General features: G+C 48.2%; 9 protein-coding genes across 11 annotated transcripts; 5 read left to right on the forward strand and 4 right to left on the reverse strand.

Moving 5' to 3' along the window:
- Positions 1-11,131: 11,131 nt before the first annotated feature.
- Positions 11,132-11,720, reverse strand: RPS29 (ribosomal protein S29). Its single transcript, XM_066321478.1, has 3 exons — positions 11,560-11,720; positions 11,321-11,420; positions 11,132-11,241 (listed from the first exon to the last, which is right to left on the reverse strand). The coding sequence occupies exons 1-3, from the start codon at positions 11,619-11,621 to the stop codon at positions 11,233-11,235; spliced, it is 171 nt and encodes a 56-aa protein (XP_066177575.1). The 5' UTR covers positions 11,622-11,720; the 3' UTR covers positions 11,132-11,232.
- Positions 11,721-14,324: 2,604 nt separating this feature from the next.
- On the forward strand, positions 14,325-22,734 carry LRR1 (leucine rich repeat protein 1). Of its 2 annotated transcripts, none has more exons than XM_066321457.1 (4): positions 14,325-14,577; positions 14,655-14,753; positions 18,201-18,928; positions 21,871-22,734. In XM_066321457.1, the coding sequence occupies exons 1-4, from the start codon at positions 14,401-14,403 to the stop codon at positions 22,121-22,123; spliced, it is 1,257 nt and encodes a 418-aa protein (XP_066177554.1). In that variant the 5' UTR covers positions 14,325-14,400; the 3' UTR covers positions 22,124-22,734. The 2 variants fall into 2 exon arrangements, with proteins under 2 accessions (XP_066177554.1, XP_066177555.1); XM_066321458.1 differs by having other exon boundaries at positions 14,441-14,570.
- Positions 22,735-24,684: 1,950 nt separating this feature from the next.
- Positions 24,685-26,198, forward strand: MGAT2 (alpha-1,6-mannosyl-glycoprotein 2-beta-N-acetylglucosaminyltransferase). Its single transcript, XM_066321461.1, has one exon. The coding sequence runs from the start codon at positions 24,730-24,732 to the stop codon at positions 26,059-26,061; it is 1,332 nt and encodes a 443-aa protein (XP_066177558.1). The 5' UTR covers positions 24,685-24,729; the 3' UTR covers positions 26,062-26,198.
- A 558-nt stretch (positions 26,199-26,756) lies between these two features.
- DNAAF2 (dynein axonemal assembly factor 2) lies at positions 26,757-42,055 on the reverse strand. Its single transcript, XM_066321459.1, has 3 exons — positions 39,295-42,055; positions 30,263-30,409; positions 26,757-28,498 (listed from the first exon to the last, which is right to left on the reverse strand). The coding sequence occupies exons 1-3, from the start codon at positions 41,239-41,241 to the stop codon at positions 28,022-28,024; spliced, it is 2,571 nt and encodes an 856-aa protein (XP_066177556.1). The 5' UTR covers positions 41,242-42,055; the 3' UTR covers positions 26,757-28,021.
- A 128-nt stretch (positions 42,056-42,183) lies between these two features.
- POLE2 (DNA polymerase epsilon 2, accessory subunit) lies at positions 42,184-56,092 on the reverse strand. 2 transcript variants are annotated; one of them, XM_066321463.1, is made up of 19 exons: positions 56,001-56,092; positions 53,840-53,940; positions 52,906-52,981; positions 51,827-51,904; positions 51,042-51,135; positions 50,593-50,667; positions 50,258-50,341; positions 49,708-49,764; positions 49,269-49,317; positions 48,294-48,366; positions 47,686-47,858; positions 46,019-46,108; positions 45,788-45,842; positions 45,386-45,445; positions 45,212-45,289; positions 44,751-44,859; positions 43,224-43,400; positions 43,057-43,124; positions 42,184-42,323 (listed from the first exon to the last, which is right to left on the reverse strand). In XM_066321463.1, exons 1-19 carry the CDS (start codon positions 56,066-56,068, stop codon positions 42,305-42,307), a joined length of 1,584 nt encoding a protein of 527 aa, XP_066177560.1. In that variant the 5' UTR covers positions 56,069-56,092; the 3' UTR covers positions 42,184-42,304. The 2 variants fall into 2 exon arrangements, with proteins under 2 accessions (XP_066177560.1, XP_066177559.1); XM_066321462.1 differs by having other exon boundaries at positions 43,057-43,400.
- Positions 56,093-59,316: 3,224 nt separating this feature from the next.
- Positions 59,317-78,952, forward strand: KLHDC1 (kelch domain containing 1). The gene is given in 14 exon segments (XM_066321480.1): positions 59,317-59,499; positions 61,732-61,802; positions 62,997-63,114; positions 63,701-63,819; positions 65,268-65,346; positions 66,224-66,307; positions 67,131-67,214; positions 71,766-71,824; positions 73,469-73,581; positions 74,004-74,076; positions 76,745-76,829; positions 77,469-77,502; positions 77,505-77,520; positions 78,002-78,952. Coding segments are annotated over 14 exon segments (1,212 nt in total). The 5' UTR covers positions 59,317-59,397; the 3' UTR covers positions 78,177-78,952.
- A 1,050-nt stretch (positions 78,953-80,002) lies between these two features.
- On the forward strand, positions 80,003-90,221 carry KLHDC2 (kelch domain containing 2). The gene is made up of 14 exons (XM_066321476.1): positions 80,003-80,155; positions 81,555-81,721; positions 82,440-82,519; positions 83,340-83,457; positions 84,411-84,526; positions 85,705-85,786; positions 85,883-85,966; positions 86,874-86,954; positions 87,034-87,092; positions 87,263-87,372; positions 87,776-87,848; positions 88,436-88,523; positions 88,858-88,910; positions 89,344-90,221. The coding sequence occupies exons 2-14, from the start codon at positions 81,566-81,568 to the stop codon at positions 89,465-89,467; spliced, it is 1,224 nt and encodes a 407-aa protein (XP_066177573.1). The 5' UTR covers positions 80,003-80,155; positions 81,555-81,565; the 3' UTR covers positions 89,468-90,221.
- A 291-nt stretch (positions 90,222-90,512) lies between these two features.
- On the reverse strand, positions 90,513-108,428 carry NEMF (nuclear export mediator factor). Its single transcript, XM_066321468.1, has 33 exons — positions 108,272-108,428; positions 107,145-107,213; positions 106,729-106,831; positions 105,334-105,459; positions 105,108-105,256; positions 104,771-104,838; positions 103,751-103,837; positions 102,942-103,018; positions 102,465-102,535; positions 102,296-102,371; positions 100,985-101,047; positions 100,794-100,871; positions 99,963-100,171; positions 99,294-99,479; positions 98,915-98,978; positions 98,378-98,466; positions 97,679-97,782; positions 97,272-97,334; positions 97,056-97,168; positions 96,603-96,660; positions 96,225-96,283; positions 95,660-95,780; positions 94,984-95,266; positions 94,405-94,447; positions 94,272-94,321; positions 93,660-93,813; positions 93,299-93,376; positions 93,037-93,222; positions 92,389-92,421; positions 91,607-91,713; positions 91,490-91,533; positions 91,313-91,392; positions 90,513-90,764 (listed from the first exon to the last, which is right to left on the reverse strand). Exons 1-33 carry the CDS (start codon positions 108,328-108,330, stop codon positions 90,687-90,689), a joined length of 3,228 nt encoding a protein of 1,075 aa, XP_066177565.1. The 5' UTR covers positions 108,331-108,428; the 3' UTR covers positions 90,513-90,686.
- Positions 108,429-118,424: 9,996 nt separating this feature from the next.
- Positions 118,425-121,624, forward strand: ARF6 (ADP ribosylation factor 6). The gene has a single exon (XM_066321481.1). It carries the CDS (start codon positions 118,769-118,771, stop codon positions 119,294-119,296), a length of 528 nt encoding a protein of 175 aa, XP_066177578.1. The 5' UTR covers positions 118,425-118,768; the 3' UTR covers positions 119,297-121,624.
- Positions 121,625-121,896: the final 272 nt, after the last annotated feature.

The following is a 121,896-nucleotide window of genomic DNA, read 5'->3' on the forward strand; positions in this document are numbered from 1 at the left end:
CTCTTCCTTCCTTCCTTCCTTCCTTCCTTCCTCTCTCATATTTTCTTTCATCCTCCCTCCTCTTTCCCTCTTCCTCCCTTCCCTCCTCTCTCTCATCCTTCCTTCCTCCCTCCCACTTTCTCTCCTTCTTTCCTTCTTTCCTTCCTTCCTGATTCCCACCTCCCCTTCCCTTCTCCCTTTTCCCCTTCTTCCTACAATCCCACAAATAAAATCAGCACTGTGGAACAAACCAAGCCTTCATCCCTCCCCTGTCCCCAGTGCAGCCCTGGGGCTGCCACAGACACCCCAAAGGGCCCCAATTCTTCTTCTCCAGTTTTGGCTCCTGGTCCTTTGCAGGCTGAATTTTGGCTGCTTTTTGTTCTCTTTGCAGCTTCCTGACCTTTCCCTGGAAGTGTCACTGCACCCCACGGATCTTAGCCATGCTTTTGGCACTCCCAGGAGCTGAGAGTCCTCCTACAAACCCTTGACATCTCTTTTCCAAGATTCCATCACCTGAGAGGTGGGAAAAAAAGAACAAAAACCAACACAAGGTCCAGCAAAACAGTTAGATGGGAGCAAGAGGGCAAATGGAAGATGTAGAAATTATCATCTCAGTATAGTCAAATAAAAATTAGTTTTTAGAGCTGGGAAATGACAGAGCTGATTCATTTCTGGCCAGAGCTAAGGCAGGAGGAGGAGCAGCACCATGGTTGCCCTCCCTGAGCTCGGGACTCTCCTGGAATGCAATGAGAGGAGTTAAGAGCAAAGGGAATTCTGAGCTAATCCCACTGATCCTGAGGAGCATCAGGAACGGGAGGGAGAATTTACCAGCTGGGAATTAAAGGTCACCAAAGTGTCAGGGCTCCTCTCCCTGGGACTGCATTATCAACAGGCTGAGACAGTCCTGCCTGTTTTAACTCGGCTCAGGTCAGGATAAAAGACACAGGAAATGTAGAGTCAAGTTTGGTCTTGTTTATTATATTTTATCTATTTAGAGTATTTACGGCCTGAGCTCTAATTTGCCACCTAGAGAAATGAGACAAAATGAAGACTTCTAACTTTCACTAAGGCTATTTAAGATATAATTACCCAATACTTAAGTGACACCCGTGTTATTTATGCTTTTGACCCAATTGTGACCATTTCAGGTTCGCAATGCAGACATCCTTCACCCAATTAGAGAAAGCCACCTAAATCTGTGAAGAAGAAGGTGAGGAAGAACTCAGCAACACCCTGAATCCTCCATCTTGGCCCACACACATTACTAAATACCAAAACCCCAAACCTAAGTTTTCACCCTGTGAGATCACACAACACCATGCAAACCACACACCCACAACCCCAGTGCCATCACACAATCTCAGGAGCCTGTTCCAAGGCCCCAAGTCAAATGTGGTGCCTGCCCGAGGGTCAGCACCCCTCAGCTCAGAAAGCCTGAAATGCTCAGCCTCCAGGATTCCAACAAGATCCCACCATCCCCAACATGGAGAACTTCTCCAGTGCCTCCAGAACGCCTCTGGGATCAGGGGGAGCAGGAGGACGAGGGGCTGCAGGTCTCCACTCAGATCCCACTCATCATCTCCTGGAATCCTTTGCTCCAAGCAGATGGAAAGGAATGCAGCAAGTATTCACACATCCAGGCTGTGCCTCTCCCAGGCTGATCCCGAGGTGCTCTCTGCTCCTAAATTATTCCTTATCTCCCTCTTGTGCCTCTGCTCCGAGGAGTTATGGATGCTTTAAAATGGGTTTTGTTCCCAGCCTGTATTTCTGCTGCCCTGTGAGAACTTCACCCTGAGCAAACAGCCCATAAAGCTTTGATGGTGCTGTTTAGCCCTGGATGAGCTGGATATTCCTGCAGGGATCGTGGTTTTCCAGAGGGAGGGACAGCTCTAGGCCCTGGGAGGAGCCACTCAAGTGTGTTCAGGTTTATGAACTCTGTATTTGCAGTGGGAAAAGGGATAAACCAGGGGCAGAGGATTTCCCATTTGCAGCTGGGAGGGATCAGGCCTAAAGGACTCTGAGTGATGCTGGCTGAGGAATAAAACCATTCCAAAGAACCAGGGGAGCTGAGAAAGGAGCTGCAGGAGCTCAGTGGCTGCAAAGCAGCAAGGCTGGTGGTTAACACAGAATTCCAGAATGGATTGGAGTAGAAGGGACATTAAATCCCACCCCATTCCACCTCTGCCATAGGCAGGGACACCTTTGACTGTCCCAGGCTGCTCCAAGCCCCAACGTCCAACCTGGCCTTGGACACTGCCAGGGATCCAGGGGCAGCCACAGCCAATCTGGGAACTCTATTCTAGGGCCTCTCCACCCTCCCAGCCAGGAATTCCTTCCCAATATCCCATATAAACCTATCAACTGTCAGTTTGATTCCATTCCTCCTTGTCCTGGCACTCCTGGCCCTGTAAAAAGCCTCTCCCCATCTTCTCGGTGGGTAATTCAGATACTGGAAGGCCACAATTAGACCACACTTGTTCCAATGTCTGACCACCCTTTCCATGAAGGAATTTCCCTTATATCCAATCTAAACCCTCTCTGCCCCAGCCTGAGGACGTTCCCTCTCCTCCTGTTCCCTGGGACTGTTCCAGAGCCCGACCCCCCCGGCTGTCCCCTCCTGTCAGGGACTTGTGCAGAGCCACGAGGTTCCCCCTGAGCCTCCTTTTCTCCAGGCTGAGCCCCTTTCCCAGCTCCCTCAGGAGTTTTCCAGCCTCTTCCCCAGCCCGCCTCAGCCCCTCCTCACATTTTCCATATGTAAAATATGGATTCCTTGTGAAAAGATGTGGAGACTTGCATAAAAAACCTCCTCCAGTTTTTGCAGCATTCTAAGTCTAGGCCATGGCAGGTTGGTTTGGCATCTTTGACTGCTCTGTGTCACCCTCCTGGCCCTCAGGGAACACCCAGAGCTCCCCTGTGTCCTGAAAAACAATGTGGGCATCATTCATCAGTCACAGCTTGGACTTGATGACCTTGGACTCTTTTCCAACAAAAGCTGTTGTGTAACCTCACCCACGTTGGGGGAAGCCCCATCAACACTCCCTGCACAGCCTTTTCAAGGAGTTTTCCCTGAGAACCCTCAGCTCCATCCCTCCCCAGCTGCTCCAGGGAACAGCAGGAACATCTGGATGACCCCAGCCCACATCCCTGTCACAAGAAGGGTTCAAATCCTGATTTCCCTCCTCGTGAATCAGCTGCTTTTCCCTCCATATTTCACTGTTTCCCCTCATCCCACAGAAATGAGGTGAGGCTCAGTGAGGCAACACGGCTTTTACAGCTCCATCCAGGCTGAAAAACCAGACTTGTGCCCCCAAATATCATTTTCCAGCTCTGGAGTTCCCAATCCAAGCCCGGCTGACCTTTGGCAGGGTGTGATTTCAGCTGCAGCTCGGGAAATGTCACTGCTGCTCCTCGTGCCATGTTCCCATCCATCATTCCCACACGGCCTGATCCAAAGGCATGGGAGTACAGCCCCTCCAAGTGATCCCAGTTATACCTCATTACTCCCCTTGTTCCAAGCCTCTGCTTCCCCATCCAGCTCTGAGCCCCAGCCCCTCATCCCAGCCTGTCCTTTCCCTCTCCCTGCTTTAGGCCTGGAATTAATTAGGCAGGACCCGGCCCGGTGGCTCAGAGAGCAGCTTAGAGCAGCCTTAATTTTGATTAATATCTCCTCCTGCCTTTCAAACCATCTAAGCACGACTCCCTGCCCAGCCAGGCTTGTTAAAATCATAAATCAATCCATTCCCTTCCCTCCAGACACTCCAAGACCTTTCCAGTTGCAGCCATCCAGCTCCTGCTGCCACAGACTTTCATTTACTGGGTTTGCTCTGCCTCTGCAGAGAGGAAAATCCACTCATCAAAGCCAAAAGAAAAAGCCTGGAATTTGGATTTATTTAAAAGGTATTCAAGTTACCTGAGAGCTCTGGACAGCTCTATCCAGGCTGGGAGCAAACAAAGTCAGCCCAGGATTTATTTCCTGAGATTTTGCCCATCCTTGTAAAGTTCCTGGGAGGAAAAACACACACCTGGACATGTGCTCATCTATTTATCCGATAAAAGTAACCTCAGCTTTAATCACCAGCTAGTTCAGGTCCTCAAAACCCCATTTCAGTGCCCCAAAACCCCATTTCAGAGGCCCAAACCAGCTCCTTTTATCCCTTCTTGATGCTCAGAGCCCATCCCAATCCCAGCCCATCCACTCAGCTCTAGGGAAGAAAAACACCGAGAAAATTACAGTTCCTTTCACCTTTTTGGGCTTTTATTCCCTTTTCTGGCAATCAAAGAACAGATTTGGGATTTGCACCTCCCAGTACAACCCGGGCTGGGGCTTGGGGAAATCCCAGTTTGGCCACACTGCAGGTGCTCTGTGGGGCTTTGGGATCTGCAGTCCCCCCAAAAGGAGAGGGGGACACCCTTTTAGGGCAGAAATCTCCAAGTGGGAGAGTCCCATCATCTCTCTGAAGTCTGCTTTGAAACCTGGCACTGGCAGGGATGAGCTAAAGCTGCTGCTCTATAATCAAAGGTTCAATGGTTGGTTGTCAGTTCTTCATTCCTTACCCCAAAATCTGAGTTTTCAGCCAAACTTTGATCAGTTCTCAGCCAGAAAAGGGAAATTTTTTTGTGTCCTGTGTGGCCATCCACACTCTGAGCAGGCCCTTTGGGAAAGGAGTCATCACTCCATCCTTTTCACCACCTTTCTCACTATTTCTGTCCCAATATTTTTGGGATAACTCCTCCGCAAACGAAACTGATCCCTTAAAATGTTGTTGTTTTGGTTTAAAATTTTTTCCCCTTGGTTGCAAAGAGATAATTTGGAAACCTGTAAGTCTGAAATTTCAAAAGCACATCAGGGCTGACGTGGGGGCAGAATGGAATCATGGAATTATGGCTGGAAGGGATTTTAAATCCCATTTCATCCCACCCCTGCCGTGGCAGGGACACTTTCCACTCTCCCAGCCTGGCCTTGGACATCTCCAGGGGTTGGGGCAGCCACAGCTGTGCCAGCCCCTCCCCATTCCAACCACTCAAACTCAACCCAAACAACCCCAAAAGTCCAGAAATCTCCCACATCCACCCAAAATTCCTCATGAGCCCTGTGAGTGATGCACAGCCAGACCTGACAATATTTACCTGAGACCACCCAGAGTTGTGGGCTTCACTTTATCCCACAAATCTTTTGAGGGATGAGCCATGGGAGCCCGAATTCCATGAGTCAAATTCCAACAGGGGATAAAAGAGCTGGGCATCGATTTTGTGTCGCTTGCCGCTGTGACACTTTCCATCAAACCCTGGGAATCACAGGGAGTTTTACAGCTCCTGTGAGCACTTCTGGCTCCAGACAAGGAGCCAGAAACTCAGGACATCATTCCAGAAGGATTTCTGCTCTCTCAAGCCACAGAGCATTTCTTTTCTGGGGTTCAGATGGTGTTTACCACCCTCAAAGTGGTGATCAATGATGCCTGAAGACACAAAATATATTCTCTGTGTTCCCAAAGCTCAAAAAAAAAATCGGTTTAAATTTTCAAAAAATTGTATTTTTTATAGAGATATATCTATAGTGTTGAACAAAGCTATGCCCCAGGCAGGGCTGGCTCCGGGGTTTTGTCTCCTTTTCCCATTTTTTCATGTGAGTTAACAGCGAAGAAAAAGCAATGAAGACATCAGAAGGCTCTGCAGGTGTGGGAGGATCCCAGGTGCTTTGCTGGGGGGGGAATTTCTGCAGCACAGGTGAGATCCCAGGTAAAATCCTCCCATTTTCCCAATGAAATCACAGCTCTGCAGAGCCCCCACAGGCACAGGAGGAGGAGGAGGGTGGAGAGGAGCAAGGAGATGGTGCTGGATAAGAAAAATCCGCTTTGCAGAGCAGGAAGCTTTAACCAGTGGCATGATTCCAGCTTTTTTGGGATGAAATACAAGAAATGCCACGTTTTGGCATGGATTTCCCCTCACAGAGCTCACCTACAAACCCCTCTATGCCGAGGGCTGGGGGAAGCATCCCATCAGTGAGTGTGGAGCTGGATTTATTCACCAGCAGAAGCAGGAGCTGCCAGGGGATCAAGAAGGACCCCTCATTCCCAGGAATTTTAACTTTAAGCCTCCATCACCACCTGAGAAGCCTCTTCCAATCTCGTGCCAGAAGAAAATGACACAAATGCAGAGGGAGCATCTCAGCAGGGCTGTAGGATGGAGCTGGGGCTGCTCACAGGGAGAAGAAGGGCAGCTCCAGAAGATCCCAGCTATCAAAATCCTGACAGAATGAGGCAGCCAGGAGAATTCGGACTCTGCTCCCAGGGAACAGGGACAGCAGGAGAGAGAATGGCCTCAGGCTGGGCCAGGGGAGGCTCAGGGTGGATATCGGGAAAATTTATTCCTGGAAAGGTTTGTCCAGCCCTGGCACAGCTGCCCAGGGCAGGGGTGGAACCCCCATCTAAATCCCACAATTCCCCAACACTGCCAAGGCCACCTCTGCCCCATGTCCCCAAGTGCCACCTCCACAGGGATTTAAATCCCTCCAGGAATGGGGATTCCACCACTGTCTGTTCATCCCAGAATGGTTTGGTATGGAAAGTTTCAAAGCAGACTTCAGAGAGATGATGGGACTCTCCCACTTGGAGATTTCTGCCCTAAAAGGGTGTCCCCCTCTCCTTTTGGGGGGACTGCAGATCCCAAAGCCCCACAGAGCACCTGCAGTGTGGCCAAACTGGGATTTCCCCAAGCCCCAGTCCGGGTTGTACTGGGAGGTGCAAATCCCAAATCTGTTCTTTGATTGCCAGAAAAAGGAATAAAGGCCCAAAAAGGTGAAAGGAACTGTAATTTTCTCGGTGTTTCAGGTTTCTGTTCATCCCAGAATGGTTTGGGATGAGAAGGACCTTAAATCCCACCCTTGCCACAGGCAGGGACACCTCTCCTATCCCAGGCTGCTCCAACCTGGCCTTGGACACTTCCAGGGATGCAGGGGCAGCCACAGCTGCTCTGGGAATTCCAGCCCAGCTCCTCTCCACCCTCCCAGCCGGGAATTCCTAATTCCCAATCTCCTATCTAAACCAACTCTCGCTGAGATTAAAGGCATAAATGCACAGAGGTTCTTCGAGCTGGAATGAGAATTCCAGTATTGTCTATTGCTGATGCTTAGAAAAGCATGGAAATCCTGTGAACTGGGAAGACACCAACTTGATTTTTTAACTTTGTTTAAAGCAGTTTTATCATTAAACAAGTAAACATTTATAAGCTAATAAATACTTTTCAGTTTAGTCAAGGAGCATTCAGTGGCTGTTGGCATAAATATTCAGTTATGGAAATGATTGGATGGAAATAGATTTTTCCATGCCATAAATAAACATTGTCTGCAAGGAACACACTCCCAACAAGAGGCATGAATTAGAGCCACTGGTGCCTCCTCCCAGCCCTTGGGAATGTTTTATTTAGAAGCACTTCTGCTCACCACACAGCCTGATCCCATTGGCCTGGGTTTTCCTGGATGTTGGAGCAGAATCATGGAATCATCGAGCTGGAAAAAAGTCTTTGGGATCATCGAGTCCAAGCTGTGCCCCATCCCCACCTTGTCCTCATCTCAGAGCACTGAGTGCCACATCCAGGAATTCCTTGGACACCTCCAGGGATGGAGATTCCAAACCACCCTGGGCAGCCAATTCCAAGGCCAGAACACCTTTTCCATGGAGAAATTTTTCCTGAAAAATTCTCCTGCTCAGCAGGCATCACACCCTGTGCTCAGGGGCTCAGCCCAGCTCTGGAATGGGGAAAGTTTAGCAAAGGACTGTGCTAAAGGAATAAATCAAATTATAAACCAGGAGTCTGGGATATGTGAGCATCACTGCAATTCCAGCCTGGCACTGGAAATCAGCAGGGAGAAAGAAATCCATGGGATTTACCCAATTCCATGGGATTTATCCAAATCTCTGGTGATGGATGCAGGAATGAGGCTTCCCTGGAGCTCAGCACAGCTTTTGGCCCCACGAAGTGACACCCAAATGTCACCGACTGAGTTTGAGTCTTCTAAAATGAATTTATGGATAAAAACCCTTAGGTCAGGAATATTCGTGGTCCTAGTGAGGATGAGGAGAGCTCAGCACGGGCTGGTGAAGAAGTAGGAGAAAATCAGGGAGGAAAGAAAAGAGGAAAGAGGAAAGGAATTTTGCTTACAGCATCACTCAGACTCATGTGGGAGCAAGGAGAGCTCGGCTCTGCCTCATTCCTGCTGTCCAGCAGCAAGGATACAAAATATTGGAATCTTCCAAACAAAAGCAAGGACAGGGAATCCGCAGGACAAATTCCTGCACGCTCCAGCTAACGGAGGCAAGCTGGGATTCATGAACACAGGGAGGAGCAGGAATTGCAGGCTGACGGTGCCATCTAGCTGCTGCTGCTGGAGCGGGAAGGCTGCGCTTCCCCGGCACTGGAAAGCCATTCCCGGTGTCCTGTCCCTCCATCCCTCGTCCCCCGTCCCTCTCCAACGCTCCTGGAGCCCCTTTAGGCCCTGGCAAGGGCTCTGAGCTCTCCCTGGAGCCTTCTCCTCTCCAGGGGAACATTCCCAGCTCTCTCAGCCTGGCTCCAGCCCTGTTTTCTTCAGGACTCTTCAGGACATGAGTCACATTTTCCCTGCTCTTCCTTTTATCACCGAAGTACTTTAGAAGCGTTTTTGCCACCTTTGATGGCCCTGGCCACATTAATTCTCTCAGGGCTTTATCCTTCCCAATTCTTCGTATCCTCTCAGGCTGCCTGGCCCTGCTCCCACCGTCTGGAGGTTTCTTTCCTTTCCGTGTTTTGGGTTTGTCCCTTTCCCTCAGCTTGGCCCTGGAATGCTGGCCAGCCCTAAAATCAGTGTCACTCTCTCCAAACATCACCTGCAGCCTCCAAACCACCTCAGGTGGAGCTTGATCTCTGCAGGAATTCGGGAATGTCAGCACTGGGAATATCAAGCTGAAAGCTTATCCCAGCTGGAGAATTCCTGATCCAGGCAATTTGGATCCACCTGGGAGAAGGAGAAGAGCCCAAAGATCACCTCCAGCCCGGCCCCATGAACACAGAAGGGACAGCAGAGTCACCGGGAGGAATTTCCCAGCAGGAATGGGGCTGCTTTCCTACCCCAGCACTCTCAGCTTCCTTTTCCAGCCTCAGGATGAGCTGAGGAGCCCAAGTTTTCTCCAAAACCTTTGAAATTGCTCCCGGAGCCTGTGACAAGCACAGATTTTACCTGGTGCACAATCCAAAGCAATTTAGTGGGGTTTCAGCAGAGCAAATCCCCTCTAAACTCAATTCCAGCAGTTGGAAGCTCCTCTCCCCCAAAGCCAAGGCATCACTATGTTTTACTTGGCTCCAAGCAGGACATTTTATTTCCCTAAAGGAAAACATTTATTAGTTGTTGATTATTAATGAAAAGTCCTTGAAGTGGATTTTGGTTTCACCTGTTCTTTAGGGGAATCAGCAGCTCTTTGTAAATCACTCTGCTTCCAAATAAGTTCCATCTCCACATCCATGAACTTGGAGCCACCAGGAACAAAATGCAATTTTCTTGCTGAGCTCAGGAAATTCAAGGTTTTGGCACCTCATCTTCGTTGTATATTGGCCAATAAATACCTGGTTAAGGCAGCAATGAGGTAAAAGGGAATTACAGCTTGTCCTACGCCACTTTCTAGAGTGTAAGAGATTTGGAGCAACAAAAAGAGGGAAAAGGCAATTTTAACTCTGTAATTTTCCAAAATTAGGTGCCAACAGAGGTATTTGAATGTTTTCAAGGTAATTTAAAAACATAATTTAGCTTAGGTTTCCATAGGGATTTGCTTTGCAATTACCATCCCCAGCTATTTGTTTTATTTTTGTTTTCCATTATGAGGAAAAAAAATGTTCTGGCAGAGATTTGGGACCCAGATCCTCAGGGCAGCACATGGAAAATGATCCCAAAACTCTTTCGCCTTGAGGAAGGACATTTGCTCAGAAAAAAGGAAGAAATATCCACAATGCTGGACAGCTCTTACAGCTCTGAGAACCCAATACAATTTCAATCCTGCTGCCATTTCCAAGGCTTCTTAGCATGGAAGCATCCTCCTGTGTCCCTTATCTTGGAAAAGCATGGATTTTCCACTGGGAAGTGCCTCAAACACCTCTTGAGAGGCAGCGTGAGGAAAGTTGGGCACAGCATTTTTCATCCTCACCCATTTTATGTTTCTCTGAAATTTTACACCTCAGTTAAAATTCTGTGCTTTGGTTAAAAAGGCAACGAGGGCTTTCTGTTTTTTTCAGAACCACACTGAGGCCAAAAAATACATCCCACAGGATTCCCTTCCCTGCACACATCAAGAATGGGGGGGAAAGGCCCAAAACCACCATCAGAACAAATGAGTATTTTTTGGTTTTTAGTGTAGAACCTTCACACTGAAAAGTTTTCTGGTAAGAACCAGGATTTAACCATTTCTCACTCAAAATGAAAGGCTCAACCACCTGCTGGTGAGGAAAGCCAATACAGCTCCCAGATGATGCCAAATCCTCATCCCTGTGCCACACACAGATGGATTTAGTAGAAGGTGGAAGGAGCTCCTTCCTCACCATCCAGTGCAAAGTGACTGGAATTGGACGTGCTTTAAGGTCACCTCCAACCAAAACCATTCCAAAGTCTGTGATAAACCCTTCTGTGAACCCCAAATTCTGCGAAAAACCCTTCAGTTTCTGCTATGGGCACACCTGGGTTTACTCTCATTCCCTCCTCATGGCCTTATCTCATTGATTTAATAACCAGGGAGATAAAATTAAGGCTCCTGGAGATTCCCAAAGGATCTGCAAGAGCACTCAGCTGGGAGGGAGCAGCATTTGGGATCCCAGGTGTCATGGGAGCAGAGCATTTACCTGGTCAGTCCCCTAAGAGCAATGGCACTGAATATCAGAAGAGCACCTACACACTTATAATTGCCTATAAAGGACTTGGGAAACCTCAGTCCAGACCTCTGGCATACTTAAGTGTATCTTTAACTCACTCCCTTCAGAGGAGCTGTGGCTGCCCCTGGATCCCTGGAAGTACCCAAGGCCAGGCTGGTGAGGGTTTGGAGCAGCCTGGAAAGCCGAGCCACGCTCCGGGAGCAGCACTGCACAAAGAACCCCCACAGCCACTAAAACCGGCACAGAAGGAAAACACGCACGGATCATCTGGGTTAGGAGATCATTTATTAGGTAAAGCTGAGCCGAGATGCTGTACACATATCAGGGAGGCCCTGGGAACTCCTGGCCGTCGCCTCATCCTCCCGGCGCTCAGTCCAGCTGCAAGACAACGAGAGAGACGAGGGAAGTCAGCGGAAAAAGGCACCCCCGAGCTCCTTCCCACCGCCACGGGGCTCACCTTGATGAAGCCGATGTCCTTGGCGTACTGGCGGAAGCACTGCCGGCACATGTTGAGCCCGTATTTGCGGATGAGGCCGTGGCGGTTGGAGCACACGCGGCTGTGAAGGGAACAGAGAGAGGCGGGTGAGGGCGGGGAATGGCGCCAGAGAGGAGAGCGGCAATGTGAGAGGAAGGGGTGGGAAGGAGAGGGGTGAGACAAGCAGCCACGACCCGGGGAGCACAAGGAGCAGCACTGACCAAGAGCGGGAGCCCTGCCCGAACTTCCTGGGGTGACTCCAGTAGAGCTGCTGGTGACCCATGGCTGCGCGGTGCCGAGAGAAAGATGGCGGCCGCCGCCTGCCTTTATACCCCTCCCGGCGCTTCCCGGCGTGCACCCCGCTTCCCGCCTCCGTGACGTCACTGCCGCCGGAGCTGTGGGCGGACCCACGCGCTCCGCCCATCTGTGACGTCACGCAACGGGGCGTGTCGCTCCGCCTGTCTCGTGACGTCACGGCTGTAGAAGCTCGTATTGCCGGCGGAGCGGGCAGGCAGCGCCGGGCGCGGTGGCGCGCGCCTGTAGTCCCAGCTGCCTGGGAGGCTGAGCCCGACGGATCGCTTGAGCCCAGGAGTTCTGGGCTGCCGTGCGCTGTGCCGAGCGGGCGTCCAAGCTAAGGCCGCCATCAATATGGTGACCCGCGGGGAGCTGCGGGACACCAGGTTGACTAAGGAGGGGTGAACCGGCCCAGGTCGGAGACGGAGCAGGTCAAAGCTCCCGTGGCGGTCAGTAGCGGGATCGCGCCTGTGAATAGCCACGCCAGCGTAGCCTGGGCAACACAGAGACACGCGGGCTCCCCTTTTGCCCCACGCCGCCCCAAACACCCCGACAACACCCCGCCAAAACCCTCCACACGCCCGACCCCAACACACAAAAACACCGCCTCCTACTGCCGCTCACGCGCAACGCACCCCAACAACCGCTCCCTCGCTCAACCCACACCCTAAGCTCCGACACAAATCCCGCCCTCAAATAATACAGCTGAACAAACACTCATAAAAGAGACCTCCAATTTATTTTTTTTTCCCCCAAATGGCGGTTAATGTGTTGAAAACCGGCTCAGGGCGGACAGGGCTGCCCCGACACCAAGCCTTCACTGCGCCTTCCCGTCGCTTATGAAGCCTGAGCTGCTGTTATCACACCCACCTGCTTTAACTCCTCCGTGTCCCCTCAGCTCCCCTGTCCCCTCACACCCCGTGTCCCCTCACACCCACCATCCCTTCAACTCCTCTATGTCCCCTGCCTGACACCTGCTGTCCCCTCGATGTCCTTACACAGGACTCTCTGTCCCTGCCTTTCCTCCCTGTTGCTGGTGGCACCATTCTCCCCTCTAACCCCTCTTTTCAATGCCAACAGATGCCACCAGGTGTGTTATGCTTTACTTGATGTTTATGGAAGACTTTATGTTTTATGTCGTGCTTGCCCATGATTGTGCATTAGGTAGGCGGGAACTGGGGATTAGATGGGTGGATTTATGTAAATTTAATGTATAAATCATTTGTCTTTTTATTCCCTGGCGTGCTTGATTTGTGGACAATTTCCACCTTGCGCCCTGCACAGAATAAACAATAGCCCCTTTCTAAACCTGACTCGTAGTTCGTGCTCGGAATCCCTAAGACTCGCCAACACCCTCAGCGCCTCTGTGTCCTCCCACAGCTCCCCGTGTCCCTTCACACCGTCCATGTCCCCTCATTCTCCACGTCCCCTCACGCTCCCATGTTCCCTCACAGCCGTGTCCTTTCAGCTCCTCAGTGTCCATTCACAACCCCGCGTTCGTCAAACCTCCATGCCTTCTTCACACCTCCATGCCTCCTCATATCCTCAGCATCCCCTCCTATCCTCAGCGTCACCTCACACTCCGTGTCCCCTCACACCCTCCATGTCCCCTCATCTTCCGTGTCCCCGCACACCCCGTGTTCCCTCATCTCCCGTGTCCCCTCACACTCCCGTGTCCCCTCACACCCCGTGTCTCCTCACACCCCGTGTCCCCGCACACCCCGTGTCCCCGCACACTCCCGTGTCCCCTCACACTCCCGTGTCCCCTCACACTCCCGTGTCCCCTCACACCCCGTGTCCCCTCACACTCCCGTGTCCCCTCACACTCCCGTGTCTCCTCACACCCCGTGTCCCCTCACACTCCCGTGTCCCCTCACACTCCCGTGTCCCCGCACACCCCGTGTCCCCTCACACTCCCGTGTCCCCTCACACTCCCGTGTCCCCTCACACCCCGTGTCCCCTCACACTCCCGTGTCCCCTCACACTCCCGTGTCCCCGCACACCCCGTGTCCCCTCACACTCCCGTGTCCCCTCACACTCCCGTGTCCCCTCACACTCCCGTGTCCCCTCACACCCCGTGTCCCCTCACACTCCCGTGTCCCCTCACACTCCCGTGTCCCCTCACACCCCGTGTCCCCTCACACTCCCGTGTCCCCTCACACTCCCGTGTCCCCGCACACCCCGTGTCCCCTCACACTCCCGTGTCCCCTCACACTCCCGTGTCTCCTCACACCCCGTGTCCCCTCACACTCCCGTGTCCCTGCACACCCCGTGTCCCTGCACACTCCCGTGTCCCCTCACACTCCCGTGTCCCCGCACACCCCGTGTCCCTGCACACTCCCGTGTCCCCGCACACTCCCGTGTCCCCGCACACCCCATGTCCTCTCACTCCGGTCGCTCCCGCCGCCTCCCTCGCCCTTCCCCACCAAGCCGCACCAGCAGGAGGTGCGAGCGGTCCGCCCCTCGCGGAGGGCGCTGCGCCGAGGCCCCGCTCTCGGGCTGCCCGCGCTGCCGGTGCGGCCGCTGCCGCCGGTGCCAGCGGAGCCGCCGCCCTCCTTTCCCGCCGTGCGATCCCGCTCTCCGGGCGGCCCCCGCCCCTCCCCGGGCGGGCCCGGGCAGCGCGGCGGGCCGGCACGGCGGCGGGCAGGCAGCACCGCGGCCGCCTGTGCGCGCACAGCGAGGGAGGCCCCCGGCGGCGCCGCCCGCCGTGCGCGGGCCGGGGCCGGTGCCGGATCGGGTCCGGTACCGGGACCAGGACCGGGATCGGGATGCGGCTACAGTGCGAGGTGGAGGTGCTTAGCCGGCTCCTGCCCACCTGCGGGCTTCAGGGCCGCGGCCGAGCGGCGCGGGCTCTGCTGTCGCTCGGGCGGCCGCCCGGAGCTGCCGGTGCCGGGATTTACCTCATGGTGTGCACGGCGCGGGACCGCGGCGGGGCTCGGTACAAGGTGGGGACGGCGGCGGGGGGCGGGACGCGGCGGGCGGGGGTGCCCCGGGGCGGCCGCTGAGCCCGCTGTGCCCGCAGGTGCAGCAGAACGTGGAGCGGCTCTTCACGCGTTTCGTGGAGGAGGGAAAGGCCACGGTGCGGCTGCGGGAGCCCGCGGTGGATCTGTGCCTCAGCAAGGTGGGAACGGCGCCGGGAACAGCGGCAGAGCCGCAGGTCGACAGGCTCTGGCTGACCCGCCGCGGCAAAGGGGGAAGGGACCTTAGAATCCCAGGTTTAGGTTGGAAGGGACATTAAATCCCACTATATGGGACCCCCTGCCATGGGCAGAGACACCTTCCACTATCACAGGGTGCTCCAAGCCCTGTCCAGGTTGGCCTTGGACACTTCCAGGGATCCAGGGGCAGCCACAGCTTCTCTGAGAATTCTGTGCCAGGGCCACCCCACCCTCCCAACCAGGAATTCCTTCCCCAAATCCCATCCGTCCCTGCCTTCTGGAAGTGCAAAGCCATTCTTGTTTTTTTTCTGGAATGTGTTCTTCCTCTTCTGCTTCAGGAGTCCATTCTCATGCTTTGTTTCACAGCTTCTTTAGAAAAATTTCTTTCAACCCTCTGATGCAATGTTGATCTTTGGCCTTAAATTCCATGATATAGTTGTTCCTTACAGTCTTTCTCATGGAAAAAAGAAATGGAGGATCCTCTTGTTTTCACGGACAAAAATATCAATGTGCTCACCGTGGCTTTCAGAGGTCACACAACAGGGCAGAGGCACCATCTCACCTTATTTCAAATACCACTGTATTTTTCCACAGTTCCTAGAGGATTTGTAAAGTGTTCTTAACAGCACTAAAGTCACACACACATTAAAAAGTCACATATTATTCTTAAGTGCTCCTGTCCTTTTCTTCTGTGCCTTTTGCAGGAATCTTTTGTAGCCCCATAGGAGAGAAAAGTGGGACAGGTTTTCTAAAACCTCTGAGTTCTTACCTGAAACTTTAGAGTCAGGCTGTGTAAATAAAAACAAATTATGTTCACGGCTGGTTTAGAAAATCCCTTTTCCTTTCTGTTATCTGAATCTGAGGCAAGCAGCCTGAATTTTATGAACCTGTTAAAGGGTTAAATAGGAAGGAAGGACACCAAACCCAGTTTGTTTTTTTTTTTTTTTTCCTGTTAGAAGCCAATGAGCTCTGTATTTTGGAAAAATTAAGGCTTTCGTATTAGATTCAGAATAAATTCTGCTTCCTTTATTCTGAATTTTTCTGCTGAAGAGTGAGAAATCAGAAAGTTTATCTCAATATATTACATGTTCCTCTTAAGCTCTCCAAATCCAAAACCCAAATTTAAGATGTTTCATCACTTTTCCATAATTTTCTGCTAGGTTTTTATTACTTCATTACAGAAAAGCTTCTTAACTCTCAAAGACAAACAAAAAAACTTTCTGGAAAAGAGATTTCCAAATACTGGAAATGGGAATATTGATTATGTGAAATACTCCTGCTTGTGCTGTGCTAGGATTTACTGCACTCAGCCAGGTCAGGACTGGAGTTGGGAAACAGTCAGTGCAGAGCATTCACCCCTGGAGCAGAAATAATAAATTCTGGATGTTTGGTGGGGTTTATTTCCCTTCAGCAGGTCTGAGCCTGCCTCCCCAGATCCACCTCAGCTCTGATTCCCTTGGCAGCACTGACAGAACTCTGACACTTGGGAGGCAGCTTCAACAGCTTCAAACTGCTTTCCCAACATTATCTCTGTGGCTGAGACTTCAGGCTTGTGGCAGGAAATTGCATCTTGAGCTCTTCCAAATAATTATTGTCTTGTTTTTTTTTTTTTTTTTTTTTTTTGTTTTTTTTGTTTTTTTTTTTTTTTTTCCCTTTAGATGTGTGCATGTTTTCCTCAGCACATTCAGGTTTTCTCAGCAGGAGGTTTGGAGACTCTACGTGGCCCTTAAGGAGGGAATTGTGGTTGAGAGCAAAGATATGCTGCCTGGAGCTTCATTCTAGTGTACAGTATTGATTTCACTTGGTCCTCACAGATCTGGAGGACTTTTTGGACTCAATTCTTGTATTAGTTATCTTGGAAATGCTACAAATCTGCCTGCAATTAGGGAAAATTCTGATAGCTAAATGTGTGTGTTAGACTGGCTGAGACAATGAGGGTTGGTGGTCTTGGAATCCTGGGATGGTTTAGTATAGAAGGGACCTTAAATCTCATCCCATCCACCCCTTCCACTATCCCAGGTTGCTCCAAACCCCATCCAGCCTGGCCTGGGACATTTCCAGGGATCCAGGGGCAGCCACAGCTTCTCTGGATAACCTTGGATACAAAAGTGTTTGTTGTGCAGCTTCCCCACTCTGGAAGATGTCACAGCAGGAATTTTGCTCAGAATGCTTAAGAATGATAATTTTGGTTTATAGATGTAGTCAGTTAAGTTTGACCTTTAATGTCTTTATTTCTCTGACATTTCCATCCAGGATTATCTCTAGTATCTGTTTTCTTGTGCTGGGTGTTTATAGCACGTTATGCGCTCTAATCCTGAACCCTCTTGAGTTTGGCCTAAACAAACACATTTAGGAGCAGAATTGTCTTTGAGGTGCAAAATGTGTCACTGGGCTTGGGCAGGTCACAGGACAGGTCACAGTCACAGGACTACCTCTGGGCTCTCAGAACTCTTAAGTTTGTTTTTCCTTCTATGGCTGCATTGTGGTTTTTATTTTAGAATTCACTTTTTAGCTCAGTGCCTGTCAGCTGCACATCAGGTCAAGCAGAGACTTGCTGGAAAATCTAGAAGAGAAATGTTTGGTCACAAATGTTCATAAAAGTGAATTAAATCAGTGCGACCGATGCATCAGAGCTTTCTGGATCTTTATTTAAAATACAGCTCACTTGATACTCTGATATTGAGAGTCAGTGGGAGCCTTTAATGCCAGAGGGCAGTAGGTGGGATTTGGGAAGGAATCCCTGTGAGAGTGGTGAAACCCTTGAATAGAATTCCCAGAGAAGCTGTGGCTGCCCCTGGATCCCTGAAAGTGTGCAAGGCCAACTTGAACAGGGCTTGGAGCAGCCTGGGATAGTGGAAGGTGTCCCTGCCCATGGCGGGGTTGGAATGGGTTGGGATTTAGGATCCCTTCCAACCCAAACCATTGTAGGATTTTCTGCCAAAATATTGTATCCCACCTCAGGCATTATTTGGTCTTAGCAAAGAATTTGCCTTTTGTCTGTTTCTGGCACAGCCAGAGCTGTGTGTGGCCACAAACACTAACTTCACTGGCTTTAAGCTTTCACCTTCCTTTTGCTAAATTCAACTCCAACTTCCATCCTTTTCTTTCCTAGAAACTTCCAGAAGTTACTGCCTCAGGTTTAAACCTGTGATTCCCCATTTGTGTTTGTTCTTTATCTTGGTGGATTTTAGGGAGCTCCCAGTGCATGAGGGTTTTGGGTTTTTTTCTGTACTTCATTTCCAGCTGTGGATTCGGTGCTTTTTCCTTCCCTGGGTGCTGCAGGATTTGACTCAGATTATTCATAGCAGAGCTGTTCCTTCTCCCTGCTGAGTGACATGCACAGAACAGCTCAGAAAGTGTTAATAACCAGGATAATGAACTTTTAACTCCAGCCTTGTGTTCCCCTGCAGGCAAATGTGAGCAATTTAAAGACTTTCCTTTCAGCCGTGAGACTGGCTCACCAAGGCAATGACACCAGCGTTCTCCCTCTCTCACCTCTGGTCCCAGCAAAGAACTCTGACGTGGAGAAACCCAAAACCAAAATGATCATCACTTCCAGGAGGGATTATCCCCTCACCAAGAGCTTCCCTTTCTCCCTGGAGCACCTGCAGACCTCCTACTGCAAACTGGCCAGGATCGACACCAGGGTGCTGTGCCTGAAGAAGCTCCGCAAGCTGGACCTGAGCCACAACCACATCAAGCAGCTGCCGGCCACGCTGGGGGACCTGGTGTGTCTGCAGGAGCTCGACCTGCACGACAACCACCTGGAGGCCTTCAGCGGGGCCCTGTGCAGCTCAGACCTGCAGAAATCCCTGCAGTTCCTGGACCTGAGCCAGAACCAGATCCAGGCTCTGCCCATTGAGTTCTGCCAGCTGCGGGGCCTGGTGCGGCTGAGGCTGGATGACAACGCCCTGCTGCGCCTGCCCTGCAGGATCGGGCAGCTGAGCCACCTGCGCTTCCTGTCGGCGGCACGGAACAAGCTGCCCTTCCTGCCCTCCGACTTCAGGAGGCTCTCCCTGGAGAATCTGGATCTCTTTGGGAATCCTTTTGAGCAGCCCAACCCTCTGGTGCCCAACATCCAGCTGAAAATCCCATCGACTCTGTTGGAGTGTGCTGCCAGGGCCACCATCAACCACAGGTAAGGGTGGTGAGGGCACAGCTGGCATTGCTCCTTCACACCTGTCCTCCCTCACCTTCCCTCACCTGGTCCTTTCCTTGCCCCTCAGGGCCTGTTCTCTCACCTATTAACTTAATAAGATTACAATTCCTTTGAATTCCCCTTGTCAAGTCATCAGGACAAGACAGGGATTTGGTGCCTTTGGAAGCATTGAAGGAACGACAGAGATTGAAGTGTTTTTATCCACCAAAGGGGGATGAGCCAACTTGGGAAAGTTGGGCCAACTTTGGGAAAGTAGAATCAATTCTACAACACTGAGCCACTTCTTCTGCAGGCTTCTCCCTACAGAAGTGACTCAGGGTTGTAAAATTGATTCTCTTTTTTTCTTTAAGCTCCTAATTTCCCTTGGTGTTGGAGTGAGGGTGTTCTGGCTTATTCAAAGAAGCCCAGCTCTGAGGTAATTTTAAAAAATATGATTTCACCAAGTAAATACCATCCTCCCAGGCTGCTGTTTGTTACCAGCTTCCTCCTCTTCTCCCACCCACATCCATCACTGCATTCCCGATCCTTCATGTATCAGGACCCTCCAGGTAGCAGCAGCTGCTGCTCCCACCCTGCTCTGGGTGGGAGGGGAGCACAGAGACAGAAATTTGGCACAGAAAGGCGGGAGAGAGAGGCTGGAAGTGTCCCTGATCTGCATCCTGTGCCCCTTCCTGCCCTGAGGGTGGGGAGTGCCCCATAACTCGGGGTAATCGTGCAGAAATTTACACCAAAGGCATCCACAGGCACACCCTGAAGGGAGCTGAGCCACCGCGTGTTCTGGGCCAAATCACTCACTTCTGACCTTGCTGATTTTATAATTAAACCCCACACATCTCCTTTCCCAATTTTATATAAATTGTAGTGGGTTTGATGTAAATATCAAGGCTTTTTTTTCTAGAGGATTTAATCCCTCAGCAGTGGTTAGATTTCAGTTCCTGTAAAAACCTTGAGAAAGAGACTAAATAGAAGGAGAAGGTGCAGAAATAATGTTTGGAAATCAGTCTTCATTCTGGGAAAGTACCAGAGATCTCGATGATGCTTTTCCCAGAAAAAGGGTGTTTTGAAATTAAGGTGGTGAAAAACAAAAAAAGCCCTGAGGATTAGCTGTGTGGATAGTGTGTGGAAAGACTTGGGAATGTGTAGGTGGAGGCTGGATATGAGTCAGTGGGATCTGTGCTGAGTTTGGAGAGCCAGCTGGGCACTGCTGAGACCCCACACTTCAGCTGCCCCGACAGAATTCCTCAGGGCAATTCTTTATGTTGTACCCCAAACTCCACAGTGCTCACAGTGCTGTGAATCTGAAAAGGAGCAATTCCCGTTCCGAACTCTGGATGTCATTGCTGACACGATGGATGGAGAGAGCTGTGGAGCAGAAGAACTTTTAATTTCATGCCTGCAGGGCAGTGCTGCTGCAAAAGGCTCCATTTATCTCCTGCTTTCTCCAAGTTGTTTCTGAATGCTGCTACTCCTCCGTGTCAGAGAGGGAGGAGTAACTTGTGGGTGCTGTGCCATGCCAGGGGGAAACACAGAGAATGTGAGGGAAGAACAAAATGTGCCCAGTTGTCTCATTGTTCTTAATCTTCCTTTAATTCTCTAGCTCTCATTACTCTTAATCTTCCTAATTCCCTAACTGGCTGTGGCCCAGGCTGTCAAGGATTGCTGTGAGCTCCCTGTTGTGGTGTCTCCTGGAGTTCATGTCCTTAGGGACTACCTTGGGAAGTGGTATTTCATCCCTAACCAGTCCCAAATCTCTGGTTTTCCGTGTCTCTGAGATGCCTTGAAAGGCTGCCTGGAACAGAGGCGGGACAGAGTTAAAGGAATAAAGTGGGATTTATTAAAAGGCCTTCAAAGGACACACCTTGGACAGTGCAAGAGCCTGGCCAGGGCTACACCCAAGGTGGACCAAGATCATGAGTTTTATAGGTTTTGGTCCATTTCCATATTTGGGTTAATTGTCCAGTTACATCTTCAGGTAATGAAGTCCCATCCTCTCAATTTGCTCCCATCAGTTGTTTGCACTTTTTGGGGCTGAAGCTGCAATGGTTTACTTGGTTCTGGGGCTGGAAAAGGATTTTTTTGTCTGACTAAGCTGTGAAGAGAACTTGCTAACATGAAATTTATATGAAATTATGTACTATTATATTTTATTATATACTACTATATACTATTTATATGAAATTATATATTACTGGTATATTTATGTACCAATGTAGCACAGAATCTGGAAAACATGGAAGCTGAAGCAGTAAGGCATCACGTGCCCTGGGAATGGCATCTCCCAGCTGGTGCCTTGTGACAACAAAACATAAAACATTTAACATAAAACCATATCATGACATCTCCTGTGTCCTGTCACTGCCTTTGGATGCCTCTGGCAAGTCTGTGGTGAACTCACCCTTGTGGAGTCTCTTGTGCCCTTAAAGGAATTTCCAACTGCCTTGCCTTGGGAAAGGGAAGATATATATTTACCTTTCCCAGGTGTAACAAAGGCTTCTCCCCCATGGTTCCTGAGGGAATCTGTTCTCTGGGTTTTTTCAAGTCCATCACTCCCCCATGGTATCCCCTTTTTCCTGTTAGCCCATTGGTTATGGGGCCTGGTGTCCAATTTCTGTCTTCCCTGTGGTCACCTGCCCCCTGTGCCACCCACAAACCTGAGACACTGTATAACTGAGAAAAACCACATGATCTCTTTCTTTGGCCTCCGGATTTCACCTTCAGCACATGGAATAAACACCTGCTGGAATTAATCTGGGGCCAGGAGCTCTCTGCTGAGCTAGCCTGTAAGGTGTGTGGATGTGTGAGCTTGAATTGCTGCCTGAATTCTTCTCAAGCAGTTTCTTCACTGGAGAGGCTGACTGGGATGGAGTAAGGCTCCAAAAAAAGACACACTGTGACACACCGTCATCCCTCTCATCCCACAGAATCCCCTACGGCTGTCACCTCCTCCCTTCCCACCTGTGTAAGGACCTGGAAGTGGCCAAGACATGCCGCTGCGGCAGCGCCTGCCTGAGCAGCTTCATCCAGATCACGGTGAGCATGAACCTGCACCACGTGGCTCACACCGTGGTGCTGGTGGACAACATGGGCGGCACGGACGCTCCCGTGCTCTGCTACTTCTGCTCCCTGCACTGCTACTCCCAGTTCCTGGACAGGCACCTCCAGAGCAACGGGTGACAGCAGTTGGTGCCAGACTCTCTGCCTGAGGTGGTGTGGGGATGGAGGAGCCTGCAGGTGTTTCCTGCTGCTTCCCAAATCCCTCTGGGAGCGAGGGGACACAGCCTGACCTGGCCTGGCTCTTCTGCCCCACGGGAATCTCCTCTGGTAGGAACACAAAGGAGTTTTGAGCTGGAGGGAACTTTCCTTAGAATGTATTTCCCGTTTTCATGTTCCCGGGGGTCTGCTCAGGGTTTTCTGTCTTTTGTGGGGAAGGACAAAGTGAATTTATCCCAGATTTACCCACAGGAGACTCTGAGCTCTGCCCACGGGCAAGGACTGCACTCCACTCTTCCCAAAGGAGGAGAAATCACATCCAGACCGGTTATGGAATTCCCAGGTGCTTCTTTTTTTAAAGGTTCTGTTACAACATTCCCACTTGGAGCAGGGACCAGCATTGCTGGGTTTTTACCAGAGCAAATAGGGGTTTTGGGGGAGGGGTTCTCTCTTTGTGATACCAGAAATGTCTTTTTTTCTAAATATGTGCCTGAAACTTTTTTTCTTAATCCTCCTGTTTTAACGATTCTTGAATTTGTTTCACTGTGTTGACTTAATAAATTTTGAAACCCTTCTATGGAGTGTGTTTTGTCTGAGGAATTTCCCATCCAGTGTATTCCAGGAATTAACTGCTGGTATTTTTCTGGGGAAAACACCAAAATGTTGAGCATATCCACAAATTCTTTGATTTCCTGTCTTGTCAGCTGCCCCATGACTGGGAGATGGGAACGGCAGGGAACAAAGGTCCTTTCAGAAGTTTTGAGGAATCCCATTCCCTGGAACATGTGATGGCTTGGAGGCAGCACAAGGAAGTGACACCGAGGGCCAGCTGGGGGAGGTTTAATTTGGATATTGGGGAAATTTCTTCATGGAAAGGGGGGGGTCTGGCATAGGGCACTGATGGAGGATTAAAAATCCCTGTGGATGTGGCACTTGGGGACGTGAGGCAGGTCTGGGGATGGTTGGACTCCATTTTAGAGGTTTTTTCCCAATTTTAGTGATTCCATGATCCTGTGAATTACACCCTTCCCATGTAACCCGAGCTGACCCCGGGCTGATGCTCCTGTAAAGGGAGAGAGATTCCTACTGCAGGGATTCATTCCTCCTGGAAAAACAACTTCTGGGTGGAGCACATGATCGGAGAAGGGAATTGAGGCAGGCACAAAAGCCTGGGCTCCTGTAGGACTCCAGGAATTTCGGATGCAGTTCTGGCAGTGTCTGCAGTGACCAGAACCTCCCAGCTGTGCCTCCCATCTGGGAATGTCATTCCCAAAATGACTTGGCTTCCCTCAATCCGCTGGAATGACATGGAGAGAGCAGGAGGCTGCTGGAGCCCTCTTTGCTTCTCAGCCATCACAGAATCAATCCCAGGATTGCTTTGAGTTGGAAAAGATACTAAATCCCATCCTATTCCACCCCTGCCATGGGCAGGGACACCTCCCACTGTCCCAGGCTGCTCCATATCTGGCCTTGGACACTTCCAGGGATCCAGGGGCAGCCACAGCTGCTCTGAGAATTCCATCCCAACCCCTCCCCACCCTCCCAGCCAGGAATTCCTTCCTAATCTCCCACCCAAATCTCTCTTTTTTCCAGTTGGAAGCCATTCCCTGTGTGCTGTCCCTCTGTGCTCTCATCCAAGCAATCACAGATGTGTTTACCCAGGTGCTGCCTGTGTGACAGGAAAATCAGAGGGATTCTTGCTGATATTAGTAATTACAGATTTATTTTATTTCATTGTATCTTGGTAAATTTTCAATATTTATTATTTTATCTTTCTATATATTTTAATTGCCAGTCTAGGATAGTTTCCTTATCTTGTTCTTGCGATTCTGCAAATACTATACTCTTATAATAATGTTGAAAACTTTTTGGAGTAATTTGATTCTAGAATTAATGAATCTGAATGTGATTGTTATTCTAGAATTAATTAATCTGAATGTTTTAATTCTTTCCATTCGAAAATGGGTTTATATTCCTGATCTTTCAAATGTAGAATTATTTTATTTTATTCTGTCAATCTTAGATTTTTTTTTCTTGCAGTTTTAGAATTATTTTATCTTATTCTTCCAGGCCTACAATCGTTTTATCTTATTCCTGCATTTCTAGAGTGATTTCTCACCTCATTCTTGTCACTGCAGAATGACTTTTAACGTGCTATTTTTAAACCTAGTATTCACGTATCTTTTACGTTACTCCCGCCAATCCTGGGTGGTTTCCGTGTGTTTTTCTTGCACTTCCAAACTTATTTTTCCTTTTTTTTCCCAATCCCGAAGGATTTCACCGACCCTTCCCGTCTCCCGCCTCACGCCTTGGCCCCGCCCCCTTCTGGACGCCGCCCAATCAGAGAGCCGTGCGGCGGCGGCGGCTGCGCAGCCCCCCTGCGCGGCGGAAGCACTGCGGAGTTGATTGACGGCTCCTCCGGCCAATGGCGAGGCGGCGGCTGCCGCGGCGGCGACCAATGGGGAGTGGCGACGTGTGCGCGCGGGGCGGCGGCGGCGCGCGCGCGCTGGGAGCGGGAGCGGCGGCGGCGGCGGCGGGAGCGGCGGAGCGGGGCCGCCGCCGCCGGGACGATGCGGCTGCGCGTCTACAAGCGCAAGGTGCTGCTGCTGGCGCTGGCGCTGGCGCTCTGCGCCCTGGCGCTCTGGGGCACCGGCGGCGGCGGACGGCGGCGGCAGCAGCAGCTGCAGCAGCAGCAGCAGCGGGGCGGTCCCGGTAGCACCGGGGAGTCGCCGCGGGTCAGCGAGCCCCCGCCGCCGGTAGCGCGCCGCCCCGCCGCTAACGAGTCGGCAGCCGTGGCGGCGGAGGTGCTGTCCGAGAACGCGACGCTGACTTACCGCTCGCTCGTGTACCGCCTGAACTTCGACCAGCCGGTGCGGAACGCCGGGCGCTTCCCGGCGCGGCCCGACGTGGTGCTCGTGGTGCAGGTGCACGACCGCGCCGAGCACCTGCGGCTGCTGCTCGAGTCGCTGCGGCGGGCGCCGGGCGTGGAGAACGTGCTGCTGGTGCTGAGCCACGACCTGTGGGCCGAGGAGCTGAACCGGCTGGCGGCCCGCGTGGACTTCTGCCCGGTACTGCAGGTGTTCTTTCCGTTCAGCATCCAGCTGTACCCGCGCGAGTTCCCGGGCCACGACCCCCGCGACTGCCCCCGCGACGTGGGCAAGCCGGCGGCGCTGCGCCTGGGCTGCATCAACGCCGAGTTCCCCGACTCTTTCGGGCACTACCGCGAGGCTCGCTTCGCTCAGACCAAGCACCACTGGTGGTGGAAGCTGCACTTCGTGTGGGAGCGCGTGCGGGCGCTGCGGGAACACGCGGGGCCCGTGCTCTTCCTGGAGGAGGATCATTACCTGGCGCCAGACTTCTACCACGTCCTCAAGCAGCTGTGGGCGCTGCGCCAGCGAGAGTGCCCCGAGTGCCAGCTCGTGTCGCTGGGCACCTACAGCCCCGTGCGGGGCGGCTTCGCCGGCCGCGCCGACAAGGTCGAGATGAAGACGTGGAAGTCCACGGAGCACAACATGGGCATGGCCTTCGGCAGAGACACCTACCAGAAACTCATCGAGTGCACGGACGCCTTCTGCACCTACGATGATTACAACTGGGACTGGACTCTGCAGCACTTGACTGTCTCTTGTCTTCCAAAGTTCTGGAAAGTGCTGGTTCCCGAAATCCCCAGGATTTTTCACACGGGGGACTGTGGCATGCACCACAAGAAATCCTGCAGACCGTCCACCCAGAGTGCCAAAATCGATTCTCTCTTGAACAGCAACCAACAGTACCTGTTTCCCGAGGCGATGAGTGTCAGTAAAAGGTACTCCATGGCTCCCCTGTCCCCTCACGTCAAGAACGGAGGGTGGGGAGACATCAGGGACCACGAACTCTGTAAGAGTTACCGCAGACTCCAGTGAGGATCCTCCTCGCGGCCACCTGTTCTCCTTGAGTTGTCCCATTGTGTCTTTTCCAGGCACACACGTGTATAAACAGCATTTATCAGTTGGTTTCTGCTTTAATATGAATAAACATTCTTGTTAAAGGTGTCCCAAAATAGTAATCTCTCATGTTTGGCAACCACATTTTGGAAACGGGTGACGTGCTGCAGCCCCTACGCAAAAAGTGACCTGCTGCTGTGTTTGCTGGGAGGAGGAGGAGGAGAACACTTTTAAGTGCATCTTTTTTGGTGCTTCAAAGCTCTGGTGGTGCCTGGGGTCCCACCCGGGGTCACCTCAAGCCTGATCCCCGAGTCCCAGTTCGGTTGCGCTGTGTTGATGAATATATGAAGGATGAAAAGAAAAAAACAAAAATAAATTTCATTGTTTTTACTACAATGTAGATAAATATATGATTTTTTTAGTTCTGCTGAAATAAAAATTCCGTTGTTTTGTAAGAACTAGAGAAGTTCTTGATTGTCAGAAAAAAAGATGATGTCATCTGGTGTTCCTAAAAAGTCAGGAGGGGAAGGAGGGGGGAGTTTCTCTTCTTTAATCCCAAGGGCTGGACACGTGCCATCACCCCTTCTAGCAGTGTGCATTTAACTTCATTAAATTTTTAATGATACTCATTAATTGAGGCAGAAAAGAGTCACAAATTGGTGGCACAACACCTCTTTTGTTTGGATTTTTTTTTTAAAAAGTTGTTTCAAATTAGCTGTGTAAAAACTGCTGCTGTGTGGTGGGAAGGGGCTGGGCTGGGGCCACGGTGCAGCCTGTGAATGCCACAGCAGCTTTAATGCCACTCCTCTTTGAACTCAGCTGTGGCAGAAGCAGCTTTTGTAGAACACAGAAATATGTCAGAGAAAGAAAATGCTGCTTTTTCCAGGGGTTATTTAACCACAATTTTGCAGGGTAATCACTCAGTGTTCTGTTCCCATTGTGTGGGGGCTGGTGCTGAAGCTGTGCTGGTGCCTCACCCTCAGTGACCTCCCAAAAAACTGATGGTGTTAAGTTGAGCCCAGCAAAGCTCCAGGAGGATGGTGGAGGGCAGGGCAGGTGTTTTGGGCAGCTGTGGCTCCTGCTGAACTCTGAAATCACACACCCAAGCTGGTGTTTCACAAAGAAATGTGACAGCAATGCCAGGGCAGCCCTGAAACAAGGCAAAATTAACTCTCCTCTAAAGCACCTCTCAAATGAAAACAGAAGTTGGTTGAGCAGCAGTGAGAAAGGGGAACAGGAAGTTTATTATTAGATGTGTTCTCTCGGTTATTGTGCTTTAGGGAGGTGAGAAATGCTGAAACTTGAGGGAAACTGAGAAAAATAAATCTAATCTGGATAAAGAGAATCCATTTCACCAACTGTAAATACTTCAGAGCAGACATGCACCCAGAGGATGTTGTGCAATGGAATTTGTTCAGCTGGGGATATCTGGGTGCTGCAGATCTGAAGCACAGCACTAGGATGGAATACAGGGTATAAATGTTGATTATTTCTAGGAGACTAATTGGGACTTCTCTGGGTAATTAGAAATTTCATTTGATTGCTAAGAATCACTGCGAGTCTAATCCTGCAGTTATCACCAAATGAAAGGTTTGGAAAATGATGACTACTGCTCAATTCCTGAGGGAGCCATTAGACGGAGGATATATACAAATAATCCCTGAAACGAGGGAAGAGAATAAAAAATTTATGTAAACAATAAAGATACATTTTTTTCTTTCCAAGAGCTCAGTCACCTCCAACTGCAACTTTTCTTTTAAGTAAAATTATTGCCACAGCTGTGGTTAGAAAATTGTTAAACTGCTAACAACAGAAAGTTTTGATGTTTGACCAGTTTCAGCAGGAACCCCTAGCCTCCTCTGAGCCCTGAAGTCACCCACCAGCACATGGAAGTCAGAGTAAGCATCAAACAACAGAAGGAAATCCTAAAACAATGACATTAATCCAGCTCATACAGCAAAGGGTTCTGGAAGGTGACGGGGCAGTGCGTTCGGTGGTCGTGGAGGAGCCGCACGCTGCCGTCCTCGGGGTTCACCTCCCGCAGGATGGGGGAGCCTGCCCTGCTGCCCAGCCCTGGGGCTGCCCCCTCATCCTCAGCCCCCAGCACTTCTTGTTTTCCTGAGCCTAGGGCTATGTCTCCTGCTGCTGCAGCACTTTCTAAATCGGGCTCCTCTCTCCCAGATCCGGCAGGAATCGCTGAACTGGTGGCAGGAGGTTCATGCTGCAAACAATGGTGTGAACCACAGCCTGCTTCTCCCATTGTTCCAGCTGTGGGAGCTGGGCTGGATCCTGCAGCACGTGCCTCAGCTGCAGGACACTTTGTTTCTGCCTTTGTTTCGGGGTAGTTGCTGTCGGTCTTTCCAGCAAGGGCTCCCCCCGAGCTGCCAAGTGTTTCTTCTCCATCATGTTCCTGTGGCTGTCAAGGAAAGAAATTAATTATTTTATAGCTGGAACAAACTGCACACAAAGGCAGGAGAGATTTGTTTCTCCAGCAGCTCAGCTTCACTGGGATAAGTGGAAAGTGTCCCTGCCCATGGCAAGGAGTTGGAAACAGATGATCCTTAAGGTTCCAAATTAGGTTGTGATTCCATGATTCTCCTTCTAGAAGCCAAGTGAGTGGGTGCTGAGGTTTTCTTGCTCTTGTGTGGCACGTGTGAGTGTGGCAGGGAGGTCGTTCTGCCTCCCCAGGGTTTCCCCTGCTCTAGGAAATGGTGCTGGGCAGCAGCCAAGTCAGAGCAGCCATGGCCACTCACCACGCCCAGCCTGATTCCCAAATCTCCAAATCCCAGCGGGCACAGAATTAGCCAGGGGATCTCAACTCTTGGTGCAAGGTTGGAACCTTGCAGGTAGGGAAATTACCGGCCTGTGGAGCTAATCTGGGAATTGCCCTTTGCCTCGGGAGAGGAGGGACCAAGAGAAGTACTCTCCAAACAGCACTTCCCCAATTTCACCATTATTTGGTGTTTTGGCAAAAAACTGCTGGTAATTCATAGGGCCCCATCAGTGGAGAGTCAAGATGAGGCAGGGATGTATCCAAGAGCAGCTGGATTCGTGGATTCAGAGATAGAATCTTTTTCTCACATCCCCAAACCACTGCTCACCCCAGCAGGAAACATGAGAAACACCAGGCAGTCCTTTCCAGCCTGGACAATTCTCCCAAAGGAACATGATCATGGAATACTCTGAGATGAAAGGGACCCTCAAGAATCATCAACTCCAACTCCTGGCCCCACACAGGAGCAGGAATGGGATGATTTAAGGTATCTCAGCTGTCTTTAGGGTCCCAAAACGGACTCATCTTCTTTCCAATACTTAGAATTTCATTTTTTTTTATGTCCAACTCACAGCAGCTGTGAAAGTTAAACTGCATCCACAATCTTTGGGAAACTCCTCGGGCCTCCAGCCCAAGTCCAGAGGTCATGTGCCTCATCTGAACTTGCCTCTCAATAAAGCAGCTACACATTAACCTCAGCTGCAGGCCCCAGTTCATGGCCACAGCAGTGACATGCTTGTTCCTGCTTTTTATGTTTGCTTTAAGAAAAGTTTCCCCTGAATTTAGGATGCAGTGCCTACCCAGATATCGCAGTGAACATGGGGGCTTTACCTCCCATTTTCCTCCTTACAAAATGAACATTTTGATATCTTCATGTGTCCATCTATTTTGCCAGTTTAATCCCGTGGCAGATCCCAGAAACAGCCTGTCTTGTTCTAGAGCTTGAATGAGGCCTGAAACTATAAGGACTGAATTTGAGACCAGTGTTTAAGATTAATAGCTTCATGTTTAATTATCTACACAACAGGAACCCACCAAGTATTCCAATACATGGATTGAATAAAGATGAGGCAGGATTCTGCCCAGACAAAACCCTCTAGAATTTCTTTACCTGTAGAAGGCTGAGTGAATGAGCTATTCCTGCAAGGAAAAAGCACTTTTTCAAATGATTGGATCACAGTTCTGCATCTTCCAAATGAAACAGAGGAGGTTTCACTCCTTTGGTCACATTAAATGGCACAAACACAAGATTGACTTCTGAAAACTGACATTTAGACTTACAAATAACCCCAGTCCTGGGTTTTCCCTGCTTCCTCAGGACAAAACAGGAAAAAAGCTGTTTCAGTGGGACTTGATAGGATCTTGCTGAAGAACATAAATCAGCCTGTGCTGTTCCTGGATCCTTACCTCCACCCTGATTTGAATTCTGTCCTCAGTAACATCCAGCACTTCAATTAATGGCTGCCTTTCCAGTGCTGATTGGGAGCAAGGGGAAGGGCAGAAAGCAGTGCCTAGAAATCCATCAATGTTCTCCTCACTGACAAACAATCTTTCCTAAAGAAAAAGAGAGAAAACAGCAGGTTAAGTTCTTTCTGTGCTAAACTTCAGAGGCACTGGAGCTAAAAACTCACTGCAAAGAAAGCCAGGACAGCAATTCCCAAGTTTCACAGCACACTCAGGTCTTGACAGAGAAATTCTAAGCCAGACATTCAAAGAATGAGGTGAAATTAATTAAGACCAGTCCTTAGCTAATTTTGCTCGAAAGTACAAATCTGCATTGTAGCAAATACAAAAGAAGTATTATTTCTCTCTTTGGATGGATGACTAATACATAGATTTAGACTCTCTCTGAAAAATTATTTGTAGCAACCTCGTTCCACCATCCTCACCTGTCCTAACACCAGGAAGGTGTTAGACTGTTGTGGGTTTGTGTCTTGTCTGTCTTTAGGAAAACACAAACACCTCCTTGGAGAGGCAATACAGGATCTTCACTCCAAGATCAGACCTGGAACCCTCAGGGCTGGATCCATTTCACACCCAACCACTGAGGCTGCTCTGATCTCCATGCAGACAAGCCAGTTGTGAAAAAAAAAAAAAAAAAAAAAAAAAAAAAAAAAAAAGGAGAGGTATCCACAGGCAGAGACACAGCCTGGGGTGTGTTTCCAGGCTGTTCATAAACAGCCTGAAGCGTGCTGCTACAGGTTTAGAGATTTAAATCAGTTACAGGTAATTAAAGGTCCTAAAATCTATCCTGGAGGGGCTGTTTCATAGGAACTGCAAAGCTTTCCCTGTCCTTGTGTTATTCCTACATCATCTGTGTAGGCTGAGGGTGAGGACAGACACCATAAAAATGGTCTGACCTAGAGGAGTAGTTTAAGTTCTGGGAATTACCTTCCTTTTTTAGTTGGAAATAACAGGGACAAGTTGCAATTGGAAATACCTTTTTTAATTGGAAGTAACAGGGACAAGTTGCAAACCTTCCACATCAAGTCACACTTTTCAATTTCTCGGTCCAGTTCAACCCTCTTGTCAATCCAATCAAAGTTAAATTCAATTATCACTGACATCTTGCAGACCGAGAAGCAAAAAGGCAATTCTGCACATTTTTGGCCCCCTGTGGATGGAGCCTTATGCACAGCCAGATGTCACATTGTGTCTGAGGAACAAAATTTAACTGTTATCTTGAAAAAAAACCCAGCAAACAAAAAACAAACCAGGACTGGAAAAATAAGCCAGAGTCCTATTTTTTCCACTAGTTAAACTAGAAATCACAATATGGAAAGTCATAATATCCACACTGTTGGTTTTTGAAGGCAGAGGATTGGATTCATTTTCTATCCAGAAAGATTACAATCCAGGCAAAGAGCCAGCACTGGATGCTGGGATGGTTTGGGGAGAGATTAAAGTGCAGCAGAGCTGCCCTGACTGAAAACCCTCTCAGAACATCCCTACTCCTTCCATTTCTGCATGCAAAGCCTAAAATTCTTATTCCCTGGTGCTGCATCCTCTCCTGCCTGCCAGAGAGGGATCTGCCAGAGCTTCAGGCTGTGGAAATACTCTGCAGAGTTCAGGGGAAGGTGTCAGAGTACAGGAACAAGGCAGGGGCTGCAGACACAAAATCTGTGCAGCACCAAAACTCCCACAAGCTCCTGAACTCGATCCTTGGGTGGCTCAGGAGAAGAATTCCCAGCTCTGTCCTGGATTTCTTGGCCCACAGAGCACAGACAAACAGCTCAGCCTCCCCTGGAGGGGATTTGGGATTTTGATGCCCTGCCTGCACTTCCAAGGAGAGCAAAGCACAACCCTCCTCAACCAGCTGAAAAATGCAAGTCAGGCAATCACAGCATGGTTTGGGTTGGAAGGGACCTTCCAACTCATCTCATTCCAACCCCCTGCCATGGGATATATTTCAGGACCTTTAATTACTTTCCACTAGACTAGGTTGCTCCATGTCCCATCCTACTTTTCCTCCATAAAATGAGGAAAATAATCCCTTTTCCCTCTGAATTGGCATCTGGCACCCGTGGCTGTGTGAGGGACACCCTCTTCTCCTCAGCACAATCAGGATTTTGTAATTTGGCAACAAACGCGCTGAATCTTTCTGGAGAATTTCTTCCTGATTAAAAACAGAACAATTTGTTTTCTTCACAGAAAATGTTGATACAAAAGAAAAACTGAATGGGAGATCTATCATAAGGGAAAGGTTCCTACCCCAGAGGTTGCTGGGCACTGCCCAGGCTCCCCAGGGGATGGTGACATTCCCAAGGCTGCCAGAGCTCCAGGAGTGTTTGGACAGTGCTGCCAGGGAAGCCCCGGGTGGGATTGTTGGGGTGTCTGTGCAGGGCCCGGAGCTGCACTGGATGATCCCTGTGGGTCCCTTTCAGCTCAGGATATTTTATAATTCTATGATTAATCAGTACTTTAAATGAGGATAAAAAAGTAACTAAATGTGATGTTGCTCTGTTAATTCGGACTCATTACTGCAAACCAATTTTACCAAGTTTCATCCCAGCCCAACACCTAATTCCCGTAAGTATTTACCCTTTCATCCCATCCCTACCCTGTGGCCTGCCATAAATAATGGACCTGGGATGTGTTTGTTGTCAATAAGGTGATTATCATTAGTCTGTTCCATCAGCCACTGTAACTCAGACTTCGCATTCACAGGGAGCACACACCGAGGCATTTATATTACTGCAGATGTTATCAGAGCACAGACCTTGGAAAAAAATGATTCGGGAATTTATTCTAAAGTCTGCTCTGCCTTCCAAGCCAGAGCAAACAGAGGACAACCATCTGCAGCTGATTTCAATGACCCTGTAAAATAATTCTTCAATTTAAGCCGTTTATTTTCTGGTATTTATGATGCTCTCTTAGCAACTTCGAATTTAATTTGTTTTTCCCTGCACACACTGTCATCTGCTGTTTGGTACACATTCATTTTTCCCTGTGACTAAACTGAGACCAAATTAACATAAACGTTAGCAGGGATGACTTTGGTTTGTGGAACACTTCATCATTCAAACCCGTCCTTGTGTCTCACAGCACTGACAGCACAGAGCCCAGCCCCTTACGGCTGCCCTCAGCACTCAAATGGGTTTATTCTGCCTTAATTTATCCAAATTGGAGACAGTTTCCATCCAGAGTTACCTCCCACGCAGGCTGCAAGTTTGAAAAGCAGGACAGATTTCAGGCTTCAATTATTTTTGTGGCTCCTGTAATGAGAGGATCAGGGAATTCTCAGAATGGTTTGGGTTGGGAGGGGATTTAAATCCCATCCAGTTCCAACGCTGCCATGGGCAGGGGCACCTTCCACTATCCCAGGCTGCTCCAAAGCCCATCCAACCTGGCCTTGGACAATTCCAGGGATGGGGCAGCCACAACCTCTCTCATCAAAACCCAACAATTCATGCCAATATGGAAAAGCACCTGGATTTTCTGACCTCTGAATTTGTGGGGTCCCAGTGAAAACCAGCTCTGAGACCTGAGAATTTGAAGCTCAAAGTTTTGGTACATGTAGTGAAACGAAAACTTTTCTGAGGTGCCCATGACTGTAAAGATGAAACAGCTCCAAAGAAGCTTTGATGAGCTTCATCAGTAGGTTAATAATGTTTCCTGACATAACTGTTGTGTAGTCACGTTATTCCCAAAATGCAGCTACCAATTAAAGACTATCCAGAAATTAGTTTGTTTTATAGCAGAAGCAAACTAATTATGGTCCTTAATGTAGCTTGGGAAAGAGATTACTTTGAAAAATGTGAAATAATAAGTTTGTTGTGTTCTCCTTCTTTGTCCTTCTCTGACCTCCCAAAAAACTTGCCAAGAGTCTTGAAACGCTGAGCACAGAATTAACTGAGCCAAAAATAAACTGTTGTAGGATTACATTCAACAGCCCCAGTTTCCAGCAGCATCTCCTTCGAAGTAACCCCTGACTATTACAGTACATTATAGTAGCTTGGAAATGGAAAATTATAACCCTGACTTTCAAAGAAACTGTGTAACAACTCCAAATAGCTTGGAAATGAGGGCAAAACAGCTCTCCAGGATGGATTTCTCCAGGAAAGGTGGCAAAGGTTTCAAACATCCACGTCTTACACTTCCCAGCACAGCTCTCAAGGTTTCATGCTTGGTTGACTCTCCAACCAAAGAAAATATTTATCCACAAGAACCCAAATTCCGAGCATGAGGGCACTTCCAGACCTTGGCCTTTTCCACATGGTCCCAGTGCCATTCCCAGGAGTAACAAAATTCTGCCAACCAGAGCTCCACACAAAGGATGTATGGAAATTGAGATGGGATATTGGGACTTGAGAATTCTTGGATATGAGGGGAGTGAGGCTCTGGAATAGAATTCTCAGAGAAGCTGTGGCTGCCCCTGGATCCCTGGCAGTGTCCAAGGCCAGGTTGGATATTGGGGCTTGGAGCAACCTGGGACAGTGGGAGGTGTCTCTGCTCACAGCAAGGGGTGGAATGGGATGGGATTTAAGGGAATGGGATGGGATTTAAGATCTCTTTAACCCAAACTAGTCTGGGGTTCTATGATAAATGACTGTGACACTCTGTGACCTCTGCTCAATTCTTCCCCCAGCCAGGAATTCCTTCCCACTCTCCTATCCATCCCTGCCCTCTGGCAGTGGGAGGCCATTCCCTGTGTCCTGTCCCTCCATCCCTTGTCCCCAGTCCCTCTCCAGCGTTCCTGGAGCCCCTTTAGGTCCTCAAGGGGCTCTGAGCTCTCCCTGGAGCCTTCTCCTCTCCAGGTGAGCATCCCCAGCTCTCCCTGCCTGGATCCAGAGCAGCTCCAGCCCTTGGAACAGCTCCATGGCCTCTCTGGACTTGCTCCAACAGCTCTACATCTTTTTTTACCAGCTGCTTTCTGAAGGAAAAAGAACCAGGAGCTCTCCTTCACAAGGCACTGGTGGCTGTGCCAAACAGAAACATCACATCCATGTACAACATCCTGCATGGAGGCCTCAACACTCCCAGAAAAGTTAAACAAAACTTCCCTATCTCTGAGCAATTCCCATTTGGATCCCTCCCTTAGCTGAGCCTAACTCAGACTCAGCCCCAACCATGAACTCCTCAAGAATGTTCAGCATACTCTTTTACAGCCTGTGAATGTTAAGAAAAAGCAATGCATAGGAAAGCAGAGGAAATATTTCCTCTGTTTTGCTCTGCTCCCTGCTGTTCTCTGGAGCCCCGTGGGGGTTTACATGAGCTAAATCCTAATATGCTCCAGAAGATCTGAGAGGGTCTTTTAGGAAAGGGATAGGCTGGCTGCAATTCCCTGCCCAGCAAGGGGTACTCAGGGGGAACTGACCAGAAGGCTGAGCACAACATCCTCTGAACAAACCCATTCCAGGCCTCTGAGAAGGGCAGGAAGGGTGTGGATCAGCCTAAAAGGGAATTCCTGCATGAAACAGACTTTTTCTAATCCTGTGAAAATGAGCAGACACAACCCCAAAACTGCTGGCAGAATGAATTACCTGCCAAACGTGTTTCACATGCTCCCAAAACTGAGCCCCCAAGTCTCAGCAGCTCAGTACACCCCCAGAAAACTGCTTTTTATTTCTGTTAGAAACCAAGCATTTAACCCCAGGAGGCCAAACATTCCAAGACATTCCAAGTGCTTTCCAAAGGCACAATTTCCATAATTGCCCAGCTCCAGCACTACCATAAACCAAGACACACTGGGACATGTTCTCAGAAATCCTGCCTGGCAGGCTCACAAATGTTATTAATGGTTATTTAACTCCCAACCATTCCTCCTTCGTCATTTACTCCCCAGGCTGTGTTGTCTGGAAATGAAGGGGAATTCTCTGATGCAGGAGTTTCCCAGGCCTGAATTCCCAGGATTTAGGGAAAAGGTGTAGAAGGTTATAGAGGGTGAACTGCAATGAAGAGACCCCAGCCCATGGCTGGTATTTGGAGGCAAAGAGCAGAGATTTTGGCAGTGGGGAAATCAGGCAGCTTCCTCAGGTCATGAGATTATTCCCTGGAAAAGCAGGGCCTGGAGCAAGCCCTGCAGAAGGATCAGCCCTGTGGTCTCTGGTTCAGTGACTGAGCACCAGGGCAGTCACAAAAGGTGGCTCTTAAACCCCTGAAATACGGGACCTAAGCCTACAACGTCCGAAGTTATGGAATCTCTATTTTCATAGGATTTCTGATCACCATAATGAGTCACAGAATCAATAGGATGGAAAAGACCTCCAAGATCACCAAGTCCAGCTGCAGTGTGGACATTCTGGTTTGGCCAAGGAGTGAAACTCCTCACAGTTAAAGTCCAGGGAGGAGCAGGGCACTGTAAAGATTTCTTGAAAAGAGGCACTTGCTGGGGTGGGAATTCCAACTGTTCGGCCTCTATGGAAACTGAGCTCTAAATAGAACATCTTCCAGCACAGGGATTCAGCCACAGCTGACTACAAAAGGAAAAGCAGCTCTTGAAGTTCTTTTTCAAGCATGGTGTTCCAAGGACAAGCTCAACTTGTTCTTCTACCAGACTGTGGATCAGACCAACCTCCAAGAAGGAACTGGCAGTAAATGGCAATGATTTGGGTAGGCAGCCTCACAGGGCACTGAAGAGCATCAGGTACCAACAAGGGGCAGACTCTGAACTAACCCAGTGAGGAATCTGCAACCCTCTGCCTCCAGCAGGAACCAACATCCCAGAATAGAACAGAGCAGCAATTCCAGAGTTGATAAAAACACTGGCCAGGTTGGACAGGGCATGGAAGAACCTGGGGTAGGGGAAGGTGTCCCTGCCCATGGCAAGGGGTGGAATTGGTGGAGCTTTAAGATCCCTTCCAACCTAAACCACTTTCACTTTTGCCAAGCACCATCCTCTGGCCACGCTGCTGTGTGAGAGAAGATGACCAAGAAGCAGACTGGGAGGTGCAGGATAAAATTCCTGCTCCAGGAGAAAATTCCTGCTGGCCTCAGCCCCAAAAGCTCCCTGAAGGCATTAACAGGGCACTGCTCTGCACTCAGCAGTGACTGATGCCACTCGTTACAGGTCTCAGGGCAAGAACCACAGCTCTGATTTATAGAATGAGACTCAAGGCAGAAAAACCCCCAAGGTGGCATCAGACAAATTGAAGAAATCAACATAAGCAGAAGAAAAGCAACCAGATACAAATGGTTAATGGCCAGAAGGCAGCATGTAATACTGGCTCCAATTAAATATTCATTTTTCTCCCTTCACTCTGAGCGAGTGCAGCTCTCCAGGCACTTTGGGGAAATAGCACAGATTTGAAAAAGCTCAAACAGGATGAATTACTTCAGTTTATTTCTCCTGCTTCAATTTGCAGGCCCAGTGTCCAAAAGGATTGGAGGCCAGGAGAATCTCTTGGAGTCTGCTGTGAATGAATGGCTGGGAAGCTGATGACTAATGTCCAACCTCTTTCTCCTACTCCACCCAAAACATTTTGCAATATATATAAAAAATGAGCACATTCAAGGGGTTTTTGTAACTCACAGAGTCAAAAATCTCATTACTGGGTGGCCTTTTAACAACTTTCAATCACAAAATGTTCCTCCAATTGCAACAACAAATCCATATCCCAAACTTCCAACTGTTAGTGCAGCCACAAATCATGTTCAGCACTAAACCATGTTCTCAAGTGCCACATCCACAGGTTTTTTGAGTCTTTCCAGGGATGGGGGCTCCACCAGTGAGTGCCCTGGGCAGCTTCTGTACCTGCACAGAAAACAGGCAGGAGTTTACACAGTGGCTTTTTTTGACGTGGCAGCAGCAGGCAGTGCCAGATCACAGCAGTGAACAGCAGCACTGAGTGTTCTGTGGCCCTGCTTGCACAGACTTGCAGGCTCCTGCTCGGGTAAAAGCAAAGGAAATGCTCTGCAAACAGCTCAGCGTGGGTGGTTCTCCATAAATTCATCATCTTTGATACTTCCCCGAAATGATCAGCTCCTCCTTCACAGGAGCTGCTGTTGTAAAAGGTGTGCGGCTGCTAAATGGGAAATTCAGTGTGGTTTCAGCTGCACAAACCCTAATTGGATAAATATCTTTCAAAATCATGCACAGGTCATTTCTAGTTGGAGGGATGGAGCAATTAAGCTGCTCCAAGCCAAGTCTATCCCAGTGGATATGCCTGAAGCCTGCCAGCTTCCTGGACTTGCACTCCCACGGCACGTGATCCAAACTGCAGAGGATTTTATTGCACTCAACTCCAGCCAAACTCCAAATCCCATGGCTGGAAGGTTACACAAGAACTGTGCAGCTTTAATCCCTGCTCATGAGAAACTGTCTGAAAGTCTGAGCTCACAGAAGAATGTGGTTCTCCACAAAACTTGTGTGAGTGGTTCTGGACAGAGTGTCACAAGGTGGGTATCCCTTTGGGGACACTGGATGCTGCCACCCCACTTTCTCCCACCACGGGAGCATCACTGCCCAACAACCCATAAAATGAGAAAATAATAAATTAGAATCACACTCAGAGCAGGTGAAGATTTACCCCAGCAAACTGGGCTGTAAATGGGAATTCTGACACAAAACACAGACATAGGGATACTCCCCCCACACTTCATGACGGTGAATGCACACGTGTAAGCCTGGTGTATCATAAAGATGTTTCTTTGTGTGAACAGGCCACACAAGCAATCTACAGGGCTTTAAAAGTGAACACTAAGGATATAGAAGAGATAGGCGCCGTTTTCATTCATCACCAGAATTTCCCTTAGAAAAAAGCTGGTATGGGAGGCAGAAGTCATTCCAACTCCAAGGATGAAGGTGTCAGCTCCACGGTGTGACCTTGGCGCTGCTCGTACAAGACTCGCACAAATCAGGTCACGGCACTGACATCCGGGAGCCGCTCTCGGAGGAAGCAGCAACTCGGAACTGCTCCTCACACCTCCCTGAGACACCACTGAGCAAACAGCAGCCACACCCAGCAGCGGCATCTCGACCCCAAACGAGCCACCGTTACCTGCAGAGCGGAGGGGTCGAGGCCGAAGCTGAACTTGTCCCAGAGCCCGGTGCTGCCGGGGGCTTTGGCGAGCCCCACAACGGCGTTGTGGGCGGAGATGCTGATGCTGCTCTCGGGGGACACCAGAGCGGCTGCGGGAGGGAACAGCAGGAACAGGGCGAAGGCAGCGGTGTCGGTGCAGAAGCGGAGGCTGTAGTGGTGGGTGCCCACATCCCCGTGGAGACTCTGGGGCTGGATGCCGGGCACGAAAAGGAGCAGAGTGAGGGAAGCCTCGTCCTGCCGGGCACGGAAGGGAGGGCATGTGGCCATCTCGCTGGGATGACCCTCGGAGGCCTGCGGAGAGGTGTCCCCGGTGGGCATGGCTGGATCGGGGCTGGCGATGGGGGAAGCAGCACCGGAGCAGGGCAGCGGTGGGGCCGGGGGCTCGGTGGGTGGTTCAGCGGGTGGATCGGCGGCGGGATCAGTGGCGGGTTCGGTGGAGTGTTCAGAGGGGGGGTCAGTGGTTGGACCAGCAGGGGGTTCAGAGGTTGGATCAGTGGCAAGTTCAGCGGGGGGTTCAGCAGGGGAGTCAGCAAAGGGTTCAGAGGTTGGATCAATGGGGGCTTCACCCGAGGGTTCAGTGAGGGGTTCAGCGGGGGGATCACCGAGTGGTTCTACGGGCAGTTCAGTAGGTGCTTCAGTGAGGGGCTCGGCAGGTGGAGCAGTGGGAGGCTCACAAAATGCCTCAGCGAGAGGCTGGGCCAGTGTATCACCTAGCTCCTCGCCGCCACACGTGCTCCGGGCCGCGCCGCCAGGGCCGAGTTCCGAGGGTGGAGCCGCTCCGCCGCCCTCCTCTGCCGGCCCTGCCTCCGCCGGCCCCTCGGCGGTGGGCTCGGCCTCCTCCAGCCGCTCCCTGCCCGAGCCCGGCGGTTCCCGCGGGCCGGGCGGCAGCACCACGGGCAGCGTGACCTGCAGCTGCCGCTGGGCCCGGTTGAAGGCGGCCCGCCCGCCGCTCTCGTCCACGTCGTAGGGGAGGAGGAGCCGCAGGCGGTAGGCGGGACGCTGCGAGTCCAGCCGCAGCTCCCGCCCGCGGATCTCCAGCTCCGCCTGCTCGGCAGAGCGCAGCAGCGGCAGCTCCACCGTCACCACCAGCTCCCGCGGCACCGGGCTGGGCGCCGAGTCGCGGCAGTGCCGGTAGTCCTGCAGGTCCACGTAGGAGCGGTGGCGGATGCTCCAGCGCGGCGTGGTGGGACCGGGAGGCGGCGGGGGCGCGGCGGGCGAGGAGCCTCTGGCGGCGGGCGGCGGGACAGCGGCGGGCGGGAAGGGGAAGGGCGGCAGCGGGGACTCCCCGTCGTCGGGCGGCTTTGGAGCGCCGCCGGGCAGCGGGGAGCGGATGACGGGCGCCTGCGGGACGCCCTTGTAGGAGACTCCTTTTAGGACGGTGGCGTTGTTGCGGTCCAGCCGCACCCCGCATTGGGTCTCCACGGCGTCCAGCGCCGTGTCGCAGAGCAGGCGGCGGAAGCGGGCGCTGCGGGCGGCCAGGCGCAGGGCGACGGGGTGGAACACCACGTCGTACAGGAGGCGGCGGCGGCCGGCGGGGCGCAGCTCCTCGCGGCCCGGGGCCAGGCTGTAAGGCAGCTCCCAGCGCTGCCCGCCGCGCTCGGCGCGGGCCCGCGGCTCCCCCATCAGCGCGTTGCTGCAGACATTGATGTAGCAGCGGCGGGAGCCCTCCTGGCTCGTCCGCAGCACGAAGCCCGGTGTGGGGTGCACGAAGCGCACCTCCATGCCGCGCTCCCGCTCCAGCGCCGCCACCTCTTCCTCATAGAGCCGGCGCTGCTCGGGGTCAGTCAGCTCGGCCGCGAACTCTGCGAACAGCTCACGGAACCGCTCGTCGCGGAAGGCGCGCCGGAGCCTCTCCGCCTCCTCGGCGCTGAGGTCCAGGTCGTGCAGCCGCCCCGCGCCCGCCATGGCCACGGCTCGGCCCGGTCGGGAGCGCTGCTGTGAGGACGCCAAACAAGATGGCGGCGTTGCTGTGGTGACGGTAAACAAGATGGCGGCTGCGTGGCGGTTACTATAGAGACGGCAAACAACATGGCGGCTGTCACTCAGGGCCGGGGCCTCCGTCCTGGCCTCGCATTTTCCCTCCCCTCAGTGGCTTCCAGCCATCCCCTGGCATCAGCGGCGCTGGTTTTCCACCGTCATCTCCTCGTCCTTCTGCAGTTTTACGTTCCCTCCCTATCCCATAGCTCTGAGCTCCACTACCATCCCCTCAGCTTTTTTAAATCCTCAGCAGTCCAGAGCCCAGCCTCCATCCCAGCCCTGCTGTCCCCTCATAGCCTGTATCCCCGTCCCTCCTCGTTCCTGCCCTGGCCATGCCAGCACAGCAGGCGGGGGCTGTGAAACAGCTCCTGTGCCAAGGCTCCCCTCTCTTGCACACCTGGTGTGGGCACTTTGGGGTAGCCCCACTCTGCTCTCCATGTCCAAAAGCACCTGGACCAAGTTTTGGCTTAGTTTCAATCTTTCCTGCTTTCCTCTGTCAAGATTTCCTCTTGTCCACAAATTCTAAAGCGTCATGTCCTTGCTTTTACCACTTCTTGTCCTGTCTGCATAACACCATCTTCAAATATGTGCTGCCATTATAAAAAAAACCTCACAGATCTTTCCTAGGCATTTCCCAAAGAAAAATTCTACCTCCAGTTCCAGACTCCCTTGCAGATAACCAGCTATCCAAGTTCTCCTTATCTTCAATTCTTTATTTAAAATGCTCCTTTCCTATTGGATATAGCTGGTTCATCCACTTACCTTTTTTTATGCTTTGCCAATTATTTTTCACTCTCGACTTTTCAGTTTATCTAAACTGACACCATTGTCTTTTCCTGTAAAAGTCTATTTGTGTATAAAACAAACCGGTTTTGACTTTGACCTTTATTATAAAAAGTCCATAATACATCACTAAACTAAGGCATGTAAAAAATAAGAGCTACAGTTGGCTTCCCATGGGTTCACTGCCTTTTTTCAGTGCCACAGAAATTCAGAGTCCTTGAAGTTTGCTGAAAATACCAAAGAAAAACAGTATTTAGAAGGTTTATTTTAAAAACAGTTCACAATGCTATTCTATTTATCTAAGAAAGACTTGATAATGTGTTCAATTATTTAAAGACCTGAAGTATCTCATGGTGTGATATTTTTTATAGTCAAGTAGAAATAAATGGGCTGATCCATTATTAATTCCCTCAGAAGGCCTCTCCAACAAGGAGAAGATTAAATTTATGTTTTTCCTAATGGGTTATACTGTCATTTAAACAGGTAGATTTTCATCCATTTTAAGCCCTTTGATACATTTTAATACTTTCTTGGTGTTGCAGCTGGCTTTTTTCTACTCAGTGGAATGAACGAGTGCAGATTTAAAAATATGTGAAATCAAAGCCTGAAAGTGACTTCTGGGCTTGATAATTATCACGAAATGAAGCAAAAATTGTTCCTAAATTTAATTAATTTATGTAACAACCATCATCCCCAGAAACAAATCTGCTTCCCAATTACGTCTGTATAACTGAAAATCAGGCAGTGCAGCCATCTCTCCTTTTACTTTTGGATTGTGCTTCCCATCATTGATATTTCTAAATTTCTAAATTTATTGCTTTAGTTCTGGGCATTTGAATTCATTACACTGCCTATGTATGAAGTGTAAAGTTAAGCTGCTGGAACATTCAAATATTACCACTTTCCTGTGATTTCTCTCCTGATAATCAGAAGCTCAGCACACCAGAAAAATCCATTTACCTGTCTTCAACTGTCTTGTTGGAGGGGTAGAACACCTTGAAGGAAAATCCACTTCTGGGAAACGAACCCTGTGGAAAGAAAAGGGAGGGAAAAACCCCCACATTTGTGAGAGGAAAAGGCAGTGCAGGGAGTGAGAGGTTGGGACTGGGGTGCTCCTGAGGCCTTACAGGGTTGATGCAGAGGCAGTCGGTGTTGGTGACAGTGAAGGGGTCATGTTTGTCAGCGGTGACGAGCACGTCTGGCACGGGATAAACCCTCAGGGAATAATCGTAGGCCCAGAACACGGGGCTGACGTACAGAGGCAGCGGGCACAGGTGCCCCTGGGACAAAATGGTCTTTACAAACTGCAAAAAAAAAAAATAAACCCCACAAACATTTGGATTGAAATGTTTACTGCAAGCTCAGTTCATCCCTGTACGTGTGTTAATAAAAAAGCTTTTTGAACCTGGAAATGTTTGGGGTTTTTATTTTACCTCATTCCTTCTGATTAATAATGATTTCTAGATAGAGTAAACAGCAACTCTCCTCCAACACTGAGCTGCTCTTTTTCTTGAATTGTGGAGGTTTTAATACACAAAGGCCTTTTTAAAGCACATCAGCCAGTTTTTGAAGATGTGAAAAATCCCTCATCAATCAGACTCTCCAGAAGAATCCACTCACCTGTTCCTCCAGCCCAGAAAGTACCAACAATGCCACAACACTCATTTTTCAGTTTTTATTTTTGTTATTGCCTTCCACTTAACCGCAAGACCCACACTTGAAAAGTCTTTTAAGTCTTTTCCCTGAACTGAAGAAATAATTTGATTCCTAGATGATTTTCCTTTCTTAGTGACAAAATTTCCCTTTCTCTCTCTGTCTTTTTTTTTTTTTTTTTTTTTTTTTTTTTTTTTTTTTTTTTTCCTTCACTGATGGCTGAATTAAAATAGGCAAAAAAGGCAGAGGAAAAGTGGATTATGCAAAAAACAACCTACAGAAAGTGCTGCAATTCTACATTTCCTTCATGATTCCTTCCTGGAAAGCCCTGGATGAGGATAGAGAAGTGTCAGGAATTAAAATGTGCCCAAAAAACCAAAATACCTCAGTGTCCATGGGGAGTGTTCACAGAGACACTGAGCTAAAGCAACTTTCTGAGTCAAGCAAACAAAAAAACTCCTGTAAAATAAATAAAACCAGACTCCATCCATCACTGCAATGAGCCAGGACTACCTGGATCGTTCTCATTCAATTATATCAGTAAATCCCATCAGCTCCTGCTGTGGATTCATTAAGGAACCACAACCCAGAGCTCTGTGCTGATGTGTGAGAAGCAGAATTTCAATTTCAAGTGAGGAGACAAAACAAGCAGATGAATTTCAGAGAAAGTGACCTGCTGCTTTACTGCAAATGGCACTGGGCAACCCATCAAATCTTTAAAAAATGGTCATTTGCATTAAAATTTGCCTTTAGGAATCAGTGTTTCTTGGCAGGATGGTTGGTGCACACACAGTTGGCTGCTCTGACTATCATGGTTTGAGTTATTTTGCTGTCAAGGTAAAGCAAAGTAAGAATACTAAATGTATGAATCCTTCTTACAACCCCTCTGGGTTACTCACACAGTGTGTCACAAGAATGAGGATCGGAGTCCCCAGAATCCAGCCCTGCTGATCAATAAAATCAAAAATCTTGGCACAAAGTGCTGGACTCGACTCACTCACGTGGTTGGGAATGTCCATGTTGCTGCTTGGGAAGCGGACACAGTTCCTGCACATTTTGTTGACCAGATCTTCCCGAAAAATGATGATTTCTTGGGTGCAGTATTGAATCCTGAGTGGAGAACAGCAGTGAAATTAATTCAGGTTCACCGAAAAATGAGCAAAATACATTATAAAGTTCTAATACAGCCAATTGAATGTAAATAATTTTTTTCCCTTCTGATACAGAAAAAAACATGACACTTTTGAGCAGGATTTTTATATTCAATATCATTTTTTTAGCATTACTTCCTTTTTTCACTTATTTTTTTATGCCTTAATGTATTTAAAACTAGTTACAATTCATGCAAGTGAAGAATTCTATTAATTTGAAAAAATTTAAGGCAATTTTCCCCAAAAATCTGTAGTTTTGAAATTTTTTTAGCTAAAAAATATAATTTTAGAAATAGCTATTACATGGTTACCTGCAGGGATTTGTGGTGAAAACTGAAAATGGCACCAGCTGTCTGAATTCCTGAGTGATATTTTCAGCCAAGGGGGGTCTAAAATAATTAAGAGGTATCAACAAAGACTCTTACCATCTGTAACTCAAATTTCACTCAAAATTCCAAGGTTTTGAGGAAATTAAGCAAACTGACCTTGGTAAAATAGAACCAGGCCCAGGATCTTCAGGACCAGGGACAAATACAAATCGACTACTGCAAAAAAAAAAAAAAAAAAAAAAAAAAAAAAAGTTCAACAAATCTCTTTTATATAAACTGATCCTAAAAACTGGGTCTGATGTTCTGAATTTAGAGAGCAGGAGCCAGGAAAGTATTCTAGGGAGAGACCTTGGCTCTCTCATTAGCAGTTTCCATTCCCAAGCTATTTTAGATAAAATCAAACTTATCCTGCTCCCAAACAAACCTGCAGGCCCGTTACAAAACCAGCTTTTTATCTGATCACAGCTGGCTCACAAGACAGAGAAAACAGGGTAACTCTCAGCTTCTTCAAGTAATTAAAGGCTTCACAAAATAAAGAGATTTCTCCTTGCTCTGTACCTTTTATGGATGTTGGGATGTTCACATATAATATCTGCCAAAGCCTTCAAAGAACCTGGGAAAAACAGGACATAACACCTGGTTAGGAATAAACACACCTTGGGTGAATCAATCCCTCCTCTGCTGCAGTGCACTTAAAAAAGAAAGGTTTATTTTCTGCTCTCTTCATTTGTTTGCCATCATTATTTTAATTCAATGCACATGTCTGGCTGTTTATAAAGACCTTCCTACCTTTCAGAGACTGGATTTGATTTTTGCCATATGGTGCAGATGAAAAATTTCCACAGAAGAAAAAGCAGGTGGGAGGTGCAGAGGAATAACCTGGGAAAAGAGAGGATCTGTGAGTGTATCCATTCACTCCAGCATCTTCCAGCACTCAGCCCATTACAGGAAAAGCTGCAACTGAAACTGCACTTCAAGCTCTGCTGCTATTAATACACCTGACTGATTTTCTTGATCCAGGCTGTTTTTAGCTCCAAAAGGTGGTGGCAATGTACAAATGTCACTTTGAGGGAGCCCTCTGGCATTTACAGGCTGAGTTCCAGCACTGTTTGTGTGTATCCAACTGCTGACCCAGCCAGAGTATTATACAAAGTGCAATTACAATAAATAATGCTGTTTTAAAATGTATAATTGCCTTCAAGAGGAAAACAGCAAGCAGGCAGCACTGGATTGCTATTAACCTCCATGATCATTCCAATTTAAGGGCTCTCCCAACATCCAATTCCTCCTTTGGCATTATAAAGCAACAGTGACTGGAATTGCCTGAACAGTCTGAGGATCTGATGAGTGCTCACCCATCACCCACTTCAGAGCAAAGAGGGAAAAAAGAAAACTGATTCCCATCCCTGAAATAAAAATAGAAACAGCTACTCAGGCATTCATCTCACATCCCAGTTACTCTCCATTTTCCTGACACACAGAATCACACTTGGATTTACTTCACTGGTTTTCAAAGGAGCTGGTAAATAGAACAGAATTGCTTATCCCAGAGAAATGGCTCATCAATATTTGCCCTTGCTCTCCCCCTCAGCTGCTCATTTAGTTTACAATTAAGAAGGTTATCACTTGCCTGTTCAAGTCTCAAAATAGCAAATGCAAGGTCTGCATCTCTGTCAGGTGAACTCAGCACATGAATCTCACTGACCAAAGTCCCTTTCTGCCCTCAGCACCTGCAATCCTGGGACAGGCCCAGTTTGCCCCCAAGGATTTTTCAGCTCTGATCCAGATACTGAACTGGTTTTGTAACTTCTGCATGATTGTGCTAATTTGTGTCCAGTTCTCTTTTGGTGAGGAGCAGTTTCCCACCCTGAATTCTGTGTTGTTTTTAAACCACTCACTCTCACACTTCCATTCTGCCCGAGGCAGGAGGCACAAGCTGTTCCAAAACTGCTGCAATACAAAGGAGCAATTCATAAATGCTTGTTTTTCCTGGTGTTGTCCACGTTACTGATCCCAGAGTCCAGGAAAGGTTTGGGTTGAAAGGGACCTTAAATCCCATCCCATTCCAACTCCCTGCCATGGGCAGGGACACCTTACACTACCCCAGGCTGCTCCAAATCCCATCCAGCCTGGCCTTGGACATTGCTAGGGATCCAAGGGCAGCCCCAGTTTCTCTGGGAATTCTATTCCAGGGCCTCCCATCCTCCCAGCCAGGAATTCCTTCCCAATATCCCATCCATCCCTGCCCTCTGGCAATGAGGAGCAACATTCATCTCTCTGAACTAAGGAGTTGTCTTTAAGCTAAGCCCAGGAAGAACTTTGAGGAGCAAGGGAAACATTCTTATCAGAGCCCAGAAAATGGCTGCTGGTCAAAACACCATTTGTACTGAGGATTTATGGAAACAAGTCATGAAAACAAGGCGTAGAACAAGGTTTAGAGTGAAAGCAACTCTCACCTGAAAACATCATGCGAAGCTTTTCCAGCACTTCAGCTTTGTCCAGCCACACATCAGACACAAACACAAACATGGCATCTTCATTCTCCTCCTCCAGCTGCTTCAGCTTTGCAGAAGCCTTTACTGATGAGGAGGAAGGCCCTCCAAAGAAGTTGATATTCCCATAGAAGGCTCTGTATCATTAAAATGCTCCAGTTAGGATCCCAGAATGGTTTGGATTGGAAGGGACCTTAAAGCTCATCCCATTCCAGCCCCTGCCCTGGGCAGGGACACCTTCCACTATCCCAGGGATCCATTCTCTCAGCAACAAGGAATTTATCATTCCCATGTAGCAGTTATCTGCCTTTGCAATTGAGAAGGGCTTACATCCCAATTTTCATTAATATGTAGAACCCAAAGGCCTTTGGAAGGGTTTTTCTGCCAACATTACAGGTTTTAGTGCCTGAAGTCTCAGAATTGCTTACTTTAAACGATACTTATTTTAAAGCATTTGGAGAGGAGGAAAAATAACATACTTGAATGTCAGAGAAATTACAAAATAACCATGATCTTACTTAGAAACCCATAGGAAAACATGGAGTGAGGCTGCCAAAAGTCACTTTTTGTACCTCGTGGTAGCAGAAGGCTCAGTGGGCGGAAATCCAAAAGCGTTCACATGAAAAACTTCATCTTCATACCAACCTAGGAGGGTTTGGAACAGCAAAATAACCCTGAAGTTTTTCTAACAGCATCATGTCCTAGACATTAGTCAGAGAATTGGCAGCCGTGCTGCACTGCCAGTCCCAGCCTCCATCAATCCCTCTCTTGTGGCAGCTCCACAGAACCAGGGCACGGAATGATCCAAATAGAAGAAGGGTTGAGGAAAAAAAAATCAACTTTTTTTTTAAAACCAGCCAGTTCTGTGCATGGATTTGCAGCACAGCCACATGAACACACAACAGCCTCAAGCCAAGGAGGAGGAGTGCAGGACAATAGGAATCATTTTGCTGGTCCTGTCCTGGAAGGGTCCCCATCCAAGTACCCCTTGTCTCAAATCCTACTGTTGAGAACAGAAGGAACAGGGTGATGTTTGCTTATCCTCACTCTCATTTCTCTCCCCCCAACTTCTACGTACAAACATAAAACACACTAGAAACCAGACTGAGATCATGTATCTTGCACAGAGGAATATTCTACATACAGAACATAGAGAAATAACCTTCTTTTTTTGGGTGGGTTTTTTTTGTGTTTTTTTTTGTTTGTTTGTTTGTTTGTTTGTTTTTTCCCTAAAACAAGGCTCCAAAACTGCAAGCTCTTACATCATCCTAATGAGAAGCCTCATTAAAGCTTTGCCAGCACAAAGCAGCATTTTCACATTGTTAAATCATTCCTTTGGTTATTCTAGGCTGTCTTCCTAAGCCAGTCATAACTTCTCTAAGCATGCTGGGGCCAATCCTCAAAGCAAAAGCTGAAGGCCAAAAATCCCAGTCACAAACTCACTGATGGTCACCAAAAGGAGACTTCTCTGCTCAGCCACATCTGGCAACCACAGCTGTAACAGAGTAATTTATTACAAGCTAAAAAAGAAACCCAGTCTGCTTTACCTTCTGCCAGAACAAAGCAGGATTCAGTGTATAAACCACTGTGGAACTGGTGCAGGAACGTTAAGGAGTGTATTTTTCTTAGATTTCAACTAGGCTTTTTTCACCAAAAGTTGCTTTCCAGCTGGTGTAATAGGTTTGGACTGCACTGAAAGTTCACAGGCTGCCTGGAGAGCCTGGAAATTCCCTGGTACCTGAGCAGCTAAGCCCAGAGAGAACCCAGGAACTGGAACAGGCTCTGCCTCCATGGGGAGGAAAAGTGACCATGTCCAAGAGAAAGGCAGGAGCTGCAGCAGCCAAGGAATTTGAAATGAAGGAGAAAGACAGAGCTGCAACTCTCAATGTACAATTTTTAATGGCCAGCATTGATTTACTGTTCAATTTTAAACCCTGCAGGTCTACAGGAAATTCCTCCAGCTCTTCCATCACAGCAAAAGGATATTGCTTTACTAAGATCCAGCTGGACCACTCCTGTGGGGTCTTCTAGGAAATATTTCCCCTAAAAAACAGGATTCATTAATAAAGCAAAATATTCCAAACACACAAATGCTTCAGTCAGAAGCATCAATTAGTCAGCATTTAGAAATAATTTGGCTGGTAAGGTTTTAAGCTGGCAAGAACTGAAAATAATGTAGTTTATAGTAAATGTATCTCAGCAGCTTCCCTGGGAGCTGCTGCAGTTGGGATTGGTGGTGCTTCCCTCCCTAAAATCACAGTCCAGGGCTTTGGCAAGTCCAAACTCAGCCATTGGAAGTTCCAGCCTCTCAAGAAGTGACATGCCAAAAAATCCTACCAGTTTCTGGTTGCTGACATTAAAAATTTTATAGTGTGAAGACAAGGAAAGGCATTTTCCCCACACACTGGCACTGACTGCTTGTGGAAAAGTCTCTTAGAATGGGACAAGTGTGAGATATTTAAGTTTTCTCATTTTCTAATGTATTATAGCACTGGATGAGCAATGATCAGAGACTCCACAATAAAAAGGAACTCACCTCCTTGAGCTGAGTGATCATCCCAAGCACAATCACATCTCCCACTTTAGCTGTATTGCCCAAGAGAGTTTCTACTGTCTTTAGCTGGGATCAAAGGCAAAGAATCCAATCAGAATTAAATCAAACTCTCCTGGTGCCTTTTCCCAAGCAAGACAAAGCCCCACACAGGACCTGGTTTTAGACAAACATACAAATGAGCCAGAGGATACGGGCTCATTGCAAAAACAATTCATATTTTTGAATGTGGCTTAGGAGAAGATTCCCAATAATGGCTGCTAGCATAAAGAACTGCTGTGATTATTTGGATTAAAAGTGAAAAGAACTCCATTTATTACCTGGAATTTGCTCTTGCTATCATCAGGATGAGCAACAACTGGTGAAGGAGTGAAGAGCTCATGTCTGTGAGTCCTCTGCAGAAACCAAAATTGAAGTGATTCAGTTTAAAAATAAATGAGCACTGTCAAAAAGCCAGCTTGCTACAAGCACTATGCAAAACACTTCAGAAAGTTCTTTCTCTATTTCATCCAGCAACTCTTAATAATTCAGCCCCTTTGACAAGAATCTGGTCCCAAGAACCAGATGATCAATAACACCAGATAATAAAACTAAGCCTAAAAAATGCACTGGGTAATAAAACCAAGCCTAAAAAACGTGTCATGAAAGCATCTGTAAAGGTTGCTAAAAGACAAGCTGGGAGGCAGGGAGTTTATGGGGCAGAGAGGTGCAGTAGCAGGATGGATTTATGGCAGGAGATATGGGATCCACCCCTGTGGACATTCCTGACCTGCTGCAGGATGGAGTAGCGCTCCTGGAACAGTTCTGCCTTGTCCCTGGCAGTCCCAAATAAACTCGGCCCAGGCAGGTCAGTCATGGACAGGCTGCAAGGAATTACCACAGTCACCATTTAAACAAAGGAATATTCCACACATCAAAATTATTCACTGATCTGAAAGGTCTGGGAGGCTGTAAAAGCTACACCAGGATTTAGGTATTCCATGAGGGACATTCCTGCTCCAGAATTCCTTCTGTATTTCTACATCCATTTCACTCCCCCCTGACCCACAGGCCTTGGGATTTATCCTTCCACTCAAAGAGGCCTTTGCAGAAACCCACTTTAAAAAAAAAGCAGTTATGCCTTCAAGCAGTTGTGGACAAAAGCACTGTTCCTCCAGTTTCTCACCAGCTGCTCCTAATTTTTCTTTTTTACCATTTGGAGCTCTCCTTAGAAACCCCCCCAGGGCTTCAGGGAGCTGCAAGATACAGACTAAGAAATAAATACAGGCAACAGACAGATCAAATTTATTACAAAAATAAATTTAAACAGCTCAGTGTGAGAGAAAAATAACCTCAAACTACCTTCAGTGATGTATGTCCTTAGCCTCACTGTCTTTTTTATTCATTAGGTAGCATAAACTTGGCTTATGGTCTTAAACATTTATTACCTTTCTCACTCAGGCTTCAGCTGAACAGAGACAAGAGGGAAAGATTAAAACCAGACTTATCCTATAGAAACAGAGGCTTTGTTCTTAAAACAGGAAGTGCTTGGAACTTAAAATATGGGAGACTTACGGCAGAAACTTCTTTCTTTCTGAATTATAAATGTAACGTGGAACGTCAAAGGCTCCAATAATGTTGAAAACATTTTCTCTGAAATAAGAACAGTTACAGCATTAACTGAATGTTACCTTGCAAAACCCAAACCACTCTGTCATTCCATGAGGTGGATGAAACAAACTAGCAAATATGCAGGATAAAATGACATTTGTTTTCTTCATTATCATCACTGTTTCTCTTTCTATTTTATATTCCATTTTCTATTTTATTTTCTCGTGCATCTTCTAGTTAAATAATTAAAAAGACTTGGCCCTGTGATCTGTAAAGCTTTTCCCTTCAGGACTCTGCACTGAGAATCTGTACATATGGATTTCTCTTCACTTCTGCAGCAAAAAAAGCCCCTACATTAAGTATAAAAAAGCACCACAAAGTCAAGTCACACTCAAACCATCCGCATCATAAAGATTCCAATGGCAAGGAGCAAAGCTAAACCCAAATTTTCTCCATCCTGACAGGCTGTGGGATGACAGGATCTAATTGACATGCCCAGCAAACCATCTCCTTTCATGCTTTGCAAAAGGAAACACATCCATCAGGATCACAAAGTTCTCAGGAACTCCAGCAACTGCTCCACAATTTTGTTATCACAGAAGGGAAATCATTCAGGGCTTAAAAAAACTAAACAAAAAAGCAGGAGCAGCTACCCCAGAGGAAAACTTTTCCAAAGTGCTCTCAGAAAAGAAAGGAACAAAACCAACCTGAGATAACTTTCATGCAGAGCAAAGCAAATAAAGCATGGAGAGAAATGTTGGTTAATATTCAACCTGTGGCACACACCACACACAAGCCCAAGCATCTGAATTCCAGAAAGTCAGGTTATATTCAGAAAGTCAGGTTATATTCAGAACTCCCTGGAGGCCCAGCCAGAAGAACAAAGGCAGCACCAGGAAGGCAAAAGCACAGAGCAATGACTGCACGTGGAACTCTGCAGAAAATGCAGAAAACGAATGGCTCTGGCATTCACTTCCCCAGGAGGAACAAGGAAATGACAGCAGCTCCCAGAACTTCCAATCAAATTAAAAATGTCACCCTACATGGCCTCATCTGGGGCCCGGCTGCATTCCTGGACAGCTGCTTCCACCACAGGCTGCTCAACCATATTGGATGACACTGGAAAGAAAAATCCCAAAAATTAAAACTGCAGCAAGGAGGGAAGTGGGTATCTAACATTTCATATAAAATGGGTGAGTCTCCTCACAGGAATACACACAAATAATACATATTTTCTGTAATGACACATGGATGGGTCAGTTAATATTGCCACCAAAAGGACACATTCCTAGGCAAAAAAAAAAAAATCCCACAGACACTGGCCCACCCTGAATTCCCTAAACATGGAGAACAAGACAATTATAGTTCATGCAAAGCTACCAAATATATCACAAATGTGTGAGAGCTGAGCTTTAACATTCTGGAGGTTAATTTGGTTCCAGTACATTATCCCAAGGATTGCTGCCATAAGTATTCCAACAAAATTCTGCAGATGGACACATTGTTTTCATGGATCTAAACTGACAATTGAAATTAGTTTGAAGGCCTCCCCACCCTCACAGGTAAGAATTCCTTCAAAATATCCCATTCATCCCTGCCCTCTGGCGGTGGGAAGCCATTCTCTGTGTCCCATCATTCCATGTGTAAATAGTCTCTCTCCATTTTAAAATTTAAAATTACAGTGTGAGGTACAACAATGTCCACAAAAACTTTTAGTAACTGCCACTGAAAAATGTTATGACTCTTGAAAAGTCAGGATATTTACCGCTGCCAACTCTTTAAATGGCACAGATGTCTTCTCTGACACCGCAAACTCCAGTGTTCAACCAAAATAAAAGGCCAGAAAATACATTTATCTCAATCAACCCTTTACACTACAATGACACCTCAGTGCCTCTGCTTCCAGTGACTGTCTTTGTCTTGACAACATCAGAAATGCCAGGAAAACTGGCTCAAGAAAAGAAATTGTTTACTTACAAGACTGCTTTTCAACTGCATCGATGACATTTTCAATTAGATCGTCAAGTTCTCCCTCACTGGTGGACTGGAAAGCTTCAGTGAGATACTTCAGGGCATCCCTAATCCCAGAGGAGAAAGCACAAAAAGCAATTAATATTCAATAGTTCACACAAACTGTGCTGATTTTGGCAGGTGTGCACATCATCACCACACGGCTCGTGGTTAAAAAGCAGAAATAATTAGTACTGCATAACAGCACCTTGGTTCAAGTCAAAGAAAAAGATTCATTGAGATTGAAAATATCAGGGAAAAGAAGTGGAGAAGCTCAGCTTCACATAAAAGTTCCACGTTGGAAGGGGAATTCTGGAGACAGTGCGGTCCAATCTTCTCCTGAAGGCAGGGCTGAGGTTATGTTGACCAGGGCCCTGTGGAGCCAAGCCTTGAGTATTTCCAGTGAGGGAGATTCCAGCACTCCTCTACTCCATCAACTTCAAAGTTTAATTACTATTACAATGAAGAGTTAAATTAAACTTGTGCCTGTTGTCTCTTGTCACTGTGCATCCTTGAGAACACTTCTTGCTTTTCAGAAGACTGGAATTAGCTTCTCATGAATCTCCCCTTCTTGAGGCTAAAAAACCCCAAATTCATCACATCCTCTCCATGTCTGGTTCTCTGACCCTCTAATCATAGAATCCCAGACTGGCTTGGGTTGGAAGGGACATTAAATCCCATCCCATTCCAACCCCTGCCATGGAAAGGGACACCTTCCACTGTCCCAGGCTGCTCCAAGCCTCATCCAACCCGGCCTTGGACACTTCCAGGGATCCAGGGGCAGCCACAGCTGCTCTGGGAATTCCAGCCCAGCCACTTCCCATCCTCCCAGCCAGGCATTCCCAATTCCCAATCTCCCATCCATCCCTGCCCTCCAGCAGTGGGAAGCCATTCTCTGTATCCTGTCCCTCCATCCCTTGTCCCCAGTCCCTCTCCAGCTCTCCTGGAGCCTCTTCAGGCCCTGCAAGGGGCTCTGAGCTCTCCCTGGAGCCTTCTCCTCTCCAGGTGAACATTCCCAGCTCTCCCAGCCTGGCTCTGGAGCAGAGGGGCTCCAGCCCTGGAGCAGCTCCGTGGCCTCTCTGGACTCACTCCAGCACCTCCACATCCTTCTCATTTTGGACTCCAAATCTGGACACAGCCCTGAAGCTGGGATGTCACTTGAGCAGAGCTTCCAGCTCTTCCTGCTTCCCTCACACACCAGAGCCTGCAGCCCGAAACAACCCCAAACTGCCCCCACGGGATCTGCTCCAGTTTATCAGTATCTTTGAAACTGGAGTTATTGTAATTCTCAATAACACAAGATACAGAAATCCAGTTCTTCCCTCAACCTTAAAGTCTCTCATTAAAGATCACAATTTTCTTAATAATGTCATCTGTTGGCCAACCAAACTGGCATTTTGGTCATCAGCCTGACCTTCAAAATGTCTCGGTTCATGAACTGTAGAGTCAGGATTTCTGGACTTGTGCTCCTCTCTAATGAAAGTATCAGGGCACTGCCCAAAACAATCACATCCCATCCACAACAGAATTTAATTGATACTAACATGTAAGAAAGAAAGGGAAAATAAGAGAGATGGGAGACCCAGTCTCTTATAAATCATGACACCTTCCACTGCAAGCAGGAATTCCTTTTCATTGACCTTGGTTATATATCTCTATATAATACACCCTAATATATCTGAAAATACACTATTCCTGTCTTTGGAAATGCCATTTCTTCCTCCGGCAAAGAATGCTGAGCAAGTGGAGCTCGGAAAGAGATCCCAGAGTTCTCAGTGTCAGAGGCAGAGAAAAAAACTCAACCAAACACCCAGCATCAGGGAGGGCTCCAGGGGGAGACCATGGGCAGCTTTTGGCGGTGCCCACGGCCTTAAGAGGGATGGACGGACTATGGAAGAAAAGGTCCCGCAGCAGCACGACAGGGAAAAGATGACTCTGGAGAAGCCTCGATGCTGGGGGAAGGAGGAAGAGGCGAGAAAAGCAGCAGCACATCCCGAGGAGGCGCCGCGGGGGATGCGAAGCGGCCCCGACCCCATCCCCGGGCCCGAGGCTCGCCCGGGGCCGATCCCCGCGGGCGGAGCGGCTCCGGAGCAGGGTCCGGAGCAGGGATCGGCCCGGCGCTACTCACGGGCGCAGGAGGAGCCCCCGCAGCCGGAACGCGGAGCCGAGGCGGCGCCGCAGCCGCTCCGGCTCCATGGCGGAGATGGCGCCAAACGCGGCCGGGCCGCCCCCTCACCCGGGCCGGCCCCGCCGCGGGAGGAGCCCGGCTCGGCCCCGCTCCGCCCGTGTGGGGACAGCGCGGTGCGGGACCCCGCCTGGGGCAGCCACCGGGCAGGGATTGTGCCCTGAGCTGGGGCACCGCGAGCCTTGACATGGAGGGGCTGGAGCTTGTCCGGAGAAGGGAATGGAGCTGGGGAAGGGTCTGGAAAATTCCTGAGGGAGCTGGGAAAGGGGCTCAGCCTGGAGAAAAGGAGGCTCAGGGGAGATGTTGTGGCTCTGCACAAGTCCCTGACAGGAGGGGACAGCCGGGGGGTCGGGCTCTGCTCCCAGGGAACAGGGACAGGAGGAGAGGGAACGGCCTCAGGCTGGACATCAGGAGGAATTTCTTCATGGAAAGGGTTGTCCATCCCTGACACAGGCTTCCAGGGCAGTGCTGGAGTCCCCATCCTTGGAAAGATTTAAACACCATGTGGATGTGGCATATGGGGACATAGGGCAGTGGTGGCCTTGGCAGACTCCACGTTCATAGAGGGCTTTTCCAACCTAAACAATTCCCTGATTCCATAGAAAACGCTGTGACTGACACAAGTTATCCAATGCAATTCTCCACGGTATCACTTTGTTCCTTTACAGATATTATAGCTCACACTATTTCTCCCTCCTCTTTCCCTGTAGGCCCAGCACAGGTTCCTCTGCAGTACTCCAGGGTCTCACCCAGTTCAGATTTTCTTGCCACAAAACATCCATCAAATACACCTGGCTGTGAATTGGTCCTGTGAGCACAGAATGCTCTCCAGGGCTGTTTTTATATAATCACAGCATCCCAGAATGGTTTGGATGAGAAGAGACCTTAAAACTCATCTCATCCAATCCCCTCCCATGGGCAGGGACACTTTCCACTATCCCAGGTTGCTCCAAGCCTCATCCAGCCTGGCCTTGGACACTTCCAGGAATCCAGGGAAAGCCACAGTTCCAGGACTGTGTGGGGGTAGCTGCCTTCTCTCCACATGAAAAACACCTGATATTTCATTCAAACACTCACCCCCATCTCTCAAAGTACAGCTTGATTCCACAGAAGGTTTACAAAGCAACTCTTGAAAGAGAGTTTGATCAGAAAACTGCAGGGATTTAAAGACAGAAAATGTCAGCTACTTTCTATAGCCCATTCTCAACTGCATAATTTATAATCGCTCCTCATCGGGGGAGTGAGCTCATGAGTGAAGCTGCTGCTACTCTCTTCAGACAAAGAGCTGCCATCTGACAGGTCTCAGCTATTTTGGCAGGAAATATGATTCATTTCTTGTTGCAGGCATGCAGCTAGGTGCAAATTATAAGCCCAATTCTTACATAAGTACCATCATTTGCTAAAATTACTGCTTATTCTCCTTCTGAGAAAACCTGATCTTGCCATTCAGCTCCGTCTCGCCACATGAAGGAAGGTGCACCTGGAGAAGGGATGTGCCCCTCATCCAAAAATAGTTTTCTCTAAAGCCATGACCCAATGGGGAATGTAAAGCATTTCATTCCTACAGCATCCTGCTGGATTTGGGGGCTCTCTTAGGCTGCCTGGAGCCTCCCACCAGAGATATAAAAGTATTGCAGCATGAGCTGCAGACTTGTGTTTCACTGAGCCATCTGGAGCTCTGCAAACCATGCCCAGTTCTTTGTCTCTGGCACCTTCTGTGACTTTGCTGGACATCACAACTCCTGGAGAGTGCCCAGTGGTCCAGGATCAGCCAGTGTGGATCTACCTGGATCCATGGAATTGTTTCATTATACTGACAAACAGCTCATTTTCATGTCTGTCACTGCTCCTCTGGCAAAATCCCATCCGCTGAGACAGCACATTGCAGCTCTACCTGACCTAGAGTTTCTGATAGTTTCTCTGCTTCCCATGGGTTTTTACCTCTTCCAAATGCTGACTCCTGCATTTTAACCACCATCCCAATGCACCAACGGTACATTGCCTCATTTGAAGGGCTCAGGACAGGTGCTAATCTCGTTGTCACCACTGAGAGAATACCTGGAGCTGTGTCTGGGAGGTTTAGATTGGATTTCAGGGAAAGGTTTCTCCCTTTCCCTGAGGGTGCTGGGCACTACCCAGGTTCCTCGGGGAATGGTGACATTCCCAAGGCTGCCAGAGCTCCAGGAGTGTTTGGACAGCACTGCCAGGGATGCCCAGGGTGGGATTGTTGGGTGTCTGTGCAGGGCCTGGAGCTGTACTAGATAATCCTTGTGGGTGTCTTCCAATTCAGGAAATTCTGTGATTAATATTACCAGTTTATGTATGTGAATAATTAACATCTTGCCTCCTACATCCAACACAGGAAGTGCATGTCCTACTGCCACAAGAAAATCTTTACAATTACTTTCTGGTGCCCTTTTATAAAATGCTAAAGTGCACATTTCTCCCAAGTTCTACTCTACTATTTCTGAAGAGCTGTACCTGTATTATTTTGAATTCCACCTCAGAGTTCGGCTGGAACTGATGCAGTTGTTGATAAAACAGAGTAAGAACTGGAACTGTCCAACTGTTTAATTAATACTAGCTGCTGTATCTGGCAGGGGAATGGCTTGTCTCACCTCGAGAGAGACAGGGAGTTCTGCTGTTCTTGTCTTATCACAGAATCCACAGCATCACGGAACGGTTCAGGTTGGAAGGCACATTAAATCCCATCTCATTACAGGCAGGGACATCTTCCACTATCCCAGGGTGCTCCAAATCCCGTCCAGCCTGGCCTTGGACACTTCCAGGGATCCAGGGGCAGCCACAGCTTCTCTGTGGCAGGGCCTCCCCACCCTCACAGGGCGGGGGTTCCTTCCCAATATCCCACCTATCCCTGCCCTCTGGCAGTTTGAAGCCATTCCCCCTTGTCCATCACTCCATGCCCTTGCCCGAAGCCTTAAACCCCATCCCACTTTGGGACGCAGCTCCTCCTTCCCTTCTTGCTCTGTGGTTTGTGTTTGGCTCTCTTATTCTCGGTGCTTCTTTCCTCCTCTCGCGCACATTATTCACATCCTCCCGCATTATTCACATCCTCTCGCACGGTTCATTCCGCCTCACACCTCAGCCTGGCACTGCTGTCCGGGACCAAGGGCAGTGCGCAGCTCCCCGTCCGCTCCCAGCCCGACCCGCGCCGGGTGCCGCCCCACACTTTGGACCCTCCTGGCTTCCCGTCCGCCCCAGGGGAGCGACCGGCAGCGGAGCCGCGCTTCGCCCGGAGGAGGCGGTGGCGGGACGCGAGCCCTGAACCAGCCGAGCTGCTTCCTCCTCCTCCCTCCTCCTCCTCTTCCTCCCCCCCAAGATGGCGGCGGACCCCGCGGATCAGTTCTGCGTGGCCGAGGAGCGCAGCGGCCACTGCGCCGTGGTGGACGGGAACTTTCTCTACGTGTGGGGAGGATACGTGGTAAGGCGTGCGGGGGAAGCGGGAAGGGGCTCCGGGCGCGGGGAGCGGAGCCCCGGGCGGGGCAGGAGGGTCCCCCGCAGCCCCTCAGCCTCCGGCGGGCGCCCGGGGCCGCGGCGCGGGAGCTGATTGGCTGCGGCGGCCGCGCGCCGTTCGAATGGCGGCGGGAGGCGCTGAGGGGACGGCGGCGGCCGCTCCGCTGCCCTCGTCCCGCCGCCTTTTCCCTGCGCGGGGAGGCTGCGATCAGCGCCCTCCTCCTGCCCCGTTCGCAGGCGCCTCCGTCACGGAGCCACGTGCGGGGAAGGGAAGGGCTGGTGGAGCCGGTTCGCTCCCGTCCCTTTCCAACGCGCCCTTCGTTCCTCAGAGCGCGTCTCCCTTGACGCCTCAACTGCTGTAATTTTTGGTCAGCTTTTTCAGGGTGTAATTCAGGTTCTCTTAGCCGAGTCCTCCCGTTTTTTATTTATTGTGGCGCTTACAGTGTGTTTTCTTCCCGTATAAAGCGCTGCTGTCACCTCAAAAACAAGCTGGTGGCGGGCTAAAGCCCACTTTTTTTCTCTTTTCATAAAAAGAACACTTGTGGTTCTGTCATAAGTACTCGTGTCTTTTAACTCTATGAATTCAATCCAAAAGGGAGCTAGGAATAATACTATATTAAATACATCCACTTAGTCTTACCTGTTGTTTTTCTGTTTATATTTATCTGTCCATCTTGTCTGTCTGGGCACACTGGCCATAAAATTGAAAATACCTGTGCTTGGCGTACTGCCTGGTCTTGATCAGGTGGAAACTGTTATTTCTGTAAAGATATTTCATATTCTATACATATATTTTTCATGGGTCAAGGTAACTTAAAAATGTTCAAAGCTTGTCCTTCCATACTCAGGCAAAGAACTCTAGTGGAAGACTCCTGGATTTAAACTCGATAATATTCTGTATAACTAAATATCCCCTAAATAATTTGCAATCTTTAGTAGTTTTTATGCTCTGATCTTTAAAACTGAGGTTGAACTACTGAGCACAAACAATGTTTTCAAAGGTTTTCTAATAAAAAAATTGTGTGTTCATGGCACGTTTAAAACAGACAACATATATGAAGTTTAGCAGATAAACTTTGCAAGTGTTCTTAGTAGTTTTACTTATTTATCTGTTGAAAAGATTATGAAAATTGCTGCTCTGTAAGCAGCCCTTTACACAGATAAATCATTTTTCACCTGTTGCTGGTGGACTCCTGCTCAGCAAACTTTATTTTTGGCATCAGTGTGTTTGCTCAGAGCTCCTTCTGGAGCAAGTGCCTGACCTCTGACATATCCAGATTAAATTGACTCAACTTGTGCCCGTTGCAGAAGCTGCCAGGAGTGTGTAACAGCAGAGCAGAGGTACCTGGCAGAATAAATGTAGTAAAAATAGGATGTACCTGCCTGCTTGGCACCTTTCAGAGTGAGAAAGTCATAATGAAACATTTTTTGAAGTCAGCAATATCAGTAACTGTATTGTCACTAACTGAATTTCAGTTTTGTATTTAACTGCTTCACATTCGTTTAATTTTGAGCTGGTTTTTATTTATTTACTGACTCTGGTTGCTTACTCACTGCCAGGCTTTAATTTCTTTCTAGTGCCAAGGCGGTAATTAATGCTGTAGTTGTTACTCACTATGAATACTGCATTTTTTGGGGCTTCCTCTCCTGTTTGTTGTTTTTCCTCGTCATTAGTTCCCAAATTATTTTTCTTTCTTAATGACCTCTGTCATTAAGAGAGTCTTCATAAATCTGTTTTTCCACAGAAGAATTGATTTTCTCCTTTATGTTTGACATCTTGGTCTTTCAGCTTAGTGCTGCAAGTAACATTTTATGTTTTCAGTCCACTTTTTGTATTCTGGTTTTCACTCTGCAATTTTCCACTATGCCAATGGAGACAGTTCCTGATTTAAAAGTATCTAAAATGAGTTTTAATTCAGGAGCTTCAAATCTGGTTGATATTGTTACACATCTTTCCTTGGCAAAATGTTAACTTGGTCAATCTGTGCCTTTATTGAGCGGTCCTGAGGAGGAATGAAGTTGTTTATTTTTAAAAGAAATCACTTTTATGATCAGAGCAGTAACACTGGGGTGTGACTCCTGCTCTGGTAGCCGATTTCTTTCAGATCACTGAGTGTTGCTAAGTGACGTGGCTTGGCATTTCATGTGCAAACACGAAAAGCAGAACTGATTTAACATTTGCACGTTGTTCCCCTTTCAGTCCATTGAAGAAAATGAAGTTTATCTGCCGAACGATGAGCTCTGGATCTATGACATGGACAGTGGCCTATGGCAAGTGGCACCATTTACATTCAGTTATTACCTAAAGCTGATTTTTGTCACTGATCTGCAGGGAAAGCCTTCAGGGACGTTGGTCATGTTAAATAGCAGGTGCTTAGTGTAAACACTGAAGGACAGACCTGTGCTGGCAAATTAACTCCAGGAAACACAACCCTTGCTGAGGTTTAATGGTTGTGTGCAAGGGGATGTTGGAAATGGTTGGCTCCAGGCTCTGTTAACACAGGTGCATTTACTTGGCAGTTTATTTTGGCTTTGCTTTTTTTACATTAACTTTTATGTTAGAACAGTTAAACACTGGCTACTTGGGCTCTTGATCTAGTTACAGTTCTGTGTTGATTATTTTTGGTATTAATTCCATATACATTGCAACTCAAAAATAACTCAGAACTTCCCCTTTTTCTCTTTCCCTCCACTTTTTATTTACTCACCTTTTTGTTTCCTTCTTTCCTTTCCTTCCCCTCTTTTTCCTTTCCTTCTTCCCCCTTTTTTCCTCTTTTTCTTTTGCCCCCTTTCCTTTTCTGCCATTTCTTCCCTTTCCCCCCATTCTTTTGCCCCATTTTTCCCCTTTTCCCCCCTCTCTTTTCCTTTTTTTTCTCCCCATTTCTTTCCCCTACAGACCATGATTTTTTGTCCAGGGTTACCCAAAGCCTCTCCACACTCCCTTGGTTTTTTTCCCTGCTGTCCCAGTCCAGCAGTTTGTGCTCCCAGGGATCGGGAAAGTGATCTGGGTTAAACAGAACTTGTTTTTTTTTTAGGGTTATATATAACCAGGATCTGCCCCTGACCTGGCTGAGCTCTCAGCACAGTTTCACAGGTGCAGGGCACGGCAGGAGCCTCAGTTTTCCATTTCTGACATCCCAGCAATGTCAGATTGTCATTTCAGGAATTCCTGGAGCTCATAGTATTTCCTGATTTCGAATAATAAACGTTTCAGCTCTACTAAAGCTCTTCTAATGTGAATTTCACCTCCAGAAAAATCAAGATACTTTATAAATCACCCAATACCCACCTGGAAGTTCCCTTCCACCTCCGGAGCCCAAGTTCACCTGTAGCTCCTAATCCTTGTTATGGCCCAAACTGTATTTTCACCTTTTAAAGTCTGAAAATTCTGAATAAATCTGTCTGGAATTGTTACATTTTGGCACATTTGAAGGGGCTTCATGTATTTTTATTTTGAAATTGCAGGACAATGCACCTGATGGAAGGAGAGTTACCCACCTCCATGTCAGGCAGCTGTGGGGCCAGCATCAATGGGAAGCTGTACATTTTTGGGGGATTTGATGATAAAGGATACAGCAATAGGGTATTGTAATCTTTATTTTTATTCCATAACATTTTATATTAATAACTACTAATACAGACCGTGCTGTTTAGCTGGTGTATTTGTATTTGAATTAAAGAGAAAAAGGTAAAGCTTTATTTTTCAAAAACTTTCTGTATTTATGCCAGTGCTTCCCCAAGTGGTTTTAAAAAATATTTTGACAACCTTCATTGAGACAAATCTCTGAATATCACTTTTATTTTTTGCTCTTTGATAGCAATTCACTTATTTAAATAACCAGGTAATAATTCAGGTTAAAATAGAGCTTTCCTTGTAACTGAAAACTGAATTAACAAAAGAGATTAAATCGGTTGTTTTATCGTTTAATATAAATGAAGTCAGAGTTGACTCCTGAGTAGAAAATCAGTGAAATAAAGTTTCTCGGGAAACATTCTGCCAGTTCTCCCACTTTAACTTTGTTTTTGTGGTGTATTTGCCATCATAAACTCACTGCCAGTTCCTCTTTTACTTCCAGGCTTCTAGGGATGGTGGGTTGTTTATTTTTTGGTGGTGATTTGTGCTTTAGACTGAAAACATTGTCTTTTTTGTTGTTGTTGTTCCTTTCAAGCTGTATTACGTCAATTTGAGAACAAAAACCGGAACCTACAGGTGGAAAAAAATCACCAATTTTAAAGGTCAACCTCCCACACCTCGTGACAAACTTTCCTGCTGGGTGTACAAAAACAGGTAACGCATTAAAAAGATTTCATTTGTGTTAATTGCAGAGAGGAAATGTTAAAAAGTGAAGAGAACTCAGGTTTGGGATGGAGGAAACTCTGATTTTTAGCTTGACTTGCTGGGGGATTTTGTAACAGCTTTGTACCAGAGTTTCCTCACATGTGAGCTGAACTAATGGTAAATAAAACCCCACTTTAGGAGAGGGCTGTGACATTTAGGGGAAGTTTGTGGAATGTTTTATACTTTAGAAAGCTATCATTCATCAATTACATGCTTTTAACACATTAAAAACAATATAAAAATTAGTTTCTCTGTCATATGCATTCTTTTAAGCATTATATATTTACATGCAAAAATCCATTTAGTGTATTTCCAAGGATTTTAACATCTGGCAGTTGCAAAGGCATTTCAGTGATTTTCTTTATCTTGCAAAGACTGAGTCAGCCTGGACATTTATGTTGGAAAAGTGATTGAGTGTGTTTAGAAAACAGATTTGGCTAAACAGAAATACTCCAGATTTTGTGTTTATTTTGGAAAATGGCTGGATAATGAGGCAGAAGTGATCACAAACAGGTGCCCTGTCAGTGATATATTATTAAATCGTTTACAAACAAGTCAGAATGTGATTTAGAGTGAACATTATCAGATGGAAATGATTTATCTCTTTCAGGACTCCACATCTAAAGAGGTTTTGCATAAGCTGTGCAGTGCCCCTGGGTGCCACATCTTGGTTTTGTAATTCTAATTTAACTGCAGGAGATAGGAAAATCCAGATATTTGAACAACTCCCTAGCTGTTAACACAAGACTGTTCAAAACTAAATGCATTTATTCAGAGTATTGTGTCATCTGCATGCTGAGCAAATCACCTGTTTTAGATGATGGAATGAAACCTTTAGATAAAATTTAAAAAAAAATAATATTTATGAATGGCCTTTTCCTGGCTGGAGTATTGGGCTGGGAGGTGCCTGAGGATCCTAACCATGGGAGATTCAGTAGTGATTACCTTTTTCTCTTTAATTCAAAAAAGAGATGTTCTGTGTACTGTGGGACAAACCTTGGGAACATTTCTTGCTAGAATTTAGACACCAAAGGCCAAAAAATACAGCGGGAGCACAGGAATTTCACTGGGGAAGGGCAGAGAAGGAGGCTTTTCACTGGTCTGGCTTTTATTTCCCATTTTTTTTTGCCTGCAGACAGCACTGAAAATAAACTTCTGCAGAGAGGAACAGAGACGTTGAGGTGTCCTGAGTAATTTCCTTGTGTGGGTTTCAGTCAGGTTTGCTGAGGGTGTGGCTGTGACCTTCACCTCGTTTGGGGTTTGCATCATCAGGTGCAACACAAAACATTCTCATTGTGTGTGTGACTGCAGTAGTAACCCCAAATAGTCATTAATGCAGCTTCTTCATTTTAATCTTGTTTACAGAACAGCTCAATGAACTGGTTTTGTTGTTTCAGGCTAATTTATTTTGGAGGTTATGGCTGCAGGAAGCACAATGAGCTCAGTGATTGTTTTGATGTCCACGATGCATTTTGGGTAAGGGATTTGTCCGCATTCTCTCTGATTTGTGCTTTCTGATTGAGGGGAAAAAAAAAAAAAAGGTCCTTTTTATCATCCTTGATGAGCATGAAAATCTGATTTTTCTTTTATTTCTAGCATCAGCAGAAATGCAAATTTGGAATCTTTTAAGGTTTGAAATTTCAGATATTGCACGTTGGGAGTGGTGGTTGTTCCACATATTCCAAGTTCCCAGTGCTGGGCTTGGAGTGCAATAAATTAAATGTTGTCAAAGCAGAAAACAGACAAGATTTTAATCTGAAGGCATATTTTAAAGCTGAAACTCCCAGAAGAATTTATGGTTTATTTCTTTGAAAGTAACATTAGGGAATTTATAGCTTCCCAAGTCTAACTGACAAATAGTCTGAGTTAATTTATTGAATTTATTCTTCAGAAAGGTGCCTGGATTATCAACTTTGCTACAGTAATTCCTTATAATTAATACAAAGATGACTGAGCAGAGTATTGACAGAAAGCTCCTGACATCAGTTGTTAAAGATTGACACACAAGAACTGGTTTGGGGTTTTTTTGCAATCTATTTATTTCTCAGCGTGTTACAATAAAATTTAGAAGGTGAAATTTGCTGCAGTGTCTGATGTTGGGGCTCAAAGCCAATTTTCAGGTGTCACCAACCTGAACATGCCGAAGTGCTGCTGACCTTCAACTGAATCCAAGCTGCTGCAGCATTCTTTAAAATATCACCACATCTTATAATGAAATTGCCTATTTTTGTGCATTTTCTGTTTGGACAAATTTCTTCCAGGTTTGTATCCTTCAATAAGCAGAAAGATTTTAAAATAAAATTTTTGTTTGGTTTTTTCTGTTTGTTTTTTTGTTGTTGTTGTTTGTTTTTAGGAAGGACAGATATTCTGGGGATGGCACAATGATGTTCATGTTTTTGATACAACCACACAGACTTGGTCTCAACCAACAATTCGGGTGAGTGGTTTTTTAGTCTCACATCTTGACACAATTGGAATTTAACTGAGTTTGGAATAATTATTGTGCTTTAGAAATTGGGCAGGGACACCTCCCACTGTCCCAGGCTGCTCCAACCCCAATGTCCAACCTGGCCTGGGACACTTCCAGGGGTCCAGGGGCAGCCACAGCTGCTCTGAGAATTCCAGCCCAGCCAGGAATTCCTTCCCAAGATCTCCCCCAAATCTCCCCTTTTCCAGCTAAAAGCCATTCCCTGTGTCCTGTCCCTCCATCCCTTGTCCCCAGTCCCTCTCCAGCTCTCCTGGAGCTCCTTTAGGCCCTGCAAGGGGCTCTGAGCTCTCCCTGGAGCTTTCCCTTCTTCGGGGGAACACCCCAGTTTTCCCAGCCTGGCTCCAGCCCTTTGGAAAATTGTATCCATGTACAATTACCATGGATAACTTGATAACAGGAGAGCTCTGCCTTATTGAGATGAAAATATTCTATGAAGTTCATAAAATCCAGGTGAGTTTATCTAAGAACTCAGCAGGACTCATCTATTTTAAAGAGTGTCTGGCAGCATTTTATGGGCTTTACAAGATGTTCTAAAATTCCTATAAAACCAAATGCAAAATCTAAAATTATCATTGCAAAGTAAAAGCCAGTTTTGTCACCTTTGGTTCTGATTTCCACATGGAGAACTGTCTGGCACATGGATATAATATCAAATTTTAAGATGTGATTTCCAGAGGTTTTAGTAACAGCTCCTGGTGATTTGTAGGTCAGAAAATACAACTGCCCGGGAGATTTTTTTTTGTGTTCTGATGGATTTTTTTGCTTCTTTCAGGGTGGAGATCCACCTCAACCTCGAGCAGCTCACACATGTGCTGTGCTGGGAAACAAAGGTTACATCTTTGGAGGACGAGTGCTGGTAATTCAATATTTTCTTGACAGTCATATTATTTTCCTGGCTTTTTTTTTTTTTTTTCTTTTTTTGTCATTTTGTAGTAGGGGAAAAAAAATCCCAAATGTCTTTGGCCTAACCTGGATGTTCAGGGCTCTGAATCCAGGATGCTGCTTGTTATCAGCCTCTACGCAAAGAAGAATATTTCTGTCTGTAACTTAAAGATTGTCCCAGAAAAAGGTAAAACACAGATGATTGTGTGGTAAATAACGGATTTGAGTTGGCATTATCATTGAATTTTGCCATTTTTTGCTCATGAGTGACTGAAATAGAAATGTCCGGAAGAGGTAATAGACAAAAGGATGCAATATGTGCATATATAATTTAGGATTGGATTGTGGCTGTGTAATTTTAACTCTTCCTGACTCTTTTTAACTTAAAAAAGCCATAGGCACCAACCCCCCTGATTAAAATCCATGAAGCCACCACTGGTAAGCAGGGAGATACTCAAACCTCTCAGCAGCACTTAGAATTTCTCCAGTGCTAATTAAAGGAGATTTTCTACTCAGTTCCTCTCTGCTGAAGCACTGATGTAAGAAACAGGTCCTGTAAGGCAAGTGCAAAACCCTCCCAATTCCAGTGACTGTGCACTCTTGTGTTTTATTTTTAATGGAAGTTTTTAGCTCTTTTCACTACAGCTGATTTAGAGCCTTTAATCCTACTCAGCTAGAGGATGAGCCTGCATGTTTTCTATCTCCAAAAAGTGACAGTGAAGAAGCTTCTGAGAGCTCCCAGTGCTGTGTTCCTGTAGTTCTGGTCGAAACAAAAGCAACAAAGCAAAAACAAAACAAAACAAAAAAAAAAAAGGGAATGAAAAGAAGTTTGGGAATGAACATATTCCAGCTTCACCTTGGAAAGCTGCCACAGCCTCACCCCTGTATTCCCAAATCCTGGCAGACAAAGCAGTGTAAAACTGCACTTTGTTCCCCATTCCCTGATCTCCCTGCTGGAACATTCCTTTGGCAAATCTGCATTCCTTCCAGAAAGAAACCAGCCCCACACATCAGGCAGGGGCAGAGTGACCCACTCTCAATTGCCTCCCACACCTGCAGGAAGTTTTTATTTTAAGTGCCTTTCCAGAGCAAACAGAAAAGAAAATAATGAAAACTGATCCTGTTTCTTCTTGCCATTATGTGACCTTTGATTCAGGATCTCTGCAATTGTTGCTCAAGCCTGAGAGAGTTGCACTCAGCACTTCCCAGAGCTGTAGGCTTGGACAAAGTGGGTTTGCAAATAACTGAAGGAAGTAAAGAGATTGGAGAAAAATCAGGGTTATCCATGCCCTGAGTGAGTCCTGAGCCCCTGCCCTGGACTTGCTCTGCTCTGTGTGCTCACAGCTGAAGCCTTGCTGACCACAGCCAAGTCCTGCTCCTCCCTCAGGGAGCTGAGAGGGGAAAAACCCCAAATGTGGAGATGTAAATGTCCCTTGGATGGTTTGGTCCTGCCCTGCCAGTTACTCCTGAGCACCTCCAAAGCCTCCTTCCCTCAGGGCTGTGTCAGTGAGGGCTCTGTCCTCACCCTGGGCTTGCTGCACTCTTGAACTGCTCTAACTCCAGCTGGGGTTTCGTGCAGCCTCTGCCAGTGAAATTCAGATTTAGCTGGAGCTCACCTGTCATTCCTGCACTGCCCTCAGAGGATTTGCCCTCAGGCTTTTGTTTAACTCTGTTTGACTACAGCATTCTTATCTCAAAAGGTTTTTCTCTTCCGCTCCCTTAGAAGCTTGATAAATTTCACTGAAACCACTTGGGGAACTCGTGTCAGAGAAGAGTGAAATTGTGGAAAGCTGTGTTTAATTCTGTAGGAGAGCAGCAAGTGTAATTTTCACCTTGGTGATTATTATTGATCCTTTTTCTGTCCTAGAAATAAATGGAAGGAGACATAAAAAAGGTGAGGGAACATTCAGTGGGGCTTGAGAAATTAATGTAAGTCATGAAAAGAAAAAAGCTAAAGACAGCAGAAAACCACTTAAATTTCCTGACACCAGCAATAATTCCTCCCCAAAGGATGAAGTTTTGCTTTTCTCCAGAAATTAAGGAGCAAACACAGGGTTGCTCTGCTCCTCCTTCTCCTTCTAGTTCACCATAATACAAATCTTCCCAGGGAAAAGGCTCTGCAAGGAACCAGAAAGGGCCAGGAAGTGTCATGAGGCTTCTCCTATTCATCTTTCTGGGAGGAAAGGGCACCTTTTTCCAAACTTGGAGCTAGAACTGGTAAAAGAAGATGATGGTGATGATGATGATGATGAGAGAATCAGTTGTACCAGGAATCATTTGAAAACAGGCTCAGAAGTGTTATGTGGACTCAGTTCCTTCAGGTAAGCCCCTGGAAAAACAGAAATGGGAGAAAGTGGGAAGTAAGGAGAGTTAGTCCAGAAGTTGATGCGAGTCTTGTGTTTGATTTAAGTGGAAAAAAATTCATGTTGAGAATGAAGTAAATAAACCAAAGTCTTTGCAGCAGCTCTCCACACATCTGGTGCTTTAATGTAAGCATGTTTTTAATTTCCTGTCAGCAAAGCTCAGAAGATCCATGGAGCTGCAGTCCTTTTCTTGGCAAAGCTTGGAGCTGGAATAGTTGATTGTAAATCCAGGAGGGAGAGCTGTAGAATTCCCTGTGCCAGCAGTGAGCTGGGAATAATGTCATCATTACAGCCTTTCATGGGCAAATCCTGAGACAAAGCAGGTCCTGCTTAACTGGGCTGCAAAGAAATGAACAGAGATGAGCAGAGTGTCTCAGGAGCCCTTGGAGCTCCAAGGGAAATGCCAGCCCTCTTTGGAGGCTTGGTGCTCTTAAGCCAATTAAAAAAATCATTTAGGACTGGCAGCAGAATGATGAAATAGAGCTGGAAACAGAAATCTGTGAGAAACTGCAGGAGAACTGTGTCGCAAGTGATGACCCTGTGTGGTTCCAGCTTCCCAAAGAAGGGCTGGGTAAAAAGGTGCTTTTATTTGTTAAAGGCTTGAAGCTTGGACAGCTGGTGGTGTTTTGAATTCAAAATGAGGTTGCTGTAATTCTGCATCTGTCCAGCTGTTGAATCATGAGAATGCAAAGGTAATAACATTGATTTCCCAGGGAGCAGGAAACAGAGAACTTCTCCATCCTCTGCCTAATGCCTAGGAAAGGAAAGTGAGTGAGGAGGAGGTCTTGAACAGGATCCTCTTGAAACTTTAATTTTCAACCTAACAGCAACTTTATTTGATAGATATCCTTCATATCAAATTCTATTACTCCACCATGATTGAATATTATCAGTTGTAGAGGCCAGGATGTTGGCTTTGCCCCAAATGTGCAGAAGATCCCTACAGCATTTCGCTTTCTACTTGGATGATTTGATCCCCTCATCCCCTTCCAGGAGGAGGAGGAAGCTGGATAGAGTTGTCATGGAAGACAGATCTGTTCCCCCTGTTCACACTTGGTTGTTTTTAGTCACCCCCTTGAGGGATAAAATGTCTCAGGCAATGCTCCAAACCCTCACAATCTGCTTGTCTTTATCCTGTTGCCCTCCCCAAAGTGCTGGTTCCCATTCCCTTGCCAGGCCAGCAGGGTTAGCAGCACTTGGCAGAGGAGGTTGTAGCATTCCTGAAAACTTTGCTGTTCCCTGAAATCCCTGAGAGACTTCCCAGAGTTCTGCTGGACAAGCTCTGGAGGTCCCTCAGCCTCACTCCTAGGGGTACAAGCACTCCTTTCAGCCTAGTTCTGCCTCAGGAGGATCTGCAAGCTGGAGAAAAGCTTTTTCTAATAGATCTATGGACTGCCCAGGGAGAAAAGGAGTTGGAAGGTAAGGCAAGAAACGTTTCCCTACTTCCCAGATGGTTTTTGTAGTCCCCAGGAGAATCACAGCTCCCAGTCAAGCAAAGAAATCATTTTATCACCTTCACCACCCCCAAGGCAGTCAGAGATTTCTTCCATCTCAAATCCCAGGCAGATAAGCAAGTGAAAAGATCTCCCATTTTTATTTTATTGCCAAAGCTAAAGGGTCCTAAAACCTTGCTGGTGGTCACTTTGTGAAAGGAAAAGAGAGAAAAGCACAGATGCTGGACTTTTTTTTCTGGGAATATACAGAGTACAGCACTACCAGGATACTCCAGGAGTAGTGACCAGACAGGAGGATACAAACTTCTGATCACAGTGTCAAGGAAAATAACAGGAGGCAACAATAGGAGAGTAAAACACCTGCATTTCCCTGCCAAGAGTTCTATGGATGAAAGTTAAAAACATTTGCAGGAACTGGATAAAAAAACCACAAAATTCTTCACTTTTAGAAGCTAAAGTTGGCCCCATTGATTCTGTTGCATGACTGGAAATACTTCTGCCAGGCACTTCCCTGAGAGTTGCATGGTTTTTGTGAGGAGAAAAGTTTTTCATCTGCCACATAATTCAGATTTATATTAAGGCACGTGGGTACAGATTTCTTCAAACTATTGGTACTTGGAATATTCTATCCCAGGAAGGCCTCACTGAAATATTTTGTTGATTGTTTGCTTAAAATAACCCAAGTGGGATTTTATTTCTTTGTTTTAGCAAACCAGAATGAATGATTTGCACTGCCTGAATTTAGACACTTGGACTTGGTCTGGAAGGTAGGTTTGCTTTTGGAACACTTAAAACTGAATTTAGAAGATGGAAACAGATTGTTAAATAATTCCAGAGCTATTCCTGCAGCTTTTCCAAGAGGAGAATGAGGGTTTGGGGACTCTTAACAGCTGCTGGATTGTGATTTCAATGGAATTGAATTTGATAGTGGTTGCTGAGCTTTTCCTGCTCTGCACCAGAGCATTGATGGTGCTGTTTAAAGCACAGCGTGGAGTGATTTAACACCCTCCATTTCAGGCTGGGTACATTTATCCATGTGGAATTCCAGGTTTTTGGGCTTTTTGAATACTGGGTTTACTGTCTAATTACAGCACAAATTGGGAAAAGATCTCTTCCATAAAAGGCCATGAAATCCTAAAAAAATGAAGATTTTTTTTTCCCCAAAATTCAAGTTATTTCTACTTTGTGATCCAAGAATAACTCATAAGACTTATCCATTCTTTAGTATGGTATATATATATAAATAATTATATATTTATATATTGGATCACTGTAAATTTAGGAATCTTCTGTTCAGCTGTTGCAGCACCCTGCAAAGAGTCTTTGAGAGGCTGAAAAAAGAGATTTAAGGCTTAAAAAAATAAATTTAAAATATTGGGAAAAAAGAGTTTTCACAGTGTCTGCTGCTGTTGGCACCTCACAGGAGATAAAGTGTTTGTATTGATTTTTTATTTCTTTCATCTCCTAATCACAAAAGGAGACAATAATTATTTATTAATAAATATTGATTTTATTTACTAACCAGTCAAGGGTTTTTTTTCTTACTCAACTCTACACAGCTTTCTTAAGGAATTGCTTAATATGAACCTGCTAACCCAGGATTATCATTCACCAGGAGATTGCAAAATTCATTTCTGTTGCCACTACCCAGAAGTTGCTTTCCCTACCCTGAGCTCTACTAAATTGTTACTCAATATTTGGTTATTTGTGGTACTGGGATCATTTCTTGTGCATGAAAATTGAAATTTTATCGATTACCAGTAGCTGTTTGATATTTTTTTTTTAACCATCAAAGCCCAGGCTGCCCCTTGGCCAATTTTAGAAGCCTCTTTTCTTCTCTTGGATTCAAATAAATATTGCAACTTGGCCTGAACTTGAGTGCCAAATTTAGCAGGGCACTTTGTCAATCCCTGTTTAATTATCTCTGATAAATTAGTTTTTGTGGGATATCAGGGCCTTTACTGTTCACATTCTCAAGCAAAGCCAACTAAAATAAAGTCAATTTCAATGCAGCTCAGCTGAAATAGATTTCAAATCTCTCTTTTTTAACGCGAGATTTTATCAATAATAAACCTCCATCTGTTTTGTGCTTAGGAAATCCCCTCTTTACTAATATTTACTTCAAAGTTTGGGTGAGCATCAAGTTGAAGAGGTGGTAGCTTTTGGATTAGAGGCAAAGCCACAATCCTTGTGTCATTTAAAATCATTTTCTTTGGAGTGGAGTGCCTGTAGCCCCTCAGGATTCATCCAGTTGTATCTCAATTAACTGCAATTTATTTGAGTATTTAATCTGATTTTTCACTGGGAAAATACCCAAGGTGATTCTAGGACAAACTGAACTTTTCTGCCAAATTAATTTTCAGCATTGTTTTAAAATTTGGAGGGTTTTTTTGTTTCTTTGTTTCACCCAGGATTGATATCAGTGGAGAGAAACCCCGAGATCGTTCCTGGCACACACTGACCCCCATAGGGGATGACAGACTTTTCCTTTTTGGTGGATTAAGCTCTGATAATGTTCCTTTGAGTAAGTAATTTGGAGTCATAGAAGTCATTATAACTCTGTTGTGCATTTCAGATCACACAAACGGTGTGGGATCGTTTATAGGAGTTCCTTTTATACAAAAGCAGCTTTGTTTCCATGAAAAAAACCCCATGAAATTAGCAAAAAAATATTTTAAGATAAACCATAATTTCACAGATAAATCCACTGGGAGGAGACGATTTTCTCTATTTACCCAAAAGAAAGAGATTAGATGTGTTTTAATCCCAGATTTCAGTGCGGTGAGGGTTCTGTGACAACATTAAATGACAAAGAGTAAAAAGATGCAGCTTCGTGAAGTGCTGCTGTTACTGCCACCTAAATAAACATTCTCTTAGAGTTATTTGTGTGAATAAAAAGATAATTTTTGTCCCAAAACCCTATTATTGAGTGTTCTCCTATTGCAGGTGATGGCTGGATCCACAGCATTGCAACAAATGGATGGAAGCAGCTCACCCATCTGCCCAAGAGCAGGCCCAGGTACAGAAACAGAATTCACATGTGCTAAAATGGAATCATTTTTCAAAATGAACCAGTTTTTAAATCCTTGAGCAGTATTTTTAAAGAATAATTTGGAGTATCAATGGAGTGTGGTTGAGTAGTTTGCTTTAACACCTTTTTTGCCTTCATACCTCATTTTTAATTTGTGTCTTTGATGCTTATTTACATGAAAAGATGTTTTTGTGGTGCAGGATCTAGGTCTCCCAACTAACCTGATGTTCTGTAGCCAAATTATTGTTATATAAACAAAACCATAAAAATTGGAGGAGTGAATAAACCAAGGAGCAGAATAAAAGGTCATTAATATTTTTACATTATTAGAAACGGGAGGAGAGAACCATCAAAAAGTTGCTGCCTCTTTCAGGGTTCAAAAGCAAAATTGAGTGTTTACCCAGTGTTTGAAGCATTATCTGTGTTTCTGAGTTAAAAATTATTGAACTGATTTGCTGTAGATAGTAAATATTCAGATTTTCATTTAATCTATTCCCTGCATTCACCCAGGAACTCCCAGCACAATTTTATATCATTTATTTTCTGATAAAAAATGTCCAGTCCTGCTCTGCTCACTGCCTTGTTACTGAAGTATCTTTACCTTAATTAATTTTCTTCCTGTTTTATCCTATTCTGGGCTGTCTTTTAAACACAACAGTCACAGCCAAACCAACCTTTCTGCCTTCTTACCCTTAAGACTCTTTCCAGCCCAAATAAACTCAGACCTCATCCTCACCAAATATATTGCTTTTATGATCAGCGATGCTTTTGTGGTATTTAAGGACCGAGGAGTCTTTAAACAGCACAGCAGGAGCAGCTAGAGCTCTGTGCTCAGTTATTCCGTCTCCCAAACCTTCCCTGTGATGTGATTTTTCCTTGAAGAGTCTGGGAAGGGCTGGGGAGCAGCCCCAGGAGCAGCAGCTCAGCTGGAATAACCTCTGTACCATCAGGAATTCCTGAGCCCCAGCTGCTTCCCAGGCACTTCCAGGGGTTTTGGGATTTGGGTTGTAGGGCTGAGGAGCTTTGCTGGACCTAAATCTTTATAGAACTAAAGGACCTCCTCTCCTCCAACCAAACCCCAAAACCTCGTTCACTTTTTCAGGAATGTTGGGGTTGGAAGGGACCTTTGGAGATCCTCCAGTCCAACCTCCTGCCAAGACAGGCTCACCTGGAGCAGGTGACACAGGGATGTGTCCAGGGGGGTTTGGAATGGCTCCTGGAAATGTGGCTAAAAGGAGCCACACCAAAAGCCTTGTCCCTACATCGAACTGGTTAAGAGTCAAGCCATTTGTACCATAATTTTATTTTCTGCAGGATCTCTGCAGCTGGAAAAGCATTAAATCAGTTCAGTTGCTCTTAAAATGCAGAGCAGTAATACCTCTGTGAGTTCTTCTTTTATACATTTCTCTTATTTTGTAATAAAATTCATTAGTGTCTTTCCTCTGGTGCTTCTGCAACTCTGATTCCCTCCCCTAAATTCTGTAGAGAATAATTTCCCTCAACCTCCAGTGTTAGCAATTTCTAACAAATTGCCTTCTCAGGTGATCCTGAATTGGTAGAAAACCCTGTTCCCCTCAGTTTGACTTCAGCCAACGTTTTGCATGCTGGGTTTCAATAGAGAACCAACTGTTTAACCCCTGGATCCCCAATGTTTTCATTCCCATATGATGCTGTTGCTGTAGCTGGAAGAGCCCTGTGTGATTTCAATAACGTGCTTTGTTAGAATGTTTAGGTGATAAGTTTAGAGCAGCCCATGGGAGGACAGAAAACTCTCAGGCAGTAGGAAAAGCCTCAGTTTTCAGCGAGCTAGGAGCCCAGGCAGGAAAGGCTTCTCAATGTTCTCCGTGACCAAGCCCAGAGTTCCCCTAAATCAGGCAGAGACAGATCTGTCCACAGGTATGAGGAAGGGAAAAGGTGAGGAACCTGCTAAGGACTGATGTAAAGGGAGAAAGAAAGTGGGGACATTTGTTTTTGCATAAAAACTTCAGTGGTGCATTGGATTTTTTGGTTCAGTAGCTCTAAAGTCCAGCAGCAGTGGTGATAGGCCAGAAAAAAATGTAATCATGACAAATAAATCCCACAAGGAGTGGCTGCTGAAAGGGGCAGGATCTTTCGGAAAGATAATAAAGTCAGATTTTGCTTTTGTGGGGTCTCTTGTCATAAACTTTACTTGTTGTGATGGAAGTTATTGACTCCCAGAAAGTGAGCCCAGGAATCCCTGGGGGAAGGGGAAGACTGGAACAGGATTAACTGGAGATCCAAGTGCTCAGGGATCTGTGTCAGCACTGAGAAACCCCCCCAGGCTGAAAGCCAAGAGAAAATTGCACTTCTGAACCAAAGAAAGTGGGAAAGTGCAAAAGAAAAACGCTTGGCAAAACCTTGCTTTGTAGAGTTGCCTACAAATTTTCCACTGTGGTGATAAATAAGACAAAGTTTACGTGCCCAGAGTACAGAAAAGTCAAATAATGACAAAATATGTTGGTCTGTATGACTAGAACTCTCATGAGGTGGGGAGTCACATTGCTCTTATTTTATATTATTAAACAAACAATTTTAAGATGTTATTTTTTACCTCTGAAGTAATGACTTTGCCTTGCTGATAACACACAAGTCCTTGTTTCTTGGGCACTCATTGTGTTTATGGTTTGATTTTCAGATTGTGGCACACAGCCTGCCTTGGGCAGGAGGGAGAAGTGATGGTGTTTGGGGGCAGCAAAGATGATTTGCTTTTTATGGACACGGTCAGTAAACTGCACAATAAATCCCATCACTGGGATAATTATAATCCATAAAAAAATCATGGAATGGTTTCACTTGGGAGGGACCTTAAAGTCCATTTAATCCACCCCCTGCCATGGGCAGGGACTCCTCCCACTATCCCAGGTTGCTCCAGGCATCATCCAACTTGGCCTTGGACATTTCCAGAGATGGGGAGTCCAAAACCTCTGAGCAAATCAATTAATAAATATATTTTTATATAGGATTTTAATTGGAAAAAAAAAATACCACCAAAAAAAACCAAACTGAGTTTGGCTCAAACACTTTGCTCTAATTAGTAACTGAAACCATTACAAATTACACACCACTGAGGAAATTATTATAATTTACACACCACAGATTGTAACTTAATTATCATTTACACACTGCTGATTATTCCACTGAGGAAATCCGAACTTGAGATTGACTGACAGAATAAAAAGGAATTTATAATTCAGAGTCCTTATAAATAGTTGATTAAGTATAAATGTTTCTAAATCATGCACGTGGTAATAAATGTGACATTAATGTAGAAAATGTCACATTTTCTACATTAAATTGCTGAGGTAAAGAAATTGTTTGCAATTTTAATGGCTTTTTTTTTTTTTTTTTTTATTTATCAGGGTCACTGCAGTGACTTGTTGATATTTCAGACTCAGCTTATTCCCTGCTCAGGTGAGTTGGAGTTACAGAATCCCAGAATTAGGGTTTGAAATTAGGGTTTAAATCCCAGTTTAGGCTGGGAGGGACCTTAAATCCCATTGTGTTCCATGGCAGGGCAGGGACATCTCCCACTATCCCAGGGGCTGTTTTAGCCACAGTGCTCCTGCAGAAATTGGGTGAAAGAACCAATTATTTGGTTATTATTCTCCTCAGGAAATGCTTGTGCCCTTTAATGTGTGATGCTGCACAGCAGTTTAATCACTGGTGCTGTGTAATTCCCTGTACGTGCACCCACAGCACCTGTAATTAATGCACATCACCAGCTTTTATTAGGTGTCATTTGTTAGAATATAAACCATTTTAAACCATTTACTTCTCTCTCTCTCTCTCTTTTATTCTTCTTGTTGTTGGTTTTGTTTGGGTTTTGTTTTTTTTGGTGGTTTTTTTTGTTTGTTTGGTTTTTTTTGTGTGTGTGTGTATTTCCCTTCCTCAGGCTGTGTCTTGACTGCATAGGGAAGAATGCAGCTCTCTTGGAGAACCAAATTCCCTGCTTGCCATCCAAACTTCTGCAGGAAGTGCTGAAAAAAATCACTTTTTGGGCTGCCATGACCCACCGGCAGGAGAGGAAAGCTGAGACTGAGAGACAAAACCAGCTCCACTCCACATGAGGCAGGGCAGGGCGCTGCTGAGACACCTCAGGGTGGTTTGTTCATGAACTTGGCTGCTGTTCCACTGCAGCTCTGTGTTCACCTGGGTTTATGAGTGAAGTTTGACAACAAATCCTTTTTATGGGAATCTCTCGTTTCCTGCGTTATGGAAGACTGATACAACTTCATTTCTAGAATAATTGTTCACCTCTGCTGTCATGGTTTTGACCACACAGCCCTCACGACCTTTTTGTTCTTTTGGAAGGGGACATGATCGATTTCAGCTGGATAAAATATGGTTTAAGTCTAAAATTCCTCCTTGGCCTTATCCCCATCAGCCTTCCCAAAAAAGATACATTCAACTCGGTGTCTTGGGGACATTCACACTTTATCATTCTTAAAAGTAACAAATTTACCACCACCAAATGTTGATTCCACCAGGCTCTGACCAAAATCCAACCGTGCAGCCCCACACTTCACACTCCAAATAGGAAAAATCCATCAGGGAATTGTGAAACTTGAAAGAAAAAGCTGCAACGACTTATCACCTGGTCTCTATAGGAAAACTTCAGTTCATGACTTGGTTTTACTGTTTCTGTCATCAGGAAGTTCTTTTGGAAATAAGTTGTATATTGTATTTTGGATGTGCAGAGTTTATATTTCATTCTTGTTAAAAAAAAAAAGGAGAAAGTTGCTTATTTATTGTTTAAGAAAAAGGCAAATGTACTGGTTATTTTTCTGTTTCAAATATTTCGTTAACAGGAGCACAGTCATTAAAATTTTATAAAGTTGAATCAAGAGGCTTGTGGACACATTTTTGATGGTTTTAAAATCTGTAAAAAATAATTATTTGGGGGAAGGGAGGTTTGGGAGGAGCAAATTTGTTTCAAAAAGGAAGTTTTTGTGACTGGTTATTTTTTAACAGCCTAATTTTATGTGCTGAACTCCCTCCCCTCCTTTTTTGGGGAGGGGAACTTCAGATGGCCCCCTGAGCCCCAAGATTTGATTTTGGGGGGCTCAGATGCCTCCAAGGTTAATTTGCAGAGTCTCAGGTGTCCTCCAGGGTTCATTATGTTGAGTTCAACTTCCCCCAAGGTTAATTTTGGGAGGGCTGAGTTGCCCCCGTGGTAATTTGGGAGTTTCAGATACCCTCAATGTTAATTTGGTGGGGTTCAGATACCCCCAGTGTGAATTTTTGGGGTTCAGGTGTCCCTGAGGTTAATTTTGGAGTGGTTCCAATGCCCCCAGTGGGAATCTGGGGGGGCTCAGGTGCCCCCAAGGTAAATTTTTGGGTTTTTTCAGGTGCCTTCTTGATTAATTTGGGGAGGTTCAGGCGCCCTTATGGTTAACTTGGGGGTTGATCAGGAGTTGCCAATGTTAATTTTTGGGGTGGCTCAAGTGCCCCAAATGTGAATTCAGGAGCATCAGGTGCCCTCATGGTTATTTCTGCTTCCAGTGTTGATTTGGGGAGGTTCAGATGTCCCAAGTGTAAATTTGGGGTGGTGTGGGAGCTCTGATGTTAATTCCAGGGTAATTCAGGAGCTCCCAGTGTTGGTTTGGGGTGGTTCAGGTGCCCTCAGGGCGGATTTTGGGGTGCTCCATGCCCCCAGGGTAAATTCTGGGGTAGTTCGGGTACCCCAGGGTGACTTTCGGGGTAGTCGGGTACCCTCGGGGCCGGTGTCGGGGTGCCCGCGGCGCCTGCGCGGCGCTGCCGGAAGGTGCCGCCCGCCCGGCGGATGTTGCGGCGCGGCCGCGGCTGCGGGAGGGACGGCGGAGCGGCAGCGGGGTGGCGGTAGGAGCGGGACGGTCCCGGGGGGCTCCGAGGGACGCGGGGCGGGCTCGGGTCGGGCCGGTAACGGCGCCGGGCAGCGCTCGGGCGGGCGCCATGTCGCGACAGTTGAGCGTGTCGTGAGCAGCAACCCCCCCCCGGGCCCGCCCTGCGCTTCGGGCATGTCGCGACAGAAGAGCGTGTCGTGAGGAGCCCCCGCCTGCTTGCCGCGGTGTGTGAGGGGTGGTGGGCAGAGCGCGCAGGGCTGCGGGGAGCTGAGGGGGAAACGGCTGAAGGGACACGGCCCAGCGTGTCTCAGGGGTAAAATGAATAATAGAATGTGATACATATGTATTATATATAAATATTATCTGTGTGTCATTGCTCCGAGGCGCTGAAGACACCGCTACCTCGAAGCAGGCAGGTTTCACGAAGCTGTGGGCAAGGCTTGCTAATCTAAATTAGAAATCGTAATTAACGCTCGCAGATAACCCTCCGAAGGTGCTGCAGCGTCTCCGTGGCGGGAATGATTAAAATTAAACAAGCGAAAATCCTTCAGGAGCGCTGTAAAGGAATATCAGAGCCAGAATGTCCAATTCTGGAGTGCAGGGTGTGATTGTCCCACTAAGGTCCTTTTCCTTGGCTTTGGGGGCACAAATTTGGGCTGTTTGGCTTTCCTGAGCTTTGGATCTATGTCTTCCCAGGACAGTCTGGGCTTTGGCATTCTGCATGGATTGGGAGCAGGGATATTCTGTGGAACTCTGTCTAGGATAGGTGACATTGTCCTGCACTGAACCGCTGTGGGAAGGTTTGTGTGGGGGACACTGAAAAGCTCCAGGATTTGCTGCTGTTGTAGGCAAAGCTGTCAAATTTATTCCCCTTTGGATTGTCTGGGGGTTTGGGGTTTTTTTGTTGTTGTTGTTTGTTTGTGGTTTTTTTGGTTTGGTTTTTTTGTTGTTGTTGTTGTTTTGGTTTTTTGGTTTTTTGGGTTTTTTTTTTTCCTTTTCTTTTTTTTTTTTTTCTTTTCTTTTGTTTTGGGTTTTTGGGGGGTTTTTGACGTCGTGGAATGGTGTGGGTTGGAAGCTACCTTAATGCTTATCCTGTCCATGGACAGGGACACCTTCCACTGTCCCAGGCTGCTCCAAGCCCCATCCAGCCTGGCCCTGGACACTTCCAGGGATCCAGAGGCAGACACAGCTTCTCTGGGCAAATCAGTCAAAGATGGATAGATAAATTTTTAATATTTTTAAAAACGGACACTTCTGAGTCACATCGGCGCCTGAAAACCCGTTACAAGCCACGCACCAGTGAGGAGTCCCCACCCGGAACGTTTTTTGACTCCAACCGTGTGTAGCTTCTCCTGGTTTTTCTCTCTTTTTTCCCCAAGCCCCACATTGTGTCGAGGAGGGTCGAGTTGGATTTCAGGGAAAGGTTCTTCCCCCAGAGGGTGGAATAAGCCCTGGAAAAGCTCCCCAGGGAACGGGCACGGCCCCGAGGCTGCCAGAGCTCCAGGAGCCTTTGGACACCCACCCAGGGATGCCCAGGCTGGGATTGTTGGGGGCTCTGCGCGGGGCCAGGGGTTGCACTGGCTGATCCAGCTGAGGGAATTCCGTGTCCCTGTGTGCCTGTAGCACGTCCCGACATGGCCGATGAGAACGAGGAGCTGCCGGCGGACGAGGAGCTGCCGGCGCCGGCCGAGGAGGGCTTTGAGCAGCTGGAGAACGACAGCCCCGCCGAGCGCAGCGGGCACGTGGCCGTCACCGACGGGCGCTGCATGTACGTCTGGGGAGGATACAAGGTACAGCTCCTCTGCACAGGCTTGGGAATTCGTTAATTGTCCCATCCATCCGGGGGTGACTCTGGGAAATTATTCCTCCCCCGGAACGCGGCAGCTCCAGCGAACAATTTGTAACACGGCCTTCAGGGGTGTTTTGCAACGTTGAAATAGATCACGGGTGTTAAACCTCAGCAGGCACATGGAGGTTTTTGGCGTGTTGTATGCCTTTGGCAAACGGTGAAGGGAGTATTGTCTGATTGGAATTGTGCACCCTGGGAGTGGTGATTCTATTTGCACAACTGTATTTTGAGTGTTAAGGATCCCAGGTTTGTTGTTGTCACACTGGGGGGGGTGCAGCACCACAAAATCATTTCAGTGACAAAATTATTGTCACTGAACTCAGTATAATTCCTGTCATGGAGAGGGTGGAGGAATGAACAAGGAGCTTTTGGCTCATTTCTTCTCCCTTGCTCGGGCTGTAAAACAGAAGTTTAACTTGCATTTACCCCCATCTGGCTCTGCTGGGAGCTGATTGTCCCCAGCAGGTGCTAAATTAGGCTGATTCCTGTTCTCGGAACAGGTGTGAGGCACAGGAGTGTGGGAAGTACAGGCACTACTCCTGCTGTGATCTGTGCTGTGATTAGGTCTCAGAGGGGGTGTCAACATTCCCAGGAGTCTGTAATTCCGTGTGTCAAGCATCCTTCTAACGCTGTTTTCCCTTCTCTGACCTGTCCTGCAGAATGCCCAGGTCCGGGGATTTTATGACTTCTACCTGCCTAGGGATGAAATATGGATCTACAACATGGAAACTGGAAGATGGTACAGTAAATTATTAATTTGGGGGAGAAAAAAATCGATAAATCCTTAAATTGATGTGGAAAGCATGCTCAGGGACTGAGCAGGGAGAGAATTCCTTGATCTCTTTTTTCTCCCACCTATCAAACTGTTGCAAAAATGTGTAAAATATTTCAGGTTTGGTGGGTTTTTCTCTCTGTGAAAAGCATCCAATATGTTTTTCCAGGATGAAGTAGGAGAGGTAGCTGGGACAGGCAGCCTGGATAGGAGTGTGTGATCACCAGTGTGAGGGGTTCTGGGATTCCTGGGGATAGGATACAGCAGCTGGAAATTGTGTGTTTGTACCACTTCTGATGCCAGTGATGGTCAGGGAAGTCCCTGTTGAGTTTTTGGCCATTCCAGGAGTTGTTCTTAAAGGTTGATGCAGCCAAAGAAGCTGCTCAGTGCTTTGCAGGAAGTGGGATTCCAGCCATGTTCCCAGCCTTCCCTGGGGTCAGGGACAGCTTTGAGCACAGGCTGGAATCTCCTCTCTGTGGTTATGATGTTTAAAAACAGGAAAAAAATGCAGCAGCAAAGTGGAAACCTGCAGTTTACACAGGTGAATCCTCTTTGCCTGAGGCATCTGAGCATTCCAAACTCCTGAGCTTGGCAGATGGGATTCCTACCCCCTAAAAAAACCCATGTATTCACTCAACTGCCTTTTCCATCATAACAGAGTGTAGTTTTGTGAATTGTTACATCTGAAAAGGTGGGAAGAACTGAGAACTGGTGTCGTTAAAACCTTCCAAATCAACCTGTCCTGGTTCAGTGGGAGCAGGTGAAATCTTCCAGCCTGGTTTTGCAGGAAGAAGAGCAAGACAGAGGGAGATGTTCCCCCCTCCATGTCTGGCAGCTGTGCCGTGTGTGTGGACAGAGTGGTTTATCTCTTCGGGGGCCACCACGCCCGGGGCAACACCAACAAGGTCAGGAATTCCTTTTTCCCCTTCTTTCCCATGGAGATTGTGCCCTGGGAACTTCCCAGCCCTGCAGAGCTGGCATCACTTCTGGCCTTGTGCAATTCTCCTGAGCAATTGGATTGTGTCTGTCCCTGCCTCTGAGCTGGCTGATTTTAAAAGATGGGAATTGCCAGAGTTGCCTGGATGATACCAGGAATTGATCTGGAACTGGTCTTGAAGTGTTTCTCCTCCCTGGAGTCTGTGGTAATCCCAGAATCCCCAAATCATTTAGGTTGGAAAAGTCCTCCAAGATCACTGACCAAACACCACCCCTTCACCCAGAACTAATTAATGATAATTTCTGATAGTCTGGCAGTATGGTTTAAATTAAATAGTTTTGGTCTATATAAATATGTAGCTTATATATTTAAATGTAAGGTCATATATTTCATATGTAAATATAAACTAGAAAGAGTTTGAAGGAATTTTTGCAGACAATTTGAACCAGACCCCATTTGTAAGGTGTGATTTCTTCCCTTCCTGCTGTGGCATTCTTACACTGCAGTTCCTGTGTGTAAGTGCACAGCTGGTTCTCTTCCTGCACAATTAGATAAATGCAGAGAAGGGATAATACTGTAAAAAATGTCACTTTGTAAACTTTTATACCAGTTTCTAGTTTAAGGCAATTGTGCTCTGTACACACATTAATTGTATCCCACAACAGCTTTTGGATGCTGAAGCTCTGTGTCCATAACCCTGTGAGTGGTGTAAAAGGTGTTTGAGTCTGCAAAAAAGTCAGGATTTGTGAATCCATATTTTGTTGCAAATATTCTCAGTGCGCTACTTTTCAGCTAAGAAAAGAACTTTCCATTTATTACTATTTCTTTTCCAACACACATTAATTTGAAGTTGCTATTTGAACAGCAGCCTCAAGCTTTAAGCTTTCTGTGTGAGTTAAAAAAATCTCTTTATTTTCCCAGTTCTACATGTTAAATGCCAGATCCACGGACAAGGTGCTGCAGTGGGTGAGAGTGGAGTGCCAGGGGGTGCCCCCCTCGTCCAAGGACAAGCTGGGGGTGTGGGTGCACAAGAACAGGTGAGGCCCCAGGGCGGGCTCTGCTCTCTATTGGCTTCTCCTTCCTCCTCCTCTTCCTCCTCCTTGCAGTCACCATGAGGCTGGCTGGGAATGTTCACCTGGAGAGGAGAAGGCTCGAGGGAGAGCTCAGAGCTCCTTGCAGGGCCTAAAGGGGCTCCAGGAAAGCTGGAGAGGGACTGGGGACAAGGGATGGAGGGACAGGACACAGGGAATGGCTTCCCACTGCCAGAGGGCAGGGATGGATGGGAGACTGGGAATTCCTGGCTGGGAGGGTGGGAGAGGCTGGGCTGGAATTCCCAGAGCAGCTGTGGCTGCCCCTGGATCCCTGGCAGCGTCCAAGGCCAGGTTAGACGGGGCTTGGAGCAGCCTGGGACAGTGGAAGGTGTCCCTGATGGTGCCAGGGGTGGCACTGGGTGGGATTAAAGTTCTTTCCCACCCAAACCATTCCATGATTTGGGAGTTTCACTTGTGTGCTGCTTTGGCCACTTCATGGAGAGAACTCCCAGTCAGGATATTAGCTGTGGGATTTGCTGCAGACACTCAGGAAAGGTGGGGAAATCCCTGTGTGCCCCTTCCAGCCTGGGATACTCTGTGATTCTGTGGAATTGCCCACAGTGCTGCTTTTTCAGATCCTTGATGTGGAGAGTGAGCTCCTCATTACCACACCTGCCAGGATCAGTTTAGATGTCAATCTCTGCAGGGCTGCAGTTGTGGGTGGTTAATTAGGTGCTGCAATATTTTTTTTTTCTGTCACTCCATAATCCTGCAGGAATTTCTGGCAAAGCCATGCCAGTTCCTAATACAGGCTAAACCCCAAAGATAAAAACTTGAAGGTAATTCCCATTTAAACTCCAGGAGAACAGCGTGGCAAAGGCCAAAGTGCAGTGACCAGGCTGCACACCTTGACAGCTTCATGGCCTTGGAAGTGGAGCAAAGCTTGAGAGCCTGAGGCTGGAAACAGCTCCAGAGAGATTTGGTATGGGTGGGAAGATCCATGAGGCAACAGAGCCCCACACCTGGCAAACCAAAGGAACTTCCCTGGTTTTCTGAGCACAGCCTTTATATTTACATTTACACACATATCTATATCTCTATCTCTATCTCTATATCTATATCTATATAAATATTACCAGATGTGACAGAATTTCTCACAGCTCTTGATCCATGTTTTCCTCCAGGCTGATCTTTTTTGGAGGCTATGGCTATTTTCCTGAAGGGAAACAACGTGGAACATTTGAGTTTGATGAAACCTCTTTTTGGGTAAGTAACCCTGCAAGCCATTTCTGTATCAACTTTTAATATTTAATCAGTGCTTGTTAAAACTTGTTGCTTCTTTATGTTTGTTTGTTTTTTAAGAATTCAGGTCTTCCTAGAGGGTGGAACGACCACGTGCATGTTCTGGACCTTGAAACTTTCACTTGGAGCCAGCCTATAACTACGGTAATTAATGGTTTGCTCTCAGTTAATTAAAACACAGCTCAGTGATGTTACTTAGGAGTGTTCTTGGAGGCATTGCCACTGAGTTTAAACCATTCATTTTGACAGATCCACTCTGCAAAAAGAGGAAATTTGCCTTTTATTTTGATCTGGCTTCATCAATTTTTTTCCTGTGTCTTGCTTTGGTTGATGCTTCAGCTGCCTTGTGCTCAGGATAGGGGAATGTGGGGTTTGATGTCACCCTCACTGCCAGGATATGCTTGGTACCTGTCCCTGGGGTGCTGAATTGTGGTCAGGTGACAGTTAAACACTGCTAATTGCAAATCCACACATTTGGAGTGTCCCAGGAGTGTTCAGGAACAGGGAAATGGGCTGGTGTTGCCACCAGGGTTGGAGAAAGTGAAATACAAGACGAGGAACTCCAGGTTGCCAAAGAATTGCTCTGGTTACTTCATACAGGTCTCAGGTAGTTCAGAAAGTCAAGAAAAATGGTGTTTAATGAAATCCCAGAGTGGTTTTGGTGGGAAGGGACCTTAAAACTCACCCAGTTCCACTCCTGCCATGGGCAGGGATGCCTTCCACTATCCCAGGCTGCTCCAAGCCCTGTCCAACCTGGCCTTGGACAGATTTATGAATATAAACAATTATTATGTCTCTGTCTCATTTCCAGTCTGTCTTCTGTGGCTGAACCCCGTGCTAAAACCAAAATTTATACACTTCAGGAGGGAAAAAATAAGCCCCATTTTTAATGAGTTCTCTGACCTCCCATCCATCGAAAAAAACCAAGCCGGCACACACAGGATGATTTACTGGCTGTGGATTTTTTTTCCCTCTGTTCCTTGCTGGCTTTAAATGTGAGTTGAGCCAAGCTGTGTTGTCCCCTGATTTGTGGCCCCTTTCTCTTCCCCAGGGGAAGACGCCATCCCCTCGAGCTGCTCACGCCTGTGCCACGGTTGGGAACAGGGGTTATGTCTTTGGAGGCAGATACAGGGTAAGCCCAGCCTCTTTTTAACCTGTGCTTAAACCCAAAGCTCAGCAGGAGATTTGAGCCACAGTCTGCTCTGTTGTAGGAGTCCAGGATGAACGACTTTTACTATCTGAACCTGGACACGTGGGAGTGGAACGAAATGTGCGTGCTCAGACTCTATCCACGTAAAATTCCGTGTGCCTAAAGAAATGAAAGTTGTCCTTGGGTTGCTGCAGTATCCTGCAGATACTTGAGAAATTATCAGAGCAGGAAAGAGCAGCAGGATTTTGCTGTCCCTGCTGGTGATTTGGGGTGTTTTTATTGCAATCCAGACTCACCCAAGGCATCTGCCCCGTGGGCCGATCATGGCATTCCTTAACGCCCATTTCCTCGGATCACCTCTTCCTCTTTGGAGGATTCACCACGGACAAGCAGCCCCTGAGTAAGTCATTCCAAAGGGATTTGCTGGTGGCTTTGTGCTCTGGAGCAGCTGTGCACAGGAGCTAGAATGATTGCCTTAAATTCCTTCTGAATTCCTCCGTTGTGCTCCAACTCCTCATTCCACAGAGCAGGAGTTGCTGAGAGTGTAGTGACACCAAAACTTCCAGCAGTTCATCTGCTCTAAAAATGTATTTAAAAGTGCAAATTGCAATTAGTGACAGCTTTATAATTCTCCACCTTAAATCTCTTTTACGTTGAACACCTGTTGCCAAACAGCAGCCAATGTTTTATAAGGCTTTTTCCTAAAATATTTGGTTTATCTAAGAACAGAAATGGGATGTGCTACACCAGAGTATTTGAACTGACAGAATCCTAGTTTTATCTGGGATTTTGCTTGTTTTCAGGTGATGCCTGGATTTACTGTATCAGCAAGAACGAGTGGGTACAGTTTGAGCATAACTACTCTGAAAAACCAAGGTATGGCAGACAATTCCCTGGAAATTGGGTGCAAAAGAAGTGGTGGCTCCCAGAGAGAGGACACTGGTTGGTTCCTCCTCACAGCTCTCCTTTTCCATGTGTCCCAGAGGTGCTTCCAGGATTCTGGGTGAGGGCCACACAGGGCAGGTGCTGCAGGCAGCAGGAAACACAGAATTTAGGGTTTGACCTCGGGGGGTTTAGGGTTTGATCTGGCTGCAGAGGACTCAGAGCTGCAGTGCCAGCACCAGAGCTAACTGGAACCAGTGTCCTTGCTCTGCCACCAACCAGGCACGGGCTGGTGTCACCAAGGTCCTCCTGTGGACAGCCAGGGCTGTTCTTGGCTTCCTGCTGAGAAATGCGAGTTGGTGACCTGCAGTTTAAAGCCCCAAAACCTCTGTGCTGCACAAGTGTGGCATGGAAGACACAAGTTTTTCTCCCTCTGGTTTGGGAAGTGATCTGAGCCAGGTTAAGGAGTTAAAGTGCTGGTGCTTCCTGGCTTTCTGCGGTTTCCAGGCCTGCTTTGGCCTGGCTGGGATGAGGAGGGAGCTGGGATTTGGGGTTAACGCAGTGCTGCTTTCTGTTCCCAGGCTGTGGCACACTGCCTGTGCCAGCGAGGAGGGCGAGGTCATCATCTTTGGGGGCTGTGCCAACAACCTTCTGGCCCATTCCAAAGCTGTGAGTTGCTTGTTGCTTTTGAGCTTGCCTTTCCCATGGGATCTGCAGTGCTGGATCACTCCAGCATTCTGATCTCGTGGGGATCACAAAGGTGCAAAGCCTGAGGGGGAAATGTTTTGCTCCTGTCCAAAGTCCCTCAGTGCAGAGGCCTCAAGGCTTGGAAACCTCAAGGCTTCCTCCAGTGTCTCTGCCCATGGCAGGTTGCAGTGGGATGAGCTTTAAGCTCCTTCCAAGCCAAGCCATTCTGGGATTCTCTGATTCCATGGTTGTGTGAGCCTGGGCTGCTTTGGCTCCTGCTGAGCACCCAGAGACCCAGTTCTCTGTCTCTCTCCAGGCTCACAGTAACGAAATCCTTGTGTTCTCCCTACAACCAAGATCTCTTGTAAGGTAAGAGAGCAGGACTTCAGCAGGGAACTGTCATGTCCCAGCTTAGCTGGCAGCAGGAAATTCCTGGGAGGGTGGGGAGGCCCTGGCATGGCTGTGGCTGCCCCTGGATCCCTGCAAGTGTCCTAGGCCAGGTTGGACAGGCCTTGGAGTACTCTGGGCTGGTGGAAGGTGTCCCTGCCCATGGAAAAAGGGTGGGATGAGATGGGATTTAAGGTCCTTCAAACGCAAACCATCCTGGGATCCTATGACAAGTGGGGCAGAGTTACCATTAGATCTCTTCATGTTCCTAAAACCCTGGAGAACATTTCCACCTCCACGAAACGCTGCCAGATCAGCAGCCAGGGCTGAGGATGGAGGATTCCCCTCAGCACCTCTGGCACAAGCAGCTCCCCTTGCAGCTTCCTCCCTGCTGACAGCAGCCCTTGTGTTCCAGGCTGTGCCTCGAGGCTGTGATTTGCTTCAAGGAGATGTTGGCCAGCTCGTGGCACTGCCTGCCCAAGCACCTGCTGCACAGCGTGAACCAGCGCTTTGGCAGCAACAACACCTCAGGCTCCTGAGCCCTCCCGGGCACATTAAAGGTGTGTGCTGACCCCTCTGTGTGTAGGTAGTTGCTTCTCGCCCTCCCGTGCATGTGAATGGCCTAGAGAGAACCTCTTTTTGTGTGAGATGTTCCAATAAATGTATTTAATGCCAGAGGAGACGAGCCTGAGCTTAAGCTGTGAGCAGGTCTGTGCCCAAGGGGGTGAGGCTGAGCCCCAGAGCCGGGGATGTCTGTGGGGACAGGAGCTGGGAATGCTGAGCACACCACGGCTCTGGAATGTGGCTTTAGTGGTGTTCAGTCCACAGCTTCACCTTTTGCCACAGATGCTTAAGGTCAGAGAAGCAGGATCTGGAAGTTAGAAGCAGGATCTGGAAGTTGTCCCATTGTCGGTCGATAAACTGTCGTAAACCTTGAGATGTTAAAGCACCACTACTCTCTGCTTGGCTGTAGTTTGGGGGTTGTTTGGGGTTTTTTTTGGAGTTTTTATGTTGTGGAACTTCAATTGTGAACCTTAGGTAGCAGATATTCTGCCCTGTGAGTGTAACTGAGAGTGCTTGTGCCTGTTCCCGGCCCTGTGGAGCTCCCCTGCACCCGGAGCAGCCCCAGGGATGTCCCCTGGGCTGCAGGGACAGGGGCAGCCCTGCCCTGGCTGACACAGCTCTGCGGGGACACAGGGGACAGGGCCAGGCCGTGCTGCTGTGGGGAAAGGGGGGGAATCATGTTTTAATCTGTCTTCAAAAACCAATTAAAAACGTTGACTTGTAGAACAATTCCTGTGCTGTAATTCCTGAGAGATCCCCGGGGGTTTCTCCTGACTCCCAGCCCTGCTCTTCCTCCTCGCCTTCACAGGCTTCTGGCACAGCTGGGCTAGGGGGATCTGGGCCTGCACCTTCCCTCTCTCCACAGCCAGAGAATGTTTGGGGGGAAACACAATTGCACCTTCCCAAAGGAAGCATTCTCTCTGGAACTGAACACTGGAGTTTTTCTGCCCCAAATTCCAGAGCCTTTGCCCAGTGTGGGGGATAAGCACTTGAGCACAGAAGCAGCAGCAGGGAAGGACATTCCTGACCAAACGCCAGCAATTTACTTCCATGTTTATCCGCAATTTGTATCAGAGTCCAGCTAAAGCACCGGGAATGCAGGTCCTGGGTGTTGGAATTCAGTTCTGGTCATGGGTCTGTGTCTGTCTGTCCCAGCCCTGGGCCTGGTTGGGGGTGAGGGCCCCCAGCATGGAATCACTTCTTCTTCATGTTCTGGAGGTGAGGTGCAGACACTTTCACCTTCCCAGGGATATTTCTTGACAAATCAGTGTCCTAGGAAACATGGAAGAGGAGAAAGTGACCAAAGCAGGAAAGCCTTTCTAGAGCACTGGGATGATACCGTTCCTTGGCCCTGGTGAGCACCTGGGATAGAGCAGCACAGGACAGCTCCAGCCTCAACTCTCAGTGCAAGCACTTGCCCCTGCTCCAGGAATTCCCCTCCCAAACCCAGAGGGTTTCTCAGGAGATGCTACTTTTGTCAGATGAGTGACAGTGCAGAAACAAAGGGCCCAGTGCTACTACTGAGGTTCAGTTCCTCATGGTCCTCCCCAGGCAACTTTTCCAGAGCAGCTGGGAAATGTTCCAGGCCAGGCTGGTCGTCAGGGCTTGGAGCAGCCTGGGAGAGTGAAAGGTGGCCCTGCCCATGGGTAAGATTCTTTCCACCCCAAACTATTGCAGGACTCTCTGACTTTCCTCAGGAAAACTGACAAAAAACCCAACAGCACACTCAGTTTTGGCAGCATGTCCTCCCCAAATGGCACTGGTGGACATTCTGCTACTGCTGCTGCTTTGCATAGGAGACACTGCAGGGAAAGCCTCACCTTGACACTCCGGAACAGATCCTTCTCTCGTGCACTGGCTTCTTTGGACTGCATGAAATTGTGCAAGGCGATCTTGGCAGCTGGAAAAACACACAGGCAAGAGTGAAACAGCCTGGAAAACCTCACTGGCTTCAGCAGGCAGAGCACAGGGAAGGATTCAGGGCTCTCAGACAATACCTTTGCCCTTCTTCTGGGTGCCCGGAGTGAGCTTGACTTTATACCTGCCCAGAGGAAAGGTTTCTGTAAATAAAATCACCTCAGCACGTCCCCTCCCAGGAAGGTGCTGCCACTCACTTGTAGTTGGTCATGGCTGTGTAGGGAGCACAGATGGGGACAGCAAAGAGCAGGATGTCCTCGGGGTGGGGCTGCCCAGTCAGGGAGTCCAGCAGGGCCTCACTGTCCTGGGAGACAAAAGAGCTTTACTGGGACCAGGTCCTGAGCTCAGCCCTCCCTGGAGCCACGGGGCAGGAGGTGGGAACAGGCAGCCTTTGAGGTCCCTTCCAACCCAAACCATTCCATGGTTCCATGAGGACTTCACTGGAATGGAATTCCCAAGCCAGGATTCATGACTGATCCCATTTCAATCGCATCCTTGGCTGGATCTTGGTTTTGGGCCCCTCAATGGAGTTACAGGGTCACCCAAAACTTGCCCCAGCAGACACGGTTATCCTCCTCCATTAGGGAATTTAGAGGAATTCACTAATTCCCAGCCCTGGGCAACACCCACAGCCTGTAATTACACAGGCTAATTGTAATTACAGGAAGTTACAGGAAAGTTTGAAGCAATTTTATATGTAAATAAACTTCTAAACTAAAGAAGAACCTGTCCTGCTCACTGTGTCATCCTCCAGCCTAAAGCCACCAAGGCAAAAACCAAGGGCCAACGTCCAGGGACCAGCTCTGGGTTTATGGAGGATGTGGAGGATGTGGGCAGAAAAGGAGGTGAATTTCAAAAACTACAATTAAAAATACAAATTAAGGTGGGTTCAAACAGTCCTGGAGGGCTCCCACATGTCCCAGTCCCAGCAGGAACACAGCTCCCACCTTGGCACTTACAGAACTGAGCATTTATTTACCTCCAGTCCTGGCTGCTCCTGGTCCTGCTCCTCCTGCACACACAGACAGAGAACACATCAGGGCTGCAGAAACCACAGAGCTGCTTCTTCCTCCCCTGTCCCCAGTAAATCCTTTAATCAGCAGGCCCCAGAAAGCCCCATCCTTGCAGGGAGAACTGAACTCATTTCACAACCCAGGTAAGAGCAGCACTTCATTGTGGGTGGGAGGGTGGAGTGTTTCTTTCCAACCTCTAATTTGCCTGGCACACGCCGAGCTGGGAGGAGGGAGATGGAGCTCAGAGATACCAAAGCCCAACAGCAGGGCTGGGAGCTCGGTTCCCTTGGCTGAGGGGGAGGTGTTGGATCAACGAGATCCTCGGGACTGCTCTGAGCCCCAGTTCTGGCTGTGCTGGGAACAGGAGGAGCACAGGGATTGCTGCAGGGCTTTGAGCTGCTCTGGGAATCCAGTGGGCTCCCTGACACCTGGCAACAGACACAGAGCTCTGCACTGTGCCCAAAATCCATGGGGAGCTGCTCAGCCTTCGAGTGAGAGAGCTACACAGAGCCAGGAGAGCCCCAGCAAGGGACAGACACATGGACAGAGAGCTGCTCACTTTCCCCTCTTGCTGCTCACCTCACTGTTCCTCACCTTCCCATCCCACTCCTCACCTTCTCCTCCTGCAGCTCATCCAGGCCTGACTCCTGTGCCTCATGCAGAATTCCTGCTGGGAGGGGCTCCTTGCCCCCTCCACGACGCTGGGGTTTGGGTTTCTGCTGTTGCTTCTTTGCTGCCTCTTCTTTTATCTTCCCTTTCTTCCCTTTTTTACCTTTGTCCTCCCTGTTGGAGCCTGCAGACTGTGGTGACACGGGGGGTGTCAGGGCTGGTGACTGGAGCCACCATAGCCCACGGAAGGCACAGCTCCCCCCTCACCCCCAGCAGCTTCATGATGAGCTCCCGGTCCTCTTCGTCCTGGTCCCTGTACTTCTCCTTCATCTTCTTCATTTTACTCTGCAAGAGGAAACACAGCAGCTTCAGAAATGACTTCAGCAGAGTTTTGCAAGCACAGATGGTGACCCCACGGGTTCTTTCCTTCCCAGTATCCCAAACTCTTTCAGAACAGCTCACCAGCAACCCAGGGACTGGTTCCAGTGAGCTCTGTGCTAACTCCCACCACCATCATCCTGAAACCACCACGAGCCTAAAACCACCACGCATATCTGAGAATTCTGGGATTTCTGTCCATATTTCCATCCTAACACCTCAGCCCAGGGTCCCCCTGCTCCCTGCCCACCTTCTGGCCCCGTTTGATGGGCTGAGGGGCTGGGGCAGCCTTGTGGCTGTTGGGAGCAGCTGCAGGTTGGGTCTCTGTCTCTGTGTCCTTCTGCTTCTCTTCAGACAGCTCCGAGTTCTCAGAGTTGTTCTGCTGCTTCTTTTTCTTCATTTCTCTAAGGAGAACAATCACATCATCCTCATTTGTTGTGATGGGAGAGGCTGCTGCTCTCCTGACAGCAATTCCACCCTTCTTCCCTACCACAGAGACTGAGGGACACTGGAAACAGCCTCTCCTCAGAAAAACCTCCCCAGCCCACGAGTGAAATTGTTCCCAGCCAGGATTCCTAAAGGACAGGAGCAGCATCTCACCCGGAAATGCAGGATGGCTAATGGGCATGGATCAGTCCTGTGTCCAGGACATGGGGAGGGAATGGGGAAGAGGCATACCCAGAGGAGCTGTGGCTGCCCCTGGATACCTGGAAGTGTCCAAGGCCAGGCTGGACAGGCCTGGAGCAGCCTGGGATAGTGGAAGGTGTTCCTGCCCACGGCAGGGGTAGAATGGCATGGGGATTTAAGGTCCCTTCCAACCCAAACCATCCTGGGATTCCCTGGAACACCCACTAGCTCTCACCTCCTCTCCTTGGCAGAGAGATGCCTGCGGCCCTGGACCCTGCTGTCACTCTGAGGAGGGAAAGGCAGGTCAGGGCAGGTCCTGCCCAGCAGCTCCCACTGCTCTGGGCCACCCAGCAGAGCTGGGACCTTACCAAGTTGGGCTCTTCCTCTTTGGGGATGATTTTCTGCAGGGATCTGTGGGGAGATGGAAAAGGAGCTCATCAGCAGATGTAGGGCAGCTGCCCATGGACACACCAAACTTGGGCAGCTTTGTTGTAACTTTCAGCTTTCTAGAGAGGCAATCCCAGCTTTGGTGACTGGAGAAGGCAGAATACTGGGAGTCACTTTAGAAAACAATCTCAGCTCTCTGCCCTATCACACACAAACACACACAGCCTGGGCATTGAGGGAGCCCCAAAGTGCAGCTTCCCAGGCACAAAACCCCATGAGCACCCACCCAATCCCTGCTCCTTGCACCCTCTAAGGGCCGCCACTTCCAGGGACAACAGGGATGAGCTCATCCCACAGCTCACAGAGCAGCTGCCCTGCACCAGCTTGGCACAGAAGAGGCAGCTCAGGGCTCAGTTTCTCAGGGGTGAGCAGCCCTGAAAGAACAATGAGGCAGAATTCCCATTGCTGAGCATGGAAAGAAGGGACAGCAATGCATCCCAGCCTTGTCCTGGCAGGGTTTTAGGAGACCCTCAGGTGCCCCCACCTGCTGCTTCTCTCACCTCTGGGACTGAAGGTGTGACAGGTCGATTGTGGTGTCTGGATAATTCACCTCTTCCTCCTTCACTTCCCTCTTGGGCTCTGGATGTTCCTCCTCAGATTCTCCATCGTCCTCCTCAGAGTCAGCCTCTGGAGCAGGAGTGTTCCCTCCTCCCTGCTCCAGCTCAGCAACACCCTCCTCATGGGTACTCTCAGCCATGGCTTCCACATCCTCTGGAGCTTCCTCACCCTCTGGAGCTTCCTCACCCTCTGGTTTTTCCTCCTCACTGCTGCTGTCTCCTCCATCTGGGGCACCCAGGGCAGAAAAATAGAAACACCTAACTGAGCCATGATCCCAGGATGGTCTGAGTTGGAAGGGACATTAAATCCCATCCCGTTCCACCCCTGCCATGGCAGGGACACCTTCCACTGTCCCAGATTGCTCCAAGACCCAATGTCCAACCTGGCCTTGGACATTTCCAGGGATGCAGGGGCAGCCACAGCTTTTCTGGGCACCCTGTGCCAGGGCCTCCCCACCGTCTCAGCCAGGAATTCCTTCCCAATATCCCATCCATCCCTGCCCTCTGGCAGTGTGAGACCATTCCCTGTGTCCTATCAGTGATCCAAGCTCTGGGATCATCCAGACCCTGAAGGATACCCCAGAGCAGCACCCACAGCACCCAGCCCTTCCCACTGTACCTAAAAGCTCCACATCCTCAGCCACCAGCTCACTGGCACTGCTGGAAACTGTGTCCAGATCCTCATCCTGGACTTTGACCTTCCTCTCCTCCCGGTGTCTCCACACACAGCTCTCATCCACCTAAAAACCAGGAGCCTCTGTTAGACCTGGTGGTGTTCATAGAACACCTCACCCAGCTTTTTCTTTCCGTTTTTAACACTTCTTGCCATCAAAAGGCAAGAAAATTAAACCAGACCCAAGTGTGCCAACCTCAGAAGTCAGGGTGACACACAGAGCTGGCACTCTCAGATTCCCTGAACATTTCCATGCTCCAAACAGAGCTGGGATAACAACTCTGACAGAGGCAGCAAGGTCCAGAGCCTGTTTGAAATGCAGACAGTGCACACTAGGCTGAGATGGAAATGAAACCAGAGTCATTATCAGCAAGAAGCCTTTTATGGGATTTGTCCCAGTGGGAAAATAAGTAATTGGGAATATACTGATAAGCAAGATGCAGAAAATAAGCCTCCTGCAGCTCAAAGCAAATTACAAAAGCCAGCAGGAGCTGCATGGGAAAAGCTGTACCTTAAACAAGAAGCTGAAGCCCATCATCAGATACGAAGGTGGAAGAAAATTCTTTTTCCCTGAAAAACAAAGGGAGAGTCTCATGACGAGGTTTAGCAGCCATGCTGCAGGATGTGCTTCCAAAATTAGTTTTTATTCAAGGCTTTAGGCTACCAAAAAGTTACACTGGGGCTTATTTTATCCCTGAGATGAGAACAGGAGATACCAAAAGCAGCTGAGTTAATGAACTTCTGCCCAGGGCTCAGCTCAAAATGTTGCAGCAGCTGCCTGATGCTCAGACTAAGCCATTCCAAACAGATTTCTGGGATCAGCTGCTACTGACAGGTCAGCCCAGCACCTTTGGGAAAACATCCCATACCACTGTTCCTTGTGTCTCACCTCGGATCATGAAGCTCCCAGTGGTGAGATATTCTCCCGTAGGGGCAGTTTTAGAAACCTAAAAGAAAACCACAATAACCTGTACAAAATCTCTGTGACAAGAGGCCAACATCAGGTGACAACAGCACCAAGAGAAACATCGGCTCAACAAGAGCTGAACTCCTGGGGAACAGCTCTGCAGGACTTTGTATCCAAGGGGTTCTTCCTCTCCTTTGCAGGGATTTTTGCTAAGGGATGTTTCAACCTAAACACACACTGTGTTTTAGGAGTCCTGGGTGAGGAACTTGGGAAAAAAATCCGGGATGTGCTCAGTAGCACTCAGGAAATAAAACCACCACAACTTTGGTGTGATGGCCATGCTCTCACACAGAAGTTTGATCCACAAACTGTCTGTGGTCACATCCCAGTCCCCTGGGATGCTGTGGCTGGAAAGCTCCTGCCTGCAGTGCTCACCTGGCTGTGGGAGACCCACCAGGCACTGGTGACCACACGGGCGTCCCAGGCAGCGCTGTAGCACAGGGCCATGGTCCCTGCCTCCGTCAGCGTCCGTGGTGGGATGGGCTCACCTGGGAACACCCAGCACCCATTAAACCCTGCCCTAATCCAGCCTGGGAGCTTCCCAGGAAGGACTGATTCCCTTCTCACTGTCAGCTCCAGTCCCCAGGGTACCTGAGGGGTTCTTGATAACACAGCTGGTGGCTCCATGCAGATCCGCATGCACATAGATGTCCCCTGGGAAATGGGAGACTTCAGTCAGACCCACACAGCCCTGGAGCCAGGGAAGTCTCTAACTTTAGAGGGAAAAGCCTGGTCTGGCTGCAAGGGGCAGGGTGGGGACACAGAAGCCTTTCAGTGCATCCCTGTCCCAGGGAGAATCACCTCCTGAGGGGAGCCATCCAAGCCGCTCTCTCCCCATAGCAACGGAGAACTCCCATTGCCAAAATTCCCACACCAAAATTCCCTTTGATCCAAGGCCCAGCTCAAGGACAAAGCAGCGAGACCTTCCAATGTCTCTCCTGGACATTCCCAGAACTGGGGAAGAGGAGAAAACACCCACAGCCCCTCCATGGACTCACCTGGTTTGAGGTAGCGCTTCACAATCAGCTCGTTCTGCTGCTGATCCCTGCCAGCAATGACCAGGTAATTCTCAGAGCTAATGAACCACAGGAACTTCTCAAACCTGCCAAATTCCAGCAAACCCACAGTGTGAGAAACACCTGGAACTAACAGGACATTGCACAAGGTGGTTTTTGATACCAAACTCAGGATTATCCATCTCAGCATCTACAATTGATGACACTGAAAAAAATTTTACTTCCATCCACAGGCCTGGGACAGCACCATTGGCAGTGAGATTTGGAGATGGAACAAGAAGCACCATTACCACAGTCCTCCTATTCATTTCTATTTTAATGATTCAGTCATTAGGGTGATTAAAAGCTTTGAGGTTTTGTTTCATTTGTTTATTTATTAAAGCACAGAAGCCCAGAATGGTTTGGATTGGAAGGGACCTTAAAGATCATCCAGTCTCCACCTTCCCCTATCCCAGACTGCTCCAAGCCACATCTAAGCTGGCCTTGGACACTTCCAGGGATGTGGCAGCCACAGCTGCTACCCTTGGGAACCATTCTGGGATTCTCTGACTTTGAGCAGCATCTTTAAGGAGAGTCCAGCCAAGGTGCAGTGCTCAGAAATCCTAAATAACTGCACTCCCAAACCAGGGAAGATCCATCCTGATACAGGACATGAGAGACGGGTGATGGAGCTGTACTTGCCAGTAGACCTTTCTGGCTTTCTGGATGGTGGTGACTGTCTGAACTTCCCTCAGGGTTTGCTTGGTCTTCTTCTCAGCTGATTTAAAAGCCTGTTTGGACAGAAAGCAACATCACCATGCAGCAGGAATCCCCAAATTCCCAACTGAACACTGGGAAAGTTGGTAGGAAATGGCTCTGGACTTGAGCACAGAGCAGGCTCCACTCAGCCCTGATCTTCAACCCCACCCTGGAGAGCTGAAATTATCAGCTCTTGGATTTTGGAAGGATTTCCACTGATTTTCCACCCTAAGTCCTGGTCTGTCAGTATCTCCACCTGTTCTGAGTATTCCCAATGCTGCTGGTGGAAAATGAGGATACATCAGAGATCTGCAATCCTCCACTGAGCTCAAAATGTCAAGAATAAACCAATCCTGGCTGATTGTTTTTCCCCTTTCATGTTCTCTTAGGGGTGCTCAGATCTGTCAGGATCCCCACTGAACACTGGCAGGGATTTTCCTTTCAAATATCTTCTAAAATCCAAGGAAAAAACAAAAATACCTTTTCTGCAGCTTCCACTGTCTTCTGAGTTTTCTTGGCTGCGTGTCTTTTGTGATCATAGTACCTGTGAAACACAAGGGTTTGGCACTGAAATCTCAGCAGATCCACTCCTTGATCCTCATCTCACTCAGCCCAGGCCTCTGCATTTTGTTTGGGCAGAACTGGACTCCAAATTCAATCAAAGTGACAGCCACAGAGCAGCTGCTCTGCACCACTGGGTCTGGACAGAAGATTTCCCATCTCAGAGCTCAGGACAAGCTGCTGTTTCAATTTTTAACAAGATATACCCAAAACTCTTCCTCCTGCAATATTATCACCAACAACTGCACACCCAGAGGAATTTCTCCTCCAAATGCACACATTTACTGAAAAATCTTACTTTTTGGCATTGGCATAGGCAGACAAATTGAGATCAACATCAACCAATGAGGGTTTGTTTTTCTGAGGTTTCTTCAACTGTTTGGTTTTATTCTTTTTCTTTTTTCCCTTTGGTTCTTCTGTTTCTTCCTTCTGTACATCAGCATCATCCTCGTCCTCTTCCTCTTCAGAAAACACATAGGGGTTCCTAAAAAGATTAAAGATTCCATCACAAGATTAAGATAAGAGAACTGGTTCATTTTTAATCCTTGGTGCAATGTGCTCTTAATTTAATTCAATTCACTCAGAACTCTGGAAATGGCCCAAGGAGCTTCTAAACCCTTTTCACTGTGCAGACACAGGAAGCTCTGCAATGCTTTGTGTGCCAACCTTTTTGTGTCTTGCGGTCAGCCAAATTTGAGGGGGGAAAAAAGAAAACGAAAGCAGAAGATAAAGAGCTCAGTTTCTCCAATCCAAGGAAACTTACTGAAAAGGAGTATATTCTCTAAACTGACATGTAGTTCTACTTGTTTATTACCTCACTTCTGAAAGTGAGGTAACTAAAAAAATTCACAGGTTAACTTTGCCACGTCCCAGCTTTTATACCGAAACTTCTTGATGTAAAAATGATATTTTGGATGGGTTTTTTTTTAACTCTCTAAGCTCCAGCGGCAGTGCAGCATACCCTCACCTGAGCAGCATGGTGATGTGGTTTGTCTGCAGCTTTAACTCTTTGATTGCCGTGGCCACGGGGTCCCCCTGGGCCTGGGCCTCCTTGACAATGGCGCCGATCTCGGTCCAGTCGATCTGGTTGGCCAGGGCGCTCCTCACCACCTGGATGGCTCTGTCCACCACCTCCAGGTTCATCTCTATCAGCTCCCCCTTCAGCTGGTCAGCTTCCTTAGGGAAAAGAGCAGCTTGGAGCCGCTGCAGCTACACACACGTGCTCAGCAATGGCTTCTTTAAAGACATGGAAAGGAGTGAGCAGTGAAGGAATCCAAGGATGGGTTGAAGTGGTGGCACAGGAAAACATCCAGCTCCAGTGCTGCCAATCCCTGGAAGTGTTCCAGGCCAGGATGGAGCATGGAACTGTTGCTGTTCATCCTGGAGAATACAAGGTTCTCATGTGCAGAGACCTCATAGCAACATTCCAGGATCTGAAGAGGCTACATGAAATGGGAGAGGAGCTCTACCTCAGGAACTGTAGGGATAGGACAAGGGGGAACGGCTTCCCACTCCCTGGGGCAGGGATAGATGGGATACTGGGAAGAGATTCTGCCCTGGGAAAATGGGGAGGCCCTGGCACAGGGGTGCCCAGAGAATCTGTGGCTGCTCCTGGATCCCTGGAAGTGTCCAAGGCCAGGCTGGACAGGTCTTGGAGCAATCTCGGACAGTGGAAGGTGTCTCTGCCCCTGGAGCTGGATGGGACTGAAGTTGCCTCCCAACCAAACCATCCCATGGTGGTGTGATTATGCTTTGGTTTTTGGGGTTTTTTTTTATTAAAACCCAAAATACGTCTTACCTGAGCCTGCTGGAGAGCTTCTAGTCTGTGCTCATGGTCCTTACGGACGTTTTCCAGTTTCTTCAAGGCTTGTTTTTCCTTTTAAATACAAAACAGCCAAAAAATAGAAATATACATCCAAATGGCATCAGGGAATCACCTCTGGAAATCCGGGAGCCATCCCAGCTGCCCAAGCCTGGATCAGGACACACCTGCTGCAAGGCCTTCAGATCAATCTTCTGCCCCTCCAGCTTGGAGTAGAACTCATCTGTGGCCTGCAGTAAAGAATCAGGTTGGAGAATCCCCAGATCCTGGCCTGGAGAATTCTGGAGGATCTGGCCTGACTCAGAGCAGGCAGAAGAGGCTCCCTCCAGAGAAGGGGCTGCAAAGTACTAAAAGAGGTGATAGAGGCTGAAACAACCTCCTGGAGTTTTCCCTATTTCCCTTCCCACAGGATGAGTCCAGCAGGACACTCAGGGCTGTCTCACAGCAAACACAGAAGGAAAAAAAGTGGCCAAGCAATGGCCCAGCCTTTTTTTGCTAAGAAATGATGGCAAAGCAACTGTTTTGGTTCAGATTAAATGATTACAAAGCCAGATCTGTCTGCCCTGAATTCCTGCTGCTTCACTGGGTCAGTTAAAAAAGCACAAAGACCCAGAATGCCTCAGAACTGCTCCTGGTGCTCCAGCTGTGAGCACAAGATGAGGAAGGTTTGGAGTTCATCAGAGGACTCTGGACAAGGGATGGAGGAACAGGACACAGGGAATGGCTTCCCACTGCTAGAGGGCAGGGATGGATGGGAGACTGGGAAGGAATTCCTGGCTGGAAGGGTGGGGAGGGACTGCGATGGAATTCCCAGAGAAGTTGTGGCTGCCTCTGGATACCTGGAAGTGCCCAAGGCCAGGCTGGACAGGGCTTGGAGCAACCTTGGATAGTGAAAGGTGTCCCTGTCATGGCGGGGGTGGAATGGGATGGGATTTAAGGTCCCTTCCACCCCAGATCATTCGGGGATTCTGTGATCAATGAAGGAGATGACAGAAATTCAGGCAGGAAGCAGGGCAGGAGCGTGGAGTGGGAATTCTGGAGATGAAGGTCAGGAACAAGAGACAGTGAATGACTCCAGATGTTAATGAGTCCATGACCAGGACAGTGCCCAAGGAAACACCAAATAAGAGGCCTGAGGCTTTCAGAGCAGTAACAGAAATGTAAATGTGATGTCTGTCACAAACGTTAACTCCAGAGACAGCCCAGATTCCAGCTCTCCAGAACAAAACACTTGGGATCCTCCACAAATTCCATCTCCCTGAGAAGTTCCACACTCCAGCTGAGCTCAGGAGCCAGCACTGCCTAGCTGTAGCCTGAAAGTCCTGTCTGAGCTGGCCTTTTCTCATCAAACATTCATCCACGAAAGAAATCATCCCTTCCTCTGCTTTCATTAACAACCCCTGCACTGTGTTTTAATTACTCCTTGTGGCAGCAGTCAATTCAAGCACTTAAGTGCAGCATCAGCAAAAGCACTGTACCTTATTGAATGAGTCAAATTCCAAGTAGGGACATTTTGAATGTTGAGAAAACAAGAAAGGATGAAATTCCTCATATCTGTAAAATACACATTTGATATTATCACCTGAAAACTAATTTCTGTTACGCACGCTAGTAGCAAGAAAGGGAAGAAATACTTCAAATATTTACGTGTAGATATCTTCTGCTGGTTTATCTGGTTCTAGACTTGGCTTTTTCTCCCTTTTCTGGATAACATACCCCTGAAAGAATCAAAAAATATCATTTGGCTGTGCAAAGTTTTAGGGATCATCAATAAATAATTCCAGCTGTGCCTGACCCACTGGCTTGCCTTGACTCCCAATTTCTTTTGAGAAAGAAGTGAACTTCTTCCAACCCTCAGGACTACCCCATAAATGCAGAGTTTATGTGCAGAATTTATTATAGAACCTATTAAAATCCAAGTGTAAACTCCCCAGGATTTATAAAATCTGCCTGTGCAATACTGAATTGCGGGCCAGCCTGTGGAAAGAAGCAATTTTTATTCCACCTGATACCCAGGAATCAAATCCACAGCTGGGAAGAGCAGGAATTGCCCAGCCTGAGGAATTCCTGCTTGCCACTTTAACTCTGCAATTCCAAACAATTGCTAACTCACCCCAGACCCACCTTTCCACTGAAGTTATCAGTGAGGGCCATGTATTCTTCTGCTTTCTCTAGAGCTGAAAGAACCTTTTCAAGGTTTTCTGAAGACAAAACAGCAGAAATATTTCAGTCCTGGTGCTTCACTCCAGCAACCATTGCTCATTTTAAAGAGGAGGCTAAGTTTACATCTGGGAAGTTTTTAATATAAAAATCTATTTAGATGCTTTTAGCACATAATTATTCAAGTTTCAGGAGGAAAAAAAAAAGACCCCACAAATACCAGCTCTTTATGAAACTAAAGCTGCAGGGGCAAAGCATAAACCAGAAGCTGTGAGAAGTTATTTTTACAGCACCAAAATGCAGTAGGAAGGAAAAATTCCTCTGGATTTATGGCAAATATAAAGCACACAAGGAAAATAAGACTGCAGGAAAATATTTTCTGATTTTATTACCCAAATCTTTAATTTTCCAATAAATATAAAGCTGCTACTTTACCAAATCCCCAATGTTTGCTACAAAAAAAATACTTAGATGTAAATTCTTGTCAAACACCCTCTGAACTCACCTCATGACTGAGGTGGTGTCTCACCATAAAACCATTCAGACTAAAGGAATAATCTGATATTTTATCTCCAATTTATGCACAAATTAAGAGTTTTAATGTAAACAAGGCTGGTCCCCAAGCTAAAAATACTAAAAGTAAAACCACGTGGTCAGAACCAGAGGTTTACTCATCTCTTTGGGGAAAAAAAAAAAAAAAAAACAAAAAAAAAAACCTACTATAAAGACATAAAAATCTCCGTATTTGTGGTCCAGCCTTTAAAATACTACACCTTTATTTTCCAGATGTTCATCTATTTTGACAGCTCCAGAAAATCCAGCTTCTATAAGGCAGTGCTCGATGAGAGTGGCCCCATAAGCTGTTACCAAAAAAAAAAACAAAACACAAAAACAAAAACAAAAGAAAAAACAAGAACAACAACAAAAAAAAAAAAAACTGAAGTATCATCTGTAGAAAATATTCACAATTTGCATTTAAAAGTCTGGACACAAGAGTGTGAGAAGTGCCAAAAATCAGGGAAGGGACAGGAGGGATGGATGGGTAAAGAGGAGGGGGTGAGAAACAGCCAAAATTCCCACAAAGGGAAAAATGGTGAGGATTTTAGAGTGGTGCAGCTGTGCCTGGTAACTGGATCAGTAAAACCATGTGAGGGCAAGGTTTCCTACATGACAGGAACAGAAACACCAAATTGCAGCATGGATACAGCAAAACTGGGATCAGTGGGGGACAATAATTAGCAATTATACAGTAATACCATTAAATAGCAGTAGCAATTATTTAGGAGACCAGGATAGAGAAAGAGAAAGAAAAGGGTGGTGAAAAAGATAATTAAGACATGGGGGAAGTAATGCTTAGGTGTGATTTGGAAATTCTCTGCTTGAGCAGCATTGCTGCTCAGTCAGGAAGAAAACCAAACTTGTTCTGATGACCTCACACAAGACAAGTTTGGTTCTGTGCTCAGGAAAACCTGACTTTACACTTACAGCTCCTGTTTGGTACCAGGCTGGTGCAAAATGCCCCGTGCCAGAGCTCCAGCAGAGCCACTGCCAGGCTCAGCTCTGTGCAGATGCCTTGGAATCAATAAATTCCTGTTTTCCAAGGCAGCCTAGCCTAGTGGGAGGTGTCCATGCCCATGGCAGGGGGTGGAATGAGATGAGCTTTAAGGTTCCTTCCAATCCAAACCACTCCAGGACTGTGTGATAAGTCATTCAGATTTTCCAGCATGACATAACCCACACTGAGTGATCTCACTTCATCTTCTAACAATTGCTTACGAAGCCCAATTACTTACGAAGGAGTGGGTTCAGAACCCTCTTCAGCTGCTCCCCTTTGGGTGCATTTGATATGATTTCAGTTAACCTGCAGGAGAAAACAGAGCTGCAATTCCAAAGAGTGTTTGAAAACAACACGGCATTGCTTAGAAGCTACAAAACATTTCCAGCCTTAAAAAATTAAACTAAACATGGCCTGTAATAGGTGAGGAATCACCCAAGATTTTCACAGCGCTAGCAAATTTGGGTTTATGAGCTCTGAGATTGAAATAACCTGTCCAAGGTTGGCAGAGACACAGAAGCTTTTGCACTGCCCACAAGAAATACACCATTTCTGAGCTCGGGAATTGAAATTACCTGTCCAAGGTGGGCAGAGGCACAGGAGCTTTTGCACTGTCCACTGGGTACCGCTCCCGCACTGCAAACCTGACGTCGTCTGCCTCATCCGTGCGGAACCTCAGGATGTTGAGGATGAGGTACTCGTGGTCAGTGAGGACAACGTTCCCCTGGGAGGACAGGGACCCTCAGTGAGGTCCCCCAGGTGTCCCCTGACCCTGGGGACACTGCTGGAGGCCTCCCTCACCCTGTCATAGAGCTCCACGATCAGGTGGTAGGCGGCCTCGTCGCTGCCGAACTGCAGGTCCACGATGCGGTCGATGCCCAGCTGGCTCACGCTCACCAACCGCCGTGTCTTCAGGTGCTTCCGGCACTGCAGGGGACAGATGAGCCTCAGTCTGAGCTCCCAAAGCCTTCAAACCAGTGCTGCTTTAGTGGGGAGCTCTAAAACTGTCAGCTACTACTCTCCCGCTTTATTCAGGCAGCTCCTCTCCAGGCCTGAAGTTCAAGGATAGGTGAGAAACTCAAGGATGCCTGACTGTCTCAGGGCCCAAAAAATGTAAACAGCTAATTCATTTGGGGGGGGCAAACCTGGAGTAAAGGACCTCCTCATTACCTGAAGGTGTAATTTAGTAATTAAGTTCTGATATGCAAATTAGACCAACCTTTTATCTGTCAAAAAAACTCATGACTGTCATCCCTCTTGGGTGTACTCCCTGTGAGACTCCTGCACTGGCCAAGGTGTACCCTTTAAAAGCCTTTCAATAATTACCTATGTTTATCCTTTAACTCTGTCTAGCCTCTGTTCTAGGTAGCCTGGCCAAGCATCAGAGGGATGGGAAAAATGTCTGGGAAACATCCGAAAACATCTGGGAATGGTTTGGCTGTAAGCCCTCCTGCGGTACCAACCACTTCCTATTTAACTCAAATAACACAGGAGTAAAAATGTTGGTGCTCACCAAAGTAACTCTTTCATTTTTATAATTATAAATATAATTGAGCCCAATTCTTAATATGAAAACATTTTTTCCATGTTGTTTGTTTAGCTCAAGGGAGCTGGTTCAAATTCTAAGAGTTTCTTTTGTAAAGATAACTGGGATTATCCCTGCACCCATCCCTGCCATGGAAAGCCACCCCAGAGAATCTCTGCTGAGTCATTCCTGGCTGCAGCCAGAGGAGGAACAGATCCATGGGAGTCATCCCAGGCTGTATCCCCGTGGATCTACCTGTGGATGCACCTGCAGGAGCCCAGCCTAAGAGCCTGGAGCAAGGCCTGAACCCTCAGAGCTCAGCAGACTGAACAGAGGACTCTGTACCACAGGGTGCTGCATCCAACGCCTAAAAATTCACACAATCCAACTGGAATGACAAGGATTTTGCTGCACCAACACTCCAGAAGGCCTGGGAGGTCCAGAAGAGACATCCAGGACATCAGCAGTAGTTTTATAAATTTAAATATTCGCTGTTTCAGGCACTGAACAACAGTGATGTGACCCCAAGCCCACATTTGCTCTTCTCTTGTCTTCAGATCCAACAGATCAGGATTCACTGGAATAATCCTTCCCTGTTTTCTTGCCTCCAAGGACAGAACATGAACATTCCTTCTTGCTATCCATCAAAAACCAAGCCCTGGTGAGTTTACCTTCATGGCAAAGCTGGATGGCATCATGTTCTTTGGCCACTCAAACTCTGTCAGGTGGAGGCGGATCCCAGATTCCAGCAGCAGCGTGGCCTTGCAGTCCGGCCTGGGGGGCAAAACAAAGGAGCTGCACCCCAAAATCCCCAGGGATCCCCTCCAAATGAGGACATACTGGGATGCCACGAGGCACAGGAGCAGCCACCTCACCACCCACTGGTCTGCAGAGTGTTTTCTGCAGCGTTTCCCTCTCCATATGCTATTTCCTAAGAACTTTTTGGGTAAAAATTACTGCATTTTACCAAATTCCAGCAGAATTTCACTGAAAACGAGTCAGAAAATACTGCAGACAATTTCAAGAAATCTAGTTTTCACACAGCATTTCTAAAGAGTTTTTAAATAGAGATATTTAAAGCTCTTACTTTTGCAGGCGAATGAGATAGGTCTTGTTATCCACATCATAAACGTTGTTCACCCTCATTCCCAACAAGCTGCCAAAAGGAAAACAAGGAATGCTTTGGAGAACCCAAAATTCAACTGGCTGGAAAAAATCCCAGTGGCAGTTAAAGTAAGGGCAAGTTATGATAAATTACCAAGTTACAAAAAGTTACCAAGGAGTAACCAAAAGGGCAGTGAAGGGAGATTAATGGAATAAGCTGGGAAAAACAACCATGGAGAGACAGAGAAACTGCTCTTAAGACACAGCAATTAAGAGAAGCAGAAAATCAGATGGAGAAAATTATATTAATGCATATAATGCAGAAAGCTGCCACTTCCCGCCTGTGCTCCTCTTTGTGGCAAGGAAAAATGTACTGCTTATACTGGAGCTCCTCTGCCAGCACAGGGCACCAGTAATGCCAGTATGGGCACTGAACTGGTCTGGGGGTGTCAGTCACTCCCTTCAGGGTGGGGCTGGACATGCAGAGTGCCCTGGACACCGGGAATGTAGCAGAGCTCCACAGGAATGTGAGGATTTTCCCAGCTGGGAGTTGTTCAGCCTGGAAGTGAAGGCTCCAGGGAGAGCTCAGAGCCTCTTCCAGGGCCTGAAGGGGCGCCAGGAGAGCTGGAGAGGGACTGCGGACAAGGGATGGAGGGACAGGACACAGGGAATGGCTTCCCACTGCCAGAGGGCAGGGTTGAATGGGAGATTGGGAAGGAATTCCTGGCGGAGAGGGTGGTTAGGCCCTGGCACAGGGTGCCCAGAGAGGCTGTGGCTACCCCTGGATCCCTGGAAGTGTCCAAGGCCAGGTCGGACAGGCCTTGGAGCAGCCTGGGACAGCCTGGGAATGGGATGGCAGGAGGAGCTGAAGGGGTTCTGCAAAGCCCAGGGCAGTGCTGAGGGGCAGAGCGGGGCCGGGCCGAGCTGTGAGAGCAGGACACGATGGAGGAGCAGAGCCCTCACAGCCCTGAGACTACGCCGCGGAGGGGAAGCCGGGCCAGGACGACGGCGGGGACAGAACCGGAACCAGGGCCAGGGCCAGCAGCACGACCAGGACCCACTGGGCCGGGCCCCGCTCCCCGGGACAGCACGGGCGGGGAGTGCCGGTACCTCTGCCGCAGCTCGGCGAGCACTGCGCGGATATCGACGGTGCTGAAGCGGGACTTCATGGCGCCGGCGCCGCCCGCCGAGACCCACAGGGATCCCGGCCCCCGGCCCCTTTGCAATCCCGGCTCCGCACCGATCCCAGTCTCTCACGGCTCCCGCGCCTGCGCCCATGGGCGCTACGGGTCGCGCCCGGTGCCAATCCCCGGCGCTCCGCGGCCGCGCACGGGCCGAACCGGGTGGGGCGGTACCGCGCGCGACCGACAGGAGGCGCTGTGAGCGCGGGGGCGCTGAGGGGGCGGGCGGCGAGCGGCGCCCGGAGGTGACAGAAAAGGGTCCGCGGTTGACAAAAAGAGGTCCGAGAGTGACAAAAAAGACTCTGGGGGTGACAGAAAAGGGTCCGTATGACCAGAAGGCCCCGGTAGAGGCCGGCAAAAGGGAGACAAAAAGGGGTGCCAGAGGGTCCCGTGTGTGGCAAAAGCACGCCGCGGGTGTGGGGGGCAGGAAAGGGGTGTGTGTAAGGCAAAGGTGCCCACGTGTGTCCGTGTCGGGCAGCAAAGGGACCCCGCGGGACCCCTTTGGGCAGTGTTTGCCCGCATTTCTTATTTCAGGGTAGATTTGTGTGGGAGCTTAGGTTGTGGGTGTGAGTTGAGCGAGGGAGCGGTTGTTGGGGTGCGTTGCGCGTGAGCGGCAGTAGGAGGCGGTGTTTTTGTGTGTTGGGGTCGGGCGTGTGGAGGGTTTTGGCGGGGTGTTGTCGGGGTGTTTGGGGCGGCGTGGGGCAAAAGGGGAGCCCGCGTGTCTCTGTGTTGCCCAGGCTACGCTGGCGTGGCTATTCACAGGCGCGATCCCGCTACTGACCGCCACGGGAGCTTTGACCTGCTCCGTCTCCGACCTGGGCCGGTTCACCCCTCCTTAGTCAACCTGGTGTCTCGCAGCTCCCCGCGGGTCACCATATTGATGGCGGCCTTAGCTTGGACGCCCGCTCGGCACAGCGCACGGCAGCCCAGAACTCCTGGGCTCAAGCGATCCGTCGGGCTCAGCCTCCCCGGCAGCTGGGACTACAGGCGCGCGCCACCGCGCCCGGCGCTACCTGCCCGCTCCGCCGGCAATACGGTTTGTGTGGAGCCGCCCCGCTCCGCCCCGGGCCCTCCTCCTGATCCTCCTCCTGCTGCTGCCTCTGCTGCTTCCGCTCCTCCTCCTGTTTGTCCTGCTCCTCCTCCTTCTCCTCCTCCTTCTCCTTCTCCTCCTCCTCTTCCACCTTCTCCTTCTCCTCCTTGTCTGCTTCCTCCTTCTCCTCCGTCCTCCTCTTTCTCCTTCTTATTCTCCTTCTCTATTTCCTTCTCCTCCTTCTCTTCTTTCTCCTCCTTCTCCTTCCTTCTCTTTATCCTTTTTCCCCTTCCCTTTTTTCTTCCTCCCTCCCATTCCTCCTTTCTCCTCATTCCCCTTCTTCCCCCTTCTTATCCATTCCCATTCTCCTTCCTCTCCTTCCTCCTTTCCACTTTGCTGATTTACCTTCTTCCCGATTTTCCCTTATCCCTTTCCCTTCTTCTTCCCATCCTCACCCCTTCTTCCCCGTTCTCCTTCCCTTTCCTGTTCTCCTTTGTTCTTTCCCTTTCCTCCTTCCCCTTTCCCTCCATCCCCATCTCACTCACAGCACAAACTTCAGTTTTCCCTGCTGAGGAAGCAGCCAGGCCAAGGAAAGAGGTCCCCCATCTTTATCACAAACCCAAATTCTTCACTCCTTACACAATTTGGGCGTTGTTACCAGAGATTCACAGTGGGATTTAGAATCAGGGGCTCCCTCAGGAGCACCATACCCACACTGAACCCCCACCAGCACAACAACTACAGCCCAAAATCCCAACCTCAGCCTTCCCAGAATTCAGATCCCATCCACAAACTCCCAGATCCAGCTATTCTGTCCTGTGTGAGCTCTGCCTGGCCATACAGTGGAAGTGGGGAACAGCGGGAATGTCCTTGAGCTCCCTCTGGTTTATGTTTCAAAACGCTTGGATAGACAGGAATGGGTTATGAGGAGGTTTAAGCTGCTGAAGCAGTCCAAATCCCTTTTTTGTAGGGGGTTGGGGCTGTTTTCCTGATGCTGTTTTCATTTGAAGCCGAGTGAGGCACATCCCGGAGCTCTGTCCCCGGGACAGCTCCGGACAAAGCAGACCAGGGACGTCCTGCTCTGGAAAACTCCTCATAGAGCAAAGCTTCCCGACGTGCCAGCGTTCTGCTGAGAGTGTAAAGCTCAGAGCGGAGGAGGCCGATGAGCTGTGACAGTAAATTCCGCCCGGAGCAGAATAATGAGAGGCTCCTGAGAGCTGGGACGCCTGGCTCTGGAGCGGCAGCGTTTGAGGGACTCGCAGCCGGAACCACGCTGGGAAATCCTGCTGCCCGGCACACGAACCCGGTATTTCCCCGTTTAACAGTCACATCTGCTGCCATCCCAATCCCAACACATCCCACCAAAACCTGAGCACGCCTGGGTGGGCGAGGCTGCCGCGGCATCTTCAGGAGGAGCATCCCCGCGAGCGCTTCTGCGTTTCCCCGCTGTTTTGGGCGCTCCGTGGAGCGGAGAGCTGACAAAAGGGGAAGAAGAGCTGCGTCCGAGGGGAAAAGATGCCAAAAGAGGCTGGGTCCCGTCCTGTCACCCGGGCTGCGCTGCAGGGTCCGTTCACAGGCGCGATCCCGCTACCGAGCGGCACGGGAGCTTTGACCTGCTCCGTCTCCGACCTGGGCCGGTTCACCCCTCCTTAGGCGACCTGGTGGCCCCCGGCTCCCCCGGGGTCACCATATCGATGCCGGCCTTAGCGCGGACGCCCGCTCGGCACAGCCCCCCCGCAGCCCAGAACCCCCGGGCTCAGCGATCCGCCAGCCTCAGCCTCCCCGGAGCTTGGATTACAGGCACAAGCCACCGTGCCCGGCTGCTCCTCGCTGCTGCCTCCGCTCCCCATCACTCCCGCTCCTCCGGCCTCGGTGGGAGGAGCAGCAGGCATGGGAAGCAAAATTCAGCTCTTTATGTGAGCGCCCAACACGATGCTTTGGTTTAGACAGGCCAGGTTATGCTGCTGTAGGCTGGAAATTTAAATTTGTGGTCCTGCTCTGGGATGTGCCCAGGGAGAGCTCAGAAGGATTTGCAGAATGTCTGAGACGCAGGCTGCTCCCTGCAGGTGTAATGACCTGAATGATTCTCAGCAAAGGCTATAAAAATAACAAAAACCTAAGGCAAGGAATAAAATTCAGGAGCTTCCTGAATTTATGCACTCCCTGCAGCTGCCTGGGAACACTTTCATTGAGAATTTTTCATCTTAACTCTGTGTTTTGCCTCTGTCAAAGAGACCTGCCCTGGGTATCCCATGGGAAGGACTGGCTGGTTTCTCTCCTCCTTTGATGGTTCATGGAATTGTGTTTCTCCAGTGCAGAGGTCAAGGCCAGGGTGTCCTGCCCAAGCAGGGCCACTCCTCCTGCCCTGCCAGCCCTGCTCAGCAGGTGTCTGAGCACTTCTTCCAGCCCATCCCGAGCTACTGCAGCAAAGTCCAGAGCTAAAGTCCACAGGGCAATCCCATCTCAGAGAAGGAAAATAAGATTTTCCCCAATGCTGCACAAGCCTGAAGCCTAAAGGGTGTCAGGGCTGCATGGGATCTTGTTCTGGGCTCTTTTTATCTCCTTAAAGAAGAGCTGTTGGTGACAGCTGGAGTTTTGGCTAAAGGCATTAGGATAATGATTTAGGGGTCAAGGCATGAGGAGAGGGAGGCCTGGCACCCACAAACAGGGGAGAAAGGCAAATAACAGAAAATAAGACTGAAATAACAAAGAAATAACACTGAACACATCCAGACACTCCCTTCCTGCCACTGACACAGGGATTCTTCTTCCTGCCACAAACACACATATTTTTCCTCACGTGAAAAAAACATAACAGGAGGAATTTAAGTGAGCAGTGGCATGAAACTACATGATTTCCCAGAGAAAATCTGATGGGAACAGGCTTGGCAGGCTGAGGGGGACCCAGGCGAGCGAGGATGCAGAGGGTCTGACAGAGCACCAAAAGCAACATGTGAGATGGAAAATGAGCCCACTGAGAGCTGGGGACAGCTCGGGAGGTCATCCCTGAGCCCAAGAGGTGCCCTGACCTCTGCAGCTCATCCCACAGCGGGAGCAGCTGCTCCAGAATCCTGCTGGGAACTGGAGCTGGGGCTTTGTGCACAGAGTTAGAGCTAAGCCAGGCTCCAGCCCCACAAATAACCAGCCTGGGGATCCCACTGAGCTCCAAAACTCCTCCTTCCAAGGGCAAGGCAACAACAGAACAGAACTGCAGAATACCCTGAGCTGAATGGATCCAGAAGGATCATTGAGTCCAGCCCCTGGCCCTGCACAGGACACCCCAGAATCTCACCATGGGCCTCAAATATTCTTATTCTTGTTAAGGCTTCAGGATTTTTCAGGCTGGTGTTGCCACGGTGGTGATCCAGGATTTCGGCAGATGAAGATTTGGTCAGGCAGTATCCACCCCCATCATTTCCTCTCTCTGCTCCTGAGAACATTCTGGGAAAGGAGAGCCCAGCTTGTTTGCCAATAATACCTGTAAAGACATCTTGATCTACTTAAGATATATAAAAAACCCCTGAATATTCTGGAATTGGGGAATCCTTGAAGGTTTTGTGTGGGAAGAGAGCCTAAATCCCATCCCATCCCATTCCACCCCTACCACGGGCAGGGACACCTTCCACTATCCCAGGCCCTGCCCAACCTGGCCTTGGACAATTCCAGGAATCCAGGGGCAGCCAAAGGTATTGAAAACCAGACAAAGGTATTGAAACCACCCTCCCAGCCAGGAATTCCTTCCCAATATCCCATCTATCCTGTCCTCTGGAAGTGGGAAGCCATTCCCTGTGTCCTGTCCCTCCATCCCTTGCCCCCAGTCGCTCTCCAGCTCTCCTGGAGCCCCTTTAGGCCCTGCAAGGGGCTCTGGTCTCTCCCTGGAACCTTGTCCTCTCCAGGGCGTCTGACTGGTTTTCCTGCTGAGAGATCACTTTGGAAAGTTTCTTCCTCACTTCCAAAGGGAGCTGGAGAAATACCTGAAGACCTGGACAGGGCTTTCTCCTGATGGTAGGATTTTATTGATTCTTCAGGATCCTCAAGGCAACGTTTCAGCACACTCAGGCTCACAGAGACCTGCTGCTGCCAGGATATTCTCCAACACCCCCTCCCACCTCCACTCCTCCATTTCATTAATGGAAGATCCAGAGATGTCTCCGATGCCACTTGGAGGCTTCAGGTTCAGCTCCATGTCAATCCCAGCTGCTGCTGCCTCCCAAATCACAGGAAACAGGGCTGAGACATCGATGGGAACCATCCCCAGCCCTCCCTGCTCACAGGCAGGGCTGACCAGGCCAAGTGCTCTGGGAAAGGCGTCTCTCCCTGACTCACCCCAGCACAGGACACTCGGCCCATTGTGTCAGATATCAACGTGACAAATCTACCCCTGGAATGCCATTGTTGTATGGAGGATGTAATTTGTTTTCACAACAGGAGAATTTATCTAACACAGATCCTAAAACCAGAGAGATATTATATTCCCTTTTCCTTCCTTGGAAAGCCACAAAGGTCTTTGAAGGATCAGGGCAGCAGAGGCTTTTCCCATCTCTGCCAAGAGGGAAGCACGAAAAGATGGGCTGCACCACATCAAAACAGGTTTGGCCTGATGGTCGAAAGTGATTGGAATTTAATTTATATTCAAAGAGATAAAAATTCTCAGATTGATGAGTATCTATCTCCTCAGGGTTTGGTTAACTGAGTGTTTCACGTTGCTGTGACAGCAGCTGGACCTCTGGTGGAGGGCAGAACATGGAAACAAATCCATGGAAAACAACAAATGCAAACCTTGGTACCTGCACCACCTGAGGGTTCCTTGTGGATAAGGAAAGATAAGGAAAGATAAGGAGCAGCCAGGCCCAGCTGAACTCCCACAAGGTCCCCCAAGGTATTTGCTGCCCTTCTCCCCAGGCTGTAACCCCTAATCACTTTACAACCATAATTGCTTTTTACTCTCTGGGCTGTAAATCCCCAGCAGATCCATGGGACACCTCCACTGACAGCCAGTGCTCGCTTTTAAAACACCTACCTCGTTTTTAAAATATTCAACTTGCTATTAAAACATTCAACTCACTTTTAAAATATTTAACCACCTTTTAAAATATTTAACTCCTGCAGGCTACCCAGTAACTCAGTGGGGATTGCCAAGGACCTGAGAAGGGTTTTGATTCTCAAGCAGGTGTGTGAAACTGAACCCCTCCTAAAAGTTCACGTTTTTCAGGTAATTTAGAACATATTTGGGTATTTTAAGTGCTTTTTGGGGGGGTATTTTACCTTGAAAATCAATCAGCAGTGTAAGACTGAGCTATAAGGAGCAGATAATGCTCAGAGGTACATTTCTTTCCCTGAGGGTGGTTATAGGGAGTAGATTTATATCCATCCTGAGGTGAAGAACCTGCTTTGCTCAGACCATCCCACTTCATCTGTGGTGACAAATTCCCATCTCCACCCATTTCTTAAAAATAAGAACCCGAACAATTTCCCATTTTAAAGGCTGTGCTATGTCCTGGGTCTCCCAGGTGTGCTGCAGGGACACAGCAGTGGGATCCCTCAGACAGCAAAGCTTCTTTTTTTTTTTTTTCTTGACTAAAGTTATTTCCATTTGCTTCCTGTTTACCCTCCTTCCTGTGCACTTACGGAAACCAGGAGGACTCTCCACTAACATGTTCCAAAAAGTAGGTGGTGCTCTCTCTCCAGCTTCTCGCCCATTCTCTGCGGGATTGGGAAACGTGAGCTGCCAGGATTGACGTGCACAGAGTTTATTAGTGACTAATTTGAGATCTTAACTACCCAAAGTGCTGAGTGCTCAAATGTCTTGTTGCTATCTATCCTCCTAAAGAGCTGGAATAATTCCTTCAAAAGCACAGCCAGGCCATGGCAAATCCTCCCCTGGTGCACAGACTGTGAGGTTGGGAAGTTTTCCTGAAGGGCAGGGAGGATCTTTGGGAATAAATCCCAGCACAGGTGGAAAAGCATTTGCCTGAGTGAATCCCATTTCTCTACTGAGGAAGAACTTGTTACTGAGCAGTGACCAGGCATAGGAACAGATTGCCCAGAGAGGAGATATTCCAGAAGATATTCCAGATATTCCCTGGAGATATTCCAGAACCAGCTGGACACAACCCTGTGCCCTGTGATGGCCCTGCTGGAGATGGGGGATGGCACCACCTGACCGAATCTTCCAACCCAAGCCACTCAGGGCAAGTAACCACATCCCCACATCAGTTTGGGATTTCTGTGGGATGGTGTGCAGCTCATCATTCCCCTCTGACAGGTTTTGAGCCATGGATGATCACAGGAAAATCAATTTTGGGTGCTCTCAGTGGGTCATGCAGAGGCAGAAGCTGCGAGCACAGCCTGGAGCAGCTCAACTCAGGCATAGTGGGAAAGGAGCAGGGAGAGGATAACAGGGATGGGAGCAGGGTCCTGTGTGGGGACAGGAGCAGAGCAGGAAGTTCTCCTGAGTCACTTGGGAGGGCTGAACTCCACAGAACTCCAGTGGAGGAGCAGCTCAGAGAAATTCTGGGCAGGTATTGCACAGGTCAGGTCACTTTTCCAGGAGGAAAAGGACTGAAGGAGTTCAGCAAAGCTGTTTGCCAGGTGAAATGGGCAAAGCCAAAGCAGGCCAAGCGCTACCTGCACCCAATCCCCAAGGAGGAAGGACAATGCGGTCTCTAAAAACAAAACAAAACAAAACAAAACCCCCAAGATTCAAGAGGAGAGACCCGAGGAACAGCAGGTCTGTGTGCACAATGGGGAGCAGATGATGGAAAGGCACTTCCCCACCCTGCAGTTACTCATTCCATGGGGTTTCACAGTGGATGACACAACCCAGGGAGCTGAGCCCAGACCCCACCCCATGTTCCACACCTGTGCTTAATTTTCTCTTGACATCCACGCTCCTCACCTGCTGGGTCCTGGGAGAGAGCCCCAAAGGAGCCCCTCAGCTCTTAGAAAGGAAAGCAGAAGAACCTCAGCACGGTCACACCCTCCCCTTCAACGCTTTGCACTGTCAGAACAAAGGCAACAAAAGTCATTTCCTGACAGCAACAAAAGCTGCTCCGAGGCTGATGGAAGAACGACTGATTCCAGCTCATGGGCAAAGGAAGGACCTTAAAGCTCCTGACATCACCTTTCCCTACTATTTTGAACCCCTGTGGTCTCGTGCTGCCTGATTTAATGAACTCACCAGCACGGAAATGGTCACATGGAGCAGAGCCAAGTGAAAATCCACCAATATCCACATCCTGATGTTAATTTTAGCCCTGCAAATATTTTGCTCTCTGTTTAGATAAATATCCCATGCTAGTGAGAGAGGAGACTGAACCAGCTGCATCCAGCGGGATCAGGGCTCGCTGTAAATTACAATCCAGTATGATAATTAGCAGCATTATCTGCTGGTTTAATCACCAGAGCATGAACTCTGGCAGTGGCCGGCGCAGGCAGGGACACTCCTGAGCCCTGGGGTCAGCAGGCTGTGCCCTGGCACAGCCTTTCACCAGGAGAGGCCACGGATAGTGTGTTTTCCTTGGCATCTTCCCTCTTGGCTCACTGCAGGAAAGAGCAAAACCCTCCTCGAAAACTCCTGTTGACAACACAGAATCGTGGAAAATCCTGAGCTGGAAGGGACCCTCAGGGATCGTGGATCCAACCCATGGCCCTGCACAAATCACCCTCTGAGGGAAGAGCCTTTCCCTGATCTCCATCCTAAAGCTTCCTGGCACAGCTCCAGCCATTCGTCACCAGAGAGAAGAGCTTGATCCCTTCATAATTCGGCAGTCTAGGAAACCTCCTGTTCTCCTAAAGACACCAAAGCATTCCCTTTGGCAGCTCCAAGAGGGATTGCCTTCCATGTGCCAGGACATCAGCCATATAAATAAATCCAAACTTTGGTATTTTTGAAGGCAAAAGGAAGATACAGTTGAAGTCAATCCTACACAGTCTCAAGGGAATGTACACTGTGCTCTCCAGGAGGAGACCCCAAAGTGATCAAGTACATCCTGGTGGAAGGATTCCCATGGCAGAGTGGAAGGAGATGGGCTTTAAGAGTCTTTCCAACCCGGACCAGTCTGTGATTCTATGATTTTTGGGGATTTGTGTTCCAGGTGCCACTTTCCCCATTCACTCCACGGGCTCGGGAGCAGCTACCAGCACAGGCTGGGCTCTCCCAGCAGGAACTGGGTGGGCACCCCGAGCCCCAGCAGCCCCGGCCCGGAGGAGCAGCCTGGCAGCGTTCCCGTGTCCCGGCCCTCGGGCACAGCCCCCCGGGGCGCGGGGTGGGGACACGGCCCGGCGGCGGGACCGGCCCGACGTGTGTGTGCAGGAGCCGCTCCGCTCCGCGCTGGGCGTGCCCGGGCACAGCTCCCGGGCACAGGGCAGGGATGTGCCCCGAACGCTGCGTGTCCCGAGCGCTGATCCATGAAGTTTCACCCGCTGGAATCACAGGGAGTGACCCGAGACAACGTGGAGTCATAAACCTGATGATGCATCAATGAATCACGGCACGGTTGGGGCTGGAAGGGACCGTACAGCTCACCCCGTTCCACCCCTGCCACGGGCAGGGACACCTCCCACTGTCCCAGGCTGCCCTAAGCCTCAATGTCTGACCCGGCCTGGGACACTTCCAGGAATCCAGGGGCAGCCACAGCTTCTCCGGGCACCTGTGCCAGGGTTTCCCCGCCCCCGCTGTACAGTGCGCCCATTCCAAGGCAGACTTTATCGCCCGCTTAGGGCTCATTCCTGGAGCTGCTCCCGCTCCCACCCCGTTCCCCCCGGGTGCTGCCCCTTTAAGACGCGCCCCGCGCGCCCGGCGCTGACGCGCGATCGCGTGGCGCCTCGCCCCACCGCGGCCCCGCCCCTCCGCACGCCGCGCGCGCGCCGCCCCTCCCCGCCCAATCAGCGGCGAGGCCCCGCCCCTCCCGCCGAGCCGCCGGGGGCGGGACGGCGGTGATGGCGCAGGCGCGCGGGGCGGGCGGGAAGGCGCGGGCGGAAAGAGGGCGGGGCTGCGGCGGGGCGTGGCGGGGGCACGCGGGCGCATGCGCGGGGCGGCGGCGGGGCGGAAGCGGGCGCGGGCGCGCGCGGCCCCTTTCCGGCGGCGCGGGCGGAGGGAGCGGTGCGCGGGGCCCTCAGGTACGGCCGGGACGCTCCCGGGCCATCCCCGTCACTCCCGGCACTTCCCGGCGCTCTTCGGCCCTCAGGATCTTCCCGCCGCCACCGCGCCGGCACCCATGAGCTGAGGCGCCGCGGCGGGAGCCGAGGCAGGAGCGGGCGGAGCCGCCGCCGCGGGCCCGGCGGAGCAGCGGAGCCGCCTCCCCGCCGCCCCATGCGCGGCCCGCGCTGAGCCCCGCCCGCCCTTCCCCGCCGGGCCGGCGCTCGCCCTCTCGCCCTCCCTTGGATGCCGCCGAGATGGGCAAGGTGCTGTCCAAGATCTTCGGGAACAAGGAGATGCGGATCCTGATGCTGGGGCTGGACGCGGCCGGCAAGACCACGATCCTGTACAAGCTGAAGCTGGGCCAGTCGGTGACCACGATCCCCACCGTGGGCTTCAACGTGGAGACCGTCACCTACAAGAACGTCAAGTTCAACGTGTGGGACGTGGGCGGCCAGGACAAGATCCGGCCCCTGTGGCGGCACTACTACACGGGCACGCAGGGGCTCATCTTCGTGGTGGACTGCGCCGACCGCGACCGCATCGACGAGGCGCGGCAGGAGCTGCACCGCATCATCAACGACCGGGAGATGCGGGACGCCATCATCCTCATCTTCGCCAACAAGCAGGACCTGCCCGACGCCATGAAACCCCACGAGATCCAGGAGAAACTGGGCCTGACCCGGATCAGGGATAGGAATTGGTATGTGCAGCCCTCCTGTGCCACGACGGGGGATGGACTCTACGAAGGGCTGACGTGGTTAACGTCCAATTATAAATCCTAATGGGAGAGGAACTATTTAGTCTACAAAGAATTAAAGAAACAAAACAAAAAAAATTAAACAAAACAAAAAAGAAACAAAAAAAAATTAAAATAACCCACGTGGCTTTCCAGAAGAATGATTCTCTACTGAAAAGTAAAAACAAAACCGCATCCATAGGATTATGATCATCTTTCTCCAGTTGCCACCCTTTCCTCCTGCACCCTTGGCTGGATTCCTGTTCTAACTCCTCCTGCTTGGCGTTAGGATGCTCTAACCTCCGAATGTGACACGAACACAGGCACTAGATGCTATGGCAGACTTCCAGCAAACAGGGGAAGGACACATTATAGACTTGCTAAGTAACTTTTTTTTTCTTTTTTTTTTTCTTTTTTTTTTTTTTTTCCTCTCGATAGCTCTTTGCTGGTTTGATTATTTTGGGGGATGTTGGGGGAGGGGGTCCATTTTCAGTGTATGCTTTCTGGGTCTACTTTTTTGATTATATATATTATTTTTTTCTTCTCTCTTTTCTCTCACTTTGCTGTAGATTGCTACTTTTTTGCATTCCTGCAGGATATGTTGCTAGGTCGACTTCATCTAGTAAACTGAAAATTGTTGCTTAAAATCAAACTGCAGTCTGTCTTTTTATATTAAGGACTTTTTTTTTTTTAAGAAAAAAGTTAGTTCTGTTAATCTGTAACTAAACAGTGACTCAGTCTGGCTCCACGGCTCAGGCTAACGAGGGGAATTCTTGCCTGCAGTGGCAGAGAGTGGGAATTCCACTGTAACGTGTTCAAAGTGCACATCGGGCACTGGGAGATGTAAGAACTGCTTTGGAATGTCAGCTGGGAAGTTCTGACCCATACATCATGCATGAGGAGGGATGCAGAACCAGCTCCCCACACCACATAACAGACAAGGCATGAACGATGCTGTAGTTCCAGAGTAGGCACTGGGCAGGATTTTTTTGTCTTAAATGAGGTTTAGTTGCAGTTTTTTACTACTTGGTGTCGGTCCCCGGGCCAAGGCTCCTTCCAGCAGATGCAGCAATAAAATGTTGCAGTGAGTTTGACTTTAAATCAGATGTTTTGGCAAAAGTCCAGCTCTGACTTGCCTCTCGCTTCCATCTCAAGGCAGCTGGAGACACCTAAACCTTGAAAGGATTCCTGATTGTTTCCAACGTCAAGAAGGAAATTGTTGTTGTTGTTATTATTATTATTGTTGTTCTTTTTCCATGCTGGAGCCTTGCGAAGGGGCGAGTCCCGTGCCAAGCTCTGCTCGAGCCCGGGGGTTCTGACATCAGAAATGGCCATTTTGAGGAAATCACTTCTTGCTTTAGTTTTCCAAGTCTGGACTGAGCTTCTGCGAGCAGCTGGAGCCTCGCTGTGTCCCGGTTGTTGCTGTAGTCCTGTAGGAAAGGGAACTATGTTGGATGGCTGAGGCCCATTGAGTAACTACTAATGAGAGCGGGAAGGGGAGAGAGAGAAAGAATCGACGCTGAATGTAAACTTCCATAATTAGTTCTTAAAGGGCAAAGCAGCTCGTTAGCCATGTCACAGCCTGTAGCTGGGACTGGCCAATCAAAAACCCCACCCAGAGCGAGTATTTGCATAAAAACTCAATCAAGTATTAATTAACGCTGGGTGCACAAACTGTTAAAGCAGCTGGTTCTTATTCAGCCTTAAGGATTAACTTCAGATTTCCTCAAGGAGTTAAAACTCCCTTGGGGAATTCTAGGAATGTATGCTACAAAACCAGAAGAAAATGGCTTTTATTTTCCTTTTTTTCCTTGATTGTTTTCTCTTTTCAAGAATATAAGTTTTACTTGGAATTGGGGGCATTACACTACATTGCTGCAGTGGTGACTCTGCATGCTGAGTACCTTGTACATGGAGCTCTTACCAAAGATGTATGGGAAGACGAAAATCCTGAATTCACTTCTGAAATCCAATGCTTTGGAGCACTTCAAAGTCCTTTTAGAGTATGGTTCCAAAAAAAAGACTTTTCTGGATGTGGGTTGCAAATGGGACTGGATGGGTTCTTGGTGCTAGAAGATAGAGCATTGATGGACTTTGTGAATTAGAGAGAGTCTGCAGAAGCTTAATGTAGAAATAACTCTTCCATCTCAGCCCTAAAGAAGAGGAAGTGAGATTAGTTTCTTTTAATCCAAGGCTTTTTGCCATTGGAATATCACTGCTCTATTTTCTAGCTTTTTTTTTTTTTTTCCTGTTGCTGTAACTTAATGAACAGTGTGGTGGTATAAAAACTTCAAATTACAACAATATGGTTACTGTTTTCTTCTGGAGCATCAATAAAATAGCCAAGCACAAAGTAAATGCCTAAACTGGAAAACTTGAAGCTCTATTAATGGTTCTTGAACTTTCTTAAACCTATTCTCAGTCAACATGACAACTTCATTTTTTGTCTGAGTTGGTTTCCTGTGTTTCCAAGTGCTGGGGCAGCCTTTGCATTAAGTTGGCTTCACAATTTTGTATCCCCTTAGAAGTAACTTTGTGATTCTGTTTTGTAGGTGAAAGAAAATTGCTTTTGCTTCTGGATTTTTTTTTCTTTTTTTTGGGAGGGAGCGGGGAGGAAGAGATGGGGGGAGAAAAAGTTACTGGAAA

The sequence above is a fragment of the Sylvia atricapilla genome, chromosome 6 (assembly GCF_009819655.1).
Source record: "Sylvia atricapilla isolate bSylAtr1 chromosome 6, bSylAtr1.pri, whole genome shotgun sequence".
NCBI lineage: Eukaryota > Metazoa > Chordata > Aves > Passeriformes > Sylviidae > Sylvia > Sylvia atricapilla.

Excerpts from the sequence above, each read along its gene's own strand:
- MGAT2 (XM_066321461.1), top strand. The coding sequence starts at position 24,730 with ATGCGGCTGCGCGTCTACAAGCGCAAGGTGCTGCTGCTGGCGCTGGCG.
- POLE2 (XM_066321462.1), bottom strand. The coding sequence starts at position 56,068 with ATGGAGCCGGAGCGGCTGCGGCGCCGCCTCGGCTCCGCGTTCCGGCTG. Across the intron at positions 49,318-49,707 it reads AGCTGGATCTTAGTAAAGCA|CAGTTCCACAGTGGTTTATA; the intron begins ATATCCTTTTGC and ends ACGTTCCTGCAC. Across the intron at positions 45,843-46,018 it reads TCAAATCCAGTCTCTGAAAG|GTTCTTTGAAGGCTTTGGCA; the intron begins GTAGGAAGGTCT and ends TGTTTTTCCCAG.
- LRR1 (XM_066321457.1), top strand. The coding sequence starts at position 14,401 with ATGCGGCTACAGTGCGAGGTGGAGGTGCTTAGCCGGCTCCTGCCCACC. Across the intron at positions 14,578-14,654 it reads GCGGCGGGGCTCGGTACAAG|GTGCAGCAGAACGTGGAGCG; the intron begins GTGGGGACGGCG and ends CTGTGCCCGCAG. Across the intron at positions 18,929-21,870 it reads AGGGCCACCATCAACCACAG|AATCCCCTACGGCTGTCACC; the intron begins GTAAGGGTGGTG and ends CTCATCCCACAG.
- NEMF (XM_066321468.1), bottom strand. The coding sequence starts at position 108,330 with ATGAAGTCCCGCTTCAGCACCGTCGATATCCGCGCAGTGCTCGCCGAG. Across the intron at positions 97,335-97,678 it reads GAAGCGCTACCTCAAACCAG|GGGACATCTATGTGCATGCG; the intron begins GTGAGTCCATGG and ends CCCATTTCCCAG. Across the intron at positions 91,714-92,388 it reads AGGAGCAGCCAGGACTGGAG|GACAGTGAGGCCCTGCTGGA; the intron begins GTAAATAAATGC and ends TTTGTCTCCCAG.
- KLHDC2 (XM_066321476.1), top strand. The coding sequence starts at position 81,566 with ATGGCCGATGAGAACGAGGAGCTGCCGGCGGACGAGGAGCTGCCGGCG. Across the intron at positions 83,458-84,410 it reads CCCGGGGCAACACCAACAAG|TTCTACATGTTAAATGCCAG; the intron begins GTCAGGAATTCC and ends TTATTTTCCCAG. Across the intron at positions 87,093-87,262 it reads ACGTGGGAGTGGAACGAAAT|ACTCACCCAAGGCATCTGCC; the intron begins GTGCGTGCTCAG and ends ATTGCAATCCAG.
- DNAAF2 (XM_066321459.1), bottom strand. The coding sequence starts at position 41,241 with ATGGCGGGCGCGGGGCGGCTGCACGACCTGGACCTCAGCGCCGAGGAG. Across the intron at positions 30,410-39,294 it reads TCGACCCCTCCGCTCTGCAG|GAAAGATTGTTTGTCAGTGA; the intron begins GTAACGGTGGCT and ends CTTTTTCTTTAG. Across the intron at positions 28,499-30,262 it reads GAATTCAAATCAGGGTGGAG|CCACAGGAACATGATGGAGA; the intron begins GTAAGGATCCAG and ends TTTCCTTGACAG.
- RPS29 (XM_066321478.1), bottom strand. The coding sequence starts at position 11,621 with ATGGGTCACCAGCAGCTCTACTGGAGTCACCCCAGGAAGTTCGGGCAG. Across the intron at positions 11,421-11,559 it reads GGGCAGGGCTCCCGCTCTTG|CCGCGTGTGCTCCAACCGCC; the intron begins GTCAGTGCTGCT and ends TTCCCTTCACAG.
- ARF6 (XM_066321481.1), top strand. The coding sequence starts at position 118,769 with ATGGGCAAGGTGCTGTCCAAGATCTTCGGGAACAAGGAGATGCGGATC.